At 37.8% G+C, this 144,179-nt stretch overlaps 6 protein-coding genes and 1 long non-coding RNA gene across 14 annotated transcripts; 4 read left to right on the top strand and 3 right to left on the bottom strand.

Moving 5' to 3' along the window:
• The first annotated feature begins 6,866 nt into the window (after window positions 1-6,866).
• Window positions 6,867-20,172, top strand: LOC128208106 (uncharacterized). The gene is made up of 3 exons (XM_052911491.1): window positions 6,867-6,946; window positions 13,647-13,726; window positions 18,778-20,172. Exons 2-3 carry the CDS (start codon window positions 13,666-13,668, stop codon window positions 19,164-19,166), a joined length of 450 nt encoding a protein of 149 aa, XP_052767451.1. The 5' UTR covers window positions 6,867-6,946; window positions 13,647-13,665; the 3' UTR covers window positions 19,167-20,172.
• A 3,674-nt stretch (window positions 20,173-23,846) lies between these two features.
• On the top strand, window positions 23,847-38,998 carry LOC128230858 (uncharacterized). Its single transcript, XM_052947146.1, has 14 exons — window positions 23,847-23,923; window positions 25,783-25,862; window positions 26,302-26,890; window positions 27,611-27,701; window positions 29,176-29,310; window positions 30,105-30,231; window positions 31,175-31,312; window positions 31,990-32,146; window positions 32,661-32,862; window positions 33,867-33,996; window positions 35,078-35,209; window positions 36,222-36,511; window positions 36,770-37,084; window positions 37,353-38,998. Exons 2-14 carry the CDS (start codon window positions 25,802-25,804, stop codon window positions 37,482-37,484), a joined length of 2,499 nt encoding a protein of 832 aa, XP_052803106.1. The 5' UTR covers window positions 23,847-23,923; window positions 25,783-25,801; the 3' UTR covers window positions 37,485-38,998.
• Window positions 38,999-54,128: 15,130 nt separating this feature from the next.
• LOC128238617 (myosin light chain kinase, smooth muscle-like) lies at window positions 54,129-82,023 on the top strand. Of its 2 annotated transcripts, none has more exons than XM_052903639.1 (14): window positions 54,129-54,187; window positions 59,148-59,212; window positions 60,368-60,821; window positions 61,739-61,829; window positions 62,824-62,958; window positions 65,656-65,782; window positions 66,590-66,727; window positions 67,185-67,341; window positions 72,409-72,598; window positions 74,205-74,340; window positions 75,177-75,287; window positions 75,750-75,907; window positions 76,860-77,174; window positions 79,215-82,023. In XM_052903639.1, the coding sequence occupies exons 2-14, from the start codon at window positions 59,203-59,205 to the stop codon at window positions 79,356-79,358; spliced, it is 2,166 nt and encodes a 721-aa protein (XP_052759599.1). In that variant the 5' UTR covers window positions 54,129-54,187; window positions 59,148-59,202; the 3' UTR covers window positions 79,359-82,023. The 2 variants fall into 2 exon arrangements, with proteins under 2 accessions (XP_052759599.1, XP_052814254.1); XM_052958294.1 differs by lacking the exon at window positions 54,129-54,187 and adding an exon at window positions 58,715-58,733.
• Window positions 82,024-83,646: 1,623 nt separating this feature from the next.
• On the bottom strand, window positions 83,647-90,752 carry LOC128241036 (uncharacterized). Of its 4 annotated transcripts, none has more exons than XM_052958030.1 (11): window positions 90,721-90,752; window positions 87,963-88,067; window positions 87,287-87,388; window positions 86,858-87,109; window positions 86,460-86,744; window positions 86,189-86,320; window positions 85,727-85,868; window positions 85,447-85,578; window positions 85,056-85,195; window positions 84,686-84,817; window positions 83,647-84,156 (listed from the first exon to the last, which is right to left on the bottom strand). In XM_052958030.1, exons 2-11 carry the CDS (start codon window positions 88,062-88,064, stop codon window positions 84,004-84,006), a joined length of 1,572 nt encoding a protein of 523 aa, XP_052813990.1. In that variant the 5' UTR covers window positions 88,065-88,067; window positions 90,721-90,752; the 3' UTR covers window positions 83,647-84,003. The 4 variants fall into 4 exon arrangements, with proteins under 4 accessions (XP_052813990.1, XP_052814001.1, XP_052813983.1 ...); XM_052958041.1 differs by having other exon boundaries at window positions 87,503-88,067; window positions 90,721-90,749; XM_052958023.1 differs by lacking the exon at window positions 90,721-90,752 and adding an exon at window positions 90,396-90,672.
• Window positions 90,753-92,014: 1,262 nt separating this feature from the next.
• Window positions 92,015-102,773, bottom strand: LOC128238899 (uncharacterized). 3 transcript variants are annotated; one of them, XM_052955213.1, is made up of 11 exons: window positions 102,622-102,773; window positions 99,012-99,128; window positions 98,526-98,606; window positions 97,817-98,083; window positions 97,416-97,706; window positions 97,149-97,280; window positions 95,721-95,862; window positions 95,025-95,141; window positions 94,389-94,540; window positions 93,575-93,706; window positions 92,015-93,107 (listed from the first exon to the last, which is right to left on the bottom strand). In XM_052955213.1, the coding sequence occupies exons 2-11, from the start codon at window positions 99,123-99,125 to the stop codon at window positions 92,946-92,948; spliced, it is 1,590 nt and encodes a 529-aa protein (XP_052811173.1). In that variant the 5' UTR covers window positions 99,126-99,128; window positions 102,622-102,773; the 3' UTR covers window positions 92,015-92,945. The 3 variants fall into 3 exon arrangements, with proteins under 3 accessions (XP_052811173.1, XP_052811190.1, XP_052811181.1); XM_052955230.1 differs by having other exon boundaries at window positions 102,627-102,750; XM_052955221.1 differs by lacking the exon at window positions 102,622-102,773 and adding an exon at window positions 100,856-101,004.
• A 1,717-nt stretch (window positions 102,774-104,490) lies between these two features.
• LOC128241004 (uncharacterized) lies at window positions 104,491-106,733 on the top strand. Of its 2 annotated transcripts, none has more exons than XR_008262348.1 (4): window positions 104,491-104,545; window positions 105,086-105,189; window positions 105,419-105,480; window positions 105,847-106,733. It is a non-coding gene; the product is annotated as an uncharacterized LOC128241004 (long non-coding RNA). The 2 variants fall into 2 exon arrangements; XR_008262347.1 differs by having other exon boundaries at window positions 105,419-105,476.
• Window positions 106,734-109,398: 2,665 nt separating this feature from the next.
• LOC128208830 (membrane primary amine oxidase-like) lies at window positions 109,399-117,460 on the bottom strand. The gene is made up of 3 exons (XM_052912497.1): window positions 117,289-117,460; window positions 117,052-117,115; window positions 109,399-112,812 (listed from the first exon to the last, which is right to left on the bottom strand). Exons 2-3 carry the CDS (start codon window positions 117,091-117,093, stop codon window positions 110,242-110,244), a joined length of 2,613 nt encoding a protein of 870 aa, XP_052768457.1. The 5' UTR covers window positions 117,094-117,115; window positions 117,289-117,460; the 3' UTR covers window positions 109,399-110,241.
• Window positions 117,461-144,179: the final 26,719 nt, after the last annotated feature.

Here is a 144,179-nt window from a genome sequence, read left to right on the forward strand (position 1 = left end):
TACATGTAGTCAATGGCTGTTGTTTTACAGTGCGCTAAATATAAGTAATATAAGTTTTTGATGCCTGGTTACCGCGAACAATTGTTGTTTTATTCTGAGTGTATTATATATGTGAACAAATGTACATGCATTATGGACAAGGTTATGACCATACTTTTTAGCTATACTTTTTAACGAAATTGAATATATGCAATAGAAAATAAATGCATAGAAGGATTAACGGCACAATCACCATATTTTGCCCATAGAAAGCCTCAACTTGAACATTAATAAAACTTAAATTGCTTTTAAAAAAAGGTCAGCTGTCGAAACATTTTGTTGTAGTACCATATGGGTATTTTAGTACAGTTTGATTTTAGTTGCTGATATAGTGATGAATAATGTATCCAATATTCCTGTGATGGGAAAAGGGTAATTAGTTAAAATTAAATTCATTTTTGTTTTCTTTTTTAAATCTAAACAATCATACACAGACTCTGTCAAGCTGCTAATAGAAATTATGGCATCAGGGTTTTGAATCTTTCTTCTAATTCATTGGAAACGATAAACTCAAACGAGTCCAAGTGAATTCATACTTAGGAATAACTTTTTTCGGAAGACTAGAAGTGGTAAACCCATATAAACATAAGTAACAAGAGCACCGCGAAACGGAGCATTATACCCCCGAAGAAGATTCGGCTTGAGGTCTTTAATAAACATTTAGGTTATGCTAGTATACTGCTTACTAGGTGTGAAGTGTTTACAACAAAGGCTTAAACTTCCAATATTGAAACTTTAATGATACTTAAGTTAGCAGTGCTAATAAAAACCTTTGTTCAACAGTATTTTTTTACAACAAGAATAATTGTAAAACAACATACATACTGGTAAGTAGTGCAATGAAGGATGCACTAATATGGAATCAGATTTTATGAGATGAAATATTTTTATAAAAAAAATAGAATATCTGAAACTTCCTTAGAAAATCTGAGAATACAAGTTTAAAAGTAGCAGGACTTGGAAAGTGCTCACAACACATCCTTTTAATGTAGCAATAATTTGTATAAAGTTATCTAAAAATTGCTTTATTGGTTACACAGTTGTGGCTAGGACACGTTTTCTAAAAATTCCTTTATTGGTAGTAACACAAAGTTGTGGCCTGGACACGGAATTGCTAACGGAATTGCTAACGCTCCCCAGTGAAATTAGCCTTTGAGGTACAGACCTGGAAAGCATGCTTGACAAATCCTTTTAATGTAGAGATGATTTGTATAAAGTTATTTGAAAATTGCTTTAGTAGTAACCCAGTTATGGCCTGGACATGGAATTGCTAACGTCCCCCCCCCCATGGTGATTCTAGTGTTCGAGGTATGGACCTGGAAATTGCGCGCGACACATCCTTTTAATGTAATGATGCTTTGTATAAAGTTATTTGAAAATGACTTTATTAGTGACCAAGTTGTGGCCCGGACACGGATTTGCTAACGCACCCCCATGGTGATTCTAGTCTTTGAGGTATGGACCTGGAAATTGCGCGCGACACATCCTTTTAATGAAGTGATGATTTGTATAAAGTTATTTGAAAATCGCTTTATTAGTTACCAAGTTATGGCCCGGACACGGAATTGCTAACGGACGGACAGACGGACAGACAGACGGACAGACGATGGAGGCCATAACATAATACGACCCTTCGGGCGTATAAAAAGGCAAACTCTACACACGGTTTTCTCGTACTCGATTTGAGACACTGTCCATAACCATGTAGAAAAAATGCCTACTTCGCATTTTTACATTTTAATATGCCATTCATATGTGGAATCCCCATACTATTATAATTTTGAAATTGACGAAATTGAAGGAATCCAAAGATCCGCCGCAAGATTTATTCTCAAAAATAAATTATCTCGCCATAAAGGCTGCGTCTCCGCCAAATGTTTGAAACTAAGCAGGAAACAGGTCCATATAAGAAATGCATATGAATACATTTGATGAAAAACAAGAAACGCCGCAATGCGACGAAACCAGGTTTTTAATGATTGACAGAAGAACTTCAGCCTGTGTCTGTTTTTCTATTTTTAGTAACAGTGACCTTCACCCTAGGGACCCCAAATGCAATCCATTGATCCATAAACTCGTCTTATATACCTGGTTTGGTCAAGATATGTAGACCCTGTCTTAAATTATTCAGTTTCAACCGTTTTTCTATTTTTAGTAACAGTGACCTTGGCCTTGAATCTAGGGACCTTAAAACGCAATCCCATGAAAGGTATCTATAAACTCTTCCTGTACACCAAGTTTAGTCAAGATATGTCATCCTTAACTAAAGTTAATTAGTTTCAACCGTTTTTCTATTTTAAGTAACAGTGACCTTGACCTTGAACCTAGGGACCCCAATCGCAATCCCATGAAAGGTACCCATAAACTCTTTTTATAGACCAAGTTTGGTCAAGATATGTCAACCCTTACTAAAGTTATTCAGTTTCAACTGTTTTTCTATTTTTAGTAACAGTCATTTTGACCTTGAACCTATGGACCCCAAACGCAATTCCATAAAAGGTCTCCATAAACTCTTCCTATAGACCAAGTTTAGTCAAGATATGTCATCACTAACTAAAGTTATTCAGTTTCAACCGTTTTTCTATTTTGAGTAACAGTGACCTTGACCTTGACCCTAGGGACCCCAAACGCAATCCCATGAAAGGTCTCTATAAACTCTTCCTATTGACTAAGTTTAGTCAAGATATGTCATCCCTAACTATAGTTATTCAGTTCCAACCGTTTTTCTATTTTTAGTAACAGTGACATTGACCTTGACCCTAGGGACCCCAAGCGCAATCCCATGAAAGGTATCTATAAACTCTTTCTATAGACCAAGTTTGGTCAAGATATGTCAACCCTTACTTAAGTTATTCAGTTTCATAGGTGAGTTTGACGCCGCCCGGCCGCCCGACCAAACAACGACGTTCGCCATTCTAATAACCACGTTTCACAATGTAAAAACCTGGTTAATAAAGGGATTAACGTAACATATGTTTTGTTCAAAATTCAAGCACTTTTACAATGATGAATATATTCACTAGAAAGTTTTATGAATACGACTCCTTGTAAACGATATCACAGCAGTTTTAGTGGGGGTGGGTGGGAGTAACTTATAGAATAGTTAAAAACTAGAATTTTACGCCTGTTTGAGTTTTTTTGTAAAAGTTCAATCTGTATTCTATTTTATCCAGAAGGAGAAATGTATGAATTTGATTAGGTGCACGTCATGTGTTCAAAATTTAAAGAAAAAATGATAACTAAACCAAAGTGTTCTTTTATTGTATCATAACGTCAAAGCTTGATATTGTTGATGAATGTTCTTATATGGGCATTTTATGGGTGGGAGATGTGGGGAATAGAAAATGTTAAGTAATATATTAATTTCAATCGAAGATTTGTAAATTCATACTCACTAAAAAGCAATTACGCCAAAATGTATGATTTTTGCCGAACTTGGCATGTCTTTATATCAATTAAGGGTCGGCAGCGATGCAAAAGTGTATGGGGAAGGTCAAAAACTAAAACGTTTAAAAAGTTATATTTAGTTTTGAGGAACGATATTTTTGGGGAGATAAACATATATTCTTGTCGACATGTTTTGGGGAAGTAAGGAGTATTACAAAAGAAGATTTTATCAGATTTTGGATAAAAAAGCATTACATTATTTCTTAAATTCAACAATGTATTGAGAGTTATTGATGATATCTTGTCAAATAAGTAGGTTATTCAGAGAAATAATGAAAAGTAGTGGGTGAAATTTGGGTGAAATTTATTTCCGGGTTACAAAAATGCATATATCTTTCTTAAAATAGCTGCAATCAACACAAAGCCCCAAGAAATTGTTGATTTGGCAGTTCCGATAAATTTGACTCACAAACATATAATTTTTGTATTAAGACATTTCCGGGAAAACGTAAATGCTTTTCGATTGGAAATCTGATCAAATATTCTTTCGTAAAATATACTCAACTCCTAATTACAGCTTTTCGTGTTGCAATGGATACATGAATCATGCTTGTTAAATGTTGAACTTCGAAACTAAATAGAAATGGATTTTTTTAAACATTTTAAATTTTGGTCCTTCAATCGACTTTTGCATCGCTGCCGACTCTTAAATGTAGATGGGTCAACTGTTATATGCCAAAGAAAGTTAAGAGAGTAAAGTGCTGTATAATTAAAATGTTGAGATTGCAAAAAGATAATAGTGTACAGTCATCACGGCTGGATTTTGTGAACAGAACTCTTAATGATATTGGACTACCAGAAATGTATCGTGAACAAATCTTCTGAATATTATTACATTCATATCAATGCTGAAGATAAAGACTTGAGAACCAGTTTATACAAGAATGGTATAGTCGGGTCGACCTAGTGTACATATAATGACGAGCTGTATTGATATTCTTACCCAGAAGATACCACTACATTCTGTAAATTTGAAGTTTGAATCATCAAACGAATATAGATAAAAGAAGACTTCTGAACGTTAAAATACATCTGAGACTCTGTAACCGTTAAAAGCAAAGATTTTCACTATTGATTTCGATGTTCATTTTTATTGTTAATATTAGAACACATGCGTGCAAGATGCTGCTGTAAATATCAACACTTTATACATCAAGTTCAAGAAAATAACATACACAAATATAGAACTAAACTCCCCTGTAAACCTATTTTACCTCACCTTTTCACCTACGATGACAATATACATGTTCATGTGCTTAGCGATCTTGTTCATTTGCTTTACGTTTGAAACACTATATTATATTGCATTTTGGTCTAAACTTATTTATAAGTTCTGATTCTGTTGTTTGTTGCTGTTGTTTTTTTTTCACTTAATATTTTTCGCTGAATCCAAACTTTTCCAAGTCAAAATATATGCCCATCAGTGCTTCCTTCTTGAATATCTTGCCCATTGGTGTTTCCTTCTTGTATATCTCAGGGTTATTGCTAAGGGTGGAACAGTCATGGAGACCTTGTTATATAGCGAAAAGTAACGTTATAAAGCGCCAGTCTACATATTAATGGTGAAACTGAAATAAAGAGACGCGACTATTGTGAAAGTTATATTAAAATACTCATATCCTGTCAAGTTCACGTCCAACCTTTCTTTGTATTTTTACATTCACTCAACCATGTGCGCCAGAAGCCATTCTCATAAGTTCCTTTCCCCCTGCTGCAGGGTTGACATCTACCGGCACTTTTGCTTTCCTAGCTTCGGGCTAGCTTAGCCCTCTGATGTTAGCGAATGGAGTTGTTTGTGTGCTGCTTGTGGAATGTAACAATAAGTTTACCTTCACGTAGATGTTATGTTCGAAATTGTGAATACATGAAGATTAAACCTCAATTACTTGGATTTATAAAACAAAATAAATGCGTTGAATGGTAAACATTTGAAAAACCTCTAGTTTCTAAATGATTTATATACACGCAGACATGAGAATAAACAAGTAATCACTAATAATATGGTAATTGTTTTGCTTTAAACTGACTTGAATACAGCATCAAATAATATAATCAATAGAAGTTTAAAGAGGTTTAAAAAACATGGATAACATGGACAAGTTGGAAAGCAAGAAGTGATTTTTTTGCTTTACTATGCTTATACTCGTATGTATATATATACTATTATAGCCTTTGGCTCATGATCAAAGATATCTGCCCCTCATTAACTCCGGATGTTAATTCAGAATAAAAAGGAATAGCTGGTGCTCAAGTATCAATATTTCATTAAAATTAAATGTAAGAGAAGAAAAAGTGTTCTTTTGCAGAGAAGTGCAGCAGTTCAATTACAAGTAATGAAGTGCCTAGTGATATTATTAAAGAGGCTAAAGTTAAACCAATATTCAAGAAAAACGACCGACCAGATGTCTCTTACTATAGACTTGTTAGCATATATATTATCTCTGTTTCAAAGATGCAAATAAAAGCGCTGTGTATAACCAGCGAGGGTCGTTTCTTGTTAAACATGATCTTTTATATACATTTCAAAGTGTGTGTTTTTATAAAACTTTGACTCCACTGACACCTAATACACTTGCATGTGTGATTATATCAAAACACATTAAAGCTCTAAAGGTTTAAATACAGGCATGATCGTCGTGTTAGACCCCCAACAGGCATTCGATATAGTTAATCATGCCATTTTGTGTTGCAAATTGAAAGTTATGGCCGTTTTTATCACGGTGGAGAACCCCCGTGACTTATTGGTCAAGTGCACGGCAAAAAATGTAAACAAAAGTTCTAGTCTTAGGTAGGTTTTATAAAGATAACTTTCTTAATACTGGGAGATTTATGTCATATAAAGAGCATTAACCCCGCAATTAAGAGCACGGTTGTAAAGAACCTTCTCTAAAACCCTTAACTCTTTCTGAAGATCTTGACCAACTGATTTTTCGAAGTTGATATTTCGGCAAAGTACACGGCTCCTGACAAATGTATTACTAAAATTGGGGTTAGCCGTAGTAATTCATACGATAATCATATTTCCAGTAAGTTTAATGAATTTTATATTTTCCAACGATTGTGAAACAAGTTGGCACGATTTTATGCGAGAGTGTTGTCTTTTGTTGTGGGGGAAACCTGGAGAAAACCCACTTGTCCGGCATGGTGACCGTAAACCAAACTCATATGCGCTCAGGTTAGGAGTCGAACCCGGGTCGCGTTGGTGAGAAGCGAGTGCGCTAACCACTGTGCTAACCGGATAAGCAGTCGGTTCCTTGTTTTTAATTGGGACTGTTTAAAAGCAAGGTCAGTGTACACTCTAAACATATAATAATTTGAAATAACTGTCGCCTCACTCCGTTTGCAAAATAACGTTATGTCTCCATTATATATATATATTTAGGATGGCGTCAATGGCATTGCGCATGCTCCCTAGAGTGTTTTCCAACCACTTTTTCGGAATATGTTTTGTGTTTTCACTGTAAGTTTTTTTAAACTTATAATTGACTGATTAAGGTTGAATGTCAGGACTATCAATCCATTTCAATTCTATGTATATAAAGTATTCATCTATTCAAACTTACAGACCAGTCCTTTATGTTTTAACAGTTTCTATTTAAAGTATTAACGCGTTAAGGGGTCATCTTTAACATTTGGACATTCATTATGATCCCTTGTCGCTCAAACAAAAAATTGTCAAAGAGGCTGTTTATATTGACTACTGGTAAATTATAACAGCCTTATTTCCCTGTAAAACATTTTTTAATAAGTTAAATTACTTCCTTGTCAAAAAGATTGCTTTGTTATCAAAAACTATTAAAGAAAAACTGTAAAGATGTATATTTACTTCGCTCTTGAAATGTAAACACAAGATTTCAAAATGTCTTGTTTGATAAACCACCCATGTAAGTGGTACAATTTGTGTAATCAAAAAATATGTATTAACTGCATGGGATGTTTGTCCTTGCAAACAAAAAACTAATTCCTCGTATACACAATGACATTATGGCCAGAATGAAACCTATGTGTTACGTTGCTGATACAATTTCAGCACATGAACTTAGATAATATAGTGATAAAACTTATTTTATCATTAATTTACTCTATCATATCGAAATTGTAGAAAAAATACAGTAATTTTATTAAAAATCATTTAGGCGAGATTGTAACATCTTGAGCATACATTCATAACATCACGTGATACTGCTAATTAATCAACCAATCACGCAACAACAAAGCAATTGGAAAGTGGAAATTGTGGGCTTCAAATACGATATCAACATCTGCTTTTAGTATATTAGTTTTAATACTTTTTAATGATTTACGACACTTTATTTCGGCATGCACAAAAAGTGCATTTTACAATAACACTCATTAGCGAATACCTATCTGCGATTTTTCACTAAGCATCATTGATGCTATGCTCTGCCCACTTATATAAATCTGCCTTATTAGCGTATAGTTTGTCAGTGGACCAGTTTGGAATTTCGTTGGTATTTCCCAAACGGTCCTTTTTAATAAAGCCTCGTGTGGACCTCGGGAATTAATCACATTATATCAGACCCAATCATAGTTATATACTCACTTCTTTCTCTAATAGTTAATGGCACTGAGGCTTTAAATTTGGCTTTCAACAGGGTCTGAAACCTGACAGTCAATCATGAATGACTATTTTCATGAGTCAAAATCAAAATGTCAAGAGCCTTGAACCTTTTTCCAATTTACTGGTCTTTCTGCGTAATTCATGTTTCTCATGCCAGGTACATGTGACGTCCATCCTACTTAAAAGTAACTTTCAAAACAAAAATAACAAATTACAATGTTCAGTGTTTTATAAAGATTTACTGTATTCGTTCTAGTTTTCAACTTTGATAAATCTCCAGTTTGACAAAAATATCAATAAAACCTTGAATGGAATACCCTTGTTGGCTTCTTCCTTCTCTTTAACATAGTGGTAATAAAATTCCAAGAGTCAATACCAAACTGTGGGTCGTATTTCCATGCAATCTCGTCTTGGCTGTGTCGACTATGAGTCGTATCTTCAGTATACCAAAAATCTGGACAACCAATGGCATATTTATCTAGCTGGGTTGGCGTTCCACTCTATAAATGAGAATCAACATCTTCCTGGTTTATATTTTTAATGAAAAGGATGACTAATACCTGAAACGTATATACACAGTACATTAGTACATGAGTTATTTTCTCCCCCGCGGACAAGTTTTTTTACGATACGAAGAAACCAAAAACGAATTAAGACTAGTCTATAAGAAAAATAACAAGTCCATCTTTGTCTACTGAACATGGACAAAACTAAATGTATGTAGTCTTATCATCATTTTCCCAATAAAAGTCTCTGGAATAACTAAGTATGTCTTATTATAGGTATCATTTATAAGTTTATGATTTAGCAATGTTCAGATCTGATGCGGCGACTGGGTCTGCGCGGTGTCAATAGCTCCTTTTCCCTAGCTTTATTGTGGGACTGAAGACGGGAAAGAGCGCGTGGTATATGGGGCAAAGTTGATCTGGTACAGGGTTGTGGTGGTATGACTGTTCCAAATTTAGTTGTGGAAGCTGTTGAATTGTCTAAGTTGCCAACTTCGGAGTAGGTGCTGTTGTAGGTTATTCACTCGACGTAGCTGGTATACTTTGGCGTTTTGGTTGCGATGACAGAACATGAATCTGAGGCATCTGTGGCAGTGGCGTCTTGGAAGGAGATCGACAATTCAAGTTTACTTCCTTGGGTTGTACTATAGTGGGTACCATCAAAGTACCTTGCGTTTGGGTGCTTTGAAAAAGAAGTGAAATTTCGAAGGTGCTTGCGGTTACGGATGGTAACTCGGCCTGTGCCATCTACACGGGTAACATACTGATGGTATTACCGTAGTTCAGCAACGGTTCCAGTGCGTTCCCATCTCCTTGGGTGGTTTCCCACTGAATTTTGTATGTACACATGATCTCCAACCTGTAGTGGCGGAAGGTGGTTCATTCCACCGTTCATTTTCCCTCGAATGCCGTTTGGCAAGTGCCATCTCTCGATGAGACATCAACTCGGTCCATGTTTCGTAAGGAGAGTATCTACCAATCAGTATGGGAATCGCACCGCGAAAGGTCGTTCAAACAGGATCCATCCTGTGGATGCTTTCGTCTCTGGGTCGACAGAGTTTCTATACATCAGTACTGCTCGCTGGAATTTATCAACATCCAGCGATCCAATTGCAGTCCACGAGCATGCATATCACTGTTTTTACAGCCCTGCAGTTAACGTGTGGGTTCGCAACTGATGAACGTCTTTGACGAACTCCCCAGACCTTTAAAAACTGTTGTGTTTGTAAACTGTATGACGCTATCAGACGTCAACTCTTCTGGGATGCCAAACGTCTCACGTAGTCGCTTAGCAAGTTCCTCTGCACCTGATTCGGACTTATATACTATTGGCCAGTTTAAATACCTGTCAATAATAACTACACATTATTATATGCTTTCCAGTGCATGACGGGCAATCATTGAAGCCATAACATTTTGTTATGTGTTGAAAATGCTCCAACGCGTCTTCCGTTTTAGGTGCATCCGGTCCAAGGTTCTTTCTCAAATTCTGCCAGGCACATGTATGATTGTGAACCTATGCCCTAGAGTTTTCTCCTTGACGTTATGAGTCGTCTGTTATCGATGTCTGTGAACGATCTATCATTGAGAATCTGGAGTAGTGGTTTACGGTCTTTGCACCCTAGAACATAGTAGTGAGAGTGGTCTAGTGGAATAGGTGTCCGCCTCTCACCCAAGAGGTTGTTGGTTCGATCTCCACCAGGGGACTACTTTCTCATGGCCTCTCAAAAAGGACACAGTACTGGTTCCTGCCCAGGAGACAGACTCGAGAGCTATCAGCTTTCGTCATAATCGAGCTAAAAAAATTAGTATAAACCAACATAGTAGCGTGTTTGATGGAGTACATACACAACACCCAAGGCTTCACATTTAATAGGAACATACCTGCTCTCCGGATGTGTGAATCTGCTGCCAATCATACATAGTTTCCAGCCAGCGTTACAGCAGGTAGGGGTTTACTGGAACACTGACAGTACTTCTGCATCAAGAAAAACCCAATTCCGTCAACAGACCAGTCGGTAGCCAGGCATGTCATACGGGCAGGGTCAAACAGACGTACACCTTCCTTAATCTTCTGTATGATGACGTCTTTGGATTGGTGCACTACTTTATCTGATTCATTTGTCAAGCAGAATGTCGTGGGTGGTTTTAAAAGAGCACGATAGGTTTCATCTGTCTTGCCATGGCAAATGCATATGTCACCTGGTTTATAAGCCCAAACCATGCTCTCGCACCAGTAATGTCAGTTGATGTTGGAAATTTGTTAATGGCATCTAAGAACTTGGTACTTGGTCCTTTGTTTGTTCGGGTGACTATCCTGCAAAATTGACAGTGTCTTTTGCGAATTTCTTCGGGTTCAAAGTAAAGCCGCTGCGAGCACCCAGGAAAAAAAGAAGCTTCAATGAAGTTCGCCTACATACATTTCATCCACAAATTTAACCTTGCCATTGCAGTTTGATTTATAGTAACAAAGCGTTGATTGTAAGCATCACCGCTGGCCATAAATCCCTGTAGTGCCACCTTGTACCTTTAGCGCCCCATTGTGTAATGAACATCGTGAAATGGCGGTCTTCTATATGAATAGGCACTTGGTAGTATCCATTCCAAACGTCTGTCACTGTTTTTTACATGCCTTGAGGGATGCAGTCAGCCAGATGAAAGGGACTTGGAACATAATATGTGTTTCGAGTACAGAATGTCTATTTTGTGTTGGAAGGCCTACTTTCCGCCTTGAAGTACCATCAGCTTTGCTGGTTACCACCATCCTGGAGCACCAAGTAGGTGTGTTTTGACTGACGCGTTTGAGTACGCCAATGCGAACATCCCTCTTGAGATCAGCGTAAACTTTATCCTGCCAGTGGATTGGAACGAGTGCTGGTTTGTGGACGGCTACCGATCTATCATCAGGATCAACATGAAGTTGGAGCGGATCACACTCTGTAAGCGGTAAAGGTTGATGTTCACAGACATTAAATGTTGTAGCACAATAGTAATCAAGAATTCATTCTTTCTGGGAATCCAAATGTTCGTCTTTGGCCTCCACACCTGGAGGTAAAGTTGTGGGAATAGGAGGTGGCGTCGGTTGGCGTCTAGGACAAAAGCCGATTACTTCTTCAGTGTTTTCCATGGAGGCAGCAATACTTGGGGATACTACTTTTGTAACATTAGGAAAGTTTGTTGGAATAATCACCTGAGAGACGAGAGCTTCCTTGCAAATGAAAGCTCTATTTCCGTGGTCTCATATACATAACACAATAAACATGTTGACATGGCATTGCTGGCACTCTTTGGTTGTAACACTAACTGCAACTGCTCCAATTACACCAGGGTCTTCCTTTATAGCTCAACGCATCGCAAGCTTCTAGCAGGAGATCATTTTCTGTAATTCCAAGGTTGTTTGCATATCTAAAGGGCATGATTGTACTGTGGCATCTTGTATCACCCACCATGGACAAAGTGTTGGATTTAAGCATGCAGGTGTCTTGCAGGGGTGTCCAAAAGATGCATGGTCCTCAGGCAGAAGGGTCATGCTCACCAGAAGCATTGTAAGAGGTTTTGATGGTCGAGCCACTCACTGTCCATCAAATATGTGATGTCCAAGACATGATCCATGAATGGTCTGTTCTGATGTAGTGCACAGTTGGTCATATACATAACCAATTTTGTCACTGCATGTATCTTTGGTTAATTTCCATGGGGTCCCTTGATTGGGCGGGTTACTGTGGCCCTTACCCTGAGGGAAGACTCTAGAAGATGCATCACGGTGTCCCCGTAATCTGCAGGTAGTGCACTTGCTACATGAGTTGGTGAAATGGCCATTGACTGTGCATTTCGCACATGTGATTGTCGAAGCCTTACAATATCTAGACCTGGCCTTGCGGCCATTCCTCTGTCCATGAGCGGGACCGCAACATGCCCAGCATTTCACTCTATGTGCTTGGGGTAGTTTGGGGTTATGATGTGTAGCACTCATTGCACTAGCAGTATCCCCTACTGTACTCCTAGTGACCTTACCCTGCTCCTTCTGTGCAATCAATGACACAGTCTCTCCCAGTGTTCTGTCGGTCTTTGGGTCACCCAACAGGTCAGACATTATTTCTGGGTCACCAATACCTCCCACTAAATTGTCCTTTATGATCTCATCACTGTAATCATATGTGTGGGTACAACCTGGTTATTTGCACGTACAGGCAGAGTGAAGCCTGGCCTTTGAGACTGGACAAGGATGTCCGGTTATTTGACCCAGGGGATTGGGTCATCCTGTTCAATTTTATGCGTTGAACCAGTGTAACTCCTCTTTGAAAGCCAGTCTTTTGTTAGCACTCAGAAGATCTGCCTCTATCATGTTGGCGACATAACCTTGGAGTCCACGCATAATGTCTGTACGAAGATCAGCGTCACGGCAGTAGAAAAGGACAGTGGGTAAGACATTGGCTGTGATCGCCTTTCCCGTTTTATACATATTCCACTGCCCGGTGAATGACGACCATCGGTCTGGATCACATCCTGTGGCTATAGTAGTGGGTTCAACTTCAACTTGTGCGTTGCAGGTTCGTTCGGTCATGAATCTGAAGAGCAGTGGTTAGAGCAGCTGCAAAGGCTGCATCCAGGTCCTTGGATTTCCAATCACAGCTGTCTATAGGACATCGTAGAACTGTCATATTCAAGAAATTCATTTATATTAATCATAAATGAGAAACAACATCTGCATGGTTTATGTCTTTAATGAAAAGGATGACTGAATTGTATAAACACAGTGCATTAGTAAATGATTAGTTACTCTATGAATAAGCCACTGTTTGTCAATTGACAAAATGAAACAATTTTTCTTCCAAAAGTAAGAGCTAAGAAGTGGGATTTTATGAGTCATTGACAGGGAGCGAAACCTCAAGCCATGATTTCTTCCATTGCTTATATTTTTACATACACCTCAAACTGCTCTATAAAGGGAGAAGTTTTGATAGTGTACTGTAGGAAACTACTTGTCCAAAGTCTCACTATTGACAGCTTGATCACAGATCGAGTCACACATTTTTGGCTTGTTAATTATCATTTGTTAACCTTTATTTCAGAACTATTGATTGATCAGATATGCGTAGAAAGCCTCACTCTGGAAAAAATCCACCTCAATTACCAAAGATGAATAGAAGAGGTAAGTAAAAATATACAAGGTTGTTGACGGACATTAGATAAAATTACTGAATAAGTTTTGTATAAGAGATCAAAATATCAGCTTAAATTGAGGATGGAAATAAGAGGTCTTGATATAGTATATACATTTATGATATATATTTGACTTTTTAAAGTTCTCACCTTCAACTTTATTGTGTGTGCAAGTTTGAGATCATGTCTGCTTTAACGTTTCTGATTCATAACTAGCATTTACTTTAAAATGTTCCCTTACTCCTGAATTAGCAGTACCACATTTAATACAATTATTTAAATTTGCCGAAAAGTATTAATACACATAAAAAATGGTTCTTATGAAAAAATATCGTGTTTAATTTCAATAAACACTGTATTCGTAACTGATGAGACGATCTCTGGCCCCAATTTCTCGAAACTTCTTAAGCTTAACAGGCTTAAGTCGCTTACTTCAATTAGCCAAAATACATACTAAAAATGGATTTTGATAAATGAAAAATGGTTTATTCTGATAATCTTACAGATTATTCCTTCATAATTTCTAAAAATTCTTGAAGAAGTTAATTTAACACATTTTATAGAACAACAAAAATAGTGAGATTAGCTAAATCCTGTTATAAGAGACTTAAGAAGTTTCGAGAAATTGGGGCCTGATCTCCGTTAATCTTTTAGGACCCACCAGTCATTTAATATATGTGCGTTTTCAGCTATTAAATACACGCTGACAATTTTGTTATCAGTAATTGATATTTTCCATCAATGCATTATTAGGTACTAGGTAAAGGTTTATCATTCAAAATTTATGTTTCTTATATTGATTATAAATATGAGTATCACTTTAAAGTGACACTATTATTCAAAATCAATACATACACTTGTATATTTATGCAAAAATCTATATTTATATAACATAAAATCACAAACAAGAAACATGGAAGAACAGCACAAAACTCCACAACCAGCACATTGCATACATACTATATATAAAAACTAGGTATGTTTATCAAGGATTGTATAACAACATTAATTTTTACTGATAAACCTTAAACTACTTACTAAATAATGCATTTATGGAAAATATTAACTACTGAAAACAAGATTGTAACCGTGAATTTAATAGCAGAAAGCGCAAAAAATATTAAATGGTTGGTGAATGCTTAAAGATTTACTGTGGTCTCATAAGGTAGAAATACCGTGTTTTATGCTCATTTCTTTCAAATTAAACTCCTCGGTATCCTTCATAAGAACCATTGTTTTTGAGATTTATTCATCCTTTTTGGAATATTAAAACAATATTATTAACTGTGGTAAATCTTATTTGGGAGTAAGAGTGCATCTTTAATATAAAAATGTGAATTGCCCGTTGAAATGTATTACCAGTGGACTTACTTGTTGAGCATGTAGTAATTTCATTTGTGATTAGTAATATAATTGGGAGCAGGACTTTTCAACCCCAAGACTTTTCAACCCCTTCTCAAAACGAAGACTTTTCAACCCTTATACTTTTCAACCCCTATTTCAAAGACTTTTCAACCCCTACCTGTTTGGACTTTTCAACCCCTATATCAAAGACTTTTCAACCCCTAGTTGACATATTTTAATAGCAATATTGAAGACTTTTCAACCCCTATATCAAAGACTTTTCAACCCCTATTATTTTTTGTCAGCCAGGTGTTGTCTTTATTATTTTTATTTTTTTTGGCAAGAAACTTAACAAATTTCACAAATTGTTTTTGAAATACAATTAAAGATCTGTTAGTGTTATTTGTTACTCTTTACTACAAAGTTTTGGATAAAATTTAGATAAAGGTGTTGCATTGATTTACTAATCATTTTTTTGATGAAGGCAAATAATACCTTCGATTAAATATATGATTTTTTTAAACAGTGGATTTGCTTAACTAGAATATATATTACTCAAAATGTGCTCTAGCTGGCATCTAGCCATTAGTTGCAATACCTCACATGATGATGTGAGTATAAATTTAAATACCAGAATTGAGAAATTGCAAAAGAAAATAAATGCAAAGAAGGATTTACGGAGCAATCTCCATTTGCTTGTAGAACACCCATAAAACCTCTACTTGAAAATTTGTTAAACTTTTATTACTTTTAAAAAAGGTCAGCGGTCAAAACATTTTGTTGTAGTACCATATTGCTATTTCAGTACAGTTCAATTTTAGTTGCTGATAATGAAATCAATAAAGTATTATCTAATAATTCTGAGCACTGGGGGTAGGGTAAATAGTTAAATTATTTTTGTTCAGTTTTTAAATCCGAAAATCATACACAAAATTTAACAAGCTGCTCATAGTTTAAAATGATGGCCATCAGGGTATTACAACCTTAATTTGAACTGTCATTTTCAAGTCACTATAACCTAAATAAAAAGGTGTCATGAAGCCCCTTAATCCCTTAAGTATTTATGACCATGTCACACTTGCTGCCATTTAATGGATGTGCGACCTTCATCCAATTCTTTAATTGCATAAAACAATACAATGCTTATAGCATTTTTTTACATATATATATATAAGCCAATTTAAGCTGCACTCTCACAGATATACCATTTTCACAACTTTTTTTAATTTTTGTCTTGGAAAGAGCAAATTTTTGCGTAAATATCTACAAACCAACAATAAAAGATTGCTGACAAAAGATCAGATCGCAGATTTACAAATTTCCGTTCGAAAATTAATGTTTTATGGCATAAGCCTTTTCTAACGGTTTAAGAAAAATGCATAAAATATCAATTTTGGATCTATTTTTTTGTCAGCAGTCTTGCATCACTAGTTGCCATCGATTTTCGCTAAAATTGGCTCGTTCCAAGGCAAAAAATAAATTAGTTGTCAAAACGTTCAATATGTGAGAGTGCAGCTTTAATAATAGAATGATTTTTTTTTAATCTGAGAAAAAAACATTAATACAATCTTATGTCACACTGGTTTATGTTTGTAACATTTTATCAACACATTTTAAAAGCAGTGATAAAACCCCTTTTATTCTTCCGGCCATAATGTTCTTTATTCACTGTTTAAAACTGTTTCATCTAGGCTTGATATAATTAAAATTCTATGTTATTCTATTTGTAATTTGAAAGCATTTGAAACTCAATATATACTTTTTTCTTTCATGCTTTACGATGAAATATGGGGTTTTAACAGTGAAATAACAACAGTGAAAATATCAATTTGATATTTTCACTGCAAAATAAGGAGTGAAAATATCAATTTTCAGAACTACTTTTAAAATCCTTTGTTATTACATGTACTTGCCTTGGTCAAAACAGAACACTGGACTTCAGTAAATTATGTCAAAAAATGTTAAAAAAAATAAAGAAATATTTTATAAATTTAAATAAATATATAATTGGAAACTAACAACTTACCGTTTATTACCGGTTATCCCGTTTATCAAACATTTTACTGATCTTTGAAGCTGAATGTTCGAACATTTGCTTTCATTCCAAACAAATTACAGACAAAAGCAACTGTTCGAACATAAATAAAATTTTATAGCATCGTTCAAATGTATTTTGAACTGTTAACCGTTGTAGTACGTAAAATGAGCTTCCTGGAGAATTCACACAACAATTATAGAGATAGATCCGATATTTTTTACCCCACCCACATCTCAAAATGTGTCAACAAACTAGTGTGGCATTTACTCTTCTGGAAAACAAACATTTTAAAGCGAAACAGACTGGTCTGTAAGATGACTGAATATTAACTTACTATAAAAACACGCGTATATGCAGTCTTATACTAAGAAGAATAGTTAAAATCCAATGAGTATCCACATTTGTTTTGCTAACACATTTGACCTTCCAAATTTTCATTCCATAAATAGCGGCGTAGTAATTTGGTTAAAATAAAGTGTTTTCATTATTTTTTGGAACATTTGTGCACTAATAATACTTCATTTTTTACTGTTCATAAAGCTTTGCAATAAAAAACGAGCGAATATTAAGCTATAAGAATGAATAGCAGAGAACTATTTCTCAGCAAACCGAAAGTAGAAAAGTTGACAGCTATAATTATGCATGAGGGGCGCCCCACGGGTAGCGGCATAAAGCCCACCCTTTTCAAAAAAGGGGGTAATTCAGAAATAAATAAAAAACAAATAAAACTCCGAAAATAAGCATAAAAGAAACAGAAAATTTGTTTATTTCAGTGTAAGATCGTATTTAATTTCACTCGTGATCATAAAAAAACTACATTTTCACTCGTGGCTTCGCCACTCGTGAAAATATGTTTTTCTATGACACTCGTGAAATAAAATACGATCTTACACTGAAATAAACAAATATCCTCTATGTATTTCTGCTAAATATAGATATTTTGAAAAATTGTGAAGAATTTTATTTGAAGTTCAACACATTTAGGTGTATTTTTTATTGATGAAAAAATATGTTTTAAAAAATGTGTATTAATTCTATGTATTTTGGACAAACTAAAAGAAAAAAATAAATATTTTGTTTCAATTAATTGTGGGAGCAGTACCATGCACATGATATAATGTGCGAGGATTTCCTCAGGGAGATAGAAGATTTATTGCTAAGCGACTAAACAGCTTTTAATGAACAGTCATTCTTTTTTATATTTATTTCCATGTATTATTTTATGAATTATTCTATGAGCATGTGTTCTTATGTATATTTTAAATGTATTTTATATTTGTTATGTATTTTCTTTGAACTAATTGTTGCATTTTCATTCTAACTATATTCTTGATTTTTTTTTAAAAAAATCAAAATAAATTGCTTATTGTTGTAGGTAGTATATAAAAAGGTGAGAATTTAAGGGGTTGAAAAGTCTTCGTTTATTAGGGGTTGAAAAGTCTTTGTTTTGAGGGGGGGGGGGGGTGAAAAGTCTTAGCACTTTTAGGGGTTGAAATGACAAAGGGGTTGAAAAGTCTTTGATTTTACAAATCACAAAGGGGTTGAAAAATCTTGGGGTTGAAAAGTCTGACAGCCATATAATTGTATTACACATTAAGGTTGTACACAATACATGTTTTCACAAGTTGATAACAGTTATTTATTTTTGATCATAACAGTAAAAGAAGTACCACCAGAATCGCCAGTGACCAAATGTCCTATAAATGCCGCACAGAGCGCAATGGGTCCTATGGATGCTGATGGTTTTGTGGACTTGAAGCGTGCAGGTCGGGGTGGCAATCAACAGCCTCAGGTTAACCTCGCAGGCGGATTACCTAAAGCTGATTTTGAATTGGGAAAATCACAACTGCAGCCCAGTCAATATCAAGTTGTGCAGCCTCATCTACAAAACCAGTATGGATTACAACCTGTACCACAGGGCGAGATTAAGGTTTTTAACAAGTCACAACTACTGCAAGCAATGTATAAATTGCAACAACAACAGCCAAGGCAGCAGCAGCAATTAGAGAGAGCATCTCCGTGTCAACACCTTCCAGACACCTTTTAACAGTCACAGAATATTTCACAGAGCCACTTGTAAAATACTTATAATAAAACATCAGTTGTTTTCTCAGTAAGATAAAGGGCACAACTCAAAATCACTTAAAGCCGGATTTATAGACCTAATAATTAGGACCTATACATCATATACAAATATAATACAATAACATTAGTGTATTGTCTCTGACATGACAGACGGCTATAATGATACCTTGAATTTGGTTCTTTGACAACAGACTTATCTGCTAGAAATCATTAAAAACCCTTCATTTGTTTTCTTTAAGGCTGCACTCTTACAGATTAACAGTTTTGATAATATTTTATCTTTTGTCCAGGAATGAGCAAATTTTGTGTAAACATCTGAAAACCAGCTATACAAGAATGCTGACAAAAGATTTTATCGCAGTTTTTCATATTTCTGTCGCAAATTAATGTTTTTGAAAAATGCATAAAACATCAATTTTTGAAAATAAATATGAAAACTTGCAATGTGATTTTTTCAGCAGTCTTATATCACTTGTTGCTATGCATTTTCACATGCAATGTTACATATATACAGTATCCAGTGATGTGGATCATTCCATATATATACTGCACATCTTTAATATTATAATTATAGAATGTGCATCAAACTATATGCATGATAAGCTTAAAAGTTTGTATTAAATTGAGATTTGGTAAAAAAAATGCTACAAACTGACTGTAAATACATACATAATGCACGATTTCCACTTGATTCGCTCTTGCGGTGTATTTACTTTTATCTTGCTTATAAATAACACAAGTAAACCGGAAATATTGAAATTTAGTTACCCATCCAGAAACCTGCAGTTCTGTGTAACAATCCGTCCCGCCTAGTTACCAGCATCTTGGATCCATGTCAAGATCTGAAATAAAAAATGAATAATCTATTTATTTATAAACAGGCTGTTTTCTTTCTGAAGCTTAAAATATGGTTGACATTTTTCTTTAAATGCAAGGTGGTTTTTGTTTTAATAAAGCCATTGCTTGAGCTCAAGTAGTCATCAGTCGTGGGGTTCAAGATCTGAACCTGTCCCACTTTTGCACCCAGGTTTACCATACTAATATTATACCGTTCATGAGTGTGTCCCAGTACTAACCCACAAAGGTCAACAGTTTGTTGAGCTGGTTGAACAATTCAACTGCAAGCTGTAAGTTATTTTAAGTTCTAAGGGCCTGTGAGCCAAGTTGATAGAGCACAAACTTGCAAACAGGGAGTCCCCAGTCCAAGTCCCATTACTAGCTGCAATGTTTTCAGAACCGCAAGAAAATTGAAAAAAATGTAGTTTGGGACAAACTGTGACCAATTTATGCTTCCCTACTGGCTGCTCTGGATATTTAAAAAAAAACTTTTTGACCCACCCCACCCCCCCGCATCCGCACCCCTCAGGCAACTTTTAAATTTATAAGCTTCAATGTTGATTTAGAGTTTCTGAACACTATTAGAGACATGATAATCATGTAAATATAAGTCAAAGCAAGTTATTGAAATATTATAAAAACTTTGACAGATGAAATGACAGATCAGTGTAAACACTGTCATAAAATCAGTCTGTTTTTAGCTTGTTTGTTTTACTTAAAACACCGTAAAATTCATATACCATGAGTCTAATGGTTGGATAGTATTTCAGTCTATATTTCAGTGTTCTTATCACAACAAAACTCCATTCGGAACTCCTTGGCCATTTTTTTCAAAAACAACCAGGTTGTTTTCGATAAAATGGCCGAGGAGCTCCGAATGAACAAAACTCTTGAAATGCATCGAAATAAGAGCATTTTGTTTTTCAAAACATTTTGACAGATGGCGCGAGGTTGCGTCCCCTGAAAATTTAGTCAAAACGGCGTCTTAACGATTTGTTAATTTACTCAACGGGTTGCAGATTCCACAGAGTCGTCTTCTGTCTTGAAATTGGCAGTTGGTTTTGTTAAAATACGCCATAATAAATGAAAGATCGCCAATATAGAATATTTATGTTGTTGTGGCGGCCATTTTTTAGTCTACGAAGTTCGTACGCCACCCTAAGAGCTTTCGTAGATCTACGAAGAAACAGGTGCTTGTTCGTACGAAATTCTTAATAAACGGCTAAACAGCCTGAGATACATCGTACAAAGTTCGTAAGCAAAACAGACTTCGTACGAAGTTTAATAAAACTGGCCCTTATTCTTGTAAAGCTTGGAGTCCGGATTTATTCTAGCAAGTAATTTGGTTGGTGCCAAAAAAAAGGAAAAAGTCCAATGTCATTAAATGTAACGGTCAGCTCGCGCAGGATAAATCAAGATAAAATAAATCATGCATTCTTAAGTAATGTATTATAAGCATATCCTTTGTGCTTTAGAATTATAGGTTTATTGCATAATTATCAATGTTCTTGTAAGCTATTGAATATTACTGGTGTTTTAAGCATTGAAAAACCGCACTCTTTCTTCGACCGAGACTGGCGGTAAATCGGTTTACAAGTAACTTTTCAGCTGATTGCCCCTACTATGAACGCTGCCCTGAGCGGGCACCATCCAAAAACGACAATGTTGTAATTTCACTAATACCGAGTCTAATTCCATCAATATTTCTTGTGGTGTACCACGGGGTAGTATTCTTGGGCCACTTTTGTTTTTACGCTATATCAATGGCATGAGGATAAATATAAATGGTTGAGTATTAATGTTAATTGATTATATATGCTGATGACAGTGGTATACTTATTTCACATAAGGATCCATTTTTTTCAGAAACTCTTGAAATAGAACTAGAAAATTGTCAGCAATGGCTTGTAGACGACAAGCTTTCATTATAATGGGGTAAAACATTATTTTTGGATTAAAATGTAAACTTTCTAAAGTCAAAATCTATTCTATCAAATACAATGGCCATACCATTGTCTCATAAACTTCTGGGGAAATACCTTGGAGTAGTGTTGGACAATGCCCTTTCCGCTAATTAAATTGTTAACGGTACAGCCAAGAACGTGAATTGTAGGATCAAGTTCTTGTACAGAAGAAGATCCCTTTTAGCTTGAATCTTCGCAAAATGCTATGTAACTTGTTTATCCAATGGCATTCTGACTATGCTACCTCATCCTAGTATAATTGTTAAACAATTAAAATAAATCACAAACTGCTCGAAACAAAGCCATTATATTTATATATGGGTATGAACGTTATTCTCATTACTGATTTTAATAAAATCGGATGGTTAGAATTGAAAAAAGGGCAACTAAGATTCAACCATGTGTATAAAACTGTGAGACGAAATCCATTCTTTATGCAAAGTTACTTCATCAACGGATGCCTGACATGCATTTCAATAATACTAGGGGCTGAGATTGTAACGTATGTACCTCAAGTAAACAGTTTTACCAGTTCTTTTTTTAACATCAAGATATTCTTGACTGAAAACAATTGCCACAATGTATAAAATTTCAGAAGCATATATGCATTTAAGAAAGGATTAAAAGACAACCTCAAACTGTACATGGAAAACAAAGAATGCTCAGATTAAATCATTTTATTAGAAACTATTAGCTACCCATTTCTGTGTAACTGAATATTAATTTCATCCTTATACTTAGACATGCCACTGTGATTCCATTCAGCCCATTGGTCAGCTAAAAATACAGGCCAATTAAAACACTTAGTTTATAGTCTTAAATTAAAGTTCAATATAGGTTGCTTATTGAATACGGGCCCCTGTCTTTTTGCAAAATTATTAAAGAGCTATCTGTCGTCACCGGATTGAGACGATGCGAATGTTTTAATTCATGACGTTGCTGGTGAGACAATGATTTGATGGTTCGTTTAGAAGTAATTTAAGGTAATTCCACTAAACGGTAATTATATTTTGGCAATTTCGTAAATGTCTTTACTTTCTTACAATCGCTAGAATGATATTTTTTCATTCATCTTGACTTTTGAACGCTTAATTTTTTACAAATAATAGTTCACAGTTTATAGTGTCGGTCATTTCTTTGGATATGGGCTAGTTGTGACAAACGCATGTCAAGCGACGAATACCGAGTGATAAACAGTAGCGGCATCTTATACAGTAACTAAATAAAAGTCGTACAATCGTAAATATAATAGTCTGCAGGTAAATTTAGTACGATTTAGGTAATTTACCAAGGGAAGTAAAATATTTCCAATTATTTACCAGTATCAACTTTCGTTAGGCGCATATACATAGTATGTTTTTGTAGTATGAAAGGTATTCTGTCTACGAATATAGTTTCTTAGATGGTTCTACAGCTGTCAGTTCCTCGTTTTTGTTCGGACTGATTTAAAGTTTTAAACCAAGGTCAGTGTTTACTTGAAACATATAATAAATCAAAACAACTGCGGTATCATATGGTTGTCCGGTTTGCGCAGTGGTTAGCGCACTCGCTCTCACCAAGGCCACCCGGGTTCGATTCCCGGATCGGGCGCATGTGAGTTTGGCTTGTGGTCACCAAGCCGAACAAGTGGGTTTCCGCCGGGTTCTCCGGTGTCCCCCACAACACAAGACCATACTCTCGCGTAAAATCGGGCCAACGAGAGTGATTAATATAATGTTGTAAAAACCTGTTTCACAATCGTTGTAAAATAAATACTAACTGCGGCCTCATGCTGTGATACATACATACATGCATGCCGTTTGCAATAAACGTTATGTCTCCTTTATATTTATTTTTGTCATGACGTCAATGTCATTGCGCATGCGCACTGAAATTTTTTCCTCCAACCATTTTTCGGAATTTGTTTGGATTTATAGCTGTAAGTTTTTTAACTTACAATTTACTGATTAAGGTAGAATGTCCAAAATATCAATCTATTTTAATTCCATGTTTATAAAGGATTCATTTAGTGAAACTTATAGACCAATCCTTTGTTATGTTTAAACTGTTTTAAACAGAAGAAGATGAGTTGTTTCTATTTTAACTTTTTAAGTTTATATTTCGTTATTTGAGTACAATAACTATTAATGCGCGTTAAGGGGTCTTCTATAACATTTGGACAATCATATTCTCCCCCCCCCCCCCCCCCCCCTGTCGTTCTAACAAATAAATCAACAAAGTGGCTGTTCTTAAATGGAATATCATATGTACTTCTTAGTCATTCTAAAATGCCGTCCAGGCTTTTTTTTTTTGATGGTTAGTCCAGGCTACCCATCATTAAAAAAAGAGCCTGGACGGCATTTTAGAATGACTAATGTACTTCTACATTACAAGAGAATATTTTCCGTGTAAATAACTTCCTTAATCATTTAATAATGAAAAGATTGATTGAAATCTGTGAAGTTGTATAATGTCACAGGATTACAGAATGTCTTGTTAGATAAAACACCCATGTATGTGGCCAATGAAACATATTGCTTTTAAAAAACTGCATTCAAGTTCTGTCCTAGTCTAAAATAATAGATGTGTTATACGGGATTCTTCCAATCCCTAACGTCTAAACGGGAATGTGCAAAAAACGGGGGTGTTTTAAAAATATTGAAATTGTTTTAAGTGAAGTATTTTATGGTTGAAATTGATCATAAAGAGTTATATTCATATTTTGTTTTTATGATATTTTATAGACGCTATATGCTTTAACCCGGAATCCTGATCGGAACAACTACCCACTTTTGATACTAAACAATTTGTACGTGAAGGATTTGCCATATCAAAAATCTAAAAAAATCTGTCAACGTACAATTATTTGGACTAGTTCTGTTCATGCAAATTAGAAATTAATTCAGTGTGTGACATTTAATACGGTAGCCCAATCCACAGGTGTCCGGTGCGTTTTTTTTAACGCCACCCCTTCTACTATCCCCCCCTCTACAACCCACCATTTTTATTTCCAAATCTCGCAAAAATTTCCAGATATTGTTTAAACATCATAATATGACATTACATCTAACTTCTGACAATCTCCCATCTGTGACAAAGTATATTATAGAAAGTTAGACATGAAAGCCTCCTGAAAATACACATCTACTTGCTATAAACGCCATAACATTGTCAAAAGTTGGACAACCTTGACAAAAAATGGCTCTTTTAGTGTATAAGAATAACCATCAAAGAATACAATCGCTCTTTAACTATAGTAAATCTACACCTCAAATACTTCCAAAATGGCTAAGTCGGAACACATCTGACTGATTTCTAATTGCCGATTTGTTCGGAGTAAAATGCACTTATTTCAACAGGTGCCAACTTAAGTTCAACGATAATTTGGAATGATATGACAAACTTATAAACCTACCAATAACAATTTATGTGATTCTCAAAGTATTATAGAAAATAGACTGAATTAATTGTTAACTCTTGTGTGATATGCTTAAGTTGATGTTTATATACTTTCAGAGCTGTGGATTTATAATACATGTAATAAAAGCCCCTAAAGACTTCCGACGTGTTAATCACCTACACTGAACCCTAACTGCTGAGTTAGACCGTTATTATAGTCGTGGCCATAAGAAAACCACCCTATTACATCTGTTTACCGTTAAAAACAATAAAATTGAAATTTCTTTTTCTTTCAAAGTAAATTCAATCGTTAAGGGGCTGACTTATTCTGAATGATTTTTATATGGAGTGAAACAATTTTCTGGCATGTTTATTATCATTTCTTATCCTTTATTTCAGCACTATTGATTGATCAGATATGAGTAGAAAGCCTCATTCTGGAAAAGATCCTCCACAGTTACCCAAGATGAATAGACAATGTTAGTAAAAAGTAACCAGGTTGTTGACAGACATTCAATAATATTTCTTCATACAACAGAATGATCATAAATACATCTGCCTAAATTGAGTATGGAAAAATGAGATCTTGATGTAGTATATAACATTTATGATCTAGTATATATAGTTGACTTTTTAAATTCTTACCTTAAACTTTCCTGTGTGAGCAGGTTGGAGATTATGTCTGCTGCAACTTTTCTGATTCATTACTATCATAAACTTAGTATAAAAATGTAAATTGTTTGTTGGAATTCATTTCAATTAGTGAATTTACTTGATAAACAGTTACATGTAATTACTAGTAATTAAGTTCTGTTATTAATAATATAATTCATTTTTTTAATTGTATTACTCCTAAAGGTTGTACACAATGCTTGTAGTCACAAGGTGATAACAGTTATTTAATTTTGATCATTTCAGTAAAAGTACTACCACCAGATTCACCAGTGACTGAATTTCCTATAAATGCCGCACAGAGTGCAATGGGTCCTATGGATGCTGATGGTTTTGTGGACTTGAAGCGTGCAGGTCGGGGTGGCAATCAACAGCCTCAGGTTAACCTCGCAGGCGGATTACCTAAAGCTGATTTTGAATTGGGAAAATCACAACTGCAGCCCAGTCAATATCAAGTTGTGCAGCCTCATCTACAAAACCAGCATGGATTACAACCTGTACCACAGGGCGAGATTAGGGTTTTTAACAAGTCACAACTACTGCAAGCAATGTATAAATTGCAACAACAACAGCCAAGGCAGCAGCAGCAATTAGAGACAGCATCTCCTTGTCAACACCTTCCAGACCCCACCTCGGCCCTGCAACATCAGCCAACCCTTAAAAAGCAAGCTTGGAGACAAGACAAGGTTACACAATCAGATCAAGGCAAGGCTTTCAATGCAGAAGACCTGACATTGCCATCAGTGGATGTGGGTTTTGACTGTCTGAAGCTGAAAGATTCTGCCACAAAGCCCCATAAGCTATACACCCAACCATCTGACACATTCCAGGAAGGGTAAATAAAGTTACCTTATTTTCACATAACATTTTTCTCTGTAAATAATGCACCAGTCAATTAAAACCACACGCCCCCCCCCCCCCCCCCCCCCCCCCGGGAATAGCGGGACTGACTTTCGGTCCAGCCAACCCCGGGTAAAATCCCCACCCTGCGGAGACGTACAGATGGTAAATGGTAGAATCCCCGCCAAATGCCTCTGCACCCCAGGAACCCCTAGGTAAGGCCCATTCCCCGCTATATTTTTGCGAACACAAAACCACCGCATTCGCCCAGCACTGCGTGGCCACCTGAAAGGTAAAAACACGGCCCATTTCCCCGGCTATCCCCGGTATACCCCGGACCTGGGGGGGCCGTGGTAACAATTGCCTGGTGCATAAGTTTCAAATAGTTTATTAAGGGCATGTGCTCAAATTTTACTTTTTGCCCATTTTGAAAATAATGTATACATGTAAAACTTTTCACAGAGATGTTTGGTACTTGTATCTGTTCAATATAAAGTGTAAAATTAACTTTTAAATGAACTGATATTGTTTGCTTTTTTCACTAGTCGAAATTTTAACAAAAGTAGATCTTACTGTTATACATTCTGGAAGTAAGAATTAAGCCTTAAAATAATTCAACATGAGAAAAAACAACATTTTAATAGTAATTCAGTAGGAATCATGAAATATAATGAGTATAAACTATAACTGTAATGTATTTTTATTCATTTTACAGCAAGGTTCAGCTGTGCTCCAAGAAGGGCTGTGAGGATTTCTTGCTCCATATTGACAAGTTGAGAGGCACCACTGGGGTACTGTTGAATGATGTAAGAGATTGTGCAAAAGAACCCATGGATATGAGATACGTTGCGTCACAGGGCCCCATTTCAATAAAAAAACATAAGGCTTAAGATTATATCTTTCATGGCATAACTTTACTGGTGTATCTGAGCACTCTTATGCACCATAAGTTTTAAGACTTGGAATGGAGCCCAGGACTTTGGCCCAACGTTTGGGGTAGGGAACATGGCACTAACATAAGACTGAACTTTTTTAATGCTGAAAACTATGCTTTGATTGTGAACAATCCCTGATGCAAGACAAATAATGGGTGGCTTTCACTGAACATTTCTTATTTAAATATAATAATAGTAATTATTCTAGACCTAGAGGCTAATTCTCAATATATCAGAAATGAAGAATTATACACAAACTCACAATAGTGTACTATTCAGCTACAATGGCATAATTTCATTATTTGTGGCTGTTATTGTAACTAATGTGAAGATTTTCTGAAAATGTTGAATACTCTTAGTTTGGGAAACCAGGTAAGTTTATGTTTAGAAGTAGTTGGAAATCCAACAGGAAATTCATAGGTGTTTTCAGGGTGGTGTGATTTCTAAATATAACCACAAGGAAAATCCACTGTTACTATTTATAATACTTTACAGGTTTCTGGAAAAAAAGTAGCAGGTTAAAAACCATTTGTTACAACTTCAACATGTAATTTTATATAGTCAAGTCTAGGTCAAACCCAGTGACATTGTAGACAGAATATTGTTTAAAAATATCTGTTTAAGGTGAACATTATGTTTAAACTTTAAGTCAAGTATTGCATTAAGGCACATTACAAATGTTCTGACAGCATAAATCTGTCCACCTTCAGCTGTTTGTAATTCATGGGCTTATTGCAAGACAGTTGTGGATATAGTAGTAGTTCTAGGCATTTAAGCCCTCGATTTGTAAACATTGGCTGTTATTCATAAAAACTGAGATCATTTCTGAACTTAAGTAAATTTCCTTAAAAAATATAGTTAAATTAAATGATAAGTATATAAGTGATCTTAGAATACAAGTATGTATAAAAAATTATAGTCAATAAAATCAATGAAAATAAAGAATGTCAGATTTTATTTAGTGATTATTTGATATATCAAATATTATACTTAATTTAGGTAGTTGACTCAAGTTAGGATATATGACTTATTTCAAGTTTGTATAAGAATTTAGAAATGTTTGAAGAAATACTATTCCAAATTAATATTAGTGAAATAAGTGTGATTTTTGATTTCAAATAACGAAGGCCCATTATATACTCCAACTCCCAAATATAAAGCATATAATTTACTCCCATCAGAAGGTTATATAATAATTATATAAAACTTTGTAGCTTGCATGTCAGTTTTAAATTAAATTGATAAGTCCTAAATGTTTATACAATCAACAGTGTTTCAATAAGTCCTAAATGTTTATATAATTGACAGCGTTTCGAAAAATCCTAAATGTAATTAATATTAACAGCGTTTCAAGCCCGACGGAGACCGATATGAAGATCGGGCCCATTACATCACGATTAAAGAGCTTGGTGCAGGATCTTTTGGTACAGTGGACCTGTGTGTTGACTCCGATAGCCAGCAACAATTTGTCAGAAAAAAGGTATTTAGGATTTATTATTGTTATAAATATGTTTCCAATAAATAATATAATTTGTAGAAAGAGAATGATATGGAAGCAAGTCCCTGCTTCATTAAAGGTCTTAGTCATGAATTGAAATGAAAAGTTTACATGGACGATTTTCGGGGGGGGGGGGGGGGGGGGGATGGATTATAAGTATCTATCATGTGTTTCCGGTACGGATAGGAAAATCTGACCCGAGGGCACGCGCGTAAGCCGGTAACGAGGCTTGCCTAGTTACCGGTCACGCAGCGTGCCCGAGGGTCAGATTTTTCAATCTGGACCGGAAAGACATGATTGATATTTTTCTTGCATACCTTTAATTATGATATTGTGAAAAATTTGACGTAGAAAACGCACTTTTGTACATTTCACCAAAACGCGCGTGCGATGTTGTTTACTGACGTCATAGAGCGCAGTGATTTTGAATAACAAAAAATAGCGTTTTTTAACGATTATTTATGTTCAATTTTAATTAAAAGTCTTGCAAAGATACATATTTGATTGCGCTTTATTGGAATGGCATAATATATTGTTCATAAACCATACAATAAATGAAATAATAAGTGGCGCGTTGTTGCGCGTGACTCATCTTACATGGGGTATGTAAGATGAGTTTTTCCAGCACTGGTCACATGACCGGAAACACACGTCCGGTATGCAAGAATAACTAGTGAAAACCCTACACTAAACATCAAGCAGAAACTGTATTATATTGAAGGATTCATCAAAAGATGGTTTGTAGATTCATTAATTAATGAAATTGTCTTTTACAGCTGAAGAAGGCAAGCTTTAACCCAACAGAGGTGTCCGTTCCAGTCAAGGTGCCCCATGAGAACATGACACATGTGTTTGGCATCATCAGTAACCCAGACAGTATAGAGTTGCTCATTGAATATGCTGGTGAGTGAGTGGGAGATGATAGAGTTAGTATTGTCAGACAATGCGAATGTCCGTCGGACATGTCCGGTATATTTCTATTTTGACCGACGAAAGTTTTGTTTTGGTAGGTCACAGTGTCCGGTGAAAAATTACAGTCAGCACCGTTTAATTTTCGGAAAATTTAATTTCAGTTTCTAAATAAATGTTCAGAGTTATTTTTAACTATTATATCATGATTATTCAGCATGTTAATCCGTGTATCACTATTTGTAAACCCCGCTTTGCACATGTTTCCGTAAAAGCTAAAAAAACACGTAAGGTTCCAATTTCAGCTTGTACTCTTATACTTTATAATAGACAGAATTTTACGGAAATGTTCAGAAATAACAAAATTCCGATGTATTTTTTTCGGCGGCGTGGCTTCGAGCAAGTGGTTAATTTAAATATGTTGATGAATATACCGAGCTGACACTCTTTCCGCTCTGTTTAACATTGCCAATAACAAGAACTCTACTTTCTTTTTTGCATAAAAGTTTGACTTGTAGTATAATTTGTTACATTTTATAACCGTACTGTATCTTTAATTTGAAGATGAATTAAAAGAGTATGAACTAGCTGCTCCATAGGTAGGCAAACCAAATATGAGTTTTTAATGGGGCAAGGGAGGAAAAAATATGACCTACATGTAAGATCCGAAATATTGATTTTTTTGACCTGATGTTTAGCTTATTTTTTGTAATTCATAATACTTAATAGAAGATCACATCTAACCAAGAAGATCATAACTGTAATAATGGGGAATTACAAAACTTATTTAAATGAGAGGCTTAAAGTTCAAGGTTTAGGCTGATGTAACTGAATATTGTTTGTAACATTGCGACAGGTAAATATTTGGTGCGACAGATAAACTTTCAATGTTTACCTGTGGCAATGTCCTGTGAAGGAAAAAATATATATATTTCAGGCATAGCCCTTAACCGTTATGTTGCCAAGCACCTGGACCTGTGGAAGTCTGAAAAACAGATGTGGAACCTTGTCAGGCAAGGCTTCCGGGCCCTGGCTCACCTTGATAAATATGGTATCACCCATCTGGACATTAAACGTAAGCACTTGCATTATTTTGTGTCACCTGCATAGGGTGGCTGACGCATGGGATCATATTGTTGTGTGTTCTTGCGTCTTTTAACGTCACACTTTCAAGTCTGTTCTTTAACTTATCATTTCTTATTTGATCTTTCTGAAATTTTGCAGCATACTCGATGGCATTATATCGCGAAAATGTGAAGATGGCATGTGTGATTATGTACAATAAAACAGGAATGATAACTTATGGTTAAAAGTTTACCAATTTGAACTATGAGGTCATATAATAATAAATTTGAAACAAAAGCTTTAATACTTCTTTAACAGTGGTTCTCTCTCCATCTTATGTGGGGAAAGAGGCTTTTGAGTTGTGGCCCTTTATTGTGAACAATTGTGATTTTAAACCATATTGAAAAAATGCTAGAAATTGGGGTAAGATATATATATATTGCTTATCCGGTATCTTCTATGCATAAATATACCTTTAAGAAGGAATTTGCAACAGTCCATTGTCAAGAAAATGGAGAGAAAAAATAATGTTGTTAAATCATTATTGTATTAATTTTCCCAATTGTGAATTGTGATTCCACTTTTGTGAAACATATGGTAGACATTTTAGAATTGAGAATTGGGCCTAATTTGGGTTCCATTGTAGATAGAGACACAGTACATGTGATATTGACCATTTCTCTGCAGCTGAAAACCTGTGCATTCTGACACAAGATGATGGAAGCCTAGTACTGAAACTGACAGACTTTGGCTCAGCTCGCACCCCACAAGAATCCCTCAAGTTTGTTGGCATGACCCCAGAATACCTGGCCCCAGAGATTGCCAAGCTCGTTTTACAGCTTAGGTTAGTATAATTGTGGATACATGTGTTAGCAGTAGGTCGGGGTGTCATGATTAAGGCCTATAAGATAAAAAAGTCAATTTAAAAAAATGTATTTTATGTACATGTATTGGCAGTAGGTGTGCATGGGTAACAATCCTGAGCTCATAACCAGTTATTATTAAAGCATAAAAGATATTTTTCATGTGTACTCTTCAGTGATTTAGATTAATCTAAAGGTTTTTTATGCCTCCAAAGATGGTCATATTTAATTAAATTAATCCTGTATTTTTCGTGTTTTGTAGCCATTCAAAACGTCGGAAACTCCATTGGCTGACTTTGATTAATAATATTGGGCGAGTTTTGGCATATATTGTTGTCAATTGTCTAGTGTTAGTACTATGAGTGTCCCCGTTATGCGTCAAATACGTAATTGTTTATAAATACGGTATAATACTATTCTAGGATGAATGATATGCATTGAAATTAGATGATTCAAGCATTGGTCAGGTTTAACCAATATAATATACTTTTGAAGGTTCAAGGCTGAGAATTTCAACTACGGTCTTTCTGAGAAAGATGTGACAGGCAAGGTTGATGTCTTTGCATTCGCACTGGTGATCATGTACATTTACAAGGGCTACCACATTCTGCAAAAGCTGATTACCAAGGGTCAGACTTCCTACGCAAACATCCTTCCCGAACAACAACAGCTGCTCCAAACACAGCTCCTTGTACAGGTATTTCACTGAAGAAAATTGAAAATTTCTTTATTTGTCACATAATTTGTCTGCTTTTGATGAAAAACAGTCCTGATATTGATTTGGCTTTGTCAAAAGTGACATTTGAGCCACCTTCTTAACAATCATACAAGGAAATACGTAAGAACAGGTTTCAGTTGAAAACAAAGTGAGTGTCAGATATCAAATTAAGTTCTAGTGTTTCGATACATGTGAGCCTGGTTGAAGTTCTTGTGTCACAATATATCTCATTATGACCAAGAATAAATGATTCGGAAAGTTGAACTTGCAAATATTAGGTTTTTAAGAGTGCCCCATTTTCTCAAACTTAAATTTTCACATAAAGGTTTTTAAGCCCCATAAGTTGGGCATATGAAAATTGAATCGTCTGACAGTCCGTCTGTCCGTGTGTCCAGCTCAAACTTTTGTCCGGACTGTTATTTTCTCTTGTATGGACAGATCTTAAAATTTTTTGCCAAATGTGTTCCATGTACCAAGACAATGTGTCGGTTTACAACCTGTGTCCCTACCTCTAAGGTCAAGGTCACACTTAGTGTTTGTTTACTATGAAATGTCCAGACTGTAATTGTATGGACATATTTTAAAATAACATGCTACATGTGTTTCAAGACAATATGTCGCGTGCAAGACCCGTGTCCATACCTCTAAGTCAAAGGTCACACTTCCTATGGTCACAATGGAGGCTGCATAGAGTATAAGTGGTTGTGTCTGGACTGTTACTCTCTCTTCTATTCTCTTTCTTTCTAAATGACCATGGAATCACACTTCAGTCCAATTTTGGGGGCATTCGTCACTTACAGTGACAGCTCTTGTTCAGTATGTTTAAAAAGGTCATTTTTGGAGGAGTTATTAAACTGAACATTGTATATTTGAAGTAATTTTAACCTTAATATATGATTTAACAGTTGCTTAATACAAAGGACGCATTCATTGAATTTTCTTTTTTGTATAACCAAAGTACATATATGTAAATCTTTTTGTAGTTGGCGAGTGACAATACCTTCATTACGAACCTTATCCCGGATGAATGTAGCCTGGACATGCGAGACCTCATCTCAGATCTGGTGCAACATGATCACCATGGGCGCCCAACAGCTAGTGCTGCCCTGCACAGTAAGTTCCTAGGGGTAATGGCAATGTAATAACAGAGAAAGAGGTCTTACGTTAAATCCCCACAAGGTATGTTTTCATTGCCTTTGAGGAGGACAACAGTACCAGTTGGTTTCTACCCAAGAAATAGAGTTGAAAGTGATTAACAATCTAACTGAAGTTAAAGATGTTACCTGCTAAACGTCAAATCTGACATCGACCTGTTGAAATCTATATTGTTCATTTTACTTGCTCAGCTGAAAAGTGTGCTCTTTGAAGGATTTATCGCATTTTTTCTTCATTTATGCTTTATCAATGCAGTAGGGCACTGAAGCCCGCTTGCGCTTCTTGTTCATTTGCTGGCTTGCCCTACTGTGTTTCCTCCCTTGTTATACAATTATAAACGTTTAGTTTCATCTATACAAAGGTCTAGGGTAATGAAAATATCTGGGGTTAATTCATTTTTTAAAGAAATTGGACGTCGTCCGCACCATCTGTGAATTAACTTATTGACTTAAACACAAAAGGAATTCAAGACACCTTGTCAATGCATCATTTAATGGTCTTTAAATAGTTATCAGGGGCGTAACTTGATATAGGCCAAGTAGGCTAAGCCTACACTTTCTTTCTGAACTCACGAAAACATATACATGCAAGACATATCGATTTCAGGTTTTAAGGTTTTTAGGTAGAATCATTTAAGAATGTAAGGAAATCTTCGTAAATCTTCGTAATTGAAATATATTTACCGTTAGGAAATATATATGCCAAATTAACATACCTCCAATAATCAGGGGGCATTTCCCCAAACCCAGATAGAAATCAAACTGCGTCATATTGTCACTGAAATTTTCCTGTCGTTGCTGTATACAGCAAATAATAAGATCTGTTTCTGATGGAAATCAATTTGGGAGTTAAAATTAAGTCTACAATATCATTATGCTTTCTCCGTTGTTGGTGTATGGGTGTAGAATAAAGTTTATTCATGATAACTTATAAGGGTGTCACAGTTAAGAAATCTAGCTTCTTTATTTTGAATAATAAATTATGTTCCATGTTTTGACTATAATTTATTCCAACCTTAACCTATCTTGTTTGCCTACAGGGGTGGAACGATATGTGAAAACAGAAAGTGATAGACAAGGGGAGGTTCTTCGTTCTCTTGAGATGAATTACTTTGGCGTAACATTTCCAGAAAGCACCCCAAAATACTCCCCCGTTGGCAGAAATCTCCCTGGTAAGAAGGTGTATTAGCCTGGTTTTTAAAAAGACAGGGTGCTGCAGAAAAGAAACAGGTTGGTAAGGGAAAAAAAATACAAATTGATTCAGACTGTAAAGAACTAGAACATTTTGATTTTGATCATAAGTGTTAGGAATGGTGTTTAATGGTGAAGTAATATTTGGTGTCAACTGTCAAATATGTGTATTGCTAATAATATAATTATAGTCATATTAGAAGTAGTCATCAAAACAACAGAAATATTTGACAGTTTTCGGTATTGAATTCTGCAAGGGCAGAAGGATGAAATTGTTGGTCTTCCTGTGGGCAGAAGGGTGCACTTGTTGTTCTCCCTGTGGGCAGAAGGGTGAAATTGTTGGTCTTCCTGTGGGCAGAAGGGTGCACTTGTTGTTCTCCCTGTGGGCAGAAGGGTGAAATTGTTGGTCTTCCTGTGGGCAGAAGGGTGCACTTGTTGTTCTCCCTGTGGGCAGAAGGGTGAAATTGTTGGTCTTCCTGTGGGCAGAAGGGTGCACTTGTTGGTCTCCCTGTGGGCAGAAGGGTGCTACAAAAAAGGGCAGGGTGGAGCATTCCTCCATAACTCTTAAGCTAAAACCCTAGATGAGGTAAATATATCCATGACCCTATCCAGGTATGTAAACTTATTTTTTTAACAATAGATTGTTATTTTCTTGTTCTGCTAGTAATTTATAAATTATTATGCAATTATAGATATATTATGAGATTGTACTAAAGTCATTACAGTGCATATTACTACAAATAATAAATTACACCATTATTATTGGTGAATCATTTATCTGTACATATTTTATATACTTTGAGTAAAAATTGGGGCCAGTATATGCTTAAAGTTCATCATAGCTCTTCCAGAATGCAGGCATATTAGTAATTGTATAATCCATTGAACTGGATGATTGGAGTCATTCTTCACTTACTGTAACAGCTCTTGTTTCTCTTTGTTATAAGTATATCATAATTACTGTGCATCGAAACCATATTCACTTTCATTCAGAGCTAGCTGAACAATGCATGGAGGTTGATTCGGGCCCAGTTCGCCACGCAACCAAGGACCTTCTCCGAAAGAAAATCGCCAACCCCTACGTGTCAGGCAAGGGGTTTAAGGGTCAAGGCAAGGGGTTCAAGGGACAAGGAAAGGGCCGCTCCTACACTGAGGCGGGGCGGAGCTCTACAGAGACGAGGCCATCCCAGTATAGAGGGAGACCGGTGGCCAGCAAGGTGATGGATTTTCCTATGACGCCGGTCGAGGAAGTGATGAAGTTGAGATTGTGCATTGAGGAACAGGTAATATTGTGGCATGAATGTCACAATGATCTAACTATTATTGTTGATAAATAAGGAACATCAATCAGCATATTATCCCAGCTTTAAAAATGTCTGTTTGCTTTTTTTAATAGAAAACAAGTTTGGTATGTTAATAGCTTTGCTTTCATTGTCACAGAGTCATACAAATTTAGGCCTTCTGCCTTAACTCATAATAAATCTCACCAGAAAATATTTGTTTACTTTATATTTGCATAAAATCTATGCATTTTGTTACAGCCCGTATACGGAGTGACAGACAGCCACGCTCCGATCGCCCAGGCCTCAATGGAAACAGAATGCACCAATGACTGTGAATTCATTGCCGACAATGCCCCTATGGCCAACATCCAGGCTTGCCCGATCCCCCAGTTTCAACAGATAAACCCCTTCCCTCAGACAGTGCAGGCATACGCTCAGGCATCTAATGTGCAAGATGTTGACCTACGGAGGCGTGTTTCGTCTCCCCAAACTGTACAATCCCTGAGACCACAGACACTTCAGACAATAGGGCAGGCAGCTTCACAGACGACTCGACCATTCACCAAACGAGATGTAATTATTGTTACTGCCTTATTTATCCATACAAAAAACATCATGAAAAATGATAGGTTAAAGTATTTAATATTTTTCCAATGATTACATATTATTCCTTTTTTGTTTATTTTTTTTTTATATAACATGTGATATTGACAAATAGCAGCTCACTTTAAAGATTAAGCTATCAAAACATGTAAGTTGATTGATAAGATAATTTGTTTGCAGAATAATCTTTAGAGATGTTTAAGCTATATATATATAACAGTTATTTTCTTGTTTACAGATGATTAAGCAACAGCTGGTACAGTTGATGCTACGTGCCAACTCCACTCAACTTCAACAGATCATTCCTGAGAGCCCTGTATATCAGGATTGCCCGGCTGCCTTGATGCCAAACTTTGATCTTCTAAAGTAATATCACTGTCGATCCGTATTTCCAGTTTTGATCGACAAGATATATGATTGCTTTAAACTCCAGAGTGGTGTGGATTGTTTATGTACGACATAATGGGAATAAAATGATTCATCGATGTGCACATGTATTATGTATTGATGTGTTTCTTTTGTGGGTTTTTTGGTATTGTTTTTTTTTCCTTTTTATTCATGATTAACAAGGTGTATATGTGATCATTTTTATTTCTCTTTCTCTTTCTTTCATTCTGTCTTTGTCCATTGTTCTATCTCTTGATTGGTTTTGTCGGAAATTGTACGAACATCTTTAATAGTTGTATCTGAGAACTCCTTAAGAAATTTATTGTAATAATGATAAGTTGAAGAGAATTTGTTCACTGTTCTATCTCTTGATTGGTTTTGTCGGAAATTGTACAAACATCTTCTTAGTAAATTTTTTAAAGAGAAGCATACATGTGAAAAAATCAAAATAATATTCAAGAAATTAACATTATAAGAAAAGAATTCTATTTTATATTTTTGTAATATCTACATATACAAATATTCTTCTATTTGTAATTACAAAGAGAATATATTAACTGGCTATATAATTTAGGGTTATGGTAAATAATATAATGGTATTTTACTTCATAAACATTGAGTATACATGTAAAGCAATCTATTTTTTTTTTTTTTTTTTACGAACACTTACTTATAAGCTGACCACTAATTAACTTGTTTTGCCAAAATTAAAGCAGAAAAAGCAGATATTGTTGATGTGTTGACACAGAATCAACGTTTATTTAACTTATTTTATACATTTTCCGATTTCTGACCATTTGTATATTATTCGGCATTTTTCATCTTGGTGTGCTCATATTTTCATCATCTAAATGAAGATGGTAATCCATCAAACAAGCATATTGTCAAACTCATCATTACTGATAGCCTTTTTGTTGCAGTTTTTATGTATGAGACTTCTTCCATTCATTATTAATGATTCTCTGTAGTTTAGGCGGGTGTTTTTAACTTCGTATTACCATATTTTACTGTTTGAAAACCTCAAGACAAACAAATTATACTTACTCAAAACAGCCATTGGTTGGGCTTCGAGTTCAAACACATAGTTGAACTACATCCAATCATACAACCCATATTAATATTATAATTTCCTTTTAAAACTGAAAAAAGCACCTGCTTAAGTCAACTTGAAAACTCTTTGAGAAAATGTTGTGCAACTGTAGCGTGTGTGTGTTTTCTCTCCCCCCGAGAGAATAGTGGTTGAACAGTGCAGCTCTTTGGTTTCTCTATTGGAACAGATTATCAAACACTATGGTTTTCTGTCATTTTTGCTGAATGGTTTCTTTTTCGACTTATTCTTGTACTTTTCCATTTCTGAATTATTATTATTTTGGCGAGGAGATAAAAATGAAACATTAAAGTACTTGATATTAATATTGAAAAATTGTCAAATGATTCTTCTTGACAACGGGGATGGTAACATTATGTCTGATCTGGAATAAATGTACTAAAACATAATTTGTGATTATTGGTTGATTCCCACATACTTGTCTTCAATACATTTAAACTACTTTATGCTTCCACAATAACTTGTACATATAATCATGGATGGACATTGCGACAAACGTAATTTATCCACGAACAGCATTACTGGTTAATTCATGGTTGGGTTATACAGTCCTTATACTCCCACTGAATTCTTCTGTTATGAATCCTAGAAACAAATTGGGATTAGGTTTGCAAGTGTCGGTCGGTTTTGCAGTCCACACAACAAATCAAAAATGGTTTGACCAAGGACCATGAAATGGCAAAATCATGTTGCCATTGACAAGTAGATGACCGCTATATTTTTAACAATGCTCTTATGAAATCTTTGTCTGCAAAATGACTTGAGGACAGATTGACACAGGAACATGAAACTTCATAAGCAGTTTTCCCTTGACCATCAAAGACCCCTTTTGTGTTTTGGTAAATAGTTTTATGAAACATTGTCGGCCAAATATTTTGAAAAGTTTGGCTATGGACCTTGAAACTGCAGTGGAAAGTTGCCCATGATCTGTAGATATCTAAGCCAGGTTCAATATGTGCGCAATGGGAACTCCTCCGTCATTATCCATTAAAAGAACCTCAGATGTATGCGTTAGATTTATTATTATCAAACCTCTGATGGATGAGAACTATTCTTCCACGTTATGTATTTTAACGTCCGCTGCAGTATGTTGATGTACTTGATTATATGCAAATTGGCATATCCAGGTCTCCGTCTGGATGGAGAATATATATATGTATATATAAGAGCAGTCGACCCCTTCAGGGTCGAGCATGCTTTTCTCTGAATGGATCAGTTGCGTCTTTGGTCTCGCACGTTAAAAATGGTGGCAGTCAAGAATCAAAAGCGTCGTAATTAAGCTCAAGTCCGCCTAAGAAACAGACGCTATAGGTCAGGGGTTAATCCAATAAGTTGAAGTGTTCGCGACATGACTGATCCGAGAGATGCCGGTAGCAGGGAGGTTATATTTAATAAGCTATTCTACACATAATACAAGTATTATGTTCCTATTTGTACTCAATAATGGGGTTTTAACTCATTTAGCAAAAGTAATCAACAACTTCCATCCCCACTCCCGATAAAAATAAAATACTACTAAATGTGCTGTCCACCAATTTTGTCATAGCATAAATTGCAGGTCAGAGGTTTTTTTTAAATACTGTAAACTTAAAAATGCAAACATTACTATTTCAGGCCTTTGTAATAATCGATTGCAAATCAAAGCTTGTCAAAGATAAATTACAGAAACGACTGAGAGGAATCATGATTATCTCAAATATGGGAAAAGAAAACACTTGATGCATATCAAATCCTGAGGAAGCCTGTTAAGTAATATTGTAAAATGGTAACTGATGAAAATCATAAACAAGTTTAAAAAGACAGGAAAATGGATAAAAATTTAATTTAAATTCCCGATGGTCTTGCTTTATTTGAAAATGAACAATCCCTACAACCATTTTACATTAGGCTTGAAGGGTCGGGCTTGATGGGTAGTGTTAATTTCAATCACTTTAGAAACTCCACTTGAAGTCGAACATACTCTAATCACAAAAAATATGAACTTATTATCTGCACAAACACATATGACATAAAAATTGCATCATAGATTTTAACACCAGACTGGTTATATAGATCTAGTTATATATCACAAGACTAATCGCCTTTCAATATCTATACATCAACTCTATTGACAGTATGAAAACCACAATTTAATTTATAATGCACCTGCATATATGTTTTACACTATTTAATTGCCCCTTCATTAAAGATGCATGTAGATACAGGCTCTAATATATATGACTTCATCTTTTTTAAGAAGATGAAGAAAATGGATCTAACATTGTAATCTAGTGTACTTCCAAGAAAAAGCAAGTAAAATCAAAGCTGGATCTCTTTAAGTCAACTCTCTGATAATATGACTAATATTTTGGAGACCCAGTTTCTTATACTATAGAACTGTAATATAATTTTACCAGAAAATTATTTTAGCCAAAACTGAATTCCTGTTAGTGAACTATATTTCAAGGCATATATTTCTATGTGATACTTATTAGTATATGTCATATGATTCACTTGCATAAAAAATATTTCATCTCTTGCACATTTATTGTGAGTTCCGGGGGACGCGGGGGGATGGATAAAATGTCCGGGGGATTTTTCCCCCATCAGGGATATGGCATGTATTTGTCATAAAAAATGGAGCTTATAATTATTGTGTTCTTTCAAGCAAATAACTAAACTTGGACTCTTTTAAATCAATTGGCTGATGTTATACGACTGTACATTTCTTGAGTTATCAAAACTGGTTCTTTTTTAATGTATGGAAAATGATATTTTTACCCCAATTGAATCACTTTAAGTCAACAAGAGATGTTTGTCAAACATTATGCCCCCACTGAGCGCCATGTTGTCATGATTATATGGACAATTGAATGCAATATGCATGGACCGAAATGACAGCTGATTTGTTGCTGTTTTAAGATTATGACAATTTAAGTGTGAGGATAAAGTGTGTTATGACCGTCATGACCTTTGACTCTATGAACTCAAAATCCAGAGTCATCAGCTGGTCACCAGAAACCTAAATGTCAAGTTTGAGGGCCATGGGTGCAGGCATTGTCAAGTTATTACAAGACAAGTTTTTTTCGTTCAAGGTCACTGTGACCTTGACCTTTGACCCGATGACCGCTTAAATCATAAGGGGTCATCTACAAGTCAGATGCAACTCCAAGTCAAGTGAAGGCCATGGGTTCAGGCGTTGTTGAGTTATCACTCAGACAACCTTTTACCATTCAAGATCACTGTGACCTTGACCTTTGGCTCTATGAATCCTAAAATCAATAAGGGTGATCTACTGGTCAGGCTTAACATCCATGTCAAGTTTATTGATCATAGGTTCAGGCATTGTTGAGATATCAGTGGGGGAAGATTTGCTAACTTTTTTGCGTTAAAGGTTACTGTGACGTTGACCTTGGCCTGATGACCCCCAAAGTCGATAGGGGTCATCTACTGGGCAGGCCCAACCTTCATGTCAAGTTTGATGACCATAGGTCCAAGAATTGTCGAGTTTGCTTGCAAGGTCACTGTGACCTTGACCTTTGACCCCAAAAATCAATAGGGGTCATCTACTGATCAGGCCCAACCTCCATGTCAAGTTTGAGGGCCATGGGTGCAGGCATTGTTGAGTTATCACTTGGACAACCTTTTATCATTCAAGGCCACTGTGACCTTGACCTTTGGCCCAATGACCCCTAAAATTAATAGGGACAATCCTCTGGCCAGGCTCAATCTCCAAATCTAAGTTTGAGGACCATGGGTGCAGGCATTGTCGAGTTATCACTCGGACAACCTTTTACCATTCCAGGTCACTGTGACCTTGACCTTTGGCCAGATGACCCCCAAAAACAATAGGGGTCATCTAGTGGTCAGGCCCAACCTCCAAGTCAAGGTTTAGGGCCATGGGTGCAGGCATTGTTGAGTTATCACTCGAACAACCTTTTACCATTCCAGGTCACTGTGACCTTGACCTTTGGCCCAATGACCCCTTAAATCAATAGGGACCATCTTCTGGCCAGGCCCAACCTCCAAATCAAGTTTGAGGGCCATGGGTGCAGGCATTGTCACGTTATCACTCGGACAACCTTTCACCATTCCAGGTCACTGTGACCTTGACCATTGGCCAAATGACCCCCAAAAATAATAGGGGTCATCTAGTGGTCAGGCCCAACCTCCAAGTCAAGTTTGAGGGCCATGGGTGCAGGCATTGTTGAGTTATCACTCGAACAACCTTTTACCATTCAAGGACACTGTGACCTTGAGCTTTGACCCATTGAGCCCAAAAAACAATAGGGGTCAGCTACTGGTCAGGCCCAACCTCCAAGTCAAGTTTGAGGGCCATGGGTGCAGGCATTGTCACGTTATCACTCGGACAACCTTTTTCCATTCAAGGTCACTGTGACCTTGACCTTTGGCCTGATGACCCCCAAAAACAATAGGGGTCATCTACTGGTCAGGCCCAACCTCCATGTCAAGTTTGAGGGCCATGGGTGCAGGCATTGTTGAGTTATCACTCGGACAAGCTTTAAAATTATTTTACCATTAAAGGTCACTGTGACCTTGACCTTTGACCCGATGACCCCCAAAATCAAAAGGGGTCATCTACTGGTCAGGCCCAACATTCATGTGAAGTTTGATGACCATACGTCCAGGAATTGTTGAGTTATCACTCGGACAAGCTTTGGTCTACCGACGGACCGACCGACCGACATACCGACATGCCTGTGCAAAGCAATATACCCCTCTTCTTCGAAGGGGGGCATAATTACTCTTTTCAATACATGTGTTCACAGCTTGAGAGACATCAAAGCTGGATCCCAATTGGTAATGCTTATGGCCAGTACTTTACAAATTAGTCATTTTCAACATGATCTGATTTTGAATCCCCTACATCATTTAATAAAGAATAAATATTCCTTTTTAACCTCCAACATCTTCCAACATGTACCGCATTTTCGATCAATCAGTAAGTAACTGTAAATCATTACCTAATGATTTGTAAACAACAAAAACAACACCGCAAAATATGTTAAAATGGCCACTCTGATAATGGTCCCTTATGTTTGTATACCAAAGTATAATTTTCTATGTGAACTTACCGGTTTATCTGTGTTTTTGCTTATTATTTGTACACGTGTGTCCTTTTTCCCCAAAAATGATTTACAAAGTTCTAAGGGGCATAACTGTAAAAGGCTACAGTACACTAAACTCGTGAACTCCATATAACTTGACTGGCGTTGATTACCCGCCCAAAGAATCTGTATTACATTCGGGTATAACGAAACAAAATCATGCAGTTGTCAAATTCTTCCTTGTTATGGACGATATCCTGAAATATCAGAATCTCTCGTATCCGTGTAAAAATGATAGAAAACAGCAGTTATCTAAAACTCAAATTGAAAATTAGCAAAGATAAAATAACAAAGGGAGGTAACCAGTTTCTTAATAAGTAACAAACAAAGGGTATTTCTACTCACATATCTGTTGAACAAGTACTCGTACTTGTATCTCTTTGGCATGTTTACCATGGTAATGCGTCGGTCGAACGTCCGCACAACGAGCCGGGTTCGAATCTGGTGACCACTTTAATTAATTGCTAAAATGGCAGTCTCTGTATAGCATAACCAACAGGATGGTTAAAACGAATGGAATTTACCACCACCTTAAAATCCATTTTCATTTCCCAAGTCCTTTCATAATAAGTCACTCTGTTTCTGTCACAAATGCGTTTAAATCCAAAGTTGTGTGGGTGAATCTCTTAAGGTACTCGACACCATGACAACACAAGGTGCATACGTCCGTACAATGATCCCGGGTTCGAAACTGGTGCTGACTAGTTAAAGCAAATAAAATGGCCCACCACTTCAACATGGAAAACTAACATGAGTATATAATAGTATATGTACCTACACCATTACAAAACACATATATATGTGAATAATTAAAGGTCTTCCTGAAATGTTTATCACGTGTATTATTATATAAATAGTCGTATTCGTCTTCCTGAAAAAAATCTCAAATTTTTATAAGACCAACATCCATGTACAATCGATAACACAAAACTGCAGGTATTTTAAGATCAAAACTGACACAATATTATTCTTTTTTAAAGATTACTGCAATTTCTGAATGCAATCAATTACAATAGGCTGTTTTACTCACGTATCTGTTGAGAACTGTATAATTATCTAACACGCAACAACATTTAAATGGACGCCAGACGTCACTGCGTTAACGCTGCCAACGTCAACGTGCCCCTTGTGCAGAAATACCAAGCCCTCCTGAAAAAGATAAATAATGACAAAACTACTTAGTAATCTAAACCAGACCTTCAACATTATCTATGTTAAACAGTAAAACACAGTTATTTAAGAAACCACTGCATGTTCATTACTTCAAATCATGGAAAATACACTTAAATCTGCTAAATGCACATCAGAATCACATCAATGCGAAATAATGGCATACATGATTAAAAAAGCAAACACTGACCTTCCTAAGAAGAATAAACTAAAGCTAGTGAGATATTTTTCAAGCTGACCACTTGACTTTCAGTTTAAATTTTCCCTCTGAAAATGACCAAATACCTTCAAACACGTGACTGATTTAAAACTCGCGAAAGTAATTATAAGATTATCTGGTTAACTTTACCAAAAGAAACAAATAAGACAGGACAATTTAACTCCCTTCTACACAAAATATACACAAAAGCGTTTAAATGCAATGTATGACCATTGATTGACTAAGTTAAATTGTGAATATAACCCTTGATCAATTTCCAAAGGGTCATTTTTCACGCAACGAAGGGACATAAATTAACGGCCGGGGTCAGTTATATTCGTTAAAGATTCAAGATTCAACTTAGTTATTAAGTAACTTGAACACAAAGTGCTCCTCATTACATGACAGATATAATACATTCAATTAAACATATATACAACGATAACATGATGGGTTTGAAATCTCAGACATGAGAAAAGAACTGATAATCAGTATTTTGACATAAAACTTTAACATTAGATACTTTTACATTTAACCAGTTGTGGTTTTACATTACTAGCCCAATTCGTGTTCCCTTTCGCATAATCTGATAAAAGATTATTATACAATGTACTTACGATAATATTAATGCTATTTAGTGTTTTACACCAAAAGTTTATAATTCGTGTGTGTCTTGTAATATCCCCAAATTTCACAACCGACGGTGTCAAAATTGAATGTTACACCGGCGTAAATATAAACACAGCCTTAGATATTATGCATTGCGTAGTGTGTTTGATGCTCCTCTTTCTGTTAAAATTTTGACAAAATAGTTTGATAAGAGTTGCATTGATTATAAATGAAAACATTGAATCTCATATGTCACGGGTGTTTTTACAATGTAGTTCACATTTTTAAACCTTCTTGAAAAAGACATTTCATGACAGTTAAACCCCTCCAAGGTGGCTTGACTATCTTCGCTGCTTCTGAAATTGTACAGAACCGGGGTTGATATTTCTCTATTTAGAATATCAAAATCGTTTTTGAAAATAGTTTTAGTTGTGTCAAAACCAACGGATTTTCATCTGAATTCCTCCCGATCCTACAAGGCACTCGCCACGGCCAATCCTGTAGTCCGCAATTTTATATGATCTTTATTGATGATTTATGCTCCATTCAATTGTAACCACGGCCCCTCAAGTCCGGGGATTAGCGGGGACTTTGACTTTTGGTTCAGCCAACCCCGGCTAAAATTCACGCCTTGCGCGGACGAACTGAAAGTAAAATCCCCGCCAAATGCCCACGCACTCAAGGGACCTTAGGTTAGGCCCATTCGCCGCTATATTTTGCGAGAAGACAAAACCACTGCATTCACCCCGCACCGGGCGGGGCCACCTGAAAGGTAAAAACACGGCCCATTTCCCCGGTATACCCCCAGACTTGGGGGGCGTGGTTACAATTGACTGGTGCATTACTACATAAGATTGATGCCTGCAACAAGAGCTTTAAGATACATAACATGTTGTACGCTTGCCCTACGTCGGCTGACGATATGGTCATTATTTCTAATGTAAAAAGTGGTCTCGACGAACTTTTAGTCTAAGATGTCTCTTTTCACCATGCCGAAAAGGAAAGTTATAATTATAATCTATCAAAATGTTTTAGTATTTAATGAAAATAAAAAGAGTCCTTGGACATGCAAACTTTGCGATTATTTAATTGATGAATCAAATTCATGATATAACCACCTTGGAATACTTAGTTATATATATTTAAATATCAAGAAAAACATTACAGTGTGACAAACTGCGGAATCGATAAAAACGGACTAAACCCAATTACAATGAATCACCTCAAAACGCATTTACGAAACGTTCTCTCAGCTGCTCTATACGGTAGCGAACTATGGAGCGGTGTCACTTCGAAGCGGTCCCCCCCCCCTTGAAAATAATCCACCTGCAATGAATTAAGTGGATCCAAGGGGCCCCAAAAGAATCACGCACACACTTTGTACTTAGTTGTCTTGCAACCCAACCAATTCAAAATATCATTGATTCGAAAAAATAGCATTCTTATGTCAATTATGTCACGCTGATCCAAATATGGAATTCAAAAAAGTCTTTGTCAACAGTGACAGCCTATAAAAGTTCAGGGATTTATTCCGGATATATATTTTTATAGTATCCTAGGTAAATATGAACTCACCTCATACTTAACAGACCGGTAAGTCCGTGTTTCCAAACACATTCGTGTGGAAAAGACCTTGCAAATCAGCCATTGATGAACATGTGACAAAATTGTGGAAGAGTAGAGTACACGAAGACGAAAACCTCATATGTTCTCCATTTTTTCACTCCACATATGAAATTTGCTTCTCAGTTTATAAAAAAGCAATGTTTCTCATTGTTTGGCATAAATTAAGGTGTTTTTTTTGTCCATATTATTGAAAATGAACGATGCCGGCTATGGTCCACCCTTATAAACCTCTTAGTTGAAGAACAATTTAGAAGCCCGATTTTATTAAATCTGATCCATCAACTTGTTGAGATGCAACGAGGATTCCCCGATCTCGACATCACTGATGAATGTCGAATCCAGTGCTTTACCATTGTTTACTATTGTTTCAAACTTTCAAGAAATATAAATTATTGTTTCAAACTTTGCAAGAAATATAAATTGACAATAAATGCCATTGTAACCACAACAAAATGGTAAACACACTTTAATTTAAACGTCAGAGCCAATGTATTGTTTGTGTATATTGTAAATAACCCTGTGCTTTATGCACCAGTCGACTGTATAACCACGGCCCCCAGGTCCAGGGATTAGCGGGGACTTTGACTTTCCGCACCCCAGGGACCCTAGGTAAGGCTCGTTCCCCGCTATATTTAATGCGAAGACAAAACCACCGTATTCACCCGGCACTGCGGAGCCACCGGAAAGGTAAAAACACGGCCCTTTACCCCTGCTATCCCCGGACCTGGGGGATTCGTGGCTACAATTGACTGGTGCATTATATGTGTCCATAACGTGTGTGTGCGTGTGTGCGTGTGTACGTGCGTGCGTGTGTGTGTGATGTTGTGTTTTTTTACTATGTCTATACATTGCATTGTATCGTATGTATTTGTGTATGTGTATAACCTCTACTTCTCCTCACATTTTGGAGGATAAACAGAATAAACTTAACTAAACTTTACTAACGCACACACACGCACACAACGCACATACACACACACACATACATACACACACGCACATGAACGTACGTATACGCTGAAACACACGTACGCACACATGGCCACACGCACAAGCACGCATTCACATTAAGATAAATATATATTTCAAATGGTTAGAAAGATGATATTAATGTTTATATTATCAGTGCATTAAAATGATGTTTAATTTTGTTTACCAACGTATTGTTTGTTGCCACTCTTTAATACCTTGTTATTCTGTTCTCCAGACCTTACCATGCACTCAAAGTCTCTGTTGCGCGTAAAGGCAATTTCAAAAGGTTAAGGGCAAGGTTAAATGTTGCACCAACGCAGAATGTCACACTTTACGTAATATGTCACAAGGCTGACGCAAAATGTCGCGACCAACGCTAAATGTCGTAAAACCGATTGACGTTATATGTCGCATCTGTAACGCCAAATGTCGCAAACAATTATCCTGCCGCTTATCTGTATGTTGAAGATATGATGATGTGTTTTGTTGAGGGAATGATTATGTCTATTTTGTTGACGGTATGTTGATGTATATTGTTGAGGGTTTGCGTATGTGTTTTATTGAGGGTTTGCGTGCAATGTATTTGTATAGCTGAGGGTATGCGTATGAGTATTGTTGAGGATATGCGTATGTGTATTGTTGAGGTTATGCGTATGTGTATTATTGAGGGTATGCGTATGAGTATTATTGGGGGTATGCGTATGTGTATTGTTGAGGGTATGCGTATGTGTATTATTGAGGGTATGCGTATGAGTATTGTTGAGGATATGCGTATGTGTATTGTTGAGGGTATTCGTATGTGTATTATTGAGGGTATGCGTATTAGTATTATTGAGGGTATGCGTATTTGTATTGTTGAGGGTATGCGTATGTGTATTATTGAGGGTACGCGTATGTATACTGTTCAGGTTATGCATATGTGTATTTTTGAGGGTCTGCGTATGTGTTTTATTGAGGGTATGCTTATGTGTATTATTGAGGGTATGCGTATGTGTATTATTGGAGGTATGCTTATGTGTATTGTTAGGGTATACGTATGTGCATTATTGAGAGTATGCGTATGAGTATTGTTGGGAGTATGCGTATGTGTATTGTTGAGGGTATGCTTATGTGGATTGTTGAGTATATGTGTATGTGTATTGTTAAGGATGTATGTGTGTGTATATTGTTGAGGGTATGCGATGTGTAGTGTTGAGGGTATGATGATGTGTCCTGTTTGGGGTATGCGTATGTGTATTGTTGAGGATATGCTTGTATGTTTTGTTGAGGGTATGTATACGTATATTGTTCATGGTATGCTTATGTGTATTGTTGAGGGTATGTGTATTGTTGAGGATATGATTTTGTTTATTGTTGAGGATATATGTGTGTGAATTGTTGAGGGTATGCGATGTGAGGGTATGCTTGTGTGTAGTGTTGAGGGTATGATAATGTGTCTTGTAGGGGTATGCGTATGTGTATTGTTGAGGGTATGCTTGTGTGTATTGTGGAGGCTATGCTTACGTATATAGTTAAGGGTATGATTATGTGTATTGTTGAGGGTATGCTTGTGTGTATTGTTGAGGGTATGCTTGTGTGTATTGTTGAGGGTATGCTTAATATTTAGAAAATGACGTGATTATCGTGGTTTGCCATCTTTGTTGAAAAAATACCAATACATTTCAGCTACTTCCCCCTGTTGAATTGGTTTTCAGTCATATCAAACATTAGTGGCGGAAATCAGGAACCAGTCACTGCTTTATTTATTGCTAAGTTTAACACGTTGTTGATGCATGCATATAATTTAACTTTTAATTACTTGGTATTAAAGCATAATTTGCTTCTAAATGGTTGTTTCATTTATTTTTGATTCATAACGTTTTAATGGCATTCAATTAGAGTTGAATGAACGACATCTAAATATAAGCTGATACATGTATTAATATTTGGGAACAACAATAGCAAACCCACATGTACTTATGAAATTATTCCAGTTAACTAAGATTTGTCTAAAATTAACCATTTAAAAAGGTATATGATGAGTATATGAATGATATACATGAATAAATTTGAGCGCGTCAAAAAGACCAAAGCAGTGATATGTCTGCTAACAACTATGGAACCCGATTAATTATATTCTTCAAATTCATATTCTAAACGGTAGAACTGAGGGTGATATTCCAGGTAAAGCAACATGTGCAGGAATCAGTACTGTGGACTATTTTCTGTGCAGCGCTCACATTGTAAAAGATGCACTCTTACTCCCAAAAAAGACTTACCACAATTTATAATAGTGTTTTTATATTACTTTAATAATGAATACATGTCGAAAACAAAGGTTTTTTTTATGAAGGAACATTTCATGTATTCCAAATGCATTTGTCAAACTATTTAACTTTCTTTTTGAACACTGTGTCATACCTCGATTATGCAGTGTTGGAGTAATTAATCATGTTTTTTTTATAAAATAAGGATGACCCATCAAAACCTGTTAACTATCGACCTACGAGTCCATGTATATCTGTGCTTGGTTGTATGGGGTAACTGTTCACTTGCGTAATTAATAATAGACTAAATTATTTTGTCGAAACCAATAATTTCTATTGTTTCCCACATTGTGTTCGTTTAAACACGTATACATGCTTTCAAATGCTTTTTACAAATTTATTTCGTTTCATGCAAACATTTTAAGCGAGAAAAATGTTTCATGGCAAACAAAATGGCGTATTTGGAATTAAAAATACCGATTCTGGGACCAACTTTTGCCTGGTAAGTTGACTTTTTCTTTAATTTTTGAAAAATGGATGCGTCCAGTGTGTGGCGAAATACATATTCTTCAATCGACATCTTAGTTTGGTATCATAACTTTAAAGATAAAAAAAGATTTTGACAGATTGTGGCTCAGGAGGAAATCTTTACAAATATATATGTTGAATTTATCCTCATATTTTTCGTATTTTCTCGGCAAATATGGCATATCTGTGCATGTTGTATCCGTGTTTGCATGTTTAAATTCCTAACTTCCAAACATCATGGTTACTTCTCGACAGTACACGTTTCCTGGTCGATTGTTTTATATCTTAACCCCCAATTTGTTCAGTGCAAGCACTCTCGAACAAACTCTAATTTTCAAAGACTGAGTGATGAAGTAATAAGTTTGAAAAGGCAAAATTCTCAATGAGCATCTAGTACTGACAGCAAAATTGAGTCTGTACAGAAAAATGTAAACAATACTCAGCTAGACATAAACAAGTTCAATGGCATGTTACAGAAACGAATGCAGTCAATTATGGATATACTGAAATCTCGTCAAGGAAAATCAGAGAGTCGGCGTGAAATAAAAAATCCCGAATTTACAATAGACACCAATAACGAGGCAAGTTGCAATGAAGATGTACAATTGCTTCCAGAGACAACATTGTTGATTGGAGATTCTATTCTCAAGAATGTAAATTCTAGAGGACTAGAAAATGTTGAAATTCGAATGATAAGAGGGGGCAAAGTTAACCATGTTGTTTTTAGGTTGGGAAAATGACAAGTAGACAACTTGAAAAACGTTATTCTGTATATCGGTGGGAACGATGTATCTGATGGCCAGGATCTTCACGAAATGTATAAACAACTGAAAGATGAAATAGAATCAGTACAACGTAGAAATCCGTACTGCGAAATGTAAGTTTGCACCATTTGTCTCCGAGCCGACCGTTAGACAGACATATTTAGTTAATAAAATGCTGGCAGCGCTGTGCGAAAAAACGGGAGCCAAACTTATTACATTATTAAGTTTGTATCCGGAGTATTATAACCACGACGGTATTCATTTGTTCAAAAAAGGAACACGTGCTTAGGTTCGAGCAATTAACACGTCGGTGAAAAAAATTCGAAGGTCATCAGACGCAGGAAGTTATCACTCCGAAATCGGCGGTGCAGTGCGAAACACACATAAACCCGAAGCAGCTTATAGGACGGATCGTCATAGAAAATCTGCGGGACGACGCGGTGAAATAACAAGGATCGAGGCACTCGGACAATATAAACAATAAATCCCCTCGGCAAAATGTTGCCGGTGTAACGTTGTAAACTGACTCCCATAGAATAATGACCCCCAGTCATTATTTTATAATGAATAGTGACTCCCCGGTCATAACTCCCCCACACGTAGAAAAATGACCCTCACATAGAATTGTGACCCCCTATAGAATAACGACCCCCCCCCCCCCAGCCCAAACCCTAACCCTGACCCATCTAAGGTACACTTACAACACAATTATCCCTACCGATAGGGATCGGAGAAAAATATGGTAAAGGCAACCGTCTGTGCGTGCGTCCTTGCGTGCGTACGTGCAACATATTTTTTGTTACCGCAACTCTTTATTCATCATTGGACGGAATTGATTCAAACTTTCAGGGATTACTTCTACCGATGCCTAGTTGTGCAGAAAGAAAAAATGGATTTGCTCCACCTGTTTGGGAGTTATGGCCATTAAATTCGAACAACATCTTATTGTCATGTGCGTCACAAGTCATAAAACATTGGTCTTCCCAACAACCGATTTGCATATTTTATGCCTTATATTGATATAATTGTTTTCTTTTTTTTTCTACTTAAAAATGCCTGAAAAGTGAAACAAATACCCCAAATCCAAAGAAGGATGTCTCTTTAACAATATCCTGAAATTTGATAATTTCTAATGACGAGGAGCGTCACAGGTAATAAAACCACTGGGCTACCCCACACCCGTTTCGCCTATTTTTGGATGTATATATGAGTGACATAAAGGTAACATAAAGAAGGTTAAGGGTATTTGACATCACTTTCAGGGGTGGCATAAAACATTGTGCTTTTCCACGTATGAATTGCCTTTTTTACAATCTTGCACTCCAGAAAATGAACTATTTTACCGTCAATAGCATTTTTTAGTGATTTTATTTTGGTCAAAATACATCCTTACGCCGGCCAAATCCTAATAGCCTCTTATAGAACAATACCGTAATCAAGTTGTTAAATTAAACGACACGATCTAAGCTAAAGGCGCTATATAAAAATATTTAGCTGTTGCGGAACTACGAAATATAGTTAGTACATTTGTACTTGATGTTTTCAATCTTTAAACATAATTCAAGAGAGTGGTTTACATAGTTAAATATTGTTGTCAAGGAGATTGTTTATAAACAATATCAAAGATGTTATGCTTAGCTAAGTAAATAAAAAATTATACTTTTTATAGTTAAGTAAATAATGTCAATACTTACCGGTAATAATAAACTATTATTGAAAATTTTGTTTTATGTTTGACAAATGTCGCAATATACAAAATGAGATGAAGCGTTAAACCTATGAATCGATGCACTCGATGAAAGATTGTTCCGAAAAATGACCAAAATCATTGCTCCCCTGCAATTCATGCTGGTCGTAATGGCCATTAAATTTCAATGAATTAGCTGTTAGCAGATAACTGATAAAATTGCATGGATAACCAAGTCAGCCCTTTAACCCTTAGCACAAAACCACTGAATGGAACATTATGCATATGCTACTAAAATCCAGGTATATGCTGGCATACAGGGGTTTCCTTCTAAATCGAAAATTGGATAGGATTTCTTGGCATGATTTTCATCAAGGCATATAATATGCATGTGATATCACAAAACAATGAAACACGTATTAATTAACATCAAATAAAACAATGAACAAACATGTCAAACACAAAAAAAGAAACTTTACTAAACCAATCCCTATTTGGAGGCGACTACTCAGTGTAATATGCATTTTTTGGGGTCGAGGATTTTATTGGTCCCAGACGTTATGTCTCTATTCATAATTATATTTAGAAATAGAATGACGTCAATGTCATTGCGCATGCTCTATACAGTAGAGGGTTTCCCCTAGGATTTTGCCTTGGATTTTAATATCTGTAAGTTTTTTAACTTTTAACCGACTGAATAAAGTCGAATGTCAGGAAAATAAATTAAATTTAATCTTAACAAAATATTCATCTTAAACCGTAATAGTGTTTTTGTTTCAACAAATTGAAACTAATATCTAATTAGATGTGTCTATTTATAGGATAATATGACTAACACGACTTCCATGAAGTCATAATGTATTTATTTTTTATAACATTTCGTTTATCAGAACGACATAAGGAAGTTCTTTAACCTTATGTTCATGGCTTTGTCTTAACTTTATTCTCACCATCCTCTCAATAATTTAATAAAAACTTGTTAGAATTTCAGTGCTCGGGTCTAACGAATTTCAGCTCGGGCTACCGATTTTGCGTAGGAACTAGTCATTCTAAAATAGGAACTCGCCTGACCGGGCATTTTTTCCTAATGTTATTTAAAGGCCTAGTTTAAGCTTTCTATAAGTGACCCCCCCCCCCCAAAAAAAAAAAATCAAAAAAAAAATTGTTGTGTTTTGATCTTTATCTTTATTGCCTGGTGCCTTCTTATCAGATCTCCAAGTATCCTGCTGTGCAGTTTTGGAGGTTTCATTAATATAATATTGGTCTCTAAATGGCCCTAAGCCAGTAAACCAATATACAGGAAGTTGGATCCTACTGTGACACCAGTGTAATTAGCAGAAGATGCACAGCAGGGGATTATCATGTCAAACATTCCTTAAACTAGAGGCGTTTGAAAAAAAAACACATGACAATTAAACGCGTAAAGGATTGTGTTTGTATACGTTTATTAGATAAGAATGCGTATTACAAGACAAATCAAGCTACTAACTTACTAAGTCGCCTTGAAAACAGCAAAAGATAAAGCAAATTCAGAATCACCGAAAACTATGATCAGAAAGTAAATTTCTCTGCGGTTCAGGGCTGCAAGCCAATGAGCCATGTGCAGAATGTTTGTTTTATTGAGTTAATATATATAAACACAAGTCAAGCATAATTAAAACCCGAAGCGACAAGTTAATACCGATCTGTTTGTAATTAGTAACTATGTCAATCAGCAGCAGTCAAACTCGATGACGTTAATAACTCCGCCCATTATGTAAATTAACGGATACCTAGCTTGGAAATTTTTCGTTTACTGTGATGGGTATAAAAAACAGCAAAGCTAAATATCAATATTAAAATTGAAACTTGATTTATTTTGTTTAAATATATTTTATTTATTATCAAAAAGTAAATGATCAATTTTAAGTTTTTAATGCATAAAAAAAATTAACATTTTACAAACATCGTCTTAATCGGCGTGGAAACAGTAGTCATTCTAAAATGCTTTCCAGGCTTTTTTTTTTTTAATGATGGTTGCCTGGACTGGCAAGCATCATTAAAAAATCTCTGGACGGCATTTTAGAATGACTAGAGGAAACAGGTCAAAAGCTAATAAAACAGTGTCTTTGTATATTAGTCACATGGGGCCATAAAGTTGTGCACAAGCAGAAACAATATCACAAGAGCTAATTGCACAACATGCATCAAAACTAAAATCAGCATCAACCTATATTGTGCTGCTTTAATGGGTTACCATTCGTATTTTGTGCAAGTGAAACAACTCCGCGAATTAATGATCTACAAGCACGGTCTGATTACAGTTGAATGTCAGTGTTCAAGTCGATGCTTATAAATTATTCATGTTGAGTCATTAGTATACCAACGGCTCAATTTTTAGCTCGACTATTTGAAGAATTTATAAGGAGAGCTATACTACTCACCCAAGCGTCGGCGTCACCCCTTGGTTAAGGTTTTGCGTGCACACATTGGTTAATATCTCAGCAACTACTGCATTGAGACTTTTTACAATGGTACAATGGTACTCAACCATCCAACCTACTCAATTAACCAAGTAAGATAACTTTAGTTTGCATTTAATGCAAAAAATAGGCCTTTATTATTTGACTGAGAAATTCTGGTTAAGGTTTTGCGTGCAAGCACACATAGGTTAATATCTCAGCAACTACTTGAGGTATTGCATTGAGACTTGATACAATGGTACTCAACCATCCAACCTACTTAATTAACCAAGTTAGATAACTCTAGTTTGCATTTAATGCAAAAAATACCGGTAGGCCTTTATTATTTGACTTAATAATTCTGGTTAAGGTTTTGCATGCAAGCACACATAGGTTAATATCTCAGCAACTACTTGAGGTATTGCATTGAGACTTTATACAATGGTACTCAACCATCCAACCTACTCAATTAACCAAGTTAGATAACTCTACTTTGCATTTAATGCAAATAATAGGCCTTTATTATTTGACTTAATAATTCTGGTTAAGGTTTTGCATGCAAGCACACATAGGTTAATATCTCAGCAACTACTGGATGAATTGCAAATTGAGACTTTATAAAATGGTACTCAACCATCCAATCTACTTAAATAACCAAGTAAGATAACTCTAGTTTGCATTAAATTTAAATAATGGCCCCTTTTTTATTCAACATAGAAATTCTGGTTAAGGTTTTGCATGTAACCACTTTTAAGTCGATGTTTCAGCAAATACATCATGTATTGCATTGAAACTTTACACACAGGCTCCCAACCATTTAACCTTCTTATTTAATCAAGTAAGATAACTCTATCTTTCATATTATATAATTTTTGCCCCTTTATTATGCGACTTAGAAATTCTGGTTAAGGTCTTGCATGTTAGCACACATAGGATAATATCTCAGCAACTACTTGATGTATTGCATTGAGACTTTATACAATGGTATTCAACCACCCAACCTAATTGAATAATCAAGTTAGATAACTGTGTTTTGCAAATAATGGCCCTTTATTATTACACTTAAAAATTCTGGTTAAAATTTTTCATGTAACCACATTTAATTTAATATCTCCGCACATCATGTATTGCATTGAAATCTAATCTAACACTGTTAGATTAGATTTCAATGCAATACATGATGTGCGGAGATATTAAATACAGTACAGTTAACAGTGATCCATGCATGTTTCGCCAAAACTTTTCAATCCTTACACTGAAAAGCGGTGGAATAGTCGAGCGCGCTGTCTCTGTGACAGCTCTTGTTTTTAATCAAATGTTATTATTGACAATAAATGTGTTGTGACCATGTGCTTAGAATACAACCTTTATTTATAGCCAATGAAATTGCAGATAGGTAATTAATAAGTACTAGGCTTAATCATTAAGAATTTCAACTTTCACAGGTGTTTAAAGGTCTGCCCACTGCAACTCATCTGATACACAATCCCTGTCAGCTTTTGCTTTGACAATGTGTCAGTCAATGAGGATGTATTCTAAGCCAGTAAGATTACCTGAATTAAAATCTTGGCGATTAAAAAAAAGCTTGTTTGCTTCGCTCACTCTGCCCATTCTTAATCATTTAGATTTTAATTCAGGTCATAGAACTATTACTTAAAGTCATTGTTCATCATTTCATCCTCAAAATAATCATTGAAGTATTCAATATAAAATATTCACTTGATCCTGGTAGCTATACACAGTGTGTGTTTTATGGAATTATTTTTACCGCCTTTGCCTTGCAAATTGGGAAAAAAGTTGACTTTAATAGGGAAAAATACAAAGTCAGGACAAAATAGCTAATATAATGGTAAATATACATGTTCTAACTTTTTATGCTGTGAAAGATTAAGAATTGTCAAGATTTTGTTAATATTTCAAGAAATTCATTGCTTTTTGATATTTATTAACGTAATCTACATTGAATAATATTGGGGGGAAAATATATAATTTTGGGCATTTTTTCACAAGGGGAAAGGGTTAAGGCTAGGGGCACCAAAAAAAATCACTGATATATGTATTACTAGTAAACACATTAAAAAATCTGTTAAGATAATAGATTCTGATACATGTACAATAATGACATTCAGGGATACTTTTTTTTATTATTTTGACATTTCTTATGTATCCCTGCCATAGTCATAAACTTGTCAAAAGACTTGTTGAAAGCCATGTAGGTGGACTAACTGGTTAGGGACCCCTTTTGGCCCAGAAATGGAGTTTTTTCTTGAATAACTTGATAAAACTCTGTATTTCACAGCAATACAGGGAAAAAGTCTGGCCCCTGAACTTTTAAAAATCAGTACGATCAAATGTATGCTGTATGCTTATTTTAAGTATGAATTCACATGCCAAAGATACTCAGTAAAATGACATCTAGTATACTTAATATACCAATAATGCATCAGTCAATTGTAACCAGGGTCCCCCTAAGGTCCAGGGGGAATACAGGGGATAGCAGGGGAAATTGGCCATCTTTTTACCTTTCAGGTGGCCCCGCAGTGCTGGGTGAATGCAGTGGTTTTGTCTTCGTGCAAAATAATGTGTAGAATGGGCCTTTCCCAGGGTCCCTGGGGTGCGGGGGGCATTTAGCTGGGATTTTACCATCAGTTTATCCCCGCAGGCTGGGGATTTTATCCGGGGTTGGCTGGACTGAAAGACAAAGTCCCCGCTATTCCTGGGACCTTGGTGGGCCGTGGTTACAATTGACTGGTGCATAATTCACACATCTTAAAGTAAGGGTTTCTGAGGCCTTTTGCAAAAACAAGTATTCTGGTGAAAATATATTCAATTTCAACACCTCTACAGTATTAATACAATTTTCATAGAAATTTTCTGACATTGTTAACCTGCAATTATTCATAGTTAGTTTATGTAAGATGGTTGTTTGGAGTGACCTCTTTGATAAATCTGAAGAAAAAATGAATACTTTTAGGTTAATGGTCACTAATAAAATTACAAGTCATACGCCACCAAAGCAGGAGTTCATTCCCTTCAAGGAACTGTGTAGTTGATAATTTATCTACATGTAGCCAGGTATAGGGAGAAGTTTAATAGTAATTTTTTGTCCAAAGTCTCACTCTTAAAAGAGAGGTGGAGCTGCACAAATTTCTGGCTTGTTTATTTTCATTTGCAATATTTCATTTCAGCTCCTGTTTTAACAGAAAGCATCAATCCAGAAACGGTTGACCTCATTTAACCAAAATGAGTTCTAGTAAGTAAAAAGTTACCAGGTTGTCGGGTTGTTGACAGACACTTAGTTGTCTATAGCTGAGATATATATATGCATAAATATAAGAGATCAAACTGTCTGCTTAGATTGAAGATGAAATATTATATTGATATAAACATCTATGAATGATACATGTAGCATATTTGACTTTTTAAAGTGCTAATCTTCAACTTTTTTGTTATCTAGAGCAACTTTTCTGATTCCTTGATACTACTGTTTGCAAATAATCTGAGCAATGCATACTTGCCAATCAGCTACTAAAAGCACAATCAGAATGCTTGTTTGCAATGAAAAGACATTCAGGTTGTACTGACTAGAAGCGGTTTTGAAATAACTCGCCACATATTTAAATAATGTGCTGATGGCATGTTACAACCAGCTCAGTTCATTGTCAAGCTCACATGTTTAGGTCAAAGGTCATATGACTATAATATGACTCTATTTTGTGTTTTCTCCATATCTCTTGAACCCCTTGAAGGTTTTTGAAATTGCTCGCCACGAATGTTCACCACCAGCTCGATTCAGGGTCAAGGTCACATTTTGAGGTCAAAGGTCATATGACTAAACATTTTATTTAATTATTTGTCAGCTTTATATGTCTTGAACTCATTGAAGGATTTTGAAATCACTCGCCACAAATGTTCACCATATTGTGATGATGTGCAAAGCACATGCTACACCAGCTCAAGGTCACTTTTTGAGGTCAAGGTCACATATCACACTTTGAGGTCAAAGATCAAATGACTGTAATATGACTATTATTAGTGTCCGCTCAATCTCTCTGGAACCCCTTGAAGGATATGACATAAATACCCACAAATGTTCACCATATTGAGACGAAGTGCAGAGCGCATGTTATAAACAGCTCAGATCAAGGTCAGCTTGGAGGTCATAGGTCATATCAATACAATTCGTGTCTGCTCCATATCTTCTGAATCTTCTTGAATAATTTGAAATAGCTTGCCTCAAATGTTCAACATATTGAGACAATGTGCAGAACGGGAGACGTCAGTTTTTCATTACTAAATCAACCATTTAGTTTAATTCTGTACCTATCAATATACTTATATTACACATAAAGGTTGTGCACAATGCAAGTTGTCATAACATAATGATATTTCATTTTGATGATTACAGTAACGATAGTACCACCAGAATCACCAGTGACTGAATATTCTGGAAATGCCGCACAGAGCACAATTGGTCCTATGGATGCAGAATGTTTTGTGGACGTGCGTGCAGGCCGGGAAAACTTTCAACTGGCAAAATACGCAGGCAGATTACCCAAAGCTGTTCTTGAAATGAGACAACAGCATTATAAATTGAAACAACAGCAATTACAGACAGCACATAGTCCTCAGCTTCCAGACCCCTCCTCTACCCTACAACATCAGCCAGCCCTTAAAAATCCAGCTTGGAGCCAAGACAAGGTTACAACATCATATCAATTCAAAGCATTCAACGCTGAAGGCCTGATATTGAAAGAGTCTCAAAAACCAGTGGACGAGGGTTTTGACTCTCTGAAGATTAAAGCTTCTGCCACAAAGCCACTAGAGGACGATGCCCAGCCATCTGACACAATTCAGGAAGGGTAAATAAAGTTCCATTGTCCCTTAATATCTTTTTTCCTGAATTGGTTGCGAATGGTTTATTTTGGATTTTGTGTTAAATTTTACTTCTTCAAATTTTATAGCTGATCAGAATTCTTATTTTTTTCACAGGAATGTTTTGTAACTGCACTGTATATAATGTCTCAAAAGTATAATATGTTAACTAATCATGTGCTCATCTTGCCTCAGTATTTTTTGACTAGCTCTCAAGTCAAATATTTTACAAATGTAAGACTTACAATACAGGAAGAAACTTTAAGTGACACTCTTATTCAAAATCAATACAAACACATGTATTTCAAACATAAATTTGAGTGATAAAGTCATAACCCTTTGAGTACTTACTAAATAATGCATTTATGGGAAATATTAATAACAGATAGTAAGATTGTAACCGTGTATTTTATAGCTGAAAAAGCAAAAATATTAAATGATTAGTGAGTGCTAAAAGATTTACCGTGATATACTATCGTCATTTATAAATTGTATTAATTGTGGTAAATCTTATTTTGATGTAAGAGTGCATCTTTAAATATATTAAATAGGAATAAGGCATAAAAAAAACTCGTTTGGGTTTCCCAACCCGCCTACAAAATAGGCACCCCTGCCATTATTATAGTCTTTTTGTATTTATTTATTATTTTACTGTATTTGAATATGTTCTTTTTCAAAAGTTTTATACTGAAGATAACCTTTACGCCATTACCTAATGATGAGAGTAAAGTTTTTGCATAAAACCTTACAAAAAAAAACCTTCCTGTTTTTGGACAAGATGTTATCATAACCACATTTTATTTTTCTTGGCCTTATACAGTGGTTGCTGTTATATAGTTTCCACTTTTTAATTTAAATATATATACATGTCACGGTATGTATCTAAATATTATTTATTTTACAGCAAGGTTCAGCTGTGCTCCAAGAAGGGCTGTGAGGCTTTCTTGCTTGATATTGACAAGTTGAGAGGCACCACTGGGGTACTGTTGAATGATGTAAGTGCAACAGAATCAATGGTTACGAAATATATTGTTTCACTGGACTATTAGCCCAGAGTTTTTATGGGGGGGGGGGGGGGGGGGGGTTAGTGAGAACATGACACTTGGATAAGACTGAACTTTCATTTTTTCCGTAGCAAACTAGTCTTGAGTAAATAATTCCTGATACAAAACAAATAATGGCTGACTTTCATTATTTTTTTGTTTTTTAAAGTTGCGTTTTAAAAAACCCAGGACATCCTTAAGTTTCACCTGCGGCGTACAGGCAGGTGGGTGGTGTCTAGTATGTTCTCCAATCAATAACTTTAAAAGTCTCGAAATTTGGTCAGAATATGGCAAAAATAGCTTGGACAAGTTCAATAACCAGCCATACCACCCTAGTCCTTCCAGTAAAATAACCCTTTAATTACAATATAACTACCTGTCCTGATATGGGTCTTGTCCAATCAATAACTTAAGAAGCCTTTTTCCAATCATCACCAAATTTAGTCAGGATGTAAAAAGGGCATAATACCTTAGATATCATTTAGTCTCTCAATAGTTATCGCTCTTTACTGATAGAAATTACCTAAAATCGCTCTTGTCCAATCAATAATTTTAAAATCTTTTGTCCAGTCATCACCAAATTTGGTTCCGATGTGTATGTGCATAGTATATTGGTCAAGTTTTATAACCAGCTGTATCGCTTGAGTCATTTGATTGTAATCACCCTTTAATTATATAAATTATTTAAAATCAGTCTTGTCCGATCAAATTTTTTTAGAAGCCTTTTTCCAATCATCACCAAATTTGGTCAGAATGTGAAAGGGCAGAATATCATGGACAGTTATAACAATACCAAATTAATATTTTTGTGATTATTATTGTCAAATTAGCCAGGACACATCTAAAAAACACATATGTTTTAATCACTCTAGAAGATTATGATGTACATAATTATGTAGCCTAGTTTGAATTAATTATAAATCATAAATGTTTATATAATTGACAGCATTTCAAGCCCAAGGGAGACCGATATGAAGTGGGGACCCATTACAATAAGGTTGATAGACTGGGTGCTGGATTTTTCGGTACGGTGGACCGGTGTGTCGACAAAAGAACCCAGCTGAAGTTTGTTATGAAAAAGGTAAACGCGTGGTCTTTGAAAAAGTTGTTTTTAAAAAAAATTGGTCCATTTCTTTGTGTTCATGACTTTAATATCTCGTGTATTTTCATAGTGTTGTCGAGCTACAATGTTATATTGCTTGTATATATATAAAAATTATTTTATATAACTGCAGTCATTTGAACAGGCGTTCGTTTTAAAACCCGCTGTCGAAGCTTAGTCCTGATCATTATTCCTAATATTTTCATATAAAATATACTGACGCTGGATCAAAACCTAAATTAGTTGAGGAGTTGAGAACCATTGTTGGTCCCAAATACACAAATCATGCGCATAACCTTATGATTACCTCAAGGTCATTATTTCACACATTTACGCGAAAACATGTTCCAAATAAACCAACAATTTGCAGGTGTAAGCAATTTGTAAAAGTTTTTAATGTTGTGAAAAACGGATGACTGCTAATACTTGGTAAGGGCCTTTGATAATTGTGAGTTTATGACGAGAAATTTATCATATTCTCGTATTGTTTGTTCAGTTTGTTTATAAAAGGTTTTTCTTAAATTTTTCGATAACATTTTCACATTTAGTAGACAACAGCTTTTGAACATATTAGCAATTTTTTTACAATGAAATACATAATCAGTGCAGAAGTAAACTAACGACTTCAAATTTTGAAAATACATTGTAAGACATTTCATAACAAACTAAAATGGAACTTTGGGTCGTGCAAAACATCAGATCAGTCGAGGTTTTAGCTTGGTCCCTACCATTCTCGAGCAATCATTGTTTTACTGCATATGTTTCCAAACATGATAATCATCATTCATAGAAAGAAATAATTTAAAACCTGGATCTGAAAGGAGCATGCATATTAAGTTTGAATAACGCTATGTGTCATAGCAGTATGTATCACAAAAAGTGCACATTTCGATTTTGATAAGGCTTTTTTGCGCTATTACCATCGTGGTATTAACACTCCATTGACTTGGACACAATAAAACAACATTTTGATAATTGCTCATGTAATGATTATATTCATTGAAAAATTACGGGTTATAAAACCGGGCGGGCGTTAACAATTTTGTGTTAAACATTTCATTTTATGAGTTTTATCCAATGATTATTAAACTTGGTCAGACTATTTGTCGGCATATTATCTTGAATATATATGAATATGGGTCATCTCAGGTCAAAAACTAGGTCACTAGGTCAAATCTTTAGAAGAAATATTTCACGGTAATAATTCAACAATTTTTATCAAATCTTGATGAAACATGGTCAGAATGCTTGTCTGCATACATATATATCTTGCATATTTTTTTAATATGGGTCAACCCGGGTCAAAATCTAGGTCACTACCCGTATGTCAAATCTTAGGAAAATATTTCCACGTCATAAATTCAGCATTTTTTTTCATATCTTGATGAAACTTGGTCAGAATATTTGTCAGCATAATATATTGCTTATTTTTTATATCAGTCATCCCAGGTCAAATTCTAGGTCACTAGGTCAAATCTTTAGAAGAAGTATTTCCACATCATAAATTCAACAATTTTTGTCAAATCTTTATGAAACTTGGTCAGAATATTTGTCTGCATAATACCTTTAAATTTCTTTAATATGGGTCATCCCTGGTCAAAATCTAGGTCACAAGGTCAAATCTTAGGAGAAAGAATTCCACGGTCATAAAAATTCATTAATTTTTGTCAAATCTTTATGAAACTTGGTCAGAATATTTGTCTACATGTTGTCTTAAACATTTGTGAGTATGGGTCACCTCAGATCAAAATCTAGGTCACTAGGTCAAATCTTAGGAAATATTTTCCCCATTGTCATAAAAATGAAATCTTAGATGATAAAGTGTGTCATCTAGGGTCAAAACCTAGGTCTCTGGGACATATCTTATTGAAAAAACTGATATATTTATACAATGTTTTTTTCTCACACAAATGGAATAGTTTCTGTTGATCAGGTTATTTGTATGAACAATATCTTTGATAAGTATAAATATGGGTCTTTTTGGTAAAAAGTACTGGGTCACTAGCTCAAAATGCAAAATTGCATCGTCAAATAAAAAATCCTGCTTTAATGCGGCGTTGCCGCATTGGTGTCTTGTTAATACATAAATCTACAAAGTGAATTCCAGTTTAATTCTAGATAGCTATAATGGATATATTTGCAAGAATTAATTTTTTTGTTGTGCTGTATTGGTAAATGAATTTTGTTTTATTAGTTAAATGGTAATAATGCACTAATGCTAGCTGCCTACGTCATTATAAATAAAAATTATGAAAAATAGTGTTTTCACAATCAAATTATGCTAGTAATGAAAAAACTGTTGCTGCTTTTCAATAAAGTCAACATTGGCCTGCTGCAGTTTGAAATCGGTAACCACAAAAATGATACATTCTTTAACCTTTAAAACAAATTTATGGAAAGCTCATTATTAAATGATTTAAAATTATATCTATATTTAAGCTAGTTTCACTCCCTTTAAGAATGACTTTTCTTGGGAAAAAATCCCAAGAAAATATGACGATATTTATCGATATTGGCTAGCCTTAAATAGCCTCTAAAGTGAACACCAATTTATATCCAGAAAAGCAAAACTTTAATCATTTATATATCTGAAAATGTAAAAAAAAAATCACTATTACACTTGTTACATAAATATTGATTTTGTTGCTCATAATCACTTTTGGATATCTGTTATAGCTGAAGAAGACAACCTTCAACCGAAAGGAGGTGCTTGTTCCGGCCATGTTTCCTCATAACAACATGACACACATGTTTGGCATCATCAGCTACCCAGACAGCATCGAGTTGCTCATTGAAGACGCCGGTGAGTGGGTGAGAGATGAAGGATATAAATACTATAAAAGAGGCGAAATATTGTCATAGCCTTGACGTTGTTCATGTTGGCCTTATCATGCAAGTCCAAATATTGTCATAGCCTTGACGTTGTTCATGTTGGCCTTATCATGCAAGTCCAAATATTGTCATAGCCTTGACTTTGTTCATGTTGGCCTTATCATGCAAGTCCAAATATTGTCATAGCCTTGACGTTGTTCATGTTGGCCTTATCATGCAAGTCCAAATATTGTCATAGCCTTGACGTTGTTCATGTTGGCCTTATCATGCAAGTCCAAATATTGTCATAGCCTTGACGTTGTTCATGTTGGCCTTATCATGCAAGTCCAAATATTGTCATAGCCTCGACGTTGTTCATGTTGGCCTTATCATGCAAGTCCAAATATTGTCATAGCCTTCACGTTGTTCATGTTGGCCTTATCATGCAAGTCCAAATATTGTCAAAGCCTTCACGTTGTTCATGTTGGCCTTATCATGCAAGTCCAAATATTGTCATAGCCTTGACGTTGTTCATGTTGGCCTTATCATGCAAGTCCAAATATTGTCATAGCCTTCCCGTTGTTCATGTTGGCCTTATCGTGCAAGTCCAATTATTGTGACAGCCTTCACGTTGTTCATGTTGGCCTTATCATGCAAGTCCAAATATTGTGACAGCCTTCACGTTGTTGGCCTTATCATGCACATTGTTTAACCCTGGCCATGACTTAAAAAGCTTCAAAATATTTATATGAAAATAAATGTTCATGTTATGTATACTTTGTTTATATTTACGTTTCAGGCACATCCCTTAACCGTTTTGTTAACAAGCACCGGGACCTGTGCAAGTCTGATAAACAGATGTGGGACCTTGTTAGGCAAGGCTTACGGGCCCTGGCTCACCTTGAAAAATATGGAATCACCCACCTGGACATTAAACGTAAGCACTTGCATTATTTTTGTGTCACCTGCGGCTGACACACAGGAATTATGTTGGCGTTGCGGCATCAAGCTATTTTGCCAACTCTCCAACTTAATCCTTTCTTCCCTAATCTTTATAAAACTTGAAATAGGGTTGTAATGCTTATTGGCATGATAATGTGATTGGGTGAAGATAACATGTGTGACTGTATACAGTGAAACAGGAATTTTGTTCAGGATAAGAACATGTAAAAGCTGACTAATTTCAACTAGTAAATTTAATCACAGTGTTTTATTCACCAAAAGGGTGACATATTGTAATTAGACTGTCTGTCCATCGGTCCGCCAGTCCCAACGGTTTCTGGTGAATAATTTGTGATTATGCCCAGGGATATGTATGTATTGTTTTGTAAGTGTGAATGGGGCCTTTATAGATAAAGAAATAGCAATGTATGATAATGCCCATTTCTCTGCAGCTGAAAACATGTGCATTTTGACACAAGAGGATGGAAGCCTAGTACTGAAACTGACAGACTTTGGCTCAGCTTGCACCCTGCGAGAATCCCTCAACTTTGTCGGCATGACCCCAGAATACCTGGCCCCAGAGATTGCCAAGGTGGCTTTACAGCGGAAGTAAGTATAATTGTTCATACATGTGTTTTTAGTAGGTTTTTCATAACTAAAGTCTAAAAGAAAAAGTGATATTTATGTACAGTAAAACTGCAGTTGTTTGAACAGGCAGTCGTTCGACAACTGGTGGTCAGTCAAGATCGAAGCTAAGTCCCGACCATTATTCCTTCTATGTTCATATAAAATATACTGACTCTGGATCAAAACCTAAATAAGTCGAGCACCATCACTGGTCCCTGAAAGCATATTTCAAAATATACAAACAATTGCAAGGTGTAACAGTTTTCACAATTGTAAAAATTGCAATGACAGATGAAAGGAAAATTTGACAAGCTCGTACGAAATTTTCGCCCGGAATTGACACGTAATTTAACTATAAGTTCCGGGCGGAGATATTTTCCAGGCGTAGTTTGAATAATATAATGTTTAGTGTTAGAGGCGGAACAAGGCCAGATCCTGACTGGGTTTTGGGGGGCAAAATATGTTACTGAGATGGGACGGAATTCAAATTCCAGGTGGAATTTCAGGTTACGGGCGGATTTTCAGATTTAGTTTGATTTTTTGTTACGGGAGGAATTTCAGATTACGGGCGGAAATTCAGAATGAGACGGTATTTCGTTTCTGGGCGGAATTTTAGATTACGCGCGGAATTTCAGATTCAGACGGAATTTCAGTTACTGGCAGAATTTTAGTTTACGGGCGTATATTCATACATATGTCACATGGAGTTTAATTAATTTTAATTTTATGTGCGCAATAACTTGCATGTGAAAACTAGGATTAATTAACGGACTGAAAAACAATGTGAATAACCATACTAAAGCTTACTGAATTTATTCTGCATTTCAAATATAAATAGGCAGAATAATAAAAGTTAAATTATCATATTGGCTATATTTAATATAATTCAAGTCACTAGTACACTTCACAGTAGAATGAGTACTTCCTTATCGTTCAGTCATCTAGTATTTGTCAACTGTTATCGCGCATACATGTTCCTCTTGTGGTGGCCAGGGAACGTCATGGCAGCATTTTCTGTCATATCACATACTCTGAAAATAAGACAATATATTTTTTTATTAAACCGAAAGTACATGTATAAGCTTTCTTATCATAAGAGAATTGAAAGCTTTTTTTTCTCAAAACAACAACAACACACTTATAAAAGTGATATAAGATGAGTGCTATATTGATTAACTCAGTGTATGGATACCTAAGTCTTCGGTATATAATTTTGCACAATGATTTGTAAAAGGGTAACTTTGAGCCTTTACTTCTGCCTTATGTTTATATTTTAGACAGTCTACTTGTAATACAGTATCTACCTTCGAGTATTGCCAGTGACCAAGTATATGCTTTCTTGCCTCACCCGGGCGAGGTTTCCCAATACCAGTTCCCAATGGAGTTCGCCAGTTTGGTAATGGTGAACACCTTGTCAATGAGGTCTTACATCAAGTTGTCTCCTTTTGCCCCCTTTCGGATAGCATTGGTACATGCTTCGTTCTATAAACCTCACTGTGAGGTAATAGCCTGACCTGTAAATAAGTTAAAACTTGGGAAAGTTTTCTTATACTGTATCTTGTAAATAAAGTTTTAATGATTTCCTTCTATTGAAATTGTGAATTGGTTTATTTGATAGTATGATTTACACTCCTGAATTGAAACATGATCATGAACATGAACAAGTCATACGTAACACGCCATTTCAGTTGCATGCCATAGTACAAGGCTGGTTGAATTGTATTTCAAATAAATGGTAATTAAAGTCAGTTAGGTTAAGAAAATGTTATTTATCTTTTACAAAGTCACAAACTTCTGAGCGTAAGGTTTTATTTGCAATTATAATCATAACATTATGATTAAACAAACAGGTATAACTAAATTTGTAGTGCTTCTTGCAGCACACTCATTAAGGAAGCAACGGCTCCTGAAATAACCGTTTGATTAACATTCTGATATTTGTATAAACAAAATAAGTAGAGAACATGATTATGTTTCGGGAGGCCAGAAGACGTGATGACTGAGCAATATTGAAATGTATTCTTACCACAACAGAGATGCCTGGGGTTACAGGAGTGGAGATGGTTGGCATGTGTTTTCTTGCCAAGTTGACCTTCTCCGATAACTGTAAAAGTTGTTTGATTAATTGCAATAATCTCCTTATAACAATTAAATGATGACTTATTTTAGCTGTTTACTTAATCCATATTATTTTAATATTTATCATGAATTACATCTTTATAAAATATATATGGTACATTAATTAATTAAGCACTTTAGAGGTTTACTCGAGAAAGCCATTACCTTTGCTGTGAAATTTGTTGATGGAGATGCAGTCAAATTCTGCGTGTGAAAGTTGCAGCTGAAATATCAAGAAGAACACATGTATAATGCGTTTATTTCTGTTTAATAAATTGATTAAGTTAAAGATTGTTTTTAAAATCAAAACTAAAATCGTTATTTAAGCATAATGCAGAACTTTAAACAAACATATTAAAATGAATATATGTGAACTCGGTAGATTCCGGCAAGCTTCATTTTGATAACACCGACAGCAATTGTAATTACTCTGAAACTTTCGCGGAAAGCCAAGGGTTAATGCTGATATCTTTTTTTCGTTGCACATATGAACTTCTTTGTGAAGTTTAATGATTGCGAGAATGCTTTTTGGGTGAAAATTATGTAACAAGGCAAATATAAGGTAATATGGTTGTAATAAACATAGTATTGATACCCAACCAAATATTTTGTAAAGCATAAACTAAGCATTCTTAATCGCATCGAACTTACTCGATGTAAATCAAACAAAATAGTTATAAAAGTGAGAACAGACAAACACAATTTCAAAACCAGTACTGGTAAAACGAGAAATAGAAAAGTTACCTCCATCTTTCACGACCACGTACCCCTTTGAAGTGTTGCATTTGATTATCCGCCAGTCTCACACAGCATATGCATTTTATTTCGCGATTCAAAATTTGTAAGACACCTCAAGTCCGCGTTATTCTTATCAATCATGGCTAATGTTCCATCTGTTGGTCAATACACACAACCATACGTTTTAACTATAACGTTTCTCATGCAAGTTCAAATGATTTCTTGGTAAAAGTCTAGTTATCCATTATTCGAAAGCGCGGTACATGTATGTCTATCAGTAATGGTTTCAGTGTGGGCATCTTGTGAAACACATGACGGGAATAAATAAAGGTTACGGTTCTCAAAGGGAAATCTGACCAGATTTGTGCAAGATAAAGCAAGTATTTATAAACAGCTGGATCTTGTACCCCATCGATAGCCGATGAGGCTTATTGGTGAGTCAAATATTGAAGCACAGTATTGTACATGATTTTTCGAATCGAGTGGAAGTCAATTATTTATACCCAACTGAGCTAAGTTTAGTTTTTATTGCTATTAGTGGTTGATGTTATAATGTCCCAATTAGTGACATAAGTAACATTTTAGGTGGACTTTAAAGTTCATAAAAGCTGAGTGTAAATTTATATCATGGGGTCATGTTTTTTTTTCCTTTATGTGTTTGACTCCCCTTTGTAGTTTTATTTTTATTTTTGTTGCATATTTTATATTACATGGAGTATGCGGTGTTTAGATGAAAGCATGGAAGATGTTTAGCTTTTTACCTCGCTATATTAAATCTAAACGAAAACAATTTAATAATTTTCATGACTTTCGAATTATTTTGGATTTTTTGGCTGAAAATATTAAGCTAAGTTCGAAATTACGCTCCACTAAAATGTTTAAGTAGGATATTCCGTACCAAAGGTTTTGTAGAAAAAAACAAAGTACAAAATTCCGTGTCACACAAATGTTAAAAGTATATAAATACGCCCGTAATTTGTTTACGCCTGGAACTTCCAATATTTTTACGCCCAGAATCCACTAGAAACTTGTAGGGATATCGGGCGAAATACTGATTCCGACCATACTCCAGGCGGAATTCACCGATTCCGTGCCAATTCCGCCTGGAATACGCCCCTTTATTTCGTACGGGAGGTCTAAAAACCGATTATCATTGTTAATGAATGACCGCTGTTACTTGATAAAGGGCATTTGAGTAGATACTTGTTAGAAGTTTATGACGAGACTTTAATTGTGAGAAATGGAAATGAGATGTGCCAATTGTATATTCTTGATTTTGCAAAACTTAAATCTGACTTATGCCATAATATTCACTGTCATATTCCAATGTTTCTTAAACATATGAGTGATTTCCACAACCCAATTCATAATTGGTGCCGAAGTAAGCCATTGGTACGACGACTTCAAACTTTGAAAATACATTGTACGACATTTCGTAAGAGACTTAAATGGAAATTTGGGTCGTTCGAAACATCGGATCGCTTGAGGTTTTAGCTTGAACCCCGGCGTCCTCGAGCGATCGCACTTTTACTGTACATTGAAGTGGCAGTAAGTGTCCATGGGAAATGATTTTGAACTCATAAAGAGTAATAATTAAAACTCAACGGAATCTCTTGCTTTTTGTGGTTTATATTTATGGCTTATTAATTTTTTTTTCATTATTTATTCACCAATATTTTTATTACTGCTGTCAGTATGCAAGGATAGGTAATATGCAGTCAAATATAGTGTATTATATTATACCTTAAATATATGTCCCTTCATTGTATATATAAAGTCAATTGATCCGTATATCACTGTATTTTAAATAAAATCCAGTCTTAAAACTGGTGAGTGCAGCTTGCTATTTTCACAACGGCAAGCAATTTTTGCAAGTAAACATCATTTGCTTTGTTCAATAAAACACATTAAAAGCACTTTAAAAATAGTGAATGGTTATATAATATGTTCGGTATAATATAATAAATATTTACATAACATTTCAGGTCATATGGCATTATAATGACCGGCCAGTCAGCCACCGAAGGTGAATGGACATCTACCTTGGTCCATATACACTTTCAGGGGCTGACTGGCCTGCCATATGACTCTCAGAGGTGTGTTATATTTCTTAAATAGTAACCTGGGATGAATAATACCCATCAGATGATCCAAACAGTGGTCAGGTTTAATCAATATATTACACTTTTGTAGATTCAAGGTTCTGAATTTTGGTGTTTCTGAGGGAGATGTTACATGCAAAGTTGATGTCTTTTCGTTCGGACTTGTGATCATGTACATTTACAAGGGCTGCCACATTCTGCAAAAGTTGATTCCCCAGGGTCAGACTTCCTACAAGAACTTCCCTCGTGAACAACAACACCTGCTCCAAATTCTTATGCAGGTATTTCAATCAAGAAAATTCTACATTTGACACAAGAATAATTTATCTGCTTTTGATGAAAAACAGTCCTGATATTGATATGGCCTTGATGTTGACAGTGAACAAGTCTGTAGTGACATCTGGGTCTTCTTATCATTGCTTTGCATATGTTGGTAGTTTGGTAGACCAAAGTGTCCGAGAGATAATTCAACAATGCTTGGACCTAGGGTCCTCAAATTTGACTTGGAGGTTGGGCGTGACCAGTAGATGACCCCTTAGGTCCAAAGGTCAAGGTCACAAATCCTGTCCGAGTGATAACTTACAATGCTTGCACAGACGATCCACAAAATTGGGTTGGGCATGACAAGAAGATGACCCCTATTGATTTTGAGATCATCCGGTGAAATCAGCTGGCATTTATGTCCATGCATATTTTTATTCAATTCTCCAAATATTTCTGACAACATGGCTACTGAGCTTGTTTCTGTAGTTTTTCACATAAGTATGGAGCTCAGGGGGGGGGGGGCATAATGTTTGACAAACAAATCTTGTTAAGAATTAATTAACGCTGCTGGTCCATACCAGACTGACGAATCAACTTCAAGATAAGGCGTGGCTCATCAGTTGCCTGTTGATGTCCCCCATGACCTCTAACAATCTGTAAAAAGTAGTGTAATACATGTACGGTTATTTATATATCTATATAAATGTATATATATTACTATATATAAAATAGTTAAGTGCTGGTTCAAGAATCTATATAATCAAATAAAAAATAACATCACATGGGTATTCTTTTCATAAATAAGCCGACCGGTTTCGCTTGTAGCTCATCAAGGCTAATAATAAATGATATAATAATAATATTATAAGCCCTGATGAGCTACAAGCGAAACCAGTCGGCTTATTAAAGAAAAGAATACCCATGTGATGTTACTTTTTTATTTGAATATATATTACTCTATAGATATTATTATAATGTGTTTCTCATAACTGAGACACTCTTGTTCATCAGAGATTTGATAATGATTAATCTCTGTGTTACAAATAGCATCATAACTCTGAGCAAGAATGAACTGTGAGAGACCAAAAGTTGAGACAAATACGGAAAGGCGAAATACTGACCATTTCCTTATTCTTACTCAGTTTATGCATTTGTTTTGGTATTTGTTTAATACCAAAGTGACTCGAGTAGAATAATTTAACCCTTAGTTGTTGTCATCGTTTAATGTAAACAAACACTAACCGTAAAATGTTTGTTCGTCTTAAAATAACAAATATCGTTATTGGTACACAGAATGTGTTATACTATTGACAATATTTTGCAATTTATTTATATATGTATTTTTTTTTTCTTGTGTGTAAAGTTTTTAATCGAAAGCATGCCGATTTAATTTAAAGTTTGTTAAGATATACTTAAGGGAAAAAGACAACTCGAAATTTGAATTGCATTTTTTTTTTATATTAAAGAGCTAATATTATACAGAAGAATATTTAAAAAATAATATTATTTTTTTTTTAACAGAGCAAATTAAAGTATAAAACTTATTAATTATGACTATGATCATTTGTTGCTTGTTAGAACATTTCTCTTAATGTGGATACATATGTGTACATCTTTTCGTAGTTGGCGAATGAGGATACATGTACCTTCATTAAGAACCTTATCCCGGACGAATGTAGCCTGGATATGCGAGGCCTCATCTCAGATCTGGTGCAACATGATCACCAAAGGCGCCCAGCAGCTAGTGTCGTCCTGCAGAGTAAGTTCTATGGCAATGTAATAACAGGGAAAATCATCCACAACAGGAAGAAGTGCAGTGTACAAGAACCATACATATATTTCAGCTAATTTCAGCGTTCAGGGGGTGAACACTAACTTATGTTGTAGAGATCCCTCAGGGACTCCTCCTTTTGAACTTTGGGATCCCTCCCTTAAGCTAGGGATTCCTCCCAAAACTAACATTACAGACCAAAACAATGTGATGTAAAACAATTACCAGGAGCCAAACAAACACAACATCTTTTAATTCATGAAATGTAACAACATATGTTAAGCTTACTTTTTAAGAAGAGCCTCATCTTGCAATGTGTCAATATCTTTATGAGCAATGTTGTCAACCTTTTCCCCTCTAGAATTGATAAAAAGCATGATAGGGTGAGTGTCCTTTGTCCATTTATCTTCAACATTTTCCTTCACCACATGTTCATTCATAAAACGAAGTGATTGCCAGTGGAAGGGACTTAGAAAATCTTCTCTTTAAAAGCCATTGGCCTGATTTTATGATATTTTCTTGAATGTTCCTAAGGTGACCATGTGATCAAAATCATTATTATTATTAATTTCTATTTTTTTGTATTTATTTTGTTGTTTAACTACCATTGAAAATATCTACTTCAAACTTGAACATATTCACACTTACTGTCTAAAGATGTATTCTTTTGTATCAAGTCATTATACTCCATCATAAATATGGTAAGAGTTATGACCTTTTATAACTTTTTTAAACAAATGCATATTTTTTGTGTTTTTATACACCCATTTAAAAACGGGAAATAATTTTCAGCTGTTCATGAATGGAATTTTGTTTTATAACAGGGTTGGAGCAAGTTGTTAAACCAGAAAGTGCTAAACAAGAGGAGGGTCTAAGTCCTCTACAGGTGAACTCTGCTGCAAAATATTTCCAAAAAGCAGGCAAAACTCTTACTGGTAAGCAATCTTATTTACAAAGTTTTTTCTAGTCCAAGCAGCTTGTCTGTATTTTGAAGAAGAAAAAATCCAAGCATTTGGAAAGCAGTGTACTTTTTAAGGAGTCTCATCTTAAGTTATCAAAAGTTATGTCATCTCAAAACTTTAACCTCAGCTATGCAAAAAAGAGAACAAAAGCAGACCAGGTCCAAATATCATGAAAATACTTAAGTCAAATCTCAATCACAACTCATTTTGCCACATAAAATCAACATTTATTGAAAAAATAAGATTTTTACACACTTTAAAACTGCATTCTAGCATTAAATGTGTTGATTTAAATCTTTGGTCTAGAAAAACATTCTACAGTCAAAAAAGTACTTGAGTACAATTCATTGCCAATTACTCAAGTTTATTTTCTGCTCCAGAACTAGTTTTCTTTGAAATATTGTAAAAATCTTCCAAAACGCATTTGCCCCTCAGGCAAGGGGCTTAAGTGGCAAGGCAAAGGGAAAGGAATGAGCCGGGGCTCCACAGTGGCGAGGCAGTCCCCTTATAGAGAGAGACCGGTGGCCAGCAAGGTGATGAATAATTCTTTGACACCTGTTGAGGAAATGAGGACATTGTGCATTGAGGAACAGGTAATATTGTGGCATAAATGTCTTGATAATCTTACTCTTAATTGTTTAAAATTAAGGAACATCTCAGTGTATTACTGTGAAATCATATATATTCTTGTAAGATCAATTTACGTGGATTTCATGGGTTTGCTTATCCGCGATTTCAAGATCCCAACAAAAACTTGACCTGTAATTCTGAAATCATACTGGCTACCGGTATGTAAAAGGGTATACATGTATTCAAATGAATGTACGAGGTGGCGGTATAAAACTTGTAAGAACCTAAATCATAGTTTATCTTAGTATTAATATATTTTATATTATAAATTATTTAACCTCAATGATAATAAATTAAAGTCAATTATTAGAACTTGCATGCAGTTTTTTGTATGACATTGCCAGTCATTGCAAAACATTAAAACAAGCTGAATATCAGCCTCGTTTGTTTGAGCGTCGCCACTTGATATTGTTTCTTTGATCAAATATTTAATCTATTATTAAAGGCCCTTCCTGTGTTTTCACAGTTTGCAAAAATTCTTAATTGACATCCAGTGGCTTCACTTTTTTATCCCCAAGATGTAGTGCATCTTTAATTATTACCCTTAAATTTCTGATCAAGCAATAATTGACATGGGTTTCTGCGATAATTGACATATTGTCCCACTTTAGTGTCATAAACTGCATAAATTATATGATATAAAGCACGAGGTGTCAGCACAGACAATTAATGATCGCAGTTTCGATTTTTTTTTTCAAAAAATGAAAATCCACCAATTTAAGTACTGTTAAACTGTTAATTTGTTTATATGTCTGTTTTTGTTTTTCAAAGAAAATAAGTTGAGGTTTATTCTTATCCTTGATGTCATTGTCGGCAGAGTCATAAAAATGTTTAACTTCTGCCTTAACTCGGCACACCTCACCACAAAATATTTGTTGACTTATATTTGCATAAAACTGATGCATTTTGTTACAGCCTGTACAGGGAGTGACAGACAGCCACGCTCCGGTCGCCCAGGCCTCAATGGAAACAGAATGCACCAATGACTGTGAATTCATTGACGACAATGCCCCTATGGCCAACATCCAGGCTTGCCTGATCCCCCAGTTCCACCAGACAAGCCCCTTCCCTCAGACAGTGCAGGCATACACTCAGGCATCTAATGTGCAGGATGTTGACCTCCGAAGGCCTGTCTCGTCTTCCCAGACCGTACAATCCCTGAGACCTCAGACACTTCAGGCAATGAGGCAGGCAGCTTCACGGACAACTCGACTATTCACCGAACTAGATGTGATTACTGCTACTACATAAATTGTCCATACAAAAAAGAAAAAATGTTTTTTGTAATACATAATTGTTTTTTAGCTCGACTATTTGAAGAATAAGGAGAGCTACACTATTCACCCAAGCGTCGGCGTCACACCTTGGTTTTACATTTAAGCATCTTTAGGTCATTATCTCAGTAAATACATCATTTATTGCATTGAAACTTTGAATATCTATTCCCAACTATCTTACCTTCTAAATTAATGAAAGGTAACACTAATTTAAATATAATGCAAATTATGGGCCTTTATTATTTGAATTAGAAATTCTGGTTAAGGTTTTGCTTGTAATCACACATAGGTTAATATATCAGCAACTACTTGATGTATTGCATTGAGACTTTATGCAGTGGTACTCAACCATCCAACCTACTTACATAACCAAGTTAGAAAACTCTATTTTGCATAAAATGCAAATCATGGCTCTTCATCATTTGACTTTAAAATTCTGGTTAAGGTTTTGCATGTAAACACAAGTCCATTCCTCACGTATTGCATTGAAACTTTATTTATGTGCTCCCAACCATTCAACCTTCTTAATTAATCAAGTAAGATAACTCTACCTTGCATATGATTTAATTTTGCCCCTTTATTTTTCGACTTTTGGTTAAGGTTTTGCATGTAAGCACATGTAAGTCAATAACTCAGCAAAACTTTAAACAATCAAGTATGATAACTCCATCTTGCATATAATACAAAATTTGCCCCTTTATTATTTGACGTAGAAATTCTGGAAAAGGTTTTGCATTAATCTTATTTTACAATGATCCATGCATGTTTCACTAAAACTTTGCAATTCTTATCTAAAAAAAGCAGCGGAATAGTCCAGCGCACTGTCTCTGTGACAGCTCTTATTTAATTGCTTGTTATTGTACCATTTATTTTACTTCTTTCTTTAAAGAAGTTTAGTTTGATATTAATGGCTAACTTGAAAGTTTAAGGTTATAAATAAATTGATCAGATTTTTAGCTCCACTGGCCGAAGGCCATGGAGCTTATGTCGTCACAGATTGTCCGTCGTGAGTTCGTGCGTGCGTGCGTGCTTGCGTAAACTTTTACTTTAAACGACATCTCCTCTGAAACTGATAAGCGGATTTTGACAAAACTTCACAGGAATGTTCCTTTGGTGGTCCTTTACCAAAATTGCTCAAATGGTTCCGGTCCATTGCACAATATGGCCGCCAGAGCTAAAAATAGCAAAATCTTTAAACGACATCTCCTCTGAAACGGTTCGGCAGATTTTGATGAAACTTGACAGTAATGTTCCTTGGGTGGTCCTTTATTAAAATTGCTCAAATGGTTCTGGTCCATTGCACAATATGGCCGCCACAGCTAAAAATAGCAAAATCTTTAAACGACATCTCCTCTGAAACGGATAGGCAGATTTTGATGAAACTTGACAGAATTGTTCCTTGGGTGGTCCTTAACCAAAATTGCTCAAATGGTTCCGGTCCGCTGCACAACATGGCTGCCAGGGCAAAACAATAGAAAAACCTTTAAAGAACATCTTCTCAGAAAACGATGATCAGATTTTGATGAAACTTGACAGAAATGTTCCTTGGATGGTCATTAACCAAAATTTGTTAAATGGTTCCAGTCCACTGCACACCATGGCTGCCAGAGCTAAAAAAAAAAAAAAAACTTTATACGACTTGTCGTCGAAACCGATGACCTTTTTTCGATAAAACTTGACAGAAATGTTTGTTTGGTGCTCCTTTACTCAAATTGCCCAAATCATTTCGGTCCACTGCACAACATGGCAGCCAGAGCTATTAAAGTAAAAATTTTTTTTAAATAACTTCTCCTCAAAAATTGATGATTGTATTTCTATGAAACTTGACGAAAATGTTCGTTAGGTGGTCTTTGCTTGAACCTTTTGGCCAGTGCAGCACAGGCACTGATGTTCCTCTTGTTTGTTTGTAAAATATTTTTCAGAGATTCTTTTTGTTCCCCTTATACTTACGGTAACTATTACTTGTACATAACTCTGATTTTCTTGTTTTCAGGTTTTTGGGAAACTCCTGGATTTACCGGCCAAATCCCAGCTACAAGAAATGACTCCGGAGAGTCCACCAAACCCCCAGCCAACAGCTATGAACCAGGATTGTCCTCAAGCCCGGTTGCCGTGCTTTGACATGCTCTTTAGCTAAATACACAATTGTCAGATCAAGAATTCCAGCTTTGATTGACTTCAAATCTGCAATTGTTGGTGTATGTTGTTAATGGGGAGAAAATTTGTCAATCTGGACATGCAGTTATTGAACCACGAAGAGACACCAAAAACTTTTGTTGTATTTTTATTTGTTCTTTTCCTATCATTTTGGTTTTTGATTGTTAACCATTGTCTGTAGTGTGCCATGTTAAACAAATGAGGTGATATCAATTTTGAGTATTCTTTAACAGATATTTGAAGTGGCATTCTTATTCAAAATCAATACATACACATGTTTTACAAACATAAATTTTGAGTGATAAATCTTTTACTACTTACTAAATAATACATTTAAGGAAAATTTTAATTACTGACAACAAGATTGTAACCATGTATATAATAGCTGAAAACGAAAAAAAAAAATAAATGATTGGTGAGTGCTAAAAGATTTACTGTGATCTAGTATTTCAAATTAAACACAGTATCCTTCACAAGAACCATTGCTTTGACATTTATTCATCCTTTTTGGTATATTAAAACATTTTTTTATGGTAGATTGTATTTGGGAGTCAGAGTGCAACTTTAAAGTCATTTTAGAGGTGTGATATGAATGTTTTGAACTATGGAACTTGTAACCATGTTTGTTTTCCTTTTTGATACATGATTAACCCAGTGTAAATGTGAACCTTTTTAATTCTCTTTCTTTTCTTTCAGTCGGTCTTTTTTCCTTTTGCTGTCTCTCGGTTGATTTTGTTTGAAATTGAACGCATTAATTATTACAGGGCTGTCTTTCTAATGATTTTGGGGCCAAAATGCGTTCCCATTTATATGTTTTCCTTGGCCTGCAAAATCCTTCTCACTCATTTTTGTATAAGTGGACATAATCCTTCCCATAAACTATGTCTGCCTTGTATAAACAATGGGAGGGATTATGTCCGCCTTGAAAAATTGATGGGGGGGAATTATGTCCACCTTGTAAAATTGATGGGAGGGATTATGTCCACATATACAAAAATGAGCGGGAGGGATTTTGTCCGCCTCCGAATCCAGTTATTATTGATCTAAATTTGATTATCATAATGACACAAGTAGCAACAATTTACCTACACTGAAATTTATTTAAGAATATTTTTTTTTGCGGATTGGAAATTTGCTTTATCTGGCAGAAGGGCTCCATTCCTTTTGAGCTGAGTGACAGCCATGTTTAGAGTTTAATCTATTGAAAATGTAATGAAATATTAAAATTTAAGTATTGAAGAGAAGCATGTGATATTTGTAATATAAAACAGTATATAAATAAAATATATATTGAACTATATTTAAAGTATAAAACAATGAAATACAGTATTGTATTTGTATATATTTATACATATACAATGTTCTTCTGCGTATAATGTTTGTACAAGAGGCTTTAGTATACCAGCGAGAGTTAAGGTAAATAATATATATGTATGCTGCTACACACACACACAGAAAAAAAGAATAGTTTAAAAGTATTTCAATGAATTTACATAGTATTGCTTGAATATATTTTTTTCACCCCACTCTATACATTTTTTGATTTCTCAACATTTGTATAAAATTGGGTATGTTTCATCCTTGTGTTAGTATATTTCCATCCTTGTGTGAACATATTATTTTCATATTTCCATCCTTGTGTGAGCATATTTTCATTCTTGTGTTAGCATATTTTCATCATTTTGCTCTCATGTTTCATAATGGTGTCGGGATGATTTTCATCATTAGAATGTAGACAGTAAACAATCATAAAGCATTTGTAAAATGTACCATTTTGTTATTGCAGAGTTTTTTGTATGATACACTATTCCATTCATGATTTATGATTCTGTTAAGTTGTAGATTGTGACTTGTGCTATTTAATTTAGTTTTGTCTTATTTTATTTTATTGCTTGTCTGTGATATGTATACGCCTGTTCACAGAATAGGACATATAGTAGTTTCACCTGCAGCGTGCTATGGCGGTGTCTTGTTATCTGATCAATAACTTTAGAGGCATTTGTCCAATCATCATCAAATGTGGTCAGAATGTTTAAGTTAATAATATCTAGGTCAAATTTGTTAACTAACCATAGTGCTGGAGTCACTTAAGAGTTACTGCCCTTTTATTATATATTTTTTCATGTCTTGTCAGACGAATTTCCTCGAAATCTTTTGTTTTATCATCGGTAAATTTGATCAAAATGTGTAAGGGCATACAATTTTGGTTTAGTTTGATAATCAGCCATGTCACCTTAGCCAAAATCATGTATTTACAGTGTCCGCTCTCGAAATTTGGCCAACATACAACCAGTTGACACCAAACTTGGTGTACTAAAAATGACGGGCATATTTTGCGATAGTTGCCGCTCGTGATTTAAATTAGTTTCTTTTGTGGCTTGTTTTTGTACTTCCCATTTCTGCTTAAACACTGATGCTGTCTGCCTTTCATGATGTCCTTTCTGTTTTGAAGAATTGTCAATTCCTATTCAGGAACATGTTTGTTATGTTTAAATGAATTCTTATAATTTTGGTTTAAATATATTTTCAAAAATGAAATATTTAAGTAGTGTACGTGATATTTATAGTGAAATAATACGTGACTCTTCTTTAAAACGGGGACGACAACATTATGCTTGATCTGGAATAAATGTGCTTGAACAAAATTTGTTTTTATTGATTTATCAACATGTACTTGCATTGATAGTATATTTTCACTTTTAGGCTTCCACAACAAATCCTGCACATAATCATAAATGGACATTACAATAAATGTAAGTCCTTCACAAACTCCAATACAGATTGATTCATGGTTTGTCTTGGTCATATGATATAAGAACATACATTCATTACTCGCTCACGTTTTAATCAGATGAACAAGTAAGATCTCTATTATTGATATATATATATATATATATATAGGATCTGGGACCAATTACAAATTTAATTTTAAACATATTTACATGTAATCCTACTCACAGATGGGATCGATGTCGTATATGATCATGGTAATATTAAGATAAACATATCGCCTTAAAAAGGTATTTTAAATCACAACAACAATAGTAATGATAATAATGATACAATTGCCGAGTTTACCCGGATTCATCCAGAGCCTTATGTGTTCCCTGAAGAGATAGAAGATCGAAGGAGACTGACCTGATTCAAATCACCTAGCTATACTAGCGGAATAAAGTTACTGCATGCATAACCGTACTGTTTCTTACACAAGCTAACAATAAGCACTTCAACAAATAATTATTTCTTTGCTATTTAAATGTCGTATGCTATAAAGGCATAGTCCTTTGTTCAAACGCGCATTGGTTTGTTGACCAAATTTAGAGAGTTACTTTTATGCAGTTTCTTTATTTCCCTTCTATATTTCGATCGTTGTCTTAAGATCGAATTTACATGGGTTTAACGAGTACCCCAAGTTTTAATGCACTGCCCTCTTGAGCGAGAGGAAAACTGGTAGAATTTCATATTGTCTTCAGACTGGGAATGGCTGCACCTGTTCAGTCCCCGACCACTGGGGCCATATTCAATAAACAACTTAGATCAATCTTAAATTTGAGAGTGAAATCTAAGCTTTTCGATTGGACTGTAAAATAAATTGACCAATCAACTGAATGGAATCACTGGTGCTACTTTGATATCAATCCCGAGAAATACCGCAAGGTTTAAACTAATGTTTTGTAGGTCTCAGACTGATCGAGTACTTTCTGAACAGGCATTATGAGCAAATGACCAAAGTTTAATTCGCTTTCTTAGCTGTGGTGACATGAACACAGACCTTGTAGTCCGTGCACTAGACACCTATCGTAATAGTTTTGTCAAAATTTGTAAGTCGCCCAATTTTCTCGACACAACTAATGTATTCCACCGTCTGTTCTTTCAAAGGCAGTTTACACAAGAATGGAATTCAGGTATTTAACTTGTGAGGTTAAAGGTCAAAACGATCCCATTTCAAAACATAGTTAAAACTCCCCATTTAGTAAAAATGTCTCAATTCTTTTATTCCTCAGACTAATTTGTCTGGTACCCAGCGAACTCTGCACAAGAATACTTCCGATATTGAAATGATGTAAAGAGCAGGTAACCCAGGCTACAGACCAGGTACCTCGCTGTAGATCAGCATTCCGATGATTCGTGTTTTCACGCGATCTCTTTGGACTGACAAAATGAGTTGAAATTAATAATTTCTGAATGTATTCACACATCTTCAATCATCAATGGTTGCTCAACATGAAACTTCCTAACGCCCAAATGATTACTTACTTTAACAAACATAACACAAAAACAATATTTTATTTAGCGACAGATACGAACTAACAATGAACACTGCATTACTTGTTGACCAGTATGACTGACTATTAGTATACAGTCAGAAGTGGTATCTGCTGAAAGAACTACAACGCAAGCATTTTTCAACAGTTCAATTATGAGTTTCTTGCATTCACATTGACAGACCGATTGATCACTCATTTTAAAACGTAGTATACATGGGTTCAAAATATCAAATAATTGGTTTATTTATCTTAAACTACACCCAGCATCAACTGAGAACACGGATTTCTTTTACTTTTTAAGGGCGTTTATTTCAAGTCAACGAGTAGTGCGAGTCTGATCTTAGCATAGATATCACTCTACTCCTCAACGTCGGCAAAGATCTTATCTTGTAGCAGTTGGGATGCCGATGGACGGTCACGCGGATCAATCTGCAGACATTGATTCAGGAAATTTCGCAGAGATTCTGAGATGTCGGGCGGGAGTGGTGGGGGCGTGTCCGTATTCCCAATCTACAATGGGAAACCAAATTTTTAGAACATATTACTTCACATTACACAGGGATGTGACTGACCTGGCAACTGGAGGGCTGAAACCATTTCAGCCATGGGTTCTTGGGGCACTTTTGGGGTCAAAAGCACACTGCCATAGAAAAAAAAATGGCTTTTTAGAAGCTCTGCTGACTTTAAATTTGAAGCAAACTGGAATATCAACTCCAACAACCAAAAGCACTCTAGTAACTTTAAATCAGCTAAAAAAAAAATTAAAAAAAAAATCTTTTTTTTTTATTTACTTTTTTTTATGGGGGGGGGGGGGGTCCCTGGGGCAATTAGATCCGCGGAATTCCGCGAATCCGCAGACAAATCACATCCCTGCATTACCCGTAAATAATGCTTAAAAACGCATTCAAATAATTTGGTTTACAACGCCTTTAATTTTATCGATATGTTTGTATACAACATTAACGAGGACAAATAAAATGACACCATATTTCCATTATTGACAATATGTGTGGTATTATATTATACGTAGTTTCTTTACCTTGAAAAGAAGAGCAGCAGAGTCTCCCACTTTACAAGCACCCCAAGGTAACTCGCCTGTCACCAGTTCAATCCCAAGACACCCCACAGCCCAGATGTCACTTGCTGTGCTGAACCGCTGTTCTCTAACCACCTACAAAAGCACCATCGATTTGTGATCAGATTTATTTCTTAAACAGCAGTATAAGCGATATATACATTTCAAGAAGTGACGAATTTGATTATTTAAACTGGGCAACAAACTCGTCTTTTCTTCTTAGTGACCACAAAAATAAAACTAGAAATACTTAAATGGATCAGGTAATGTGGCTTTTAATCAAGGTCAGTGTAAACAGTGATTTTTTAACGCTGCCTACAATTAATAAAAATACCTCTTTTGATATAAAATGCAGAGTTCCTTGAAAAGTATTGTCTACAACGTCCCCATAGCCATTTCCAATCCTGGGCGCACAAACCGCCGACCCAAGGTCAGCAATCTTGATGTCGTCACCGGACTTCAGTACATTGTCACCTACGAAAATTTGCATTTTAAAATACGTGTATTGGCAACTGACATCTTACCACATTTTGGACATTCTATGACTTCAATTTATATTATAAACATTATAGATATTAAATCATAGAAAAACTAACTGAGTCGGATGATTTGTTGGATCCCGTCATTTCTTGATGCTTGATTAAAGTTGCATGACACCCGACCTTGAGCCAAAAGCGATGTAGAGCACTCTGAACAACAGACATATTTCCTATAATAATACCTACCTTTAATGTCGCGGTGTATAATGCCAGAATCGTGTATATGGCGGAGTCCTTTCAGCACTTCACGAAGGACATGTTTCACGCCTTCCTCCTCCTTACCTTCTCCATACCATCTGTGCTTATTTACAGCTCCGTCTGTGAGGTGTAAAACGATATTTCGTTAAACAGTTAATTTTCTATACCTTCATTGTACTTGGAATAATTACAGATACCCCAATCACACAAATAAATTTTGCTTTAACCGTGTACAAAAACACACAAATGAAACGTATTTGTGGCAAACCTTTCATATACTCCATGTACGTCAGGAAGTGGCCATCTTTCTTCTCTGCTTTATACACTTCTATGATGTTTGGATGACCATTCAAGATCATGGCTATTTCATACTCTCTCCTCAATGCCTCTACACCTTTGGTTATACGAACCTATGAATTTGAAAATAAGCGTTTGACTTTCTTAGCATTGAATGCTATTACTTACAAAGCACAAACTAATCTTAATTCAACATTTCAATACATTCCAATCCCTTCTTATAAAAAAGTGTACCTGCTCCAAGACAGAATTGCAGTTATATGGTGCGGCATAGAAATAATGAAAAGTAGTCTGGAGGTTTTTGTTTTGCTCCACATCATGAACCCTTTATCGGGCTAAGGCGACAAGCCCCTTTTTGGAAAAATAGACGTGAAAGAGAGAAGTACCACCATTCGAGTTTTATTCTGCATATATCGTATGCCCTTGTACTCACGTGTTTGATGGCAACTAGCTTTCCTGTTTCTGGCAGTTTACCCAGCAGGACAATTCCCTGGCCCCCTTTTCCGAGTTTAGCCCCTATCTCTAGTTCTTCCTCTTCTAATTTGCTTTCTTTAGCTGTTTCGTTCTAGAAAACAGTATGTTGGACATAATCAAAAACAGTTTATATATCCATAATTGTGTTTTCAATTTCAAATTATCATTTTTATTCCGAATGACGATTAATATATTAATATCAATCTTACATGTTAAATCATTATCTCTACCTGTATCGAACAAAACGACCCTTCATCTTCCAAGAGTTCAGTGAACGTTTCACAAGGCGCCTTCTCTTGTAACCATCCATTTTGGACTGGATCTTCCTCTCTTGGTTTGATAAACAAACCGTCTGTAACGACCGGTGGTGTCGGTAGATCAGGAAATTGTTCAGCAACAGCTAGATTCTCATTTCGTTGTCGTCTTCCAGAAACATCGATAAACTGTTGGTATTTGGGTCCATGAATATCTACAACATCAACTGCATGTGGATTCTTTTCGATGATCTTGATTTTCTGCAACCAATGAACAAAATGAACTTGATGCATATATTAAAAGTGTACATAAGTGTTTACTTATGAAGAAATACAGCAATGAACCTACTCCCCTTAACAACCAACAAACTCACGTCGCCAAATGAAGCGCTGATATCTCGAACGCGCGAATATATCACCGACATCTTTTCATCAACAAAGAATGTTTCATTCTTTCCCGTCTCCCCTTGCATATCTGTACACAATTCATGTCTTAATGGTTGTGTATCTGCCGTCCCTTTTCCTTGCAATTCTCCTAAATCACCCAGAAAGCATTTGGATTCTCTCGTTCTTTCTGTTAACCTATCACCAATTGGGTCATTGATTTCAGGACTCGCAGGAACAACCTGAAATCGTTAAAATACAATCCATTTTTGAACGCGTAGAAAATATTCCATGCCTTTTCAAAAAAAATCAAATACGCCACTAAATATTTTTTTTGCGAGATGAAATGATGAATTTCCACATATAGTTAAAGGACAAATATGCAACGACAAATATACCAAAAGCATCATCTTCATTACCTTCAAACCGGTGTCGCTGTGTTTCGACTGGCGTGACGGCTTATCTGCTGAGAGAGATACAACGTCTATGTCCAATCTCAATTTTGGGTTGGTGTTTTCAACCTATAATTAAATAGTGCAGCGTATTCAAAATAAGAAATATTTTTATTTGTTTCCGTATTTTTACTACAATGTTTTGAAAAATAAACACTATCAAATATTATTACGAATACTAACGTTTTGCATGTGACAAACACCATCATCACTGAAAAACGACCCTGCCCCTCACGATGCACGATGGCAACGGAAACATCGTTCCGGAAATACCAAAATTAATTAAGATAGGAAAAACTGCTTTTAAAGCTGAACTCTCACAGATTTACCATTTTTACAAGTTATAAGATTGCTGACAAAAGATCAGATCGCAGATTTTCATATCAAATATTATTATATTAGGCCTTTCATAATTAATGGTTTATGGCTTAAAGCGTTACTAATGGTTTAAGAAAAATGCATAAAACATCAATTTTTGAATTTATATATAAAAATCGGCGATCTAATTTTTGTCAGCAGTCTTATATAAGTGGTTTCCGTGGATTTTCGCAAAATTTGGCTCCTTCCAAGACAAAAAAAAATAAAAAAAAGTTGTCAAAACGTTCAATCTGTGAGAGTGCAGCCTTAATCTTGAGTCTAACACCTTTGTGTCAATCGGACGAGCACCACCTCCTTTGTACATCGCCTTTACTTCGGACTCAGGATCCGCATCCTTGTCTCGAACATCGATACCTAGTTCGTCCATTTCCTGTAGAATTAAAGCTTTATTTAAACACAGGATGTAATCTCAATATAAATAGCTTAGTTACCTTGAACAAACTCTAGTTTCTCTTTTGCCTACTTTTGTTTTCGCGATGTAAATTGTCAGAAAATATGTATTAATTTTAAATATACTTATCAACGATCGCTAAAGACTACTTATAATTGGTAACGTTGCGCATTCGCAGTTTCAAGTGTTGATATGGACTGAATAATAATAACAACTTTATTTTAATTCTCTATCTATGATAAAATCATCCAATCCGATGTCCGACACCCAATAGTATTGAGCAGACTACATTACAATCACAAGTCACACAATCCTTGTAATGCATTAGATTAAACTGGGAAGTCCAACATTTTGAGATGATAAAACCCATCTACTATTTAAATAGAGTTTAATTACACTTCGAGGGTTAAAAGCGAAAAGGTTCTATCGTCTTCTTTTTTAATATCATAAATATAGAACCTTTTTGCATTCACCCTTCGAGTCTACTTTTTTTGTACTATAAAAGTTATCGTCATGGTATGTCAGTATCGTGAAATAATGTGCAGTTGATAATGCAATAGGCCTAGTTTAAGGAATGTTTGGCATGACAATCCCCTGCTGTGCATCACCTTCTAATTGCACCGATGTCACAGTAAGGTCCAATTTCCTGTGTATTCGTTTATTGGCTCAGGGCAATTAAGGGTCCATTACTATGATAAAACTTTCCAAACTACACAGCATGATACTCAGATCGGTGACCTGATAAGACAAATAGGAAATTAGATTATGATCAATACACATAGGTTGTGTACAATACACGAATTTTTTCTTTTCTTTTTTTTTCTATTTTGGCGAGGCGGGGGGGGGGGGGGTCACATATAGAAGGATAAGGCCTTTAATGCACCAGTCAATTATAACCACGGCTCCCCAGGTCCGAGGGATATACCGGGGATAGGGGGAAATGGGCCGCGTTTTGACCTGCCAGGTGGCCCCGCAGTGCCAAGTGAATGCGGTGGTTATATTTTCGCGCCGAAAACAGCAGGGAATGGGCCTTACCTAGGATGTTCCCGGGTTGCGAGGGCATGTGGCTGGGATTTTACCAGCAGTTTGTCCACGCAGGGCGGGGAATTTACCTTGAATTGGCTGGACCGAAAGTCAAAGTCCCCGCTTTTGCCGGACCTGGGGGAGGAGGGGGGGGCGGTCGTGGTTAAAATTGACTGGTGCATAACAAGTGTTCCATACATCATGCAAACCCATTACTTTTGTATTGATCAACTTTCTCTCCCGCTACATTTTGTTGTGAACCCAAGGGTATGAAAACATGGACTGCTGCTACTGTGGATGTCAGTTCGGATAAAAATTCAAATCGGACAATATTATTTTTTTTTAGTTTGTTTGTTGTGATATTTTTCTCAGATATTACTTAAATAATTGAACCACCATATGGTAGTTTAATGCATCAATCAATTGTAACCACGCCCCCCCACCCCTTGGTCCGGGGGTATACCGGGGAAATGGGCCGTGTTTTTACCTGCCAGGTGGCCCCGCAGTGCCGGGTGAATGAGGTGGTTTTGTCTTCGCGCCAAACATAGCGGGGAAAGGGCCTTACCTAGAGTCCCTTGGGTGCAGGGGAATTTGGCGGGGGTTTCACGAGCAGTTCGTCCCCGCTATTCTCCGGGCCTGGGGGGGCGTGGTTACAATTGACTGGTGCATAATTATAATGCATTATGACAATATTTTGATATAATCTGCTAAATGAGTTTTACGTAAAGTGTACAATTAGGTCATGAAAAGTATACATTTCACGTACATTAAAATCGAAAGCAAGAACGAGTGGACAGGAGGTCGGATACATAAGATGTTTGCATTCATGATTATCTTTTGGATATCGTTTACATTTTTTATGTAATGGGTCATAGAATTTCAATGCAAACATACCGGAAGGAAATGTTCCGCGCCCAAATCTTATAAATTAGCAACATCTCTTTAATGCGCAGGTAGATCTTTCGCGAACCAATAATTGGAATACCAATAAGAACCCAGTAATCAATGATCAGTTTTTACGTTCTCTGTACCTCTAAATTTAAATATTGAGACATATAATGGGAAACATTTTAAATGTTGAAAAAAAAGAGATTTTTTTGTTTGGTTTAAAGGTAGAGTGTTTTGTAATGTATACTATTAAATATTTGATAAAAAGCAAGTGAAAAGCAGACAAGTTGATCAACAATACACAATATAATTATACATTGGACTCCCCATATCATTTAAAACTAAATGTTATTGTAATACAAATTAGGTATATCTATCGTTGTCTAATTAACTTACATTTAGCAGTTCCAAATCCAACTAACACAGATTATTTCGTTATAAAAAAGGCGACTGATTTATACATGTATTACGTAATCACTCAAATTAGTAAAATTTCAAAAAGCTGACGTAATGGTATCTATATGCATGGTAAATGAGTTATGATAGTTTAAACGCAAGTCCCGATTCGTTTTCGTGTCTGTATAAATATATTTAATTCAATTATCGAATTCGTGTATTTAGTAAAAGCTAGTTAATACGGAAGTTATAGTTATTTAACAAAAAAGGAATAATAAAAACAAAATGAGTCTAATGAAGTATTTATGACATAAAATGAACATACGTTTCTATGTGTGACTCACGCCTTTTATGTTCCTTGTTTACAAAACTGTACCTGAACCATATCTCGTTATTCTGTGCCTTATATCATTAGGCTGTTTATTAATATAGATTTCTTTGGGATTCTAACATGTCAGCCAATACAACAGATTTATTGATATGAATATTTTTGAATTTCTTTTGTTACAAGTTGTCAGAAAACAAACTTTAAATGAGGTAAATGATCAAAGATACACTCTTACTCCCAAATAAGATTTACCACAATTAATAATATTGTTTTAATATTCCAAAAAAGGATGAATACATGTCGAAAACAATGGTTGTTGTGAAGGATACCGTGTTTAATTTGAAAGATATGAGCATACAACACGGTATTTCTACCTTATGAGACTATAGTAGATCGCAGTAAATCTTTAGCACTCACCAATCATTTAATATTTTTGCGCTTTCTGCTGTTAAATACACGGTTACAATCTTGTTCTCAGTAATTAATATTTTCCATAAATGTATTATTTAGTAAGAAGTTAAAGATTTATCAGTCAAAATTAATGTTTGTTATACATGAGTGTATGTATTGATTTTTACGACCAACTTAAATTACCTGCGTATTTCCTTAAACCGGTTAAAAGCGCACACTATATGTATATTTTCATTGTTTTTATTTTTAATCACAGATAAAAAGTACACTATATGTATATTTTCATTGTTTTTATTTTTAATCACATATAAAAAGTATTAGCTATTTTGGCGCTTTTTAATTGGGGAATATATGGCCACGAGCCTATTTTTTTCATAAAATCTTACATTTTTTTAGCTGTACACAAATCATATGCTCTTTTGTGTGTGTTTTTTGCATCAATATTGTCCGCATTTAAACCACCCGCTATTTCAATGACAATATCAAAACTGTAACCGTACGAAGTTTGGGAAACATAGCAGGAATATTACTTTATAGTAGCTAAAATATTAAGATTACTCAGATTATATTTATGCGGGCCTTTGTTTTTGTGTTCTCTCGTTGTCATGTATTGTTATTTATTTCATAGTCAATTTGGCGGGAATTTACCAGTAGTGTGTCCCCGCAGGACGGGGATTTTTTCCCAGGATTGGCTGGACCGAAAGTCCCCGCTATTCCTCGGTTCTTTGGTACCGTGGTTACAATTGACTGGTGCATTAGAACTGTCGAAATGAAAATGAAAGTATATGTGCTAAGTGCACCAGACTGCAAGTAAGGACAGATGAAGTCCTCTCCATAGATCAGTACCTATGAAATGACCTTAGAGAGAGACAAAACAAGCCTTCGTTCTTAATTTTATTCACAAACTTTCAAGTTATATAAAATGATATCTTATTAAATCCGATTAATACGTCCATTCTCAAACATACAAACAAACAATATTACATAATATATAATAATAGTAGAAAATAGTTATACATAATAATAATTACTATATTGCAATAACTTTCATTTCATCAAATTTATTAACAATATTTGGGGTAAAATGGTGCTCAAGGATTTTTAACAAACTTCCAGAATTCAGTATTTAAAATAATCGTGTACTGTATTGATAAAGGATATATGCTGATATACTGAAAAAGAACTAAATTACAAATACTTTCATGTCATCACATTGCTTAAATTCATCAACAATAGTTGGTGTCAAATGGTATCGGGAATTTTTAACAAACTACCAGAATTAAGTAGTGAAAACAATCGTGTACTGTATTGATAAATGATATGCAGATATACCAAAATAAACAAATACAAGGAATTTAAATCACGACCTACATCATTTTTACTCGAAAAGTTTAATATGTCTGAGCTCTACATTTATGAAATACAGGATGCAGCCTCTATGGATAACACTTAATCATCAATCTGATAACAATGGTAATATTAGTCAGATAAGAGTCAAGTATTTAAGTGAGATCGACCTTAGCACTCCTACACATACATGTTTATTCAAATACAACAGCTGTTCGGAAAATAACACCAACATATCTATTTTATAAGCTCTCGATATACATATATTCAAAATTGCAACAATTGTTAGTCTAATGCTTCATTCATACAAAACATGATTAACTAAAACAGAAACAGAGTACAGAAACAAATTAAATCTACTTCACATTTCTAGGTCCGAACTAGTCTCATCTTGACTTCGTTCAATAACAAAAGATTTAATTCCAAGTCCGAATTCACTTTATATATTTTTTTAGTTCTTTTTTTTATTCTTCCGGATCTCCTGCGAAGACTGCGTGTTGAACGAGTTCGCTTGCGGAAGGACGGTCACGAGGATCAATCTGCAGGCACTGGAGCAGGAAGTCCTTCAGGTGCTCGGGGATATCAATATCAGGCGGAAGTGGTGGCGGCGTGTCCGTCATGCCAATCTGATGATATTAAAAGTAAAAAATGTCACCAAATAATATCAACATCAAAATTTGAAGCTGCATGCAATGTCGAGTCGTTCAGTGTATGTAAGGCCGTAGTTATGTGCCTTAAAACAGAGTTAACGGGATAGCTACTTGTTGTTAACATGATAGATTCATTTTGTTAAAATGTTATGTACTTCTTGTTAACATCTTACCTTCTTTTTGTTAACAAGATAGCTACTTGTTATCTACATGTTAGGTACTCGTTATTAACATTTCGCTACTTGTTGTTTAAAACTTTAGCTACTTGTTGTTAACATCTTAGCTTTTTATTGTAAACATGTTAGCTACTCGTTATTAACATGTTCCGCTACTTGTTGTTAAACTTTTAGCTACTTGTTAACATTTTAGTTACTCGTTGTTAACATGTTAGCTACCTTTGAAATACATAAAGGGCAAATGTCAAACCATATCTATTCGCTTACCTTAAAAAGAAGAGCGCCAGTGTTTCTCAGTTTACAATCACTCCACGGTAACTCGCCTGTCAACAATTCAATCCCAAGACATCCCACAGCCCAGATGTCGCTAGCTGTGCTGAACTGATGTTTCGAAGCCACCTACAATATAACGACTATTTATAATTGTGACCCTATTTATAATTGTGACCCGAGTAAACGGATACTTAGTTGTAAGTCTAGAAGCAAAGCATCGGATTCAAATTCATGTTCTAAAGATAACTATAATGCTTTTATATGACCATTAAAATTTAAAGGGACTTGCCACCAGATGATACCATTAAAAGAAAGAGAAAAATTGACAAAAACCTACAAAGCATTGAATCTTACGGATGTATCAAATCGCTAACAACTCATGTATCTTTCGCAGTTATTGCGTAATTTTCAAAATAGAAATGTACTGAGTGTGTCTTCCACGTATATTACAGTAAATTTAGAAATAACGTCGGTATATGTTTCTGTACTAATCACGCGACTTTCACATGCTAAATATACACATTATAAACTGGGAAATCATTATGCGCTCATTTTAAACGGGTAACATCAACTGAGAAAGCGACGTAATTTCTTTTTATCATGTGAAATAAGGTAGCATCGGCCAAATACTTGTTTGTATTGATAAGTCTAGTCTTGTGTTGAGGAAATACTGAAATCGTCGATTTTGGGACCATCTGGTGTCTAGTCCCTTTAAACTTTAACCTCAAAATACAACAAGGTTAACACAACTTAAGAATTGATATTTATAACACATACCCATATCATGGGCTTATACCATTGTACATACCTCTTTTGGTATGAAGGGCACAGTGCCTTGAAAGCCATAATCTACGACGTCGGCATAGCAAGTCCCGTTCCAAGGCGCATAAACCGCCGAACCTAGATCAGCAATCTTGATATTGTTCTTGTCTCCATCAAAGGACACCAACACATTTTCACCTGTAATAGATAATTTGATACCATCAAATGAAACTACAGACAAACCTCGCTATGTCGAAGTGCAAAACAACCGAAAAACAAAACATGTCCTCTTAAAAACTTTTATTCGATCAAAAGTTCGACGTATTCGGAATATCGAGATAACGAATTTCGATATAGCGAGTTTCGACTGAAAAAATGCAGGCATACATGTACTATTCGACAAGATGTTTATTGAAAATGTAATGGACTTTCTATTTGTATTGTATGAAGGAAAGCAGGAATGACAACAATGTCTGTCTAGTTTGACTACTGTTTAAATCATACAGTACACTTCACGATAAATTGCTTTACATCCCTCATTTAATAAGAGGAAAATATTTCATGAAATGAGCCATTCGATAGTTTTTGGTACATGATATTTTCAATATAGACCAGACTAAGAACAAACAAACAATGAGGTCTATAGAAAGTTATAATGTGAAATTGCTTTTTTATGCCTTACCCTTGATGTCGCGGTGTAATATGCCTAAACTATGCATATGGATGAGTCCTTTCAATACTTCTTGAAGAATGTAAACAACTTGTTCTGCTGTCCATTCCCACTGATTGACTGCTCCATCTGCAGATTTAAAAAAAATACAACTTTTCACAAGTGTGCAATTTTCCATGCGTGTATTGGGGTTGTGTTGGTTTTTTTGTTTTAATCAGATTGCACATACAGTCGAACCCCGTTGGCTCGAACTCATAGATAGGCGAAAATACCTCGAGCCTCGGAAAATTCGAGCCAAGCGGAAATGCTTACATTCCGTTGAAAGTGATCGAACCTTCAAATCCAGTTCACTACTAGCAGGTTCAGGATGGAGGGGCGCACCAGACCCCCCCCCCTCCCCACACACAAAAAAAATCGTCAAAATATACTTTTTATATAGATATTTGAGAAAGAGAGTAATGAAATGAGCTTAAACCGCACAGTTTTGGACTTGAAATTGTCTAAAAAATCTTGGCATATACACATTTCGGTTTATAGGGAGGGACGCATGTCAAAAGGTTGCCCCTCTAATTTACACCCTCTCTTTTGTCATTTCCTGGATCCCCGCTGAACTATACAAATAATTTGTACACTATTTGGAATCAAACGATAGCTATAAATTAACATGGAAAACCTATGAAACTCCGAGTCATGTGACAGGTAACATACCTTTCATGTACTCCATGTAGGTGTAAAAGTTATCGCCTCTTCTTTCAGCTTTATATACATGGATGATGTTAGGATGCCTTTTCAAGTCCATAGCTATTTCGTACTCCTTTAACAAAGCCGCATCACCCTTGGATAGCCATACCTTTGAAACGAATGAAAAACGTCTGGAATACTTATTCGTGAAATGATTTTACAACAATATCATTACATAATAAAAATAGATCAATTTAAACAAAATATCAACATGATTTCGTTCACAGTTAATGTTCTTGATTTTATTAACTAACAACCAAACAACAACTGGCAGGAACTTATTTGAACATATTTTGTTTGACAGCCAAGGCTTAATCAATCAATGTTCAGAAGCGTTAATAGCACGTTCGGCAAATAAAGCATTTTTTTCATATATCATGAAGTTAAAGTTTAAAGGGACTAGGCACCACATGGTCCCAAAATCGGCAAATGCCGTATTTCCTCAAAACAATCATAGAGTTGTCAATATGAGCTAATATGATGCCGATAATACATTATTTTACATGATTAAAAATTGATATTTTGTCTCTGTCTTAGCAACTTTACCCATTTAGAATTAACGCATGATGGGTTCTCAGTTTATAGTGTATATATTTAGCATGTGAAAGTCACGCGATTATAAAATATAAATATACTAACGCTATTTTAAAAAAAAAATTGGATTTACGTAAGACAGACCTAGTAAATTTGGAATTGGAAATAACCCGCAAAAAATGCGAAGTTAACTGAAGTTAAAGTTTAAACAAACCACTGGAATCAAGTTTTGGAAATGTGAACATAAATGATGACTACCTATATACCACATACATAAATACAAGGAATTTAAATAATGACAGGCATAATTTTCACTTGAATGGTTTCAGCTATTCATAATTTACAGGATACACGATAGAGCTTTGTTAAATCTTTGATGATGATTATTGCTGCAATCATTTAGTTAACATTGCAGATGAAATATCTTTTGCGATGTCTTACCATCTAAACCGTGAACTAGTCCCTTTAACTTGAAGTATATATGTTTTCCAATTGCATGTGTACAAAACGTTAAGATATTGAAATAGATGTGCTTAAGATTTTATTCAAATACATATGCGCGTGTACTTGCATACCAATTACCAAATTTTGGAAATTCAATCAAAATTGTCGAAACTAATTACATAATGCATTGCCTCATTTGTATATTTATATAATGTTAAATAATGGCCATATGCCAAACTATTAGAAACTTTCTTTCACCATGCTTTGGTCATACATATCCGCCCTTTGAACTTGAATTAACATATTGTTGTTATTAATACAACGCGTTGGACTTAAAAGTACAACTACCCGAATGTTCATACTATTCCAGTAATAAGCCCCCGGCCCCGTATCCATTCTCATAATACCACCGCTCACCTGCTTGATGGCAGCAAGCTCTCCTGTTTCTGGAAGTTGACCCAGCACGACAGTTCCTTGCCCTCCTTCTCCTAGCTTATCCCCAACTTTAGGAATGTATTCATCTGACTCGTCTTCCTCAGGTAGGTAATACTAGAAGGATAAAGTTGACTTTACTGTATTCATTGTTAAAACGAGTTGATTAATTTCAATTGGAATCATCACTGAGGCGTTTTGTACATATGGTAGAGTGCTGATATAGAACGAACGTGAGAAGTAGAATCTTACCTCATCCCCTTTTATTTCTGCTTCATCGATCTGTGCTGGCGTTATATGTTCATCCTCAGGTTCGGTCTGAAGAGATCCGCTTTCTGCTGGGTCTGCCTTTTTTGATTTGACAAAAAAGTCCTCTGTAACTACCTGCGGCGTCGGTAGGTCCAGAAATTGTTCAGAAACAGCAAGAGTCTCATTTGGTTGTATTCTTCCGGCAACACAAATGAACTGTTGACTTTTGCAACCATGTATGTCTACAACATCGCTTTCAACTGCCTGTGGTTTCTTTTCGATGGTCTTTAGAGTCTGTAAACAATGAAGAAAAAAATTGAAATTGATACATGAATTTCATGTTCGGGTACTCATGAGAAAATAACTTTAATGATCTACTTTTTTAATATCGGCTAGAAACTTACATCTGTCAATGAAGGGCTTACATCTCGACCGCGCAAATCTATCATCGACTCGACATCATCATCCAAGATGGGTACATATTTTCCGGTCTTAGTTTGCAATTCTGTGCACGACCCATATCCAAATCCCTTTAGATCTGCCGTCCTTTTTTCTTCCAATTTTTCATCAAAATCAGCATCAAAGCATTTGGAAAACTCTGTCTTCGACTCGAATGACCTATTGAAATGACCACCAGATGCGCCATGGATATCAGGACTGGCTGGAACAACCTGAAACAAGTATAAACATTTCCATGTTTGAACACGTTGAACATGATTCATACCTATTCAAAATACTGTAATGTAGTACAATAACACACATCTTAATTTTGACCTCGTTTAGTTTTGATGAGTATTTTAATTTTTAATTAACGTTAAAGAATGAAGCCATTTTTGATCAACATTTAAAACTGATCAGTCATTAGGACTGTTTTGATCAAATGTTGAAATATTGTCAGGGTCAATTTTCAATGCGGTCAAAATGTAATGTTGAACTATTGTTACTGTCAATAAGGCGTCATGGTGTCAATTTTCAATGAGGTCAAAACTTAATGCTGAAATAGTGTCAGGATCAATAAGGATTCATGGGGTCTATTTTCAATGGGATTAAAATTTAATGCTACACCGGCGGCTTTTTTAGCAGACATGGATAGGATACAACAATAGAACATACCAATGGCCTTGTCTTAGAGAAATTCCAACTAGTGTCTCTGAGTTGCGTGTCCAATCTCAATTTAGTATCAGTGCTTTCAACCTGAAGTAAAAGAGCACAACATATCTGTATTTAGCTATTTCCTCTCGGATTCTCTAATAACAAACTAAATCTTAAGCGACAAATAAGTACGACCAAGAAAGAAATACGAAAATTACCCCCCCCCCCCACCCCCCACTCCCACCCGAAAAAACACAGGAACAAAGTTAAAGTTACCCAAACAACCACTTCCTGCCAGCCATTTAGGCTAAATAAATTCTGATTCTGAGGGAGGGAGCGCAAGTCAAAAGGTTACGCCCCTAAGTTATGCCCACCCTCTTACGTCAAATCCAGGATCCGCGCCTGTTACACCAACAATGAAAACACTTCCGTCTTCGTCAATGGAAATAACTAAATCATAAATTCAGAATACAGTGATGCTAGGAATGAATGTTCTCAAGATGATACCTTTGTGTCGCTCGGCAGAATCGGAAGAGCACCACCTCCATTATACATCCCTTTAACACCAAGGGACCCGGTGTCCGCACCCCTGTCTCGAACACTGATCCCTAGTTCATCCATTTCCTGTAATAATCACTGTCGAATATTAAAGTATATCAGCGTTAAAATGACCTCAACGTTATAGCCTATTCAAAATACCCTTTTAAAATACCCTTCTAGTTTCTTTTTCAATTTTCAACCCTTCTAGTTTCTTTTTCAATTTTCGTTCTTGGAAAATACATTCTCTAAGTATATTGGGAACCCAATAACGTGTTATCTTAAATGGGTTAGGTTTATCTGCAAATGTGATGCAATAAAGTAAACATAATGTAAACTACTGAGTATCATACATTGGCTCCTGTAATGAATTATATTTTTATAAACTTTGCAATTAAGGCCTAAAAAATACATTTGGTTCGGGTTACCCGACCCTACTCACGAAATAGGCGCCGACCCTTCTGTTTTACAGTCAGTTGGTAAAATATATAGTAAAAATTAACCTTTTTTAAGTATGTGTTTTTATTTGTAGTTTAAAGATTACTTTAACACCATTCTCTTATGCTTGCAATAACGTTATTATATAAAGCCTAATAAATAATAAATAACCTACCTACCCTACATATTTTTGAAAAGGATGTAACCCTAACCAAACTATTAATTTGTTTTGGCCTGATTGGAATTTCGGTTGTGTAATACTCAACAAGTGGTGTGACGATAACCTAAATCTATTATTCCCTTTAAAGTAACACTAAACCTATATAGGGAAAACCCGATTTTTAAAAACGCATTTACAATTGAATATAGAGTGCACCTATTACCGTTTATTTTCTATGATATCAATTCATCATGTGATATATACGGCCCCGTTTTGTGACAAATACTTGAGACGTTTCCAATGCTCAAGTTTCGTTTTAACATATAGAATATCGAGAACGCATCCCCATTGCGTACTTCATACTGCCTCTACCTAAATCGTACTGTATCAAACAGCTCCTGAACTAAGCTTACCGAGGGGTGGGGATGTGTGTGTGGGGGGTGGGGGGGGGGGTGGGGGGGTCAACTTCTATAATCTTACATCAGTCCTTTTTTTGTTTTTATTTCAAACGAGCTTAACCCTCTGAACCGCAAATGGTTAGCGAAATAACCATATCAAATATACGTTATGTCATGTCAGTCAAATTGAAATCTTGAAAGATCAGTTCCGTCAAATTTATTAAGCATTGTATAACCTTTGTTTCTCCTTGTAGATTGTATTGTTTGTTTGCGTGATACGATTACAAAATCACGTTCAAGGGGGAATGAGGAAGGAAATGGTGTTGGTATCTGAAACAGGATCTTTATTGTAAGAGTTTACGCAAAAGATGGCCAATTTTAAAAACAAAACAGTTTGTTGTCCAGTGATTTTTCTTGGTGCAATTTACTGCCTTTTCAAGGCTGTTTCCCTTTGCAGAAAAATGTTCATTTTTTCCATAATTTTATATTTTTTTCCAATTTTATTCATATGGATAACACAATCTTGACAAAACTTACTCTTTCACAGCATAATGTATGCATAAAAGGGTTAGAACATGTATATTTACCATTATATTAGCTATTTTGGCCTGATTTTGTATTTTTCCCAGTCAACTATTATTGGCGGGTCAGCTTTGCTTCCTGGTCTCCCCGGTACCCAATGGGTACCCATAACGTTTAAAGTTTATCGGATGGCGGTTAAACGACCACAAAATTTATCAAAAGATTGTAATTTTCAGCAAAAACAGTACATTTTGCGATTTACGAAGTAAGGAAATGTATTCGATCTCACAACTTACATGTTCATTCAACGGAAGAACGGCTCATCGTATTGAAATTTCCTAATTAAAGTCATTGTTTTGAAGGCTTTTTTATTCACAAATACATATTCTGAAAACAACTGTCAACCCACTGTCGATTTATATTCCAAGTATAATGACGTTTCCAAGTAAAGGCGGAAGTAAATTATTTCAAACAATTTATGAGTCTGTACAGAACATTCTCGAATAATTTATATCAAATCGTTTTTCAGTAAATTTAAACACTTATATAATTTCTGATTTCATAAAAAATACTTTAAATTAATAGTTACAATACACATTGAGCTTCAAAGATACTCGCTTATGTATTTGGAGCAAAACTCACACAATGGCAATGAAAACCCTTATTATCATTTTTTTTGTTTAGTTGAGTGCGAACCCACGCCGGCAGGAAACCGAGACCTTAACTACAAGTCAAGGCCACCAGGACTTTTACCAGGGTAATGGATAATTTCACCTCTTAACAATACGTTGGTAACATCACGTGATAATGTCAATCAACCAATCGGGAAACAACATAACCGTCAAAATAAAGTGACCAATTGCGTAATTAACGCTAATGTAAATTGTTGTCTTTATAGGCGATATTTGCGCAAATATAAACATTTGCTGAAGAGTTCCAGTTTTAGATATATCAGTTTTATACACTGGCACCGGGTTTTCAAACTCAACCATTTTTTTAAAAAATCAAAAAAAATCTTATAATTCCTTACTAAAAAATACAATACCGAATATGTGAAAAAATATTGTTTTTTTAAATATGCACTTTGTACTGTATTATATACTTACATAATATTATACAGCACAAAGGTAATAATTTTCCAAGCCTTAACGCTGATCAGTTTTCATACACTACACATAATGAAAATCGAAAGGATGTTCACGAACAGGTATAACAGGTACACAGTAACAGAAGTTAAAGGCCGTTTATAGTGCAGAAGTCGTTTGAAGGACCTTAACATAAAATGTTTGAAATTTCATGTTTTTTTTTGTTTTTTTTTTTATTTTGAGGTTTAATATTTATCAATCATAAAACATACACCCGTTGCAACACGTGAAGGGGTAATAACGAGTTAAGCAAATTTTACGAAAGAAGATTTTATCAGAATTTCAATGAAGAAGAATTTCGGAAATGTCTTTTATATAAAATGAAAGTATAATACACAGTCAAAATAGTAACACAAACATATCAATAACGTATCGTGGCTTTGTGGTGTAAGAAAGACATTCCGTATTTTAGTAACCAGGAAGTGAATTTAATCAGCTATTTTTCACTATTTTATGGATAACCTTTCATAATACAAAACATATCATTAAGAAACCACCAGACACTGTTGATTGTGTAGGCTGGGGCTTGATGATACAATATACATATAGTGTCGATATAATTTTTGGAAGAAAAAGCCGAAATTCATTTCCCATACATAATCAGATAAAAGTCTTCTCTTGTAAAATTTGGTCAACTCCTTATGACCACAAAACATGTTTCAAAGCATGTATGCTTTACTCCTGAAAATGGAATCCCTCAGAACTGAACAAAACATGAACTTTTAAACATTTTAATTTTGTGCCTTCTCCACCCACTTTTGCACTGTTAAAGACCTTTAATGGAGAAGAATGGACACATAAACAGTCACAACAATTATCATTTTATAACCTAGGTTTACATACACTAAATTGATATGATGAAAAATTACCATTTAATTATTCTATTTTACTAGTATGTTATTTAGATTAATAATTACCTTACTCTTTGCTGTCCAAATCCAACTTAAACCTTCTCCGTTGTTTAAAGTCACACGATATTTAGATATATTACGTAATATAAATTCTTCCGTATTTCTACGGAGGTCGTCGGCGATTATCGAATGTCTATGGAAGACTTACGGATTACATCGGCCGTAAGGCAGTATGTAAAATATATTATGTTTTTTTGTCCCAGTCAATTTCAGGTATTGATTGTAGATCTTCGTCGTCGGAACCCACTACTATATTCTTTAATTCTACACAGGTATGTGGGATTATTGACGGACACAGTTCGTTTAACGCCATTTTTATGAATGAATTGTCTCTTAACAATCATTTTGTGTCTTGTATTTTATATCGATAAGGCGGTATTTATTGTTTATACTGACAAGATCTCAGCTTTACCCGAACGTTAACTATAATGTCTGTCTGTCTTATCTGTCTGTCTGTCTGTATGTCCGGCAGCCCATCCGTCCGTTCGTATGTCGGTCGGTCCGTCCGTCCGTCCGTCTGTCTGTCGGTCTGATTGTCTGCCTGTGCCAACATAGGGGTGTTTAGGGGTGAGTTTTAAGGTATCAAATTATCTACGTCAATTTGCCTGCGAAGGAAACATATTTTTTTCCAGTCATCTGTCACACGGAGCTTGATGGAAAACAGAGAGTGACCGAGTAGCTTGGGTATCCGACGATAACTCTATATGTCGAATAACCTTTGAAGCAGACAAGTGCCTTAGTATGAAACAATTAGATAGTCATAATTTAGCAATACAAAAAAGTTGTTTTGCAAATGTATCAAATTAACACACGAATGGACCCCTCGCCCCTCAAACCCACCCACCCACGCTCACACTTAAAAACAATATTTCGGCCATTCATCCGTGAAAAATCGTTAATTTTGTTTGAAAATAATCTCACCCGAAACATTGCGTTAATTTCCGTGCCCCGTCGTGTCTATCTCTCAAAATAGACTTCGTTGGAATCCCAAATTAATCATTTTTAGAAGGTTGATATATATATATATATATATATATATATATATATATATATATATATATATATATATATATATATATGATATGTTTACTCTGTAACTACTGCTCTTATGGTGTTTTTCAAAGAAAAGCAATCGATAATTTGTCACAGTTTTGGTGTCAATGTGGACGTTGTCGGCCGCCTAACAAGAAACGTGAGACACATGTCGCCAGAATACAGCAAGGGCCATAACTCTGGATGTCAATGAGTATCGAGTTATGCCCCTTGTCCAACTGAATAAACATTCTCCGCGGCGCTATTGTTAAATTTGCATTTCAGAGTATTTGTTCATCTACTATTTGGGGCCTTTTCTTGATCAGTCAAAATTGCTTCGTTAATATGAATCAATATTGAATGATGTAATTTCTAATTAAAGTTATAATTTACATTTGCGTATAAAATTAGTGTTGTAATATACTTCATTCGATTTTACGACATTAATAGATATTGAATAGTCCTATGCGGAAAATTGGTTTTTGCGTTGTATTTGTCCATTTAATAAAATGAGTTCATTATTATGAAACGAGGTCATCAGGGGCGCGTTTCAGAGACGATCGTTAAGGCGATCGTTAGCTGATTTTGGTAGTACGACCAAAATTACCGATCGGCACCGTTTCAGAGACGCAACGTGCACCTGCTTTATCGTTAATTTTGCTCGTAAACCTACGACCGGTAAGAGGCACTCGTTAACTTAACGATCAAGATGGCGGATGAAGATTTTCTCCATATCAAAGTATATTTTTACTTTTTATCAACATTTGAGAGTTTTATAATGCGTGTAGCATGTTCGCTGGTGTGGAATTTTCCAACTATGTCTAAAAATAGCTGAAAACAGTACGAAAATGTTCTGTTTCCGCCGTTCTGTCAATAAAGGATTTTAACTGTAGAAGATGTAAGCTTTTTGTTATATTTAGTTAATGTGCTGATATTGTGTACATCTAAAACATGGAATATGATGTAGAATTTAATTTGGTTTCATTGCTGTTTAATATGTCATGTAAAACATTTTATTGAAATTCTTCTATTTCGGATGGTTTTTAATTCGGATAAATAAATGCCTGTACATATTTTGTTGTAATATTACCGGTCTTTGTGGCATGTAGTCAGTGAATTGTTAAACCGTGTTACCATTTTATCATGTCATAATATAACATAATTATTTTTCTTATTTTTACACATCTAAAACTTATGCTAAATATGTAAATATACTGTACAGTAATGTAAACAACACTGTCACAACAAATAAGTTGATTATTGGCACTTTAATACCATGGACACTATCAGGTGACCATGTAATCATTTTGTTTCACCTTTACTTGTAATTGAAACTTGTTTTAGTAAGGTATCATATGGTTTATGTAGAACTTTGTAGTATATGTACATCACATATGTGAGTTTTCAACTGACAAAGGTTAAATCTTGTCCTTTTCAGTCATACCATTTGATGCCAAGTGTACAATAAAAAGTGAAATGACAATTGACATCAGAAGTGTCATGGTCTTGGTGGAAAATGCTGTGACCTCTGGTTTAATAATGGTATGGAAAAGGGAATTAAATTATAATGTTTGTTTTATGAATAATAATGGAGGCATATTCAACATATGAACACATTGTCATAAGGACTAATGTAGAAACTAAACTGCAAAACCATATTATGTACCTGCAGTTAATGCACAGGCTATGTTCAGATGCTTATTAATATTCTATGTTTTCATTTTTTTAGTTGTTTTGCTTGTTAAATATTTGTTTTATTTAATTATTTCAGGCTCGTGATAGAAAACTATCAGGAATGCTTCAAGCTGGCAATGGAGGGAAATGTAAAAGTAGGTAGGAAATGATAAAATGCAATAGGATATAAACCAATTTTATGAATAATACAATAAGATAAATTTTTATATTGATACAATGTTGGGCATCTTACTTTGAGCAGTTAACTTGTATAACATAATTGCTATTTACATTATATGAACATTAAACAAGAAATAAAATGTGACCAGAATGGTGTTTTTCATGTTTTCTTAAATACCCTTTTTTTAAAAATCAATAATTTTCATAAAATATGCAAACTATTTCAGTTGAAAAATGGGAATGTAAATTATGTGTTAGTTGTAGTTTAACCATTAAAAGGCGTTTTCATAAATGTATTATATTGTGCTGTATTAAATAATATTTTATAACCTTTTGTCTTTTCAGGACACTGAGAAATCACAAGGTTTCAAACATCTAGAATATGCTCACAGTCAGTCTTCCAGATACTCACCTTAATGGTTCCAGTGTGTTTTAGGAGACTTTGTCAGAACAGTACTTTATACCTACATACACTGGAGATACCAAGACCTAGCAGATAACTACATATATATTGACACAGAACATGAAATTCATTGCATATCCAAACACAACATAAGACTTTAAACTGTTAAATAGGCAGTGAGGCATTTGTGTGTAATCTTCATTATTTGAAATTAAATTTCTTATATTTATTTAAATTTGACTTTGCATTTAAAAGCCATTACAGTAGCATTAGATTTTCCTAAATTTATATATAGTTTTATACAGTTTCAACTATGATGTATATCCAGTTGTTCATGTTTCCTCTAAAGATTAAAACACTTTTGAATTATATAGGAAAATTTAAATGATACATTTATTCAATCTTATGATAATATAAAAAACACACACTACCATGGTTGATCATGTAAACCTTCATACTATCTTTTTATAGAAATTAAGTGAATCTTTTGATATTTCTGAATACATTTATTTTTACTTTGACTGGCTCATGTTTAAACGCAGAATGCTACATAAAGTATATACTCCAGTGTAACATACCGTAACATGATTGAAATAGATAATAGATAATATTTGCATGAACCTCTGAACACTTAACCACTATGGCAATCTGCACCAGTTAAGATACTTTTTGTTGAATAATGTGTTTTGATGAGACGAGCTTGTAAAATAGCTGTATTTCTTTTAGTCATTTTGTGTATTTGAAGCATGTCTGCAAATGTAGATTTTATCATGTATTTTGAATGGATCTGAAATACTGTTTATTTAACTGTTATTACAACGATTGACACAATAAATATGGATTTATGAATTGTCTTCATACAAAAAATCCAACCAGTCAAAATTGTATTTTCGAACTGTTTCCCAATACAATAACTCTCAGTCACAGTTTTGGTACATAAACGTATGAACTTTACTTGTTAGTTGAACTAAGGCCGGTTGTTGATGATGGAATCAGTCATCATCATCACTCTCATCATCATCATCATCATCATCATCATCCACCACACCCACCACCACCACCAACTTCACCACCTTCATCATCATCCACATCATCAATCATCAGCAACATCTACGCATCATTATCTCGTCATGATCATTGTCGTCATCGTCACATCATAATTAGTATCATCTTCTTAGTCGTCGTCGTCGCATTATCATTATAATAATCAGAATATTCGTCTTCGTCGTCGCTGCATTATCACCATCGTCGGCATCGCATCATCATTATAGTTTCGTTGTCGCATTTTTATCATTAAATCATCATTGTCGTTGTCGTCGCATCATCGTGACCATCATCATCAGCACAACGCTGAACGTTTGCTTTTACTTTACAAAACATTCATAATACGCATACTATAATATTTCACTTATCAAAGACGAATTTAAAGTAAAATCACCAGCCTGAAAAACAACGTATTTTGTTGCTGTCCAATTTTTATTATAATTACACAAATTTTAAAGGGAGCGTCGGAACCCGCCACTGCCTCCATCACAAAAAATCCCGGATGATGATGTACTTAAGATACAATTGTAACATAAATAGCAGATGGTTAATCAGTATAGAGACCACGAGTTTGTATCATTTGTGTCAATTATTATAAAAAGGAGAGTTACATTAATTGATTCCCTTCAAGAAATTATCATTATTATTATTATTATATTATTATTATTATTATTATTATTACTATAATTATCACTAGTAAAAAAGACAGGTGCGCTCATCAGATTAATATGACGTAACGTCATTTCACTTCAGACTGGGTCACTCGCTTTAACGCTGTGCTTTATCGTTATTATTTACGTACGACCGGAGAGTTTACGAGACGTTACTGAAACGCCTTTATGATTATCGGTAAGTTGGTCGTTATTATGATCGTAAATTTACGATAATGGCAGATCGTAAAATCTATCTGAAACGCACCCCTGTATATTTCATTTCATTGCAATGTATGACAATTTTTCCTTATTGAGAACATAATTATTCTAGCACACCGGATAGGCATTTCCGGTGATTTCAGCCGTGCTGGAAAACTACATCTGGCCATGCCAGATGAGTCACGCGCTGTGACGTAATACTTTCAATTTCTATTATTAAACACTAAATGTAACCATAGATATGCGATTTCAATTGATGAGTTCCATTAACATTAACTTTAGAAAAATATTCCTTAAAAACAAAACAAAATAACCCTTAAAAGACGTGATAGCGAAGGAACTTATTGACGTATGCAGTGAATACAAATTACTGCGCGTCATGACGTCAGTAAACATCATCGCACGCGCTTTTTGGTGAAATGTACAAAAACGCGCTTTCTTATGTATTTTCTTCACAAAAATGTAATCTAAGGTGTGCTAGAAAAAATATCAATCATGTGTTTCCGTTCCGGATAAAAAAAAAATCCGACCCTCGGGCACGCTGCGTGGCCGGTAACTCGGCAAGCCTCGTTACCTGGCAACGCAGGTGCCCTCGGGTCGGATTTTTCTATCCGGAACGGAAACACATGACATATATTATTAATATAGAATGTAGAAACGCTTATAAGTCACGACGTCAATGAGGAAGCGTTTGTTAACGTCTGAAAATAGTGATTTTATTAAAGCTGCATTGTCACAGATTTAACGTTTTTCCAACTGTTTTATTTTTTGTCTTGGAATTAGCACTTTTTGCGTAAATATCTGCAAACCAGTGATAAAAGACTGTTGACAAAAGATCAGATCGCAGATTTTCATATTTCCATTCAAATATAATGTTTTATGACTTAAACTAACGGTTTAAGAAAAATGCATAAAACATCAATTTTGGAAAGGAAATGTGAAAATCTGCGATCTGATCTTTTGTCATCAGTCTTTTATCACTGGTTTTCAGATTTTTACGCACAACACTGCTTGTTCCAATAAAAAAACAGTTGACAAAACGTTCAATCTGTGAGAGTGCAGCTTCAAAGTTATTATTATCATTACTTTTATAAACGATTTGTAGGTGACCATTGGGATAATACTCATAACGTTTTAAAAATAATATTTAACAATCAGATAATTAGGACTTTAATAATGAGGATCGATGTGTTACTCAGTTGATATGCTTCGTCTGCTGGTATTTATGCACCAGTCCATTGTGACCCCCTCCCCCCCAGGCCCGGGGTATGCCGGGGATAGCCGTGGGAATGGGCCGTGTTTTTACCTTCCAGGTGGCCCCGCAGTGACAGGTGAATGCGGTGGTTTTGTCGTCGTGCCTTAAATAGCGGAGAATTAGCCTTACCTAGGGACCCTTGGGTGCGGGGGGCATTTGGCGGGGATTTTACCAGCAGTCAGTTCGTCCCCGCAGGACGGGGATTTTACCCGGGGTTGGCTGGATCGAAAGTCAAAGCCCCCGCTATCCCCCGGATCTGGGGGGGGGGCATGGTTACAATTGACTGACGCATTAAAACAACGCATCATGTTTTCTAAGCATTGTTTTGAATTAAAAATCTGTAATGTTATTTACCCTCAATTCATTTTCGTGAATTGAACACTACGTATTACAATGTAGCCACTTCCTTATCATTTTGAAACATTACAGAAACTCGCTCATGGTTTGTAAAATGCACTTTTTTAAATACGAAATTAAGTGTGGCAAATCATAAGGACTGTTAAAACAAAAATACCAAAAGCTGGAACCCTTCAGCAAATGTTGATATTTGCTCATATATCGTCTTTGCAAACCACAATTTTCATTAGCGTTAATAACGCGCTTGAAAATTAATTACGGCTGTGGTGTTGCGTGATTGGTTGATTGACACTATCACGTGATGTTATCTATGTATCATTAATCGGTCAACATATCCACTACGTTTGTTGAAGTTCCGGTGGCAGTGTAGACTAGCAGGCTGTTTTCTATGTTTTTCTTGACTTGACCAGAATCGGTTCGAACCCCACTTTAATCAAAATACCTTTTTATGTTATAACTGTATTTTTCTGCAATTTTGATATCACAGAGTAAAATAGTGATAAAATAAGTGCTTCCAGATGCATGACTGGGAAAAGTTATTTTTGGCCCAAGAACATGAGCGAGTTACTTTAAGGAATAATATTACATGTATGCACATGAGTTATACAGAGGAAACCTTTGCAGAACAATCACTGGTCTGATATGTGGATCTGCATTTCATCATAGACATGATGGCTTTCTCCCATGAATGCATGTGCCATCTCGATGAAGAATGGTCTAAATTTCCAACAACAAACAGTCATTAGTTGCAAGGCCACTCATTCACATTTTCATAACATTTTCCAAACATTACGCATTATCAAGATGTTTCAAGTTTCATCTCCCAAATGTTCCACACAGGGTCTGAACTCGTACGGGTCATTTGTTCCTTGATAATGCGCCGGCAGGTCGAACGTTGGGGTTCTATCGAAAAAGTTGAACGGTTTGAGAGTGAACCCAGCAGTTGCTCCTATCGTCACCGGAACATCTTCGGCGCTTGGTATATGATAAAACTTCTCGCTTACCCACACTACTATGTCTTCGTTACCAATTGCCTCTCCGTCGAGGACCATCTGCCCAACGCCTTTTGGGGGAGCGTTTGGTGCCAATGTAGTGTAGTACGTGTTAGTCGCATATTGTTCATCCTCCTTGCGGCGGCTAACAGCCACTTGGTAGCCGAGATGGTCCCAGGCGGCAAGGATAGGATGATCTTTCAAAACCTCTGCTTCCCTTGAATGTGGAATCAGTCTGTAGCCCCTGGGTGCACCCCAGGCATTTTGTATCTCTTCGTTTATTACTGTCCAGTACTGGGGTTTCTGTGAATTCCATTTCAAACTTGTTTCCGTTTCAAGTAATTCATATTCAATGTATCTTGTGATATTAAAGTAATGAAAATCGTGTTCCTTCGATATATTTAGGATATCATGAACATCGCCTGTTTTCCATTTCAATTTCTGAAAACTATTTTTACTACCAATAATATCTAAGTCAACTTTGAATGAATATGTGTGGTCATGGATAGGGCCTGACATGTAATCTCCTAGTTTGAAACCAAATGGAGGTGTTTTTGTTTCATTTAACGATCCGTTGTCCCAAAACGCACCAAAAAGATACCCAGAGGCAGTTAAGAGTGTATCCAATGAACCATCCAACCGAAAATTCCATTCCACAACATAGTCATAATTACCTAACATCAACACTGTACGCACAACTAGGAAATGGTCCGCCAAGCCACCTTTTGCGTGACGCCACAGTGCCCTCTGTCCATCGGCTTCAAACACACAGGCGGCCTGAAACGGAGTACGTATTGCAAAACCATCTGAAGTACTTGACACGTTTAGAAGCGTACCTCGCGATGGACAGTCTAATCCCGTCCGTTGGTGTACATAGCTACTTCCTAAATGAAACACGGTGTCAGCCAAAGCTAATGGACCGTGGCCGTTTGTGTCGGGGTGATAGAGCAGTGTAATATCTTGTAATGATATTTCATAGGCTATTCTCTGGTCAAGAAAACGTATATTAAACAATGCAGGCCCTCGTATTGGGTCGGAAGTGAATTCGAATGACCACCCCATCCATTCGACGCGATTTATATCTATAGAATACCTCGCCCCTTGCGGTTCGTATGTTCTCGGTGGTGGTACATTAGAAAATGCTCTTTCGGGAAGCGACATGTCACGTTTCAAGTTCAATTCATCGGCATGCTGTTGCCTATAGTCTTTTGGAAACACAACCTTTCGAATCTGATTTCTTTCAAAAGAATTCAGCAGTTCGTTAGTTGAATTGTAAGGACCTTGTGATAGGTAAACCCAGTCTTTGATTTCCCAGTTTGTCACATCTATTCCCGGGTGTGACACAGTGCAAGAGATTGGAAGGAGCCGAAGAGTAAAATAGCCTTCTCCATTCAATACAAGGTTCATGTGCGAAAGTCGTTCGTTAACTGAGGACGTCGGAAGCTGTTCGAACGTTGCTCTGATGTCTTTGGGATATGTGGCCCCGTCAAAACTGTCATGAAGTATTTGTGATAGTTGTAATACTTGCGGGTGCAGGAGTTTCTGCAGTTGTTGATCCTCTTCATAATCATACGGACGGATATTGATATGAATATGACCGGTGGATAGCATTTCTTCAACCTGTACACCATTAATATGTTGGTCTAATGGTCCTACTTTGTAGTACATGATGTCAGATATGTTGGGTCTAATCACATGGACTTTTGCAAACCTCGGAGGCAAGGGACCGTCACTGTCATAATAAGCAAGAACGTCATCTTTCCTTGGTGGAATTAAATACATGTGGGAGATTCTGTGTTCGTTAAATCTTTGATAGATGGTAACATATTTCCGACCCTTCATGATTTCGGTGACTTTACGTACTTCCCAGGGATCGAGAGGTGTAAATGGACTCTTTCGTTGACCGATTGGCGATTTCTTATATGGATTCCTTGTTGGACATGATTTGAATGTTTGCAGTTCTTCTGTAGAGTTCGACGAAATTGATGGACATGGAGCACAAGTAGCCAATTCCGTTTCGTTTCCTTGCGGGCTTTCAGTGCTTGTGAATAGCCTGACGGAATTGTTCGTTTGCACAACAGTTTCAGTTGAAACTGGAATGGTCACTTCAGGACTTGAGGATTTAACATATGGAAAAGGTGATGAATTCTTGTTAAATTTCAAACCCTCTTCTCCTCCGCATAGGGCACAGCATGATAAATTATTGTCATGGGCTCTCGTCATGAAATAATATATAGCAAAGCCTGCGACTAAACCAATCACGAAGGACGAAACGCACCCTATCACACAAGTATTCAATGAAACACGGCGAACACTTGTACTGCGATCTTTTAGGCGAAGTGTTCGTGAATTGTTATTCAGGGTTTCCTCATCTTCATTGTATGTATCCTGAAATTGTTTCAAATATAAGATGTTATTGATATTCAAAGAGGACTAAACATCATTTGGTAATACTCTGATCTCAGAAATGGTCATGTAACTTTTGCTATTCAAAATTTTAATTGAATTTGAAATTAAACAAACGAAAAATTGTCCAGGCATATTTCAGATTGTGTAACATAGAAACATTTCAGACATGCACAACCATCCTTTGTAAAAGATGTGTAAAATCAATGTATAACTGAAATGGTCTTGCAGAAATAGTGCATGCAAACATACATTTCGTTTGAAAGCTTAACTTCGAACAAAACAAACGAATGACTCCTCTCGTTTAGAGTATGTTATTACTTAAACCGTATATGAATACATGCTTATCTAAAGCGTGTCTATTAATAGGACATAATTACATACTTGTCTATAGGTTGTCTATTAATAGGATATCATTACATACTTGTCTATAGGTTGTCTATTAATAGGACATAATTACATACATTTGACAGTTGGGTGTCTCTTAATAGGATATCATTACATGCTTTACTAATGATGGTGCCTCAAAACAGGATAATCATTACATGCTTGACTATTGGGTGTCTCTTTACAGGTTATTCATTACATGCTTGACTATTGGGTGTCTCTTTACAGGTTATTCATTACATGCTTGACAACTGAAAGTCTCTAAACAGGATATTCATTACATGCTTGACTGTTGGGTGTCTCTAAACAGTAAATTCATAACATGCCTGACTATTGAGTGTCTCTTTACATGATATTCATTACATGCTTGACAACTGGGAGTCTCTAAACAGGATATTTATTACATGCTTGACTATTGGGTGCCTCTAAACAGGATATTCATAACATGCTTGACTTTTGGATGGCTCTAAACAGGATAATCATTGCATGCTTGACTTTTGGATGTCTCTAAACAAGATATTCATTCCATGCTTGACTATTGGGTGTCTCTAAACAGGAAATTCATAATATGCTTGACTATTGGGTGTCTCTAAACAGGAAATTCATAATATGCTTGACTATTGGGTGTTTCTAAACAGGAAATTCATAATATGCTTGACTATTGGGTGTCTTTAAACAGGATAATCATAACATGCTTGACTGTTGGGTGTCTCTAAACAGGATAGTCACAACATGCTTGACTATTGGGCGTCTTTAAACAGGATATTCATTACATGCTTGACTGTTGAGTGTCTCTAAACAGGATAATCATAACATGCTTGACTATTGGGTGTCTCTAAACAGGATAGTTATAACATGCTTGACTGCTGTGTGTCTCTAAACAGGATAGTTATAACATGCTTGACTGTTGGGTGTCTCTAAACAGGACATTCATTACATGCTTGACTGTTGGGTGTCTCTAAACAGGATATTCATTACATGCTTGACTGTTGAGTGTCTCTAAACAGGATAATCATAACATGCTTGACTATTGTGTGTCTCTAAACAGGATAGTTATAACATGCTTGACTGTTGGGTGTCTCTAAACAGGATATTCATTACATGCTTGACTGTTGGGTGTCTCTAAACAGGATAGTTATAACATGCTTGACTGTTGGGTGTCTCTAAACAGGATAGTCATAACATGCTTGACTGTTGGGTGTCTCTAAACAGGATAGTCATAACATGCTTGACTATTGGGTGTCGCTTAACAAGATACTCATTATATGCTCGACTATTGGGTGTCTCTAAACAGGATATTCTTTACATGCTTGACTATTTAGTGTCTCCAAACAGGATATTCATTACATGCTTGACTATTTAGTGTCTCCAAACAGGATATTCATTACATGCTTGACTATTGAGTGTCTCTGAACAGGATACTCAAAAATGACTGACTATTGGGTGTCTCTAAACAGGATATTCATTACATGCTTGACAACTGGGTGTGTCTAAACAGGATATTCATTACATGCTTGACTGTTGGGTGTCTCTAAACAGGATAGTCATAACATGCTTGACTATTGGGTGTCGCTTAACAAGATACTCATTATATGCTCGACTATTGGGTGTCTCTAAACAGGATATTCTTTACATGCTTGACTATTTAGTGTCTCCAAACAGGATATTCATTACATGCTTGACTATTTAGTGTCTCCAAACAGGATATTCATTACATGCTTGACTATTGAGTGTCTCTGAACAGGATACTCAAAAGTGACTGACTATTGGGTGTCTCTAAACAGGATATTCATTACATGCTTGACAACTGGGTGTGTCTAAACAGGATATTCATTACATGCTTGACTGTTGGGTGTCTCTAAACAGGATAGTCATAACATGCTTGACTATTGGGTGTCGCTTAACAAGATACTCATTATATGCTCGACTATTGGGTGTCTCTAAACAGGATATTCTTTACATGCTTGACTATTTAGTGTCTCCAAACAGGATATTCATTACATGCTTGACTATTGAGTGTCTCTGAACAGGATACTCAAACATGACTGACTATTGGGTGTCTCTAAACAGGATATTCATTACATGCTTAACAACTGGTTGTCTCTAAACAGGATATTCATTACATGCTTGACGGTTGGGTGTCTCTAAACAGGATAGTCATAACATGCTTGACTATTGGGTGTCTTTAAACAGGATAGTCATAACATGCTTGACTGTTGGGTGTCTCTAAACAGGATAGTCATAACATGCTTGACTATTGGGTGTCTCTAAACAGGATAATCATAACATGCTTGACTATTGGGTGTCGCTTAACAAGATACTCATTATATGCTCGACTATTGGGTGTCTCTAGACAGGATATTCATTACATGCTTGACTATTTAGTGTCTCCAAACAGGATATTCATTACATGCTTGACTATTTAGTGTCTCCAAACAGGATATTCATTACATGCTTGACTATTGAGTGTCTCTGAACAGGATACTCAAACATGACTGACTATTGGGTGTCTCTAAACAGGATATTCATTACATGCTTAACAACTGGTTGTCTCTAAACAGGATATTCATTACATGCTTGACGGTTGGGTGTCTCTAAACAGGATAGTCATAACATGCTTGACTATTGGGTGTCTTTAAACAGGATAGTCATAACATGCTTGACTGTTGGGTGTCTCTAAACAGGATAGTCATAACATGCTTGACTATTGGGTGCCTTTAAACAAGATATTCATTCCATGCTTGACTATTGGGTGCCTTTAAACAAGATATTCATTCCATGCTTGACTATTGGGTGTCTCTAAACAGGAAATTCATAATATGCTTGACTATTGGGTGTCTCTAAACAGGACATTCATAATATGCTTGACTATTGGGTGTCTTTAAACAGGAAATTCATAATATGCTTGACTATTTGGTGTCTTTAAACAGGATAATCATAACATGCTTGACTGTTGGGTGTCTCTAAACAGGATAGTCACAACATTCTTGACTATTGGGTGTCTTTAAACAGGATATTCATTACATGCTTGACTGTTGAGTGTCTCTAAACAGGATAGTCATAACATGCTTGATTATTGGGTGTCGCTTAACAGGATAGTTATAACATGCTTGACTGCTGGGTGTCTCTAAACAGGATAGTTATAACATGCTTGACTGCTGGGTGTCTCTAAACAGGATAGTCATAACATGCTTGACTGTTGGGTGTCGCTTAACAAGATACTCATTATATGCTCGACTATTGGGTGTCTCTAAACAGCATATTCTTTACATGCTTGACTATTGGGTGTCTCCAAACAGGATATTCATTACATGCTTGGCTATTTAGTGTCTCCAAACAGGATATTCATAACATGCTTGACTGTTGGGTGCCTCTAAACAGGAAATTCATAACATGCTTGACTATTGGGTGTCTTTAAACAGGATAGTCATAACATGCTTGACTGTTGGGTGTCTCTAAACAGGATATTCATTACATGCTTAACAACTGGTTGTCTCTAAACAGGATATTCATTACATGCTTGACTGTTGGGTGTCTCTAAACAGGATATTCATAACATGCTTGACTATTGGGTGTCTCTAAACAGGAAATTCATAACATGCTTGACTATTGGGTGTCTTTAAACAGGATAGTCATAACATGCTTGACTGTTGGGTGTCTCTAAACAGGATAGTCATAACATGCTTGACTATTGGGTGTCTCTAAACAGGATAATTATTGCATGCTTGGCAATTGGGTGTCACTAAACAGGATTTTCATTACATGCTTGACTATTGAGTGTCTGCAAACAGGATACTCATTACATGCCATTAGGGTCCGATATATTATACATACCTCCCCAAAACTGACAAGGGGCACTTCCTCCTCGTCCGACATGATGATTTGTATGGTTGTCTGCCTGAATGGTATATACTTTATATTATCTTACTGGTTATATAAATAATATACAAGTCTTAGTAGCAATAACTGAACTGATTTTATACTTCCGAGACAACTCATTTGAAAAGGCACATTACTTTAATGATTACATTGACTGAGCGATCCTATACAAATAAAGCGAATAGAGCTTACCTTAATGTATCTGACTGTATTATTCAGTCATATTTTTCTATCCTTTCACTTAGACTTGAAGCACTTTTTAAAATTGGTATAACAAATTCACAATGAAAGTTAAATAAGGTGTATGGATATTTTTCTCGTCTATTGATCTGAATCGGGGTGGTTAAATATGAATGTACTATACATGCAGTATATTCAAATATCAGGGTTTATGACGAACATTGATCATCGATCCGCGTTTAAGCAATTTTCGTCTCTACACGAACCCGGAAGCTTTAATAAGCCCATAGTCGGATCTGATTTAAACTTTTATATGTTTTACTTATACAGGGGATATAACTTTTGATAAACATATATACTATAGAGAATGTCGAGTGACTGTTCCATATAACTTGTCCGTTAACTTAAACTATAAATGAATACTTATAAATAAGAACATTATTGTGGGTATATACTACATTTTTTGCTAAAATAGCGTACTATTATGAGTTTAACTCTTCTTTAAATTAATCAAGTTATTTCACGTTTGCTTTTTCTTAAATGTACCTTTCACTACTTTAAATTACATAAATATTTCATCTAAAATGTTATCATTTGATTTGTAAAATCTTCCCAACTTGCTTAACAATGGTATGCTAATCTAAGTCACCCATGACGTCCGACAATCGATGGCGGTATTATCAAGATTGTCAAAGAATAAATATTTATTTATTTAATTCAATCTATTTTGACGGTCTTAATGCTGATATATAATTTATTATATATATCGAGGGGTGAATGCGAAAAAGTTCTAAGTGACATTAAACAAAGAAGAAGATAGAAACTTTTCGCTTTTACTCCTCGATATTTGTATAACCCTTAACGCTTCACCCTCACAGCTTGACAGTTTTGACATTTTATTTTTTAGTGTTGTTTTTTTTTTGTCACAGAATCTGCTGATTTTGGCATCGATGCCTTCAAGTCAGTCATATAAGATAACTTACAATAGAACAGATCTCAGCCGTTCAAATAACGACAGAAAATTTCATTTTTCTTAAAGCGTTAGTAACGCTTTTAGCGCCATATAACATTACCTTTGGACCATAAATAAAAAAAACCCTGTGATCTTAGGTCAGCCTTCTTGTATCACTGGTTTTTAGACATTTGCGCAAAAATTGGCTCATTGCAGGAGAAAAAATATTTATTTTTTATCAAAACGGTCAATCTGTGAGAGTGCAGCTTTAAGAGAAAATTAAACATTAATAGCGCCAGGATTATGCATTTGAACGTCATGATGATCGCCACGTCGATTACTTCATAGGCCATGTTAATGTTAGAGGGTGTTCCAGAAGTTGTGAGTTCGAGCACCCACAGTGGAACGTTCTCCTTGGGCGGTATTCATAGAACTTCTTAAAGCTGCCCTCTCACAGATATACCATTTTTCAACTTTTTTATTTTTTGTCTTGGAAAGTGCAAATTTTTGCATAAATTTCTGCAAACCAATGATAAGAGATTGCTGACAAAAGATCAGAGTGCAGATTTGCATATCTCCGTTCGAAATGTAATGTATTATGGCTTAAACCGTTACTAACGGTTTACGAAAAATGCATAAAACATCATTTTTTGAACTTAAATATAAAAATCTGCGATCATTTTTTTGTCAGCAGTCTGATTGAACTGGTTTCCGTGGATTTCGAAAAAAATGGCTCTTTAAACCAAAAAATAAAAACTTTGTCAAAACGTTCAATCTTTGAGAGCGCAGCTTTAAGTCATTTCCTAAATTTATTATCTCTTAATCCAATAAATTATAAACTTAAGAATATTAAAAATACATGATTTCCATTAACTTTATTGAGAAGAATGTACTTTAATGTTAAAAACATGTTTACACTTTCTATAATTTGACTATGTAAAACTTAAGAAAATCGACTTATGTTAGGAATTGACTTAAGATGTTTTATGAATCCAGCACCTGGCCCCAATACCTGGATTTTTAAAGCATAAGTCTTTTAAGTATGGTATTTCATTTAGCAATAATACTTACGTAAATATGGTTTAATGAAAGAGCAAAAAAATAAATTATCTTATTTATCTTAAATAGGATTTCCTTTAAAAGCCTCAAAACTCACTAAAAAGAGAATATTACACAATTTATACCAAATCAAACATAGCGGGCTGAGCTTTATCCTGTTATAAGGGACTTAACATGCTTCAATCAATAGAGGCCTCTAATAAAATTTCTTCCCAGGATACGGATTGGAAATGATTTATATCAGCTAACTGTTGTCTTCAAAATTGAGCGAAAACAAATTAATATGAACTCACTGCTAGACATGAAATGTCCTATCTTGCAGGAAACTTGTAAGAGTAACTAGAAATTATAGAGGATAATTGTTTGTTTAAGTGTAAGATCTTAATATTTTTCATCGAGTGCGCACCAAAATTTATGTTTCACGAGTGGTGCTGCCACGAGTGAAATATCCACTTTTGGTGTACATGAGGTGAAATATATTTAGATCTTTGACTGAATTAAACTATTTATCTTTTTATTATATTCATAATAGGACATTTTATTGTATTTTTTTAAGAAGACCGCGCCAAATTGAATGCGAACGTAACGTCATTTCGAAAATGACGGCGTTGAAATTGTGTCCCAGCCCTGTAAGCGCTGAGGTATGGTTTGGACGTCTGATCGGGCTTAGCTTTCAGACAGTGAAATATCAATTTTAAACAGTGAAATATAAATTTTATATCCGTGTGAATCACTATAAACCACCGAAAAATCTAATATACAGTCAAATCCCGTTTGCTCGAACTCGCTTGGCTCAATTTCTTCGTTGGCTCGAGCTGGATGTAAAAGAACGAACTCTTTATACTGAAGGTAAGCATTCCCGCTTGGCTCGAACTTCACGAAGCTCGATGAATTTACGCCGGTACCTGGAAGTTCGAGCCAACGGGTTCGACTGTAATACCCCTTTTTTAATTAATGAAAACAATGTGATAAGATAAAATCCCAATTATGGAAGAGCTGATTTACGGGACATATAATATTTACTTTCATATAACCTAGATGCACTGCCTCAATGATGCTAATTGTACATGTAACAACTTAAATCAGCAAAATGAACTGAATGATAAGACGTATTGATGCAAATAGAATAATAATAATAATAATAATAATAATAATAATAATAATAATAATAATAATAATAATAATAATAATAATAATAATAATAATAATAACAATACTACTACTACTACTACTACTACTACTACTACTACTACTACTACTACTACTAATAATAATAATAATAAAATGAAATGACCTTGCACTTAACATTATCACGAAAACATCTATTATCGTTGCATTTACTTAATTAAAGCTGCACACTCAAAGATTTATCGTTTTGACATTTTTTTTCCTTTTTTTGTCTTGGAATGAGCCAATTACTGCGTAAATATCTGCAAACTAGTGAAATAAGACTGCTGACCAGATCAGATCGCAGATTATTGTTGTTGCCTTTAAAAAGGGAGTTTTCCTGACTTCTTGTTTCAATTGCCCCTGCTTTTCCTATTTTTATTGCATTTTCACACTATCACACAAATTAACATCGGTGAACAAAAAAGGGATTCAGGGCATTTGCTATACAGGTAAATATATATTTGGCCCATGGCATCATTGCTCGTTCATTCTGGTAAAATAATTATGTTTTATGTTCTTTGATAACAAAGTTAGTGCCATCGAAAAGAAATCACTTCCTTTTAGAATTTCTATACTAATACTTACTTATGCTTGTAGAAACGTCTGAAGGACTATATGCAGCTTACATAATTGGCACAGTTTATTTTTCTGATCCTTATATATCAAAGAGTATTTCTCGATTACTCTTGGGAATAGCATTCCTTTTGAACTTGACTTTAGGGACCGTGGTGAACTTTTCATCAATATCAACGACCAGTGTCAATCATTCCAATACTGACGTCAGACGGGACCAGGGGGCATGGACAGCGTTGCTCTTTTTCGCTGTCCACGACTAGTGTCAATCATACCGACACTGCTGTAAGCCGCGCTAGGGGGTGGGGACAGTGTTACACATTACATCGCTGTCGATGATCAGTGTCAATCATACCGACACTGTTGAAGCCGGCGCTAGGGGGAATGGACAATGTTTCACATTAAATCGCTGTCAATGATCAGTGTCAATCATACCGAGACTGTTGAAGCCGGCGCTAGGGGGCGTGGACAGTGTTAAACATTACATCGCTGTCAATGATCAGTGTCAATCATACCGACACTGTTGAAGCCGGCGCTAGGGGGCGTGGACAGTGTTACACAATACATCGCTGTCAATGACCAGTGTCACTCATACTGACACTGTTGAAGATGGCGCTATAAGGCGTGGACAGTGTTACACATTACATCGCTGTCAATGATCAGTGTCAATCATACCGACACTGTTGAAGCCGGCGCTATGGGGCGTGGACATTGTTACACATTACATCGCTGACACTGACAAGTGTTAATCATACCGACACTGTTGAAGGCGCTAGGGGGCGTGGACAGTGTTACACATTACATCGCTGACAATGGCCAGTGTCAATCATACCGACACTGCTGAAGTCGGCGCTAGGGGGCGTGGACAGTGCTACCCAATGCATCGGTGTCAATGATTCGTGTCACTCATACCGAGACGGCTGTAAGCCGGCGCTAGGGGACGTGGACAGTGTTACACATTACATCGTTGTCAATGATCAGGGTCAATCATACCGAGACGGCTGTAAGCCGGCGCTTGGGGGCGTGGACAATTCGACACATTACATCGTTGTCAATGATCAGTGTCAATCATACCGAGACGGCTGTAAGCCGGCGCTAGGGGGCGTGGACAGTGTTACACATTAAATCGCTGTCAATGATCCGTGTCAATCATACCGAGACGGCTGTAAGCCGGCGCTAGGGGGAATGGACAGTGCTACCCAATACATCGGTGTCAATGATCAGTGTAAATTATACCGAGACTGTTGAAGCCGGCGCTAAGGGACGTGGACAGTGCTACACATTACATCGTTGTCGATGATCAGTGTCAACCATACCGAGACGGGTGTAAGCAGGCGCTAGGGGGCGTGGACAGAGCTACCCAATACATCGGTGTCAATAATCAGTGTAAATCATACCGAGACTGTTGAAGCCGGCACTAGGGGGTTGGGACAGTGTTACACATTACATCGCTGTCAATGATCAGTATCAATCATACCGAGACTTTTGAAGCCGGCGCTAGGGGATGTGGACAGTGTTACACATTACATCGCTGACAATGACCAGTGTCACTCATACCGACACTGTTGAAGCCGGCGCTAGGGGGCGTGGACAGTGTTACACAATACATCGCTGTCAATGACCAGTGTCACTCATACCGACACTGTTGAAGATGGCGCTAGAAGGCGTGGACAGTGTTACACATTACATCGCTGTCAATGATCAGTGTCAATCATACCGACACTGTTGAAGCCGGCGCTATGGGGCGTGGACATTGTTACACATTACATCGCTGACACTGACAAGTGTTAATCATACCGACACTGTTGAAGGCGCTAGGGGGCGTGGACAGTGTTACACATTACATCGCTGACAATGGCCAGTGTCAATCATACCGACACTGCTGAAGTCGGCGCTAGGGGGCGTGGACAGTGCTACCCAATGCATCGGTGTCAATGATTCGTGTCACTCATACCGAGACGGCTGTAAGCCGGCGCTAGGGGACGTGGACAGTGTTACACATTACATCGTTGTCAATGATCAGGGTCAATCATACCGAGACGGCTGTAAGCAGGCGCTTGGGGGCGTGGACAATTCGACACATTACATCGTTGTCAATGATCAGTGTCAATCATACCGAGACGGCTGTAAGCCGGCGCTAGGGGGCGTGGACAGTGTTACACATTACATCGCTGACACTGACCAGTGTCAATCTTACCGAGACTGTTGAAGTCGGCGCTAGGGGGCGTGGACAATGTTATACATTACATCGCTGTCGATGATCAGTGTCAATCAAACCGATACTGTTGAAGCCGGCGCTAGAGGGTGTGGACAGTGTTACACATTGCATCGCTGTCGATGGTCAGTGTCAATCATACCGATACGCTTCAAGCCGGCGCTAGGGTGCGTGGACAATGGTACACATTACATCGCTGTCGATGGTCAGTGTCAATCATACCGACACTGTTGAAGCCGGCGCAAGGGGGCGTGGAAAGTGTTACACATTACATCTCAGTCAATGATCAGTGTCAATCATACCGAGACGGCTGTAAGCCGGCGCTAGGGGGCGTGGACAGTGTTACACATTAAATCGCTGTCAATGATCCGTGTCAATCATACCGAGACGGCTGTAAGCCGGCGCTAGGGGGAATGGACAGTGCTACCCAATACATCGGTGTCAATGATCAGTGTAAATTATACCGAGACTGTTGAAGCCGGCGCTAAGGGACGTGGACAGTGCTACACATTACATCGTTGTCGATGATCAGTGTCAACCATACCGAGACGGGTGTAAGCAGGCGCTAGGGGGCGTGGATAGAGCTACCCAATACATCGGTGTCAATAATCAGTGTAAATCATACCGAGACTGTTGAAGCCGGCACTAGGGGGTTGGGACAGTGTTACACATTACATCTCTTACAATGAACAGTATCAATCATACCGAGACTTTTGAAGCCGGCGCTAGGGGATGTGGACAGTGTTACACATTACATCGCTGACAATGACCAGTGTCACTCATACCGACACTGTTGAAGCCGGCGCTAGGGGGCGTGGACAGTGTTATACATTACATCGCTGTCGATGGTCAGTGTCAATCATACCGAGACTGTTGAAGCCGGCGCTAGGAGGCGTGGAAAGTGTAACACATTACATCTCCGTCAATGATCAGTGTCAATCATACCGACACTGTTGAAGCCGGCGCTAGGGGGCGTGGACAGTGTTACACATTACATCGCTGTCAGTGATCAGTGTCAATCAAACCGACACTGTTAAAGCCGGCGCTAGGGGGCGTGGACAGTGTTACACATTACATCGCTGACACTGACCAGTGTCAATCTTACCGAGACTGTTGAAGTCGGCGCTAGGGGGCGTGGACAATGTTATACATTACATCGCTGTCGATGATCAGTGTCAATCAAACCGATACTGTTGAAGCCGGCGCTAAAGGGTGTGGACAGTGTTACACATTGCATCGCTGTCGATGGTCAGTGTCAATCATACCGATACGCTTCAAGCCGGCGCTAGGGTGCGTGGACAATGGTACACATTACATCGCTGTCGATGGTCAGTGTCAATCATACCGACACTGTTGAAGCCGGCGCAAGTGGGCGTGGAAAGTGTTACACATTACATCGCTGTCGGTTGTCAGTGTCAATCATACCGAGACTGTTGAAGCCGGCGAAAGGGGGCGTGGACAGTGTTACACATTACATCGATGTCGGTTGTCAGTGTCAATCATACCGAGACTGTTGAAGCCGGCGCTAGGGGGCGTGGACAACGTTTCACATTACATCACTTTCAATGATCAGTGTCAATCTTACCGAGACTGTTGAAGCCGGCGCTAGGAGGCGTGGACTCGTTACACATTACATCGCTGTCAATGATCAGTGTCAATCATACCGAGACTGTTGAAGCCGGCGCTTAGGGGTGGGGACAGTGTTATATATTACATCTCTGTCGATGTTCAGTGTCAATCATACAGACACTGTTGAAGCCGGCGCTACGAGGCGTGGACAGTGTTACAAATTACATCGCTGTCGATGATCAGTGTCAATCATACCGACACTGGTGAAGCTGGCGCTAGGGGGTGGGGACAGTGTTACACAAAACATCTATGACAATGACCAGTGTCAATTATACCGACACTGTTGAAGCCGGCGCTAGGGTGTGGGGACAGTGTTACAAATTACATCGCTGTCGATGATCAGTGTCAATCATACCGACACTGTTGAAGCCGGCGCTAGGAGGCGTGGACAGTGTTACACATTACATCTCTGACAATGACCAGTGTCAATCATACCGACACTGGTGAAGCTGGCGCTAGGGGGCGTGGACAGTGTTACACATTACATCGCTGTCGATGATCAGTGTCAGTCATACCGACACTGGTGAAGCTGGCGCTAGGGTGGGGACAGTGTTACACATTACATCGCTGTCAATGATTAGTGTCAATCATACCGACACTGGTAAAGTCTGCGCTAGGAGGCGTGGACAGTGTTCCATCTTACATTTCTGACAATGACCAGTGTCAATCATACCGACAATGGTGAAGTCGGCGCTAGGAGGCATGGACAGTGTAACACATTACATCGCTGTCGATGGTCAGTTTCAATCATACCGACTCTAGCGAAGCCGGCGCTAGGGGGTGGGGACAGTGTTACACATTACATCGCTGTCAATGATCAGTGTCAATCATACCGACACTGGTTAAGTCGGCGCTAGGAGGCGTGGACAGTGTTACACATTACATCGCTGTCGATGGTCAGTGTCAATCATACCGACTCTGGCGAAGCCGGCGTTAGGGGGTGGGGACAGTGTTACACATTACATCGCTGTCAATGATCAGTGTCAATCATACCGACACTGGTGAAGCTGGCGCTAGGGGGTGGGGACAGTGTTACACATTACATCGCTGTCGATGGTCAGTGTCAATCATACCGAGACTGTTGAAGCCGGCGCTACGGGGCGTGGACAGTGTTACACATTACATCTCTGACACTGACCAGTGTCAATTTTACCGAGACTGTTGAAGCCGGTGTTAGGGGGCGTGGACAGTGTTACACATTACATCGCTGTAACTGACCAGTGTCAATCGTACCGAGACTGTTGAATTCGGCGCTAGGGGGCGTGGACAGTGTTATACATTACATCGCTGTCGATGGCCAGTTTCAATCATACCGACACTGTTGAAGCCGGCGCAAGGGGGCGTGGACAGTGTTACACATTACATCGCTGTCGATGATCAGTGTCAATCAAACCGATACTGTTGAAGCCGGCGCTAAAGGGTGTGGACAGTGTTACACATTGCATCGCTGTCGATGGTCAGTGTCAATCATACCGATACGCTTCAAGCCGGCGCTAGGGTGCGTGGACAATGGTACACATTACATCGCTGTCGATGGTCAGTGTCAATCATACCGACACTGTTGAAGCCGGCGCAAGGGGGCGTGGAAAGTGTTACACATTACATCGCTGTCGGTTGTGAGTGTCAATCATACCGAGACTGTTGAAGCCGGCGCTAGGGGGCGTGGACACTGTTTCACATTACATCGATGTCGGTTGTCAGTGTCAATCATACCGAGACTGTTGAAGCCGGCGCTAGGGGGCGTGGACAACGTTTCACATTACATCACTTTCAATGATCAGTGTCAATCTTACCGAGACTGTTGAAGCCGGCGCTAGGAGGCGTGGACTCGTTACACATTACATCGCTGTCAATGATCAGTGTCAATCATACCGAGACTGTTGAAGCCGGCGCTTAGGGGTGGGGACAGTGTTATATATTACATCTCTGTCGATGTTCAGTGTCAATCATACAGACACTGTTGAAGCCGGCGCTACGAGGCGTGGACAGTGTTACAAATTACATCGCTGTCGATGATCAGTGTCAATCATACCGACACTGGTGAAGCTGGCGCTAGGGGGTGGGGACAGTGTTACACAAAACATCTATGACAATGACCAGTGTCAATTATACCGACACTGTTGAAGCCGGCGCTAGGGTGTGGGGACAGTGTTACAAATTACATCGCTGTCGATGATCAGTGTCAATCATACCGACACTGTTGAAGCCGGCGCTAGGAGGCGTGGACAGTGTTACACATTACATCTCTGACAATGACCAGTGTCAATCATACCGACACTGGTGAAGCTGGCGCTAGGGGGCGTGGACAGTGTTACACATTACATCGCTGTCGATGATCAGTGTCAGTCATACCGACACTGGTGAAGCTGGCGCTAGGGTGGGGACAGTGTTACACATTACATCGCTGTCAATGATTAGTGTCAATCATACCGACACTGGTAAAGTCTGCGCTAGGAGGCGTGGACAGTGTTACATCTTACATTTCTGACAATGACCAGTGTCAATCATACCGACAATGGTGAAGTCGGCGCTAGGAGGCATGGACAGTGTAACACATTACATCGCTGTCGATGGTCAGTTTCAATCATACCGACTCTAGCGAAGCCGGCGCTAGGGGGTGGGGACAGTGTTACACATTACATCGCTGTCAATGATCAGTGTCAATCATACCGACACTGGTTAAGTCGGCGCTAGGAGGCGTGGACAGTGTTACACATTACATCGCTGTCGATGGTCAGTGTCAATCATACCGACTCTGGCGAAGCCGGCGTTAGGGGGTGGGGACAGTGTTACACATTACATCGCTGTCAATGATCAGTGTCAATCATACCGACACTGGTGAAGCTGGCGCTAGGGGGTGGGGACAGTGTTACACATTACATCGCTGTCGATGGTCAGTGTCAATCATACCGAGACTGTTGAAGCCGGCGCTACGGGGCGTGGACAGTGTTACACATTACATCTCTGACACTGACCAGTGTCAATTTTACCGAGACTGTTGAAGCCGGTGTTAGGGGGCGTGGACAGTGTTACACATTACATCGCTGTAACTGACCAGTGTCAATCGTACCGAGACTGTTGAATTCGGCGCTAGGGGGCGTGGACAGTGTTATACATTACATCGCTGTCGATGGCCAGTTTCAATCATACCGACACTGTTGAAGCCGGCGCAAGGGGGCGTGGACAGTGTTACACATTACATCGCTGTCGATGATCAGTGTCAATCAAACCGATACTGTTGAAGCCGGCGCTAAAGGGTGTGGACAGTGTTACACATTGCATCGCTGTCGATGGTCAGTGTCAATCATACCGATACGCTTCAAGCCGGCGCTAGGGTGCGTGGACAATGGTACACATTACATCGCTGTCGATGGTCAGTGTCAATCATACCGACACTGTTGAAGCCGGCGCAAGGGGGCGTGGAAAGTGTTACACATTACATCGCTGTCGGTTGTGAGTGTCAATCATACCGAGACTGTTGAAGCCGGCGCTAGGGGGCGTGGACACTGTTTCACATTACATCACTTTCAATGATCAGTGTCAATCTTACCGAGACTGTTGAAGCCGGCGCTAGGAGGCGTGGACTCGTTACACATTACATCGCTGTCAATGATCAGTGTCAATCATACCGAGACTGTTGAAACCGGCGCTTAGGGGTGGGGACAGTGTTATATATTACATCTCTGTCGATGTTCAGTGTCAATCATACCGACACTGTTGAAGCCGGCGCTACTGGGCGTGGACAGTGTTACACATTTCATCGCTGTCGATGATCAGTGTCAATCATACCGACACTGTTGAAGCCGGCGCTAGGAGGCGTGGAAAGTGTTGCACATTACATCGCTGTCAATGATCAGTGTCAATCATACCGACACTGTTAAAGCCGGTGCTAGGGGGCGTGGACAGTGTTACACATTACATCGCTGTCAATGATCAGTGTCAATCATATCGACACTGTTGAAAGCGCTAGGGGGCGTTGACAGTGTTACACATTACATCGCTGTCAAAGACCAGTGTTAATCATACCGACACTGTTGAAGCTGGCGCTAGGGGATGGGGACAGTGTTTCAAATTACATCTCTGACAATGATCAGTGTCAATTTAACCGAGACTGTTTAAGCCGGCGCTAGGGGGCGTGGACAGTGTTACACATTACATCGCTGACACTGACCAGTGTCAATCTAACCGAGACTGTTGAAGCCGGCGCTAGGGGGCGTGGACAGTGTTACACATTACATCGCTGACACTGACCAGCGTCAATCTTACCGAGACTGTTGAAGTCGGCGCTAGGGGGCGTGGACAATGTTATACATTACATCGCTGTCGATGATCAGTGTCAATCATACCGATACTGTTGAAGCCGGCGCTAGAGGGCGTGGACAGTGTTACACATTGCATTGCTGTCGATGGTCAGTGTCAATCATACAGATACGCTTCAAGCCGGCGCTAGGGTACGTGGACAATGTTACACATTACATCGCTATCGATGGTCAGTGTCAATCATACCGACACTGTTGAAGCCGGCGAAAGGGGGCGTGGACAGTGTTACACATTACATCGATGTCGGTTGTCAGTGTCAATCATACCGAGACTGTTGAAGCCGGCGCTAGGGGGCGTGGACACTGTTTCACATTACATCACTTTCAATGATCAGTGTCAATCTTACCGAGACTGTTGAAGCCGGCGCTAGGAGGCGTGGACTCGTTACACATTACATCGCTGTCAATGATCAGTGTCAATCATACCGAGACTGTTGAAGCCGGCGCTTAAGGGTGTGGACAGTGTTATATATTACATCTCTGTCGATGTTCAGTGTCAATCATACAGACACTGTTGAAGCCGGCGCTACTGGGCCTGGACAGTGTTACAAATTACATCGCTGTCGATGATCAGTGTCAATCATACCGACACTGGTGAAGCTGGCGCTAGGGGGTGGGGACAGTGTTACACAATACATCTATGACAATGACCAGTGTCAATCATACCGACACTGTTGAAGCCGGCGCTAGGGTGTGGGGACAGTGTTACACATTACATCGCTGTCGATGATCAGTGTCAATCATACCGACACTGTTGAAGCCGGCGCTAGGAGGCGTGGACAGTGTTACACATTACATCTCTGACAATGACCAGTGTCAATCATACCGACACTGGTGAAGCTGGCGCTAGGGGGCGTGGACAGTGTTACACATTACATCGCTGTCGATGATCAGTGTCAATCATACCGACACTGGTGAAGCTGGCGCTAGGGTGGGGACAGTGTTACACATTACATCGCTGTCAATGATCAGTGTCAATCATACCGACACTGGTAAAGTCTGCGCTAGGAGGCGTGGACAGTGTTACACATTACATTTCTGACAATGACCAGTGTCAATCATACCGACAATGGTGAAGTCGGCGCTAGGAGGCATGGACAGTGTTACACATTACATCGCTGTCGATGATCAGTGCCAATCATACCGACACTGTTGAAGCCGGCGCTAGGAGGCGTGGACAGTGTTACACATTACATCTCTGACAATGACCAGTGTCAATCATACCGACACTGGTGAAGCTGGCGCTAAGGGGCGTGGACAGTGTTACACATTACATCGCTGTCGATGATCAGTGTCAATCATACCGACACTGGTGAAGCTGGCGCTAGGGTGGGGACAGTGTTACACATTACATCGCTGTCAATGATCAGTGTCAATCATACCGACACTGGTAAAGTCTGCGCTAGGAGGCGTGGACAGTGTTACACATTACATTTCTGACAATGACCAGTGTCAATCATACCGACAATGGTGAAGTCGGCGCTAGGAGGCATGGACAGTGTTACACATTACATCGCTGTCGATGGTCAGTTTCAATCATACCGACTCTAGCGAAGCCGGCGCTAGGGGGTGGGGACAGTGTTACACATTACATCGCTGTCAATGATCAGTGTCAATCATACCGACACTGGTTAAGTCGGAGCTAGGAGGCGTGGACAGTGTTACACATTACATCGCTGTCGATGGTCAGTGTCAATCATACCGACTCTGGCGAAGCCGGCGCTAGGGGGTGGGGATAGTGTTACACATTACATCGCTGTCAATGATCAGTGTCAATCATACCGACACTGGTGAAGCTGGCGCTAGGGGGTGGGGACAGTGTTACACATTACATCGCTGTCGATGGTCAGTGTCAATCATACCGAGACTGTTTAAGCCAGCGCTACGGGGCGTGGACAGTGTTACACATTACATCTCTGACACTGACCAGTGTCAATTTTACCGAGACTGTTGAAGCCGGTGTTAGGGGGCGTGGACAGTGTTACACATTACATCGCTGTAACTGACCAGTGTCAATCGTACCGAGACTGTTGAATTCGGCGCTAGGGGGCGTGGACAGTGTTATACATTACATCGCTGTCGATGGCCAGTTTCAATCATACCGACACTGTTGAAGCCGGCGCAAGGGGGCGTGGACAGTGTTACACATTACATCGCTGACACTGACCAGTGTCAATCTAACCGAGACTGTTGAAGCCGTCGCTAGGGGGCGTGGACAGTGTTACACATTACATCGCTTACACTGACCAGTGTCAATATAACCGAGACTGTTGAAGTCGGCGCTAGGGGGCGTGGACAGTGTTATACATTACATCGCTGTCGATGATCAGTGTCAATCATACCGATACTATTGAAGCCGGCGCTAGAGGGCGTGGACAGTGTTACACATTACATCGCTGTCGATGGTCAGTGTCAATCATACCGATACTATTGAAGCCGGCGCTAGGGTACGTGGACAATGTTACACATTACATCGCTGTCGATGGTCAGTTTCAATCATACCGACACTGTTGAAGCCGGCGCGAGGGGGCGTGGACAGTGTTACAGATGACATCGCTGTCGATTGTTAGTGTCAATCATACCGAGACTGTTGAAGCTGGCGCTAGGAGGCGTGGACTCGTTACACATTACATTGCTTTCAATTATCAGTGTCAATCATATCGACACTGTTGAAGCCGGTGCTAAGGGGTGGGGACAGTGTTATACATTACATCTCTGTCAATGATCAGTGTCAAACATACCGACACTGTTGAAGCTGGCGCTAGGGGGTGGGGACAGTGTTACACATTACATCGCTGTCAATGATCAGTGTCAATCATACCGAGACTGTTGAAACCGGCGCTAGGGGGTGGGGATAGTGTTACACATTACATCGCTGTCGATGATCAGTGTCAATCGTACCGAGATTGTTGAAGCCGTCGCTAGTTGGCGTGGACAGTGTTACACATTACATCGCTGTCGATGATCAGTGTCAATCATACCGACTTTGTTGAATCCGGCGCTAGGGGGTGGGGACAGTAATACACATTACATCGCTGTCGATGATCAGTGTCAATTATACCGACACCGTTGACGCCGGCGCTAGGGGGTGGGGACAGTGTTACATATTACAACGCTGTCAATGGTCAGTGTCAATCATACCGACACTGTTGAAGTCGGCGCTAGGGGGCGTGGACAGTGTTACACATTACAATCGCTGTCGTAGATCAGTGTCAATCATACCGAGAGTGTTGAAGCTTGCGCTAGGGGGCGTGGACAGTGTTACACATTACATCGCTGTCAATGGTCAGTGTCAATCATTCCGACACTGTTGAAGCAGGCGCTAGGGGGCTTAGACAGTGTTACACATTACATCGCTGTCGATGGTCAGTGTCAATCATACCGACACTGTTGAAGTTGGCGCTAGGGGGCGTGGACAGTGTTACACAATATATCGCTGTCAATGACCAGTGTCAATCATACCGACACTGGTGAAGCTGGCACTAGGGGTCGTGGACTCGTTACACATTACATCGCTGTCAATGGTCAATGTCAATCATACCGACACTGTTGAAGCTGGCGCAAGGCGGCGTGGACAGTGTTACACATTACATAGCTGTCGATGATCAGTGTCAATCATACCGACACTGTTCAAGCCGGCACTAGGGGGCTTGGACAGCGTTACACATTACATCGCTGTCAATGGTCAGTGTCAATCATACCGACACTGTTGACGCCGGCGCTAGGGGGTGGCGATTGTGTAGCACATTACATCGCTGTCGATGATCAGTGTCAATCATGCCGAGACTGTTGAAGCTGGGGCTAGGGGGCGTTGACAGTGTTACATATTACATCGCTGTCAATGGTCAGGGTCAATCATTCCGACACTGTTGAAGCAGGCGCTAGGGGGCGTAGACAGTGTTACACATTATATCGCTGTCAATGATCAGTGTCAATCATACCGACACTGGTGAAGCTGGCACTTGGGGGTGGGGACAGTGTACACATTACATCGCTGTCGATGATCAGTGTCAATTATACCGACACTGTTGACGCTGGCGCTAGGGGGTGGGGACAGTGTTACATATTACATCTCTGACATTGACCAGTGTCAATCTTACCGAGACTGTTGAAGCCGGCGCTAGGGGGCGTGGATTCGTTACACATGACATCGCTGTCAATGATCAGTGCAAATCATACCGACACTGTTGAAGTCGGCGCTAGGGGGTGGGGAGAGTGTTACATATTACATCGCTGTCGATGATCAGTGTCAATCGTACCGAGATTGTTGAAGCCGTCGCTAGTTGGCGTCGACAGTGTTACACATTACATCTCTGACAATGATCAGTGTCAATGATACAGACACTGTTGACGCTGGCGCTAGGGGGTGGGGACAGTGTTACACATTACATCGCTGTCGATGTTCAGTGTCAATCATACCGACACTGGTGAAGCTGGCGCTATGGGGTGGGGACAGTGTTACACATTACATCGCTGTCAATGGTCAGTGTCAATCATACCGACACTGTTGAAGCAGGCGCTAGGGGGCGTGGACAGTGTTACACATTACATCGCTGTCGATGATCAGTGTCAATCATACCGACACTGTTGAAGCCGGCGCTAGGGGGTGGGGACAGTGTTACACATTACATCGCTGTCAATGGTCAGTGTCAATCATACCGACACTGTTGACGCTGGCGCTAGGGGGTGGGGACAGTGTTACACATTACATCGCTGTCGATGATCAGTGTCAATCATACCGACACTGGTGAAGCTGGCGAGAGGGGGTGGGGACAGTGTTACACATTACATCGCTGTCGATGATCAGTGTCAATCATACCGACACTGGTGAAGCTGGCGCTAGTGGGTGGGGACAGTGTTACACATTACATCGCTGTCGATGGTCAGCGTCATTCATACCGACACTAGTGAAGCTGGCGTTAGGAGGCGTGGACAGTGTTACACATTACATCGCTGTCGATGGTCAGTGTCAATCATACCGAGACTGTTGAAGCCGGCGCTAGGAGGCGTGGACTCGTTACACATTACATCGCTGTCAATGATCAGTGTCAATCATACCGACACTGGTGAAGCTGGCGCTAGTAAGCGTGGACAGTGTTACACATTACATCGCTGTCGATGGCCAGTGTCAATTTTACCGAGACTGTTGAAGCCGGCGCTAGGAGGCATGGACTCGTTACACATTACATCGCTGTCAATGATCAGTGTCAAGCATACCGACACTGGTGAAGCTGACGCTAGGAGGCGTGGACTCGTTACACATTACATCACTGTCGATGGTCAGTGTCAATCATACCGACACTTTTGAAGCCGGCGCTAGGTGCGTGCACAGTGTTACACATTACATCGCTGTCGATGATCAGTCTCAATCATACCGACACTGTTGAAGCCGGCGCTAGAGGGCGTGGACAGTGTTACACATTACATCGCTGTCAATTGTCAGTTTCAATCATACCGAGACGGTTGAAGCTGGCGCTAAGGGGTGTGGACAGTGTTACACATTACAATCGCTGTCGATGGTCAGTGTCAATCTTACCGAGACTGTTGAAGCCGGCGCTAGGAGGCGTGGACTCGTTACACATTACATTGTTGTCAATGATCAATGTCAATCATACCGACACTGGTGAAGCTGGCGCTAGGAGGCGTGGACTCGTTAAACATTACATCGCTGTCGATGGTCAGTGTCAATCATACCGACACTGGTTAAGCTGGCGTTAGAAGGCCTGGACAGTGTTACACATTACATCGATGTCGATGATCAGTTTCAATCATACCGACACTGGTGAAGCTGGCGCTAGGGGGTGGGGACAGTATTACACATTACAATCGCTGTCGATGATCAGTGTCAATCAAACCGAGATTGTTGAAGCTGGCGCTAGTGTGCATGGACAGTGTTACACATTACATCCCTGTCAATGATCAGTGTCAATCATACCGACACTGGTGAAACTGGCGCTAGGTGGTGGGGACAGTGTTAAACATTACATCGCTGTCGATGGTCAGTGTCAATCATACCGACACTGGTGAGGCCGGCGCTAGGAGGCTTGGACAGTGTTACACATTACATCGCTGTCAATGATCAGTGTCAATTATACCGACACTGGTGAAGCTGGCGCTAGGAGGCGTGGACAGTGTTACACATTACATCGCTGTCGATGTTCAGTGTCAATCTTACCGAGACTGTTGAAGCCGGCGCTAGGAGGCGTGGACTCGTTACACATTACATCGCTGTCAATGGTCAGTGTCAATCATACCGAAACTGGTTAATCTGGCGCTAAGAGGCGTGGACAGTGTTACACATTACATCGCTGTCGATGGTCAGTGTCAATCTAACCGAGACTGTTGAAATCGGCGCTAGGAGGCGTGTACTCGGTACTCATTACATCGCTGTCGATGTTCAGTGTCAATCATACCGACACTGGTGAAGCTGGCGCTAGGGGGTGGGGACAGTGTTACACATTACATCGCTGTCAATGGTCAGTGTCAATCATACCGACACTGTTGAAGCAGGCGCTAGGGGGCGTGGACAGTGTTACACATTACATCGCTGTCGATGATCAGTGTCAATCATACCGACACTGTTGAAGCCGGCGCTAGGGGGTGGGGACAGTGTTACACATTACATCGCTGTCAATGGTCAGTGTCAATCATACCGACACTGTTGACGCTGGCGCTAGGGGGTGGGGACAGAGTTACACATTACATCGCTGTCGATGATCAGTGTCAATCATACCGACACTGGTGAAGCTGGCGAGAGGGGGTGGGGACAGTGTTACACATTACATCGCTGTCGATGATCAGTGTCAATCATACCGACACTGGTGAAGCTGGCGCTAGGGGGTGGGGACAGTGTTACACATTACATCGCTGTCGATGGTCAGCGTCATTCATACCGACACTTGTAAAGCTGGCGTTAGGAGGCGTGGACAGTGTTACACATTACATCGCTGTCGATGGTCAGTGTCAATCATACCGAGACTGTTGAAGCTGGCGCTAGGAGGCGTGGACTCGTTACACATTACATCGCTGTCAATGATCAGTGTCAATCATACCGACACTGGTGAAGCTGGCGCTAGTAGGCGTGGACAGTGTTACACATTACATCGCTGTCGATGGCCAGTGTCAATTTTACCGAGACTGTTGAAGCCGGCGCTAGGAGGCATGGACTCGTTACACATTACATCGCTGTCAATGATCAGTGTCAATCATACCGAGACTGGTGAAGCTGACGCTAGGAGGCGTGGACTCGTTACACATTACATCGCTGTCGATGGTCAGTGTCAATCATACCGACACTTTTGAAGCCGGCGCTAGGTGCGTGCACAGTGTTACACATTACATCGCTGTCGATGATCAGTCTCAATCATACCGACACTGTTGAAGCCGGCGCTAGAGGGCGTGGACAGTGTTACACATTACATCGCTGTCAATTGTCAGTTTCAATCATACCGAGACGGTTGAAGCTGGCGCTAAGGGGTGTGGACAGTGTTACACATTACAATCGCTGTCGATGGTCAGTGTCAATCTTACCGAGACTGTTGAAGCCGGCGCTAGGAGGCGTGGACTCGTTACACATTACATTGTTGTCAATGATCAATGTCAATCATACCGACACTGGTGAAGCTGGCGCTAGGAGGCGTGGACTCGTTAAACATTACATCGCTGTCGATGGTCAGTGTCAATCATACCGACACTGGTTAAGCTGGCGTTAGAAGGCCTGGACAGTGTTACACATTACATCGATGTCGATGATCAGTTTCAATCATACCGACACTGGTGAAGCTGGCGCTAGGGGGTGGGGACAGTATTACACATTACAATCGCTGTCGATGATCAGTGTCAATCATACCGAGATTGTTGAAGCTGGCGCTAGTGTGCGTGGACAGTGTTACACATTACATCGCTGTCAATGATCAGTGTCAATCATACCGACACTGGTGAAGCTGGCGCTAGTGGGTGGGGACAGTGTTACACATTACATCGCTGTCGATTGTCAGTGTCAATCATACCGACACTGGTGAAGCTGGCTCTAGGAGGCGTGGACAGTGTTACACATTACATCGCTGTCGATGGTCAGTGTCAATCTTATCGAGACTGTTGAAGACGGCGCTAGGAGGCGTTGAATCGTTACACATTACATCGCTGTCAATGATCAGTGTGAATCATACCGACACTGGTGATTCTGGCGCTAGGAGGCGTGGACAGTGTTACACATTACATCGCTGTCGATGGTCAGTGTCAATCTTACCGAGACTGATGAAGCCGGCGCTAGGATGCGTTGACTCGTTACACATTACATCGTTGTCAATGATCAGTGTCAATCATACCGACACTGGTGAAGCTGGCGCTAGGAGGCGTGGACTCTGTACACATTACATCGCTGTCGATGGTCAGTGTCAATCATACCGACACTGGTGAAACTGGCGCTAGGAGGCGTGGACAGTGTTACACATTACTTCGCTGTCGATGATCAGTGTCAATCATACCGACACTGGTGAAGCTGGCGCTAGGGGGTGGGGACAGTGTTACACATTACATCGCTGTCGATGATCAGTGTCAGTCATACCGACACTGTTGAAGCCGGTGCTAGGGGGTGGGGACAGTGTTAAACATTACATCTCTGACAATGATCAGTGTCAATCATACCGACACTGGTGAAGCAGGCGCTAGGGGGTGGGGACAGTGTTACACATTACATCGCTGTCGATGATCAGTGTCAATCAAACCGACACTGTTGACGCTGGCGCTAGGGGGTGGGGACAGTGTTACACATTACATCGCTGTCGATGGTCAGTGTCAATCATACCGACACTGTTGAAGCCGGCGCTAGGGGGTGGGGACAGTGTTACACATTACATCTCTGACAATGACCAGTGTCAATCTTACCGAGACTGTTGGAGCCGGCGCTAGGGGGCGTGGACTCGTTACACATTACATCGCTGTCAATGATTAGTTTCAATCATACCGAGACTGTTGAAGCCGGCGCTAGGGGTTGTGGACAGTGTTACACATTACATCGCTGTCGATGATCATTGTCAATCGTACCGGGATTGTTGAAGCCGTCGCTAGGTGGCGTGGACAGTGTTACACATTACATTTCCGACAATGATCAGTGTCAATCATACCGACACTGTTGACGCTGGCGCTTGGGGGTGGAGACAGTGTTACACATTACATCGCTGTCGATGATCAGTGTCAATCAATCCGACACTGGTGAAGCTGGCGCTAGGGGGTGGGGACAGTGTAACACATAACATCGCTGTCGATGATCAGTGTCAATCATACCGACACTGGTGAAACTGGCGCTAGGTGGTGGGGACAGTGTTAAACATTACATCGCTGTCGATGGTCAGTGTCAATCATACCGACACTGGTGAAGCCGGCGCTAGGAGGCTAGGACAGTGTTACACATTACATCGCTGTCAATGATCAGTGTCAATTATACCGACACTGGTGAAGCTGGCGCTAGGAGGCGTGGACTCGTTACACATTACATCGCTTTCAATGATCAGTGTCAATCATACCGACACTGGTGAAGCTAGCAGTAGGAGGCTTGGACAGTGTTACACATTACATCGCTGTCGATGATCAGTGTCAATCATACCGACACTGTTGACGCCGGCGCTAGGGGGTGGGGACAGTGTTACACATTACATCGCTGTCGATGATCAGTGTCAATCAATCCGACACTGGTGAAGCTGGCGCTAGGGGGTGGGGACAGTGTAACACATAACATCGCTGTCGATGATCAGTGTCAATCATACCGACACTGGTGAAGCTGGCGCTAGGTGGTGGGGACAGTGTTAAACATTACATCGCTGTCGATGGTCAGTGTCAATCATACCGACACTGGTAAGGCCGGCGCTAGGAGGCTTGGACAGTGTTACACATTACATCGCTGTCAATGATCAGTGTCAATTATACCGACACTGGTGAAGCTGGCGCTAGGAGGCGTGGACAGTGTTACACATTACATCGCTGTCGATGTTCAGTGTCAATCTTACCGAGACTGTTGAAGCCGGCGCTAGGAGGCGTGGACTCGTTACACATTACATCGCTGTCAATGATCAGTGTCAAGCATACCGACACTGGTGAAGCTGACGCTAGGAGGCGTGGACTCGTTACACATTACATCGCTGTCGATGGTCAGTGTCAATCATACCGACACTGTTGAAGCCGGCGCTAGGTGCGTGCACAGTGTTACACATTACATCGCTGTCGATGATCAGTCTCAATCATACCGACACTGTTGAAGCCGGCGCTAGAGGGTGTGGACAGTGTTACACATAACATCGCTGTCAATTGTCAGTTTCAATCATACCGAGACGGTTGAAGCTGGCGCTAAGGGGTGTGGACAGTGTTACACATTACATCGCTGTCGATGGTCAGTGTCAATCTTACCGAGACTGTTGAAGCCGGCGCTAGGAGGCGTGGACTCGTTACACATTACATTGTTGTCAATGATCAATGTCAATCATACCGACACTGGTGAAGCTGGCGCTAGGAGGCGTGGACTCGTTAAACATTACATCGCTGTCGATGGTCAGTGTCAATCATACCGACACTGGTTAAGCTGGCGTTAGAAGGCCTGGACAGTGTTACACATTACATCGATGTCGATGATCAGTTTCAATCATACCGACACTGGTGAAGCTGGCGCTAGGGGGTGGGGACAGTATTACACATTACAATCGCTGTCGATGATCAGTGTCAATCATACCGAGATTGTTGAAGCTGGCGCTAGTGTGCGTGGACAGTGTTACACATTACATCGCTGTCAATGATCAGTGTCAATCATACCGACACTGGTGAAGCTGGCGCTAGTGGGTGGGGACATTGTTACACATTACATCGCTGTCGATGGTCAGTGTCAATCTTACCGAGACTGATGAAGCCGGCGCTAGGATGCGTTGACTCGTTACACATTACATCGTTGTCAATGATCAGTGTCAATCATACCGACACTGGTGAAGCTGGCGCTAAGACGCGTGGACTCTGTACACATTACATCGCTGTCGATGGTCAGTGTCAATCATACCGACACTGGTGAAACTGGCGCTAGGAGGCGTGGACAGTGTTACACATTACTTCGCTGTCGATGATCAGTGTCAATCATACCGACACTGGTGAAGCTGGCGCTAGGGGTGGGGACAGTGTTACACATTACATCGCTGTCGATGATCAGTGTCAGTCATACCGACACTGTTGAAGCCGGCGCTAGGGGGTGGGGACAGTGTTACACATTACATCTCTGACAATGATCAGTGTCAATCATACCGACACTGGTGAAGCAGGCGCTAGGGGGTGGGGACAGTGTTACACATTACATCGCTGTCGATGATCAGTGTCAATCATACCGACACTGTTGACGCTGGCGCTAGGGGGTGGGGACAGTGTTACACATTACATCGCTGTCGATGGTCAGTGTCAACCATACCGACACTGTTGAAGCCGGCGCTAGGGGGTGGGGACAGTGTTACACATTACATCTCTGACAATGACCAGTGTCAATCTTACCGAGACTGTTGGAGCCGGCGCTAGGGGGCGTGGACTCGTTACACATTACATCGCTGTCAATGATTAGTTTCAATCATACCGAGACTGTTGAAGCCGGCGCTAGGATTTGTGGACAGTGTTACACATTACATCGCTGTCGATGATCATTGTCAATCGTACCGGGATTGTTGAAGCCGTCGCTAGGTGGCGTGGACAGTGTTACACATTACATTTCCGACAATGATCAGTGTCAATCATACCGACACTGTTGACGCTGGCGCTTGGGGGTGGAGACAGTGTTACACATTACATCGCTGTCGATGATCAGTGTCAATCAATCCGACACTGGTGAAGCTGGCGCTAGGGGGTGGGGACAGTGTAACACATAACATCGCTGTCGATGATCAGTGTCAATCATACCGACACTGGTGAAACTGGCGCTAGGTGGTGGGGACAGTGTTAAACATTACATCGCTGTCGATGGTCAGTGTCAATCATACCGACACTGGTGAAGCCGGCGCTAGGAGGCTTGGACAGTGTTACACATTACATCGCTGTCAATGATCAGTGTCAATTATACCGACACTGGTGAAGCTGGCGCTAGGAGGCGTGGACTCGTTACACATTACATCGCTGTCAATGATCAGTGTCAATCATACCGACACTGGTGAAGCTAGCAGTAGGAGGCTTGGACAGTGTTACACATTACATCGCTGTCGATGATCAGTGTCAATCATACCGACACTGTTGACGCCGGCGCTAGGGGGTGGGGACAGTGTTACACATTACATCGCTGTCGATGATCAGTGTCAATCAATCCGACACTGGTGAAGCTGGCGCTAGGGGGTGGGGACAGTGTAACACATAACATCGCTGTCGATGATCAGTGTCAATCATACCGACACTGGTGAAGCTGGCGCTAGGTGGTGGGGACAGTGTTAAACATTACATCGCTGTCGATGGTCAGTGTCAATCATACCGACACTGGTGAGGCCGGCGCTAGGAGGCTTGGACAGTGTTACACATTACATCGCTGTCAATGATCAGTGTCAATTATACCGAGACTGTTGAAGCTGGCGCTAGGAGGCGTGGACAGTGTTACACATTACATCGCTGTCGATGTTCAGTGTCAATCTTACCGAGACTGTTGAAGCCGGCGCTAGGAGGCGTGGACTCGTTACACATTACATCGCTGTCAATGGTCAGTGTCAATCATACCGAAACTGGTTAAGCTGGCGCTAAGAGGCGTGGACAGTGTTACACATTACATCGCTGTCGATGGTCAGTGTCAATCTAACCGAGACTGTTGAAATCGGCGCTAGGAGGCGTGTACTCGGTACTCATTACATCGCTGTCCATGGTCAGTGTCAATCATACCGACACTGGTGAAGCCGGCGCTAGGAGGCGTGGACAGTGTTACACATTACATCGCTGTCGATGATCAGTGTCAATCATACCGACACTGTTGAAGCTGGCGCTAGGGGGTGGGGAAAGTGTTACACATTACATCTCTGTCGATGATCAGTGTCAATCTTACCGAGACTGTTGAAGCCGACGCTAGGAGACGTGGACTCGTTACACATTACATCTCTGACAATGACCAGTGTCAATCATACCGACACTGTTGAAGCCGGCGCTAGGGGGCGTGGACAGTGTTACACATTACATCTCTGACAATGATCAGTGTCAATCATACCGAGACTGTTGAAGCCGTCGCTAGGGGGCGTGGACAGTGTTACACATTACATCTCTGACAATGACCAGTGTCAATCATACCGACACTGTTGAAGCCGGCGCAAGGGGGCATGGACAGTGCTACCCATTACACCGCTGTCAATGATCCGTGTCACTTATACCGAGACTGTTAGCCGGGCTAGGGGGCGTGGACAGTGTTACACATTACATCGTTGTCAATGTTCAGTGTCAATCATACCGAGACGGCTGTAAGCCGGCGCTAGGGAGCGTGGACAGGGCTACCCAATACATCGGTGTCAATGATCAGTGTAAATAATACCGAGACTGTGTAATCCGCGGCTAGGTGGGGGGGGGGACAGTGTTACACATTACCACATTACATCGGTGTCAATGATCCGTGTCACTCATACCGACACTGTTGAAGCCGGCGCTAGGGTCGTTGAAAGTGTTACACATTACATCGGTGTGAATGATCAGTGTAAATCATACCGAAACTGTTAAATCCGGTGCGGTGCTTTTTCCCGTTTTATTGTGCTGTAAACGGCGCTAGGAGACGTGGACGGTGTTGCACTATTGCTTTGCCGTCAATGACCTGTGCTATTTACAGACTTTTTGCTTCCGAAGGACCTCCATTCTAGAATGTATGACTACTGCATTACTTGGATAAAAGTTCACAAGGGCATTACTAAGTCATTACACAAACGACTATCAGTACATGTTATTAACCCGGTTTAAACCTCATGTGTTTTCGAATCTCATTACTTATTGTTATGTTTGTATATGTTATGAATGTTTGTTATTAATGTCGGAAAATAGCTTATTTAGCTAATGTTTATTGTTATTATGTACCCGACTTTAATTAAAGATTCATGTATTTTGTATCTTGTGAGAGCGTACCAAGGTTGTAACTGTACAGCATAAGCACAAAATACTTTTATTTTCGTATTTACTGTATTTTCATAGCAAGTATATGTTTCTATATTGAGAACACCATCATGGGTGTCCCTTGTTACGTTTTGTTGTATCCCGAGGTAAGGGTGAGATAGGGGTATTCCCGTTTTGCACCACATACCCCGCGGTAAGGGTGAGATAGGGGTGTATCTACCCCGAGGTAATGGTGCGATAGGGGTGTTCCCGTTTTGCACCCCGTATCCCGAGGTCAGGGTGCGATAGGGGTGTTCCCGTTTTGCACCCCCTATCCCGAGGTAAGGGTGAGATAGGGGTGTTCCCGTTTTGCTCCATCTACCCCGAGGTTAGGGTGAGAAAGGGGTGTTCCCGTTTTGCACCCCCTATCCCGAGGTAAGGGTGAGATAGGGGTGTTTCCGTTTTGCACCCCCTATCCCGAGGTAAGGGTGAGATAGGGGTGTTCCTGTTTTACTCCATCTACCCCGAGGTTAGGGTGAGAAAGGGGTGTTCCCGTTTTGCACCCCCTACCCCGAGGTAAGGGTGAGAAAGGGTTGTTCCCGTTTTGCACCCCTATCCCGAGGTAAGGGTGAGATAGGGGTGTTCCCGTTTTGCACCCCCTACCCCGAGGTAAGGGTGAGAAAGGGGTGTTCCCGTTTTGCACCCCTATCCCGAGGTAAGGGTGAGATAAGGGTGTTCCCGTTTTGCACCCCCTATCCCGAGGTAAGGGTGAGATAGGGGTGTTTCGGTTTTGCACCCCCTATCCCGAGGTAAGGGTGAGATAGGGGTGTTCCTGTTTTACTCCATCTACCCCGAGGTTAGGGTGAGAAATGGGTGTTCCCGTTTTGCACCCCCTATCCCGAGGTTAGGGTGAGAAAGGGGTGTTCCCGTT

Source organism: Mya arenaria, chromosome 1 (genome assembly GCF_026914265.1).
Source record: "Mya arenaria isolate MELC-2E11 chromosome 1, ASM2691426v1".
NCBI classification, from domain to species: Eukaryota; Metazoa; Mollusca; class Bivalvia; order Myida; family Myidae; genus Mya; species Mya arenaria.

Bases quoted from the DNA above. Each gene is read 5' to 3' on its own strand.
- LOC128208106 (XM_052911491.1), top strand. From the start codon at position 13,666: ATGCGTAGAAAGCCTCACTCTGGAAAAAATCCACCTCAATTACCAAAG. The intron at 13,727-18,777 runs GTAAGTAAAAAT...TGATCATAACAG, and splicing joins ACCAAAGATGAATAGAAGAG to TAAAAGAAGTACCACCAGAA.
- LOC128230858 (XM_052947146.1), top strand. From the start codon at position 25,802: ATGAGTAGAAAGCCTCATTCTGGAAAAGATCCTCCACAGTTACCCAAG. The intron at 26,891-27,610 runs GTAAATAAAGTT...TTCATTTTACAG, and splicing joins TCTGACACATTCCAGGAAGG to CAAGGTTCAGCTGTGCTCCA. The intron at 36,512-36,769 runs GTAATATTGTGG...ATTTTGTTACAG, and splicing joins GATTGTGCATTGAGGAACAG to CCCGTATACGGAGTGACAGA.
- LOC128238617 (XM_052903639.1), top strand. The intron at 65,783-66,589 runs GTGAGTGGGTGA...TTTACGTTTCAG, and splicing joins GTTGCTCATTGAAGACGCCG to GCACATCCCTTAACCGTTTT. The intron at 75,288-75,749 runs GTAAGCAATCTT...TTTGCCCCTCAG, and splicing joins AGCAGGCAAAACTCTTACTG to GCAAGGGGCTTAAGTGGCAA.
- LOC128241036 (XM_052958030.1), bottom strand. From the start codon at position 88,064: ATGGACGAACTAGGTATCGATGTTCGAGACAAGGATGCGGATCCTGAG. The intron at 86,745-86,857 runs GTGAGTTTGTTG...CATTGGTTGCAG, and splicing joins TCAGCGCTTCATTTGGCGAC to AAAATCAAGATCATCGAAAA. The intron at 84,818-85,055 runs GTATTTTTATTA...GTGCTTTTGTAG, and splicing joins TGCATTTTATATCAAAAGAG to GTGGTTAGAGAACAGCGGTT.
- LOC128238899 (XM_052955213.1), bottom strand. From the start codon at position 99,125: ATGGATGAACTAGGGATCAGTGTTCGAGACAGGGGTGCGGACACCGGG. The intron at 98,084-98,525 runs GTATGTTCTATT...TACTTGTTTCAG, and splicing joins TCTCTAAGACAAGGCCATTG to GTTGTTCCAGCCAGTCCTGA. The intron at 97,707-97,816 runs GTAAGTTTCTAG...CATTGTTTACAG, and splicing joins TAAGCCCTTCATTGACAGAT to ACTCTAAAGACCATCGAAAA.
- LOC128208830 (XM_052912497.1), bottom strand. From the start codon at position 117,093: ATGTCGGACGAGGAGGAAGTGCCCCTTGTCAGTTTTGGGGAG. The intron at 112,813-117,051 runs GTATGTATAATA...AAACAATTTCAG, and splicing joins CCCTTGTCAGTTTTGGGGAG to GATACATACAATGAAGATGA.